The 144,179-nt window shown below is 35.8% G+C and overlaps 2 protein-coding genes across 21 annotated transcripts; both read right to left on the reverse strand.

Moving 5' to 3' along the window:
* Positions 1-12,881: 12,881 nt before the first annotated feature.
* LOC131155482 (DNA repair protein REV1) lies at positions 12,882-89,069 on the reverse strand. 19 transcript variants are annotated; one of them, XM_058108647.1, is made up of 26 exons: positions 88,979-89,069; positions 88,516-88,859; positions 86,607-86,751; positions 84,649-84,764; positions 84,474-84,550; positions 83,664-84,178; positions 82,728-82,871; positions 82,391-82,523; positions 82,170-82,258; positions 81,953-82,003; positions 81,655-81,858; positions 73,449-73,568; positions 71,997-72,089; positions 65,828-65,887; positions 65,654-65,740; positions 65,388-65,471; positions 65,195-65,267; positions 50,330-50,398; positions 50,027-50,131; positions 37,360-37,644; positions 37,201-37,274; positions 34,734-35,326; positions 28,756-28,816; positions 24,631-25,212; positions 14,702-14,830; positions 12,882-13,659 (listed from the first exon to the last, which is right to left on the reverse strand). In XM_058108647.1, the coding sequence occupies exons 2-24, from the start codon at positions 88,734-88,736 to the stop codon at positions 25,150-25,152; spliced, it is 3,462 nt and encodes a 1,153-aa protein (XP_057964630.1). In that variant the 5' UTR covers positions 88,737-88,859; positions 88,979-89,069; the 3' UTR covers positions 12,882-13,659; positions 14,702-14,830; positions 24,631-25,149. The 19 variants fall into 19 exon arrangements, with proteins under 19 accessions (XP_057964630.1, XP_057964639.1, XP_057964645.1 ...); XM_058108656.1 differs by having other exon boundaries at positions 34,734-35,323; positions 37,201-37,271; positions 88,979-89,047; XM_058108662.1 differs by having other exon boundaries at positions 24,631-25,436; positions 34,734-35,323; positions 37,201-37,271; positions 88,979-89,047.
* Positions 89,070-101,672: 12,603 nt separating this feature from the next.
* Positions 101,673-114,558, reverse strand: LOC131155484 (uncharacterized). Of its 2 annotated transcripts, none has more exons than XM_058108668.1 (4): positions 114,238-114,558; positions 103,464-103,675; positions 103,221-103,374; positions 101,673-102,010 (listed from the first exon to the last, which is right to left on the reverse strand). In XM_058108668.1, exons 2-3 carry the CDS (start codon positions 103,653-103,655, stop codon positions 103,243-103,245), a joined length of 324 nt encoding a protein of 107 aa, XP_057964651.1. In that variant the 5' UTR covers positions 103,656-103,675; positions 114,238-114,558; the 3' UTR covers positions 101,673-102,010; positions 103,221-103,242. The 2 variants fall into 2 exon arrangements, with proteins under 2 accessions (XP_057964651.1, XP_057964652.1); XM_058108669.1 differs by having other exon boundaries at positions 103,464-103,670; positions 114,238-114,498.
* Between the last annotated feature and the right edge of the window lie 29,621 nt (positions 114,559-144,179).

The following is a 144,179-nucleotide window of genomic DNA, read 5'->3' on the forward strand; positions in this document are numbered from 1 at the left end:
TTCCCGCGATAGTTTAAGTGAGAAAACTTGTTTTTAATAACGAAATTATTAGTGACATTTTTAAAACTATCACTAATAGTGTCATATTAGTGACATTTGCTAAAACCGTCACTAATGCTTACACTATTAGTGACAGTTCTTAAACACTATCACTAATATCAACTTTTAGTGACGAAAATGAATCCGTCACTAATACCTTTGTCACTAAAAACCAGTTTATTTTTAGTGAATTACTAACCTATTTGGAATTCTTCACTCTGCAATTCTTCCTTTACCCAAGCCTTCTTGAACTCTTTCACTACACTTTTCACTACTTCCGCTCCGAACTCTCCAATTTGCAACCTTTTTTCTTCAAGCCTCTAGAATTTCCTTTTCCTGCACTTGCACTTCAAACCACCTTTCCTTTCATCTTTCTGCTAACAATTCCTAGCTCTTTTATACAATTTTTTCAAAAAATCTCAATAAACTCTCTATGTTTCCGTCTTTGTGTCTCAGTCTCTGTGTCTGTGTGCTTTTGTAATCCTCTATTTATATAGGCTTGGAGATTCACTCAATTATATACTAATTAGATCAATTTGCACCTAATTTAATAAATCAAAATTGACTCATATGTTTTAATTCACAATTCCCACTTATTTAATTGCTAGATTTCCTTTTGTACTTGCAGGTTGGAACTGAAGATGATGGCCCATTGGATTTTTCGCTGCATTTTCCTTTTCTATTTTTTTTTTCAATGTATTCAATTTTTTTTTCTCCATATATTCAGAATTTTTTTCTGTATTTATTGAATAAATGAATTTTACCCAAAGCTCCGGACAAAATGGAGTGTCTGCAATATCTATACACATCATATTCTCCATTTGAAGTACTTGCAAAGGAAACACAAATTTGAAATTAATCCATCATTCCTCTCTTTGAAGATTATCAATGTAGAAGATCTTGATAGGATTTTTGATGGACATTTTTTCAATCACCATATCTACAGGCACACCATACTGCACAATTTTAATAATTTTTTTTTTTAGAAAGAAAATGGGGAGTTATGGGTAAATTTTCTAAGAAATATTAATTGATGAATAAAACCACTTAATTTTACAGTTGTATGTGGAAGAAGAGTAGTTTTGAGAACCATGAAGAAAAAAATGCAAATTGAAAATGATCTCTTCTTTTCTTAATTAATAGTCAAGATATGCCATCATATCATTTTATTTTTTTGTAAAAAAAAAAAAAATTATGTATCTTTTAAATAATAAACAAATTAAATTACACATACATAATTTCTCCAAGGTACATGTGCTTGCAATGTAAACTATAAAACTGTTATAACACCATACAGAAAAAAAAAAACAAAAGGCAACAAGTCCATCTACGTACCAAGCTACCTAAAGCTTGTTAAACCATATAGAAGTAAACTTAATTAATTGATTTTATGATCACATTCACATGAGGACAATGAAACAAAACAAAATTAGTATCATGGGCAAAAATTAGGTCAATGAGACTGCAAACTATACAACTTTTCTCTTACATTTATGCGTTAATAAGAAATGAATCATCATTTACACTATCTAACTTTGTATATATGAACAGTAAATGGGCTGCATCTCTATCTAATCTGCCTCTAGCTATATGTATAGATAGGACATCTTATCCATCCCACAAAAACGCTTGAACTTGCGGGCACAAATTGTATGCGTATATATATATAGATCTGAATTAAATTTCAGTATCATCCCATCAAATTAAGCTCTAGCTATATCCCATATATGAACTTGAAAGGGTACACGTATATGTTGTTGTACAAAGGTTTACAGAACAAAAGACAAACTGCTGCCGTAAAGCATGACGATGGTCCATAGCTAGTGACCACTTCCCCGGTGACTCGGCCCTGAGTAGTCTTGGCTTAAGAAGAAATTTTGAACGGACAATCGGGAAGGCGAGGAGCGATCTTTGAGCGGTCTCGACCCCTCGGTGCCTGTGGAAAAGGATAGAAGGATGAAGAAGATGACTATGCAAATGGCGTTAAAGGCAAAGACGAGAGAATGTTGAGTAGTAGACTTCATTGTTAAACTGGCAAGCTTAATTGTTGGCTGTTGTTGATAGGGGTAGCCTGATATATAAGATGTGGCGGGTGCAGTGGGTAGGTCTCGAGGAGTTTGAGTGTGGGGTTGAGAGGGAATGGGGGAAAGGGGTAGGGGGGCCGTGTATATAAAGGGGATAGGGGAAGGCCGCGTGGCGAGACAGCCGGGGAGAGGGGCATGCTATTTTTGACTTTGGTTTAATTTCGTTCGAGCTAGGCCTGGTCTGGTCTGGTCTGGCTAGTTGGCGGAGGAGGAACGCTGTGTTTTTTTTGTAGATTTGAATTTTAGGGTTTGAAACGTGTAGCTAACAATTTGACTATTGACATCTTGGGGAGGAGATGGCGGAGTCAATGTGTCCGTAGTTGGGCCGAAGGATAAATTAAATGAGTAGGTATGATTTGTAGCATATTTATTCCATACACATTAACCACCCATTTCAACTTTGTAGCATGACCCTCTCTCTCTCTCTCTCTCTCTCTCTCTCTCTCTCTTCAAACACAGGTGCTTAGGTTAGATGAGCTATACAAGCTGGTATGGAATCACATATTCCTTTCCACTTTTCTTAAAATTCAAACGTAAAATTAGATACTTATAAAATTAAATTTTAGAAATCCTAATTAGTATAATGCCACCCTCATATACTTAAAATATGTATATCAAATATAAATTTTAACTACCAACCATAATCCAAATGAATATTCACGATAAAGGATTTGAACTTTCAATCATAACAAATTCAGTACGAAAATCCAATCCTACAAAAAACAATTCGAAAAATCTAGTAAGTGTCAAGGATAGAGTCACATATTTGGGACTTGCTTTTACACATGCATGCACCATCCTTTTTTTATATTTTTTGTTTTCATTTTTATGTTTTTGTAATTTAGTAAAACGCCACGTCACACCTTACACGTCACAACCATACCAAAACACAATCCAAATTAAATACATAAATCCTGTCCAAACGCATTAATTTTGCCATTAGAGGCTGCCGTCTGCAGGGGCTGCATGCATGCATGTGCACATCTCTGCTTTCCTAAACATGCCAATGCCATCTTTTGTTGCATTGCCCCTATCTATAACTTTATTATTATTATTATTATTATGGCTCAGAAGGGGTTATATTATTTAATTAAAGTCTATAATAATAAGTAGAAGGTTTTGCAAAAATCAAGTTATTATATTGTTGTATGACGATGTTTTGATTTGAGTCATGTATGTGTATAACCATAAAACAAGAGATTATACAGAGGTTGTGCCACCGCATGCCCATGCACCTATTTTTTGGATGTGAACATGTGACAAATTTCTTGTAGTTTTCACATTTTTTAGCATCGAAATATATATTTGCCACATGTTTTGTATCTAAAAACAGGGACATGGATAATTTGGAGGAACAAATCCCTTATATAATTTTTCCTATTAAACATATTTTACAATAATAACAGCTATTATCATTATAATTACTACTATTCCCACCTTGTATATTAATAATCACTATATGTGTTAGCACTGGAGGAGTCCATAAATGGGCTTGATATACATGGATGAACACCAACTTGATTCAAAAACTTAACTCTATTGGGTCTTGGACCCAACCATGTATATAAGCACTCATTAGCCACTCAATTTTTTTCAATGTGGGACAAACTTACAGGTGAAATTCTTAACAATCTCCCCCTCACTTGTGAGTTCCAACTACTCCCCCTTAAACAGAAACAGTTTCCCTTATGAGAGTAAGTCCAATTTCCCAACAGCATGCATGTTACGTATGTAGGATTTGAAATTTTGGATCTCATTTCAAATACTCAATTGTTAGGAGGAGATTATTGGCTAGTTAGCTCGCCCCCATTGGCTCTTTGTTAAAAATAAAAAAATAATAATAATTTAAAGTGTCTAGTAAAAAAGTTAGAAGTATATTGAAATGTTTACATGACTAAAATGGTTTTTTTTTGGAAAACGATAACATTTGATGCTTTTTGGATACTCGACTAACTCACTGGGATAATAAATCTGCCCTTAATATCAAGATATTATCTCAAATAAAAAGTCAATATAACCCTAGACTCGAACTGTGACAATTATTAATGAAGAGAACTTTGAGTTTACCATCTGAACTACCCTTGGGGGCAATCAAAATGTAATATTTTTATGTGACATAAATGACGCATTGATGATTTTGTATAATATTTTTAGAAAACAGGAATGGATATTAAGTAGAATAACAAGATTAAAAAGGACAATTTTTATCTTTAAAAAATATGGAATTTATATATGTGAGAAACTTTCCAAACCAAATTCAAACTTGTACTTTTCAAAAGTTAAAAACAAGTTGTTTACCAATTGTTGCTGTCAAAAAATTCATTCACGCAATGGGAGTTAAAACCCACCCAAGAAGGACTGGGATTAGAAAGGATAACCCAGAAAAAAGAAAAAGAAAAAAATGGGATTCAAACTACCGTTGGATTAGCCCTCTTATAAAAATTATGAATTAATTAAGAAAGAGGATGTGGTTTTCAACAAACATATTTTCCTCTTAATATTCTTAAATATTTTTTACACATTGAAAATTAAAATAAAATCATTAACTAAATATTAATTAGTAAATTCTTATTCTTAAAAGAAAAAAACTACTCACAACTATTTATTATTTCTAAGTCTTTCATGATTAAATTTAGGGCTGTGGAGTGCAGTCTACATCTAAATTATGAAGGACACTTAAACTTAGTCAATTAACCTCTTAACTTCGGACCTAGCTAATTTAGAAAAGTCACATCATATGAATAAATTGAAACTGCCTACGGCCTACGGGCTGAATATTAATTAATTAATTTAGTAATGTCTGACCAAATAAATTAATTAATCAGGGTGGTCAGAGTAAAACTTTTTACTAATTAACAATTAAACTTCAAACTAATAACCCCTAAGCAAGAAAAAGGGTCAAAAAATAAATAACATGATACGAATGGACTTGAAACAAGAGTTTTTTACAAAAATATTAAGAAAAAAAAAATCAAAAAACACAAATACGAAGGAAATGAGAAAAATTTACACAAATGTACCCAACCAACTTTTCAAAAGTCCATTTAGATTTTAAAATAATCAAATAAAACGTCAGCCATCAACTCTTGTCAGCCAGCCTCCCTTCCCCCTCCAATCAAATCCCACTTTTAAGACCCCCCTCCCCCCCAAACAAAATCAAATAATAAAATATAAATTATTTTTCAAATTTTAAGATTTAAATAAATATTTGTAGATAAAAAATATGTTTTTAAGTGTCATTTAATATAAAAATATTTTCTACTTTTTATTTATTTTTCAAATGAATTAAAAAAAGTAAGTTAATTTTTAATTTCAAAATATTATATAAAAATGAATACAATAACAAAAAATTTTGAAATAATTTGCTTTTGGAAATATTAAGACAAAAAAGGACATCTTACATCCTAATTACATAAAAAAAAAAAATATTTACCATATATTTTAAATATTTTTTAAAAATATGAATTTAATTTTAATAATTAATAAATTTAATTACTGTTATTATTTTTTATACAAAATTAATTATTTTCTTAATCAAACTCTGCCAATACATTAATTTTCTTTTAAATACTGAACAATAATTTTATAATTTTATAAAATTATTTTTTAAAAAATAAAAAGGGATCAAATTGAAATTTGATTACAACTTACATGCGTTCGTGAAACGGGCCGGTACTGGTGACAAGTGAGGTGGGAGTTTTGGGAGGACTGAGAATAGGATTACATTTGGTCCTGATCGGATACACTAGTGTACAGGCAGCATGTACCAGCGCCCTAAACTCTACGAGTTTGGATACAAAAAATATAAATATGATTACTATCTTTACGGCACCGGTACTTCCGAGTTTATCACTCGTCCAATGCTGATCATCGTTGATCACTTCCCGTACGAATCATCGATCACCGCTTACGAATTTTGAATAAATAGGAAAATTTTAATTTATAAATTCTAAAATTTATAATTATAAAATTTGACCTGTGTTTATTTATTTTTTAAATAAATTTGAAGTTACTAATACAAAATTAAAAGAAAATTTATTTGTTACAAATTTTGAAATAAAAAAATAAATAATTTTATATTAATAATAATTAAATTAATTAATTATTAAAATTTAATTCATATTTTTGCATGCATGTAACTTTTTTTTTTTTATATTTCCTTGCTATATATAGGCTTGATTTGAAGTAGATGAACATAATTATTTTTTTTTTGCATGCATGCAAAAATATTTTTGCAAATTTATTTCTTACAAATTTTCAAATAAAAAAATAACTAATTTAATATTAAAAAATAATAATAAGTAAATTAATTAAATATTAGAATTTAATTCATATTTTTGCATACATGCAACCCTTTTTTTTATTTTATTTTATATTTCCCTGCTCTATATATATGTAAAGTAAATGTGCATAATCTTTTTTTTTTTGCATGCATGCATGCATGCAAAAAAAAAGAATTAAATTCTAATAATTAATTAATTTAATTATTATTTTAAATAAAATTAATTATTTTTTTGCAAATTTGTAATAAATACATTTTCTTTTAATTTTTTATTAGTTGATTTAAATTTATTTAAAAAATAAATAAACACATGTCAAATTTTATAATTTTATAAATTAAAATTTTCCTTTTTATTCAACATCCGTAAGCGGCAGTCGAGGATTCACACGGGAAGTAATCGGCGATGATCAGCATTGGACGAGTGATGATCTAGGAAGTACCGACGCTATGAAGATAGTAATCATATTTAAATTTTTGGTAGCCAAACTCGTAGGGTTTGGAACACTGGTGTATGGTTGGCTTGCCCAGCCTGATCCGGACTCCCGGGAGGGGGGGTACACTACTCTTCTCTGGGCTTAATCAACTATTCAATCACCAACACTCTATCTGAGACGTGTGGTGGCACTAATATGAATTGATAGCTATGGTACCGTGTTCTGAAACTAAACTAAACCATCATGGTTCTGCTATCTTATAGTACATTTCATAAATAATTGTAACATAACTCGTTTCATGTTTCTATGTAAAACCTGTCATATTAAAATTTCTGAATAAACTATTATATATATATATATATATATATATATATATATATATATATATATATCTGATCATGGCACTGGGCCGGCTGAACTGTCACGACACTGGGCCGAGTGAAATATCACGACATTAGGCCGGCTGAAATATTACAACACTAAGCCAGCTGATCTGTAATAGTGACATGGTGTATGGTGTCTGTACTCTAGTGCATCCGATCGAGACCAAATGTAATTCCGTTCTCAGTCTTCGCAAAACTTCCACCTCACTCGTCACCGGCATTGGACTGTTTCACGAACGCATTCAAGCTGCAATCAAATTTCAATTTGATTTCTGTTTAGTTTTTGTAAAATAATTTTATAAAATTATAAAATTATCGTTTAATATTTAAATGACAATTTATGTATTGGCGGAGTTCAATTAAAAAAAAATTAATTTTGTATAAAAAATAACAATAGTAATTAAATTTATTAATTATTAAAATTTAATTCATATTCATTTAAAATATATGTTAAATAAATTTTTTTATGTAATCAGGATGTAAGACGTCCTTTTTTTCTCTTAATATTCTCAAAAGTAAATTATTTCAAAATTTTTTGTTATTGTATTCATTTTTATATAATATTTTGAAATTAAAAATTAAATTATTTTTTTAATTCATTTGAAAAATAAATAAAAAGTAGAAAATATTTTTTATATTAAATGACACTTAAAAATATATTTTTTATTTAAATCTTAAAATTTGAAAAATAATATATATATTATTTAAATTTAAAATAATATATATTTTTATTATTTAATTTTATTTGGGGGGAGGGGGGGTTTGTGCGTGTGTGGGTGCAAGTGAAGAACCAACTTTTGAAAAGTCGGTTTTTCTTTTTTTTTTTTAAATTCTAACTGACAAGAGTTGACGACTGACTTTTTTTTTATTATTATTATTTTAAAGTCCAAACCGACTTTTGGAAAGTTGGTTTGGTACATTTGTGTAAATTTTTCCCATTTCCTTCGTATTTGTGTTCTTTGTTTTTTTTTTCTTAATATTTCCGTAAAAAAAACTCCTTGAAACAAGAAATGTCGTGGGAATCAAGAAATGGATCATACCACAAAGTACATGCCCTCTATTTTCTCCATCCCACAAATTTTTGGATAATCCTAGTCACTGAAAAAAAAGAAGAAGAAGAAGATAAGGTTCATATGCACCGAAACTCACTTTGTTTCCTCCGCTCTTCTTTCGTCTCGTGGGCTCATGATGTGATGGGTTTGCATAGAACATAGCATTATTCCTCGTCTATTATGCTAGTATATATATATATAGATATATATTTTTTTAATGAAATCCTAATTGTATTAATAGCTCTCGCTTATGGTAGGGACCGTGGTTATAAGTAGGATACATAGAATTTACAAATAAACTATAAAAATCATCTCAGATATTAAAGCCAATAATAAATTTTAAAAAAGAAATCAGGTGCATAATCCAATTAAATCAATCTAAACATGCCTACATGGAATCAAAATCAAACAAAATAAACATAAACAAATTACCTGCAAACATAAATCAGAGGAAAACCAAATGATGTCAATACACGCATGATGAAAAATAGTTGGTTAATCACTACACATTTTATGCAACCAACCAAGCATACTCGTAAATTTTGAATAATTTTAAAAACAGTGACTTGAATTGATAATCATGGACCGAAAATCACACAAAATTAAAGAAAAAATAATTAGGTTAAACTGCTTAACCACGTCACATTTTAAATAGCTAATCATATTTTTAAATTTTAGGTGATTTTAAATTGATTAATAATTATGAATTTGAGTCGAATTTTTATTGAGTTAAAATGGTTGATTGTCTAAATAGGACATCATCCGATAACTTAATCTAATAATTTTTTAAATTAAAGTATACAACTAATTATTCGAGATGTAACATAATTAGGCAACCTAACCCAATAATTTCTGGATCGAAAAATTTTTAGATGATTTGAGCTTGGCATCAGTAACACAAGGGATGATCTTGGACGACTCCTCTTCTTACACGTAAAAGCCATATGATCATGATTCATGTATCAAGACAAAAATAATATGAAAGAATCGCTCATGCTGGTGCTGCTATCCTCCTCTCTAACATGTTGAAACCATTGGCCGCATTCAAGGTTGAACGTAGAAAGTGTTGGGCCGCGTTTACGGAGAGCCAAGGCAGTGGCAGTCAGTCAGCTCCATTGACGTGCTCCCACTGATTACTTCCAATTGTTTTGTTAAATTAGCAAACGTAGCCCCTCTTCCTATTCGGCCGCTGTCTTAAACTGCATGATTTGATTCACTTGTGAAAGTGATTTAGACCTAATAGAATTGCTTCAGCTTCCTACTCACAAGGATTATTATATCGTGTATGGTTTACTATTTATAAAGGAAGCAATATGGACGTGAGTTAGATTTTATTTATTTATTTTCAATCCTGCAAAATGTATTAGCACTTCATGCTTAATACTATGTATTAATATTTCCATTACATAAGTCTTATATTCGATCCGTTGGAACACCTTCTTCCAAATATATTTTGTTTGTGCAATCTTTATATACTCTCCAAAGATGTTATATGTAATAAAAAAACTGGTCATATGGCAGACTCCGAAAAAAGCTAGCTCTAAAAAGAAAGGTGAATAGAGTGAAACTGTAATGAATATGAAGTTAGGATAATGTGTTTATCAATATAAATAAAGCTTGTTAAGTAAAAAATATTTTTAATTCTAGTTATAATTAAGGCAAGGAATTGAGAAATTGCTTCTAATCCGAGTTCGACTACTAAGGGTATTAATCTTGTAAGGCGCCTCTCAAACTATTCACATAATATGACCAACATACTAACTTCTTTACCGCCACCTTATTCTTTTTCTTCGCTCTCTCACTCTCCTTATCTCCATCTCTTGCTTTTTTTCTCCCCCTCTTTATTGGCCTCTTTTAATATATTTTTAGTCACCTCTATTATTACTTTCTTCCTCCTTCCTCATGCAATTTGTATGACTCTACATTCTAATTGCCTTAGTCTTATAAGGCATCACTTAATTGATATAGAACTCCACATTTTTTAAGATTTTCCAATACCACTTGGGCAACGAGAAATATTTTCAATTATTACTCTAAGAATTATTAATTGAAAAAAATATTTTATAGTCGTATGTTGTGCTTGAAAGCATGAATTTCAGACTTTAAATATGAATTTAGATGAGTTTGAACAATTTTTAATATAATTTTATATTATATTTTATTCAAATTTAATGCAACTTTAAATTCAAGATCTCTCCAAACATAAGAGTAGGCAAGCTAAAACCCCAGTCGTTTTTCCTTCCACTTCATTTTTTTTAAGAGAGAAAAAATCCCATATATTGGTTCCTCAAATGCCATCGACATCTGAATTTGAATATTTTTATAAAATTTTTGGTTTTGGTGTTTCATGGAGTCCGACAAATGGCAGCAGTAGCAGCTTCACAGGGCATACTTGGAATGCTGCCTTGTTTTGCCAAACCTTAATCTTTCCGTGCAAAAGCTGCAACCATTCCCAATGCGATAAAATTAGGCAAAACACCAATGTCACACCTCAACTCACCACATTGCAATGTATCCATCTATCTATAAATGTGAAAGGGCCCTTTTGGTGTCTCCCCACGCAAAAGCCTACTGCTAAGTTAGTTCCCTTCAATGAATATTTTGCAATGTTGAACTGCCATGTAGCCATATTCACCCTCCCTCCATCTATGACGCAAAAGCCTGCTGCTAAGTTGGTTCCCTTCAATGAATATTTTGCAATGTTGAACGCCCACGTAGTCACATTCACCCTCCCTGCATCTATGCTTCAAATTTCTAGTTTTGAAAATTCGTACGAATGCCAAGATGTGACACAAATTAGAGATTCATCTGGACATATGGGTTGCAATGTCACTGTAGAAAGAAAAAAAAAAGTAAAAAAATATGGTCCATGCACGAGATCACCGATGAAAGCGCCTAGGGGAGGGTGGTTCGATGTTTTCTTAAAATAAGATAGTTATTTACGAAAGCCTAGTCACCCAGATCCTAATTTAATCAACTTCCCAAGAAAAAGAAATGAAATGATAAGCAAATATGGAATGGTAAATCTTAATAGATAACTATGTTTCCATAAATCTTCATACATATACATAAAAGAATTTCTTTGATGGAACTATCATATAACATCATGTATAATCCCCAAATGGTTGGGTTGTGCGGCTCGAAGGCTGGACTTAACCATGGTTGGCCTACCATACTAAGTCAAAACTGTTTTGTCTGTAGTATGATTGCCCACCCAACCTGGTCTGAATCCAGTAGGTAACTTGCTCCTGCAATACATCACTTCAAGGGCCAATCGATTATCATCCACCTACACTTTCCTAATAGTGTGGTTGCACTACATATAATACTAGTTACGGTACCCGTACTTTGAATCATAACGAGTCCATCAGGGTTCTGCTACCATATAATACAATACATATAATAAAAGTGTAACATGATCTCATTTTCATAAGTCTGTATAAAATCTGAAATATTCACAATTCTGTATAAAATTTGTCATATAACTCTGTATAAAATTGTTATTTCATAACTCAGCATAAGTCGTATGAACTCAGTATAAAGCCGTCTGAACTGTCATTTCATTACTATATAAAAATCATCATGTTTAATCATACAATAATAATTATTCTTATGTCACACAATTTGATTGATAAATCATAAAATAATAACTGCTCGGGAAAAATATATTTTACTAGAGAAATAAACGTATAATCGTCTTCTAGGATTTACTTAACTCAAAATACCTAATTTTTTCCAAATACACATATATAATATACCAAATTATCATTTTCCTATGTCTGATTATTCAGAAAAATCATATATAACAATCTTGGAATCATAGATTTCATTTTAATCGATTAAATGTCCAAAAACATCTAACATAATATATCTCTTACTTTATCCCTAGAGTGGTGTCTACGATCCCTAAACAATGAATCCACCCTGATTAAACTACTATGGATCGAAGTTAGGATCCTAAAATGGCGTTTATGCTCCAATTTGACTGAAATCTAAAGAGAAATTGAAGAGAGAGAGAGAGGTTTTGAAGATAGAAATTTTATAAACAAAATGAGCTTAAGTCCCTTTTATAAGCTGCTGCCCCCGAACAAAACTGCCGACTTGGTCTCTATCAAACCAAATTCTATTATTATTATTATTATTATTATGATTATTATTATTATTATTATTATTATTATTCTCGAGATTTCTACACTTATCACATGGGACATACTCATACATATAAATCACTTTACGTAAAATATTTTAAAAAATTAAAAATAAATATATTATATTTTTAAATAAGTTCTAAATGAAAACCCATTTATAACTCATTTATTAGACGAATAAGTTATAATTTATATGTTAATCACTTGTTTAAAAACGGATCAACCCAAATCCAAACATATTTACCCCGCAGGCAACTAACTCGTTTTACAATGCCTGCAGAAGTACTTGAATGGGTCAATAATAATAAATATTGTATCAAGAATACCAATGTCGTTGAGGTGATGGCTTACGACAGACGAGCCGTAAGACCATCAATATATAAATATAATATTTATTGCGATCATCACATGTGCAGTCAAATAGAGAAACAGGAAACCAAAATCCGAGTCAACTAGGCTGAATGAAATGAGAATGGGATATCACGCTAGGGAGAGAGGCGCATTAAACACGCCATTAAAAATCCCATTTACCAAAATCCCTATTACAAAAGCACATCGAATTTGAATGGCAGAAAGCAGCCGGCGCCCACACCGACGCTAACCTTTCCCTCTCCCCCACCTCTTTCCGGCGGCCCAGCTTGTTACCAGGAATGAAATAGCTTACGCCGCTTAGATGTTCGGGTCAATTCAAATGGTCATATATTCCATATTATTTTAGAAACCATCAACTCTCTTTAGGAAAAAACAAAAAAAAAAACAGATTACAAACCATTACTGCTCATATTTATCTTACAACTTCCAATAATTTATGGTGAATCATAGAGAAAATGTTCACTCCAACTATTTGAACAGATTGCTTTCTAAGCTGGGGTTGTATTTTTTCTTTTTCTTTTTCTTTTGATGGAATGGAGAGTCGTGCCAAATTTGGGCTAGACGACGGTAAGTAGTAGCATATCACTTCGAATTTATTTCCCAATTTGCACCGGGGCCCACGTCTCAAGAAAAGTTGAACTTGCGAGTCTTGCACTGTGCGCAAGTGGCATTCTTGTGCTGCTGCTAATGACCAGGGCCCTAGGGCAACCCTTTTTACTTGTGTGCCCTGGTAAGGCGTGCAGGAATAACCTCATCAGCGACTTTGGAAATGCAGAAGAGGGCGCCTGCCTGGTCCGGTTGACCTGCGTTTAATTAGTCAGTGGTTGGCCTCCCACGCGACCTGATTGACCTGCGTTTAATCTGCCTATTCAAACAAAAATATCAAACTCAATTTTCAATCAATTATTTCAAGGTTTGTAAATTATTGAAATATAATTCATAAAAATTAATAGTGGGTTTAAATTTCAAAGTGTTGGTACATGCAACAATATTGGTAGATAAGGCTCCATGTATACCTATAAATAGCTTCGTATTGAAGCCATTGTCACCAAGTGGAATTAAAATTTCTAATTGTGCCATATTTCTTTCTTTTTTGAAGAAAGTGGTATCATAGTTTGCATACAGCATTTTAGATGAGGGTTCAGTCCACAGCAAGCCGCTTTACTTGCCAATGATAATTTCTCTCCACCTAGTATGTTTTGTCCACCCTCGGAGGCATGACTATAACATATCAACTCCATAAACCAAGAACGTAAAATACCAATTCATCCAACATGTTTTTCAATCAAACAATCTTGCATGTAGCATAAGTATGACTCTATACTCTAACTCAACACTTGACTTGGCACTACGATTTGTTTCTTACCCTTCGATGAAACCAAGTTGCTACCAACAAAGATAAATCTCAAGCATAACCCTGAATATAAGTGCAACCCTGATCTCAATATAAGAGATCTCTCCACGGTGCACCTTTGGGATATGTCAAGATGCAAATTACTATGTCCTATTAACTTGATCTCAGAGAATCCAGAAATTGACTTACAACACTTGTTACAAAAGATGTATCCGACCGGACAATTATGAGATAATTCAACTTTCCAGTAAATCTCCGATATCGTCGTAGATTAGATAACACATCGCCCATATTCGGCACTAACTTCTTGATAGGATCCATAGGCCAGTTTGGATCTTAACAGCCCAATTTCATCAAAAAGATCAAAAACATAATTCCTTAAGACAAAAGTTCCTGTAAAAGATATAGATACTTATACCTAAGAAGTATTTCAATGATCTCAAATCTAAAGTCTGAAACTTAGTATATAGAAAATGTTTTAGGCTCGAAATACCTTGATCACCATCACTTGTAATTACAATATCATCCACATACACAACGAGAAGAATCCTACCTGAATAAACCTGATGAAGTATGACGATAAAGATGATTGGGAGGACAATCTGAGATGGTTCTCTGATCTTGATAGCTCTGGTAAAGATGAGATGGGCAAGCTTGCTTGGATAGCTACAATTTACCACTGCTGGAAAGAAAGAAAGAAATTTCCTTTTGAAGGTATTCAAAATCCTAGCGAGATAATAATGAAACAAATTATCAGAGACATCAAGCATAGGTGCTCAAAATATAGAATTTCAACTCATACAATTTCTGACGCTTTGTCTGTCAATTTGTTTTATACCTCCTTTTTTTTTTTTTTTTGTTGTACATTTGTTCCTACTATTAATTGATAGCTCTTAATCACCACACCCCCCCCCCCCCCCACAAAAAAAAAAAAAACAACGTGACAATAAAACACAAAGTGATTCACTGCACACCACTGAAAGCCAAGCTCAATTACTATAACAATAAATAAACCAAACTATGCTCTGAGAGACTATTTTAAACCATATAATGCCTTCTTGAACTGACACTAGTCTGACTCTGCTGAAGTGATGAACTCAGATGGTTGCTCTATATTATACCTCCTACTCAAGATCACCATACAAGAATGCATTCTTCACATTAAGAGTGTTCAAGGGTTAAGTTGGGTTGGATTGGGCCTAAAGTTTCAACTAATTTGATCTTATTGGTTTGGCAAAAAGGTCCATCCAAAGTCGAACTATTAAGGATGCGGTTTAGGTTGGTTTGGGTAGAGTTTGAGTATCGAGTGAGTTGGGCCAAGTTGGCAATTTAACTTGCTTAGAGGCATAGCACAAAATAGGAAAAAAAAAACAAAAAATAAAAAACAAAAATCAAAAAAATAAAATAAAATAAAATAAACACACATACAAAAAGAAATATATGTGAGAATTTTGCCAAACATAAAAACATATATTACATTGAAAACACTACTTACACTAATATCATTTAAGTTAAATTTATTAGATTAGTTGATTTGTCATTAAAAAAAAAAAAAAGCATCAATGTAACAATATTTATGATGTGACATATACAAGAAGTACTTTTCAATTTTTAATTTTACATTAATAACACAATTTGAACAAGGTTTTGAAAGTAATCAAAGAAATATTATATTTATCCAACATCTATACTATCAACCACATTAAATTATAAAATACAAACTGACACAAACAGAGAAACACTTCGTGGAAAAATTTTCTTCATACATACAAATAATACACAAAACGTTAGCTATATACATCAACCCTAGCAGCAAAAAAAGGAAAATTAACTAGGTTATATCAGATCCTATGATTTATGGGATATTCTAATAGAATAGGAAACTAACCAAATCAGCCTAATTCAAGGAATACATGTTATTACAAAATTTCCTAAAATAACTAACTATACACGTATAGAATACAAGTCATTAAACACGTTTTCCCACACTACCCCTCAAGCTGGCAAATAAGCATTTTCCATTCATAGCTTGGATACAATACCCTGAAACACTGAACTACTTAACCCCTTGGTAAGTACATCAACAAGTTGGCCCTGTGCAAACATATAAGGTGTACAAATCAATCCGCTCTCCAACTTTTCTTTGATGAAGTGTCTATCAATTTCAATGTGCTTTGTTCGATCATGTTGTACTGGATTATGAGCTATGTTGTTCGCGGACTTATTATCACAATAGAGTCTCATCGGACCATCCCACTTAATCTTCATGTCTTCTAAGATAATCTTCAACCAAAGTAGTTCACATACACCCTAAGTCATTGCTCGGAATTCTGCCTCCGCACTAGATCAAGCCAGCACATTTTGTTTCTTACTCATCCACGTCACAAGATTTCCGCCAAGAAAGGTGCAATATCCAGAGGTCGACCTCCTGTCCAAAATCGAACCAGCATAATCAACATCCATGTATGCCTTAAGAACTAAGCTTCCATTCCTTTTAAAGAAAATACCTTTTCATGGTGCCCCTTTGAGGTATTGTAACACTCGGTGAGCTACCTGCAGATGGACTTCCTCCGAGCTATGCATAAATTGACTAATCACACTCACTACATAAGCTATATCTGGTCGTGTGTGAGGCAGATAAATGAATCTTCCTACCAGGCGTTGGTACATTTCTTTATCTACTGCAGCATTCTCCTCTGCCTTTCCAAGTCTAAGGCTAGGGTCTATTGGAGTACTTGCTGGTTTGCACATCGTCTTGCTGGTTTCTTTTGAAGGAATCTATAACATACTTTTGCTGAGATATAAAAATGTCGTCTAAAGTTAGCCACCTTGATCCCAAGAAAATATTTCAGCCTCCCTAACGCGCCTTGATCTCAAACTCCGTAGCCAAACACTAACTCAAAATCTATTGCTCCTTATCATCATCCCCTGTCACTATTATATCATTGACATATACCAAGAGGGTTGCGACTCCCCCTGAAGGTGAGTGTTTAATGAACAATGTAAGATTCCCTTGGCTATGTCTATATCCCATGGATAATCATAACTCTTGCAAACCTTCCAAACCATGCCCGTGGCGATTGTTTAAGACCATACAAGGCTTTCTTCAGCTTGCACACAGTTTAAGCAGCCAAATTATTCCCATAACTTGGCGGGACTTCCATTAAATTTCTTCCTCTAGCTCTCCATGCAAAAATGCATTCTTGACATCAAACTACTGCAAGTCCCAACCATAATTAGCTGCTATAGACAAAAAGATTCTAATAGTGTTCATCTTTGCAACTAAAGCAAAAATCTCTAGGTAGTCAATTCCATAGGTTTGAGTATAACCCTTAGCCACTAACCTTGCCTTGTATCTCTCTATTGATCAATCTGCTCTATACTTCACAGTGTAAACCCATTTACACCCCACGAGTTTCTTTCCTGTCGGCAATTTCACCAACTCCAAAGTTTTGTTTTTTTTCCAACACCCCCATCTCCACATCCATAGCTTGTTTCCATTTCTCATTGGATAAAGCCTCGAATAAAGTCGCAAGGATGACAACGGTGTTCAAGCTAACAAGGAAGGATCTATGGGATGGTGAAAAATTTTTGAAGGACAAAAAATGTGGCAGAGGATATAAAGGCTGTTTTGTGCACTCTCTAGTTCCTTTTCTAACAGCAATGGGAAGATCTTGGTCATTAACCTAAGGTTCGGTTTCAGCTTGCAATGAGGGGTTAGAAATTGTTACCTTATTCTCGGGATCTGAGTTGGAGTCTCATACTAGCACAGATTCAGGGACAGCCACCTTCCTCCTTGAAAACACTTTGCTAAATCTCACATTCACAAGAGCAAAATCAGTTTTTTTTCTGGGGAATTTCGAGCATGGGTTTGGACATATGATGTTGGCCTTACAAGGCTTAATATCCTATTTTGATGCTAACAAACAAGAGAAACTTAACATATTTGGTTGAGAAATAATATTTCAGGACTCACAAAGATAAAGCATATAAATGCAAGGTCAAGGATCTATTGCAAGCTTATACTTCAAAGAAGGATGACAATATGAAGCTTAAAACATGGATTTCAAGATGAGATTTTAAAAGTTTGAAGAATATAAGAGAAAGCTTAAACGTATATCAAAGCTTGAAGAAAAGTAAGAGAGGCAAAAGAAAGCAAAGCAAAAGAAAGATCAAAGAAAAGACAAGCATGAAGACTCAAGCGCCAAGAATGTTCAAAGTCTTAGAAGTCTTTATGTAAGTGCTTCATATTTTAAATATCTTTTGAAATATTGTTGAAACTCTTTTAGGGTTGAATATGGACTTAGAGACCAGATTTTTAAAACCCTGAAAAATGTGTTTGACAAAGTTATATTTAAATCTTTCAAGTAACAAAAGGGTTTAAAAATGAAAAATGAAAGATTTTCAGAAAATTGACTGGTCAGTCGACTGACCAGAAAACACTAAGATAAGTCGAACCTCGTAAAAATCCGGTGTCACTTTCTTTCCTTTACTCTCTTTACTTTCAGTATATAAAAAACTGCGTGGAAGTCTTAAATTTCTTAATCATATACACTACGTGGATTAGATATTAAATAAACTTAAACTTAATTTGTTTTTGGGATTGCGAAAACCGAAAGGGAGTACATTGGTTGATCCATACTTTACGGAAACCGTAAGAGAGTACGTTGATTGGTGGAACACCTAAAGACTCTTTAACTGAAAGTTTATTTAACATCTAAGCTTTTGGAAAGAGTATTGGATTTTATATTGCACTTCATTTTGAAAAAGCAAATTTATTATCACAGGGCTTGCATTAGCCACAGGGCTTAAACCATACTTTCATATATACAGGGCTGCAAACAAACAAAAGTTGAATCTTATATCTTATAGTTTGGATATTGTGGTTGATTGGAAAAATTGATTGATTGGTTACTTGATTGTTTAAGTACTTGTGTTGTGGATTGAATATTATTTTAAGTATTTGTTGTATATTTGATAAATCAACAAGAAGTCAAGAATTTTTAAAAAGAATTAAAAGAAAATTTTTAAATCCAATTCACCACCCCCCCCCCCCTTCTTGGGACTACACCTTAGTTTTCATATTATTTGGCACAGGATTTGGGACAGGCTCAGACACGGGCTCAGACACAGAATTTGGCACAAAGGAACAAGAAACTAATTAAGATACGGGAAGTGACAACAAATCAAGTAAAACATCCCTATCCTCCCTATCCTTATCTTCCATTGTTGAACTCTCCCCCTGAAGATAAGGAGTGCTGAAATAGGACTCTTGTTCATTGGCTGAGACATAGAACTTCTTAGATGGAGGATGATAACATTTATACCCCTTCTGAGTCAAAGAATAACCCACAAAGACACATTTTAACGCCTTCAGATCAAGCTTTCCCCTACTTTGAATATGAATATGAATATGAACAAATGACACACACCCGAATATCCTAGGGACAAGATTATTTGTAGTGTGTAGGTAAGGATAGAATGTTGAGAGCATTTCCATTGGACTTTTGAATCCCAAGACTTTGGAAGGCAAACGATTTATAAAATGAGCAGCTGTAAGAACTGCTTCCCCATAAAAGGATTTAGACGCATTATTCTGGAACATGAAAGGTCAGGTTGACTCAAAAAGGTGACAATTTTTCCTTTCTGCTACGCCGTTTTGTTGTGGGATATTGACACAAGATGACTTGTGTACTATCCCTTCCTTCTAAAAGTATGGAGTTAGGACTTGATTGAAATAATCCCTAGCATTATCCGATCTAAACCTTTTGATATCAACCCCAAATTGATTTTTAACCATAGAACAAAAATTTAGGAGAACAATATTGACATCGGATTTATCTTTGAGCAAGAAAAGCCAAGTAACACGAGTATAATCATCAATGAATGGCACAAACCATTGTGCCCCAAAAACATTACGAATATTAGAAGGACCCCAAATATCACTGTGAATGAGATAAAAAGGAATAGAACTTCTTTTATTGCTGACTGGAAAAGATACACGTTTGTGTTTAGCAAGTTTACACACTTCACAATGAAAATTCTCAACATTTAAACCTTTAAATAAAGAAGGAAATAGAATTTTAATGACTCTAAATGATGGATTTCCAAGTCGGCGATGGTGAAGCCAAATTTTCTCTTTATTGGACAAAAAATGCTCAGAAATAAAAGAGTGAGATAATTTGCCCTTGGTAATGCTTGACTAACTCGGTGCTTCGAGGTAGTAGAGTCCATCCCGTTCTCTAGCATGTCCAATCATCCTCCCCAAATCCTCATCCTGAAATACAAAATAACTATGATGAAAAACCACATTGCAACATAAATCTTGAGGGAGTTTTTGAATAAAGACAAGGTTTGTGGATAATTTAGGAACATGGAGAACATTTTTTTTAAAATCAGTGATGGACCTATTTTGACATCTCCTATAGCTGCTACAGTGGTCAAGGAAGCATCAGCTGTGGCTATTTTCCTACTGCTTGGGCATGGAAAATATGTGAAAAAATCCATTTGGTGAGTGGGTCATATGGTCGGTAGCTCTTGAGTCCATGACCCAGGAGTTGGCAAAGGTTTCACCCGAGATATTTAATCCAATAGAGGTAGGAAACTCAAATGAATATGCCAATGAGCAAGTACCTGAACGTTTTTCAAGATTGCCAATAAGAGATCTCACCCTCTCGACCTCTTCTTGGTTGAGACCGCCTAACTCCCGTGGTGCTGCTTCATTTTGCTGTACCGCAGCAACACGAGCGAGACCATTGTTCCTTGCCTACTCTCCTTTCTATCCCCACTCTCCACTTGGAGGTTTTCCATGAAGTTTTCAACACCGTTCACGAGTATGGCGTGCCTTCTTACAATAAGCGCCACAAGTTATCCTTGTAATCACGGTTCTGGGCCTTTGGCTGACCAAGTCTCCCATTTTCAAAAATTGGTGCTCGTTCCACATTTGTGACTAAATTATTGCCACCATAGCTGAGTTGTCCATGTTCTGTGGTTCAAGCATCAGACCTCTTCTGCTTTCCTCGCCTCGAATCAGTGCCACCACCTCATTAAAACATAGAACTTCCTTCTTGCCGAGAATTTGAATCCTCAGTTGATCAAATTTTGGATTTAAGTCCAACAAGAAAATCATAGACTCTATCTTGCTCAATGAAATCTTTTAGAAGAGCGGCATCTTCAAGAAACGTGGTTTTTATCACTCTATAATGATCAAGTTCTTGTTAGAAAGATTTCAATTGGTTGGCATATTCAGTAATAGATTTACTCCCTTGTTTTGCTGCAATCGTCTTCACCTTCACCTTATATACTTGAGCCGCATCTCTAGCTTTTGAGTATGTCTGTTGAATCGCATCCCAAATATCCTTAGGAGTAGCCAAGAACATACATGTGTCACTAATCTCAGGAATCATAGAATTCCACAGTCACGCCATAATCATGGAATATTCTTCATCCCATGCTTCAAAATGAGGATCTCCTGGTATCAGCCCTATACCCATGAGAAGGTTGATCTTTCCCATTCCCTTTAGCAAGGCGTGGACAAGTTGAGACCGTTTGAGGCAGTTTTTTCCATTCAGCCTATATGCTGCCTGGATATTTTGCAATCCCCTGGGTTGTTGGGATCGAACAATCTCCTCCGATTGTGTTGTAGTGGTCGTCTCTGCAACCTCCAACGTTCTTCACAAACAATGATCTCTTGGCGATTAAGGACAATCACTCGAAACGAAAACCACCAACAACAAAGGCTGGCGAAGGTAGAAATAAGAACGAAAACCACTCTAAGAAATTTCAGCTATGAAGGCTGAACATAAAAAATGCAAAAATAATCTATTTTTGAACTAAAAACAGGGTAAAACAGGGTACAAAGAAGCAGCAGTATGGTCTCAGCAATGAAGGCTTGTGTGAAGAGGTTTTTAATCCCAGAAAAGAGCTTTAGGCTCTAATACCATAACACAAACTGAGAAACACTTCGTGGAAGAATTTTCTTCATACATACAAACAATACACAAAACGTTAGCTACATGCATCAACCCTAGCAGCAGAAAAAGGAAAATTAACTAGGTTATATCATATCCCATGATTTATGGGATATTCTAACAAAATAGGAAACTAACCAAATCAGCCTAATTCTAGGAATACAAGCTATTACAAAATGTCCTAAAATAGCTAACTATACACGTATAGAATACAAGTCATTAAACACGTTTCCCCACGAACTATGTACACTGTTTTCCAAAAGGGCCAAATGCCATATCCACAAACATCACTACAATAGAAATAAAATTAGAAATATAAAAATTAAAAACTCCAATATGAGAATCCCACAATCCATCCTATGCATTCTCTCATATGCACTAGAGGCAGTTCGGATTGGGTCAAGTGGGTTAGATAGTAAACTCACAAACCGTCCATACAACCAAGTTATACAAAATAAGAAACAATCAACCGACCCATAAACCATTCAAAATCGATTTTTTGGGTCGATTTGATTTGGATTGGTCAAGTTGGGGTTGGACGGGTTGAGTAGGCTGTCAAACACCCTTACTTCTCATCCAACTTATGTATAAGCCAATGACAAGTGGTTGCTAAGGAGATGGACATATGTAGTAAGGTAAGTTTGGCCACTCGGAAGAAGTATGTGAATAATCCAAACCATACACCTTATATCCCTTAGCAACAAGGCGTGCTACCAGACGAGCCACAAAACCATTAAGATCGACTTTCATAGTATATACCTAGTGACAAGACACCATAGATTTGTTAAGAGGAAGAGATACCAATTCTCAAGAATCGTTGTCCTATAATGCGCTCATTTCTTTGACCAATGCACTCCTCCATCTAGAGTGGGCTAAGGCTTCAAAACAGATTTAGGAAGGGTGACAGATGACAGAGTAGTAACAAAATAATAATAAGAAGTTGACAAGAAGGCATAGCCAAAAAAGTTGGAGATGGATGTTGTGTACATAAGCATTTACCTTTCCGAAAAGCAAGCGCAGGATCAACATCGTGAGAAATATAATCATCAGATAAGGAAACCAAAGGGGTAGTAGTATAAGCTTGAGGAGGCTCTCTTCCTTGGAGCCGCCATTGTGAATACACCTGCAAATTAGGATGGCCTAGACGATGAAGACTTAAACTGCTTGAAATGACAAGTGGATGATTGGGTAAGGACAACAAACTAGAATCTAAAAGATTAGGCAGAGGAAGAGACTCACTGAGATCAAAAGCACTAAAAGACTAAGAGTAGTATGGTGTAGACTCAAAGAAGATAATATCAACCGGAAAAAAAAAAAAAAAAAAAAAAAGCAATGCAGAATAGGACTATAACAACAATATCCTTTTTGAGTGCATGAGTAGTTTAGGAGACATTTTATAGCACAAGGATTGAACTTATCCACCTTGGAAATTAGTTGATAAACAAAGGACACACCTAAATATACAAGGAGATAAAAAAGAATAAAAATAAATTAGGGAAGAGAATGAAGTACAGAATTTTATCACTAAAAACAAAGGACAACATCTTGTTGATGAGATGGCAAATAGTAAGAAGAACATCACTCCAAAATACTTTAGGTACATGCATCTGATTAAGTAAAGTGCGAAAATTACTTAAAAAATATGCCTATTTTTCCCCTCTGCAATAACATTTTGTTGAGCATGGGCACAGGATGATTGATGAACAATACCCTGCTGTTGAAGTAGGGGCTGAATATTAAGTCTTCAATGCCTACTTGAAGGAGAGAGACTAACACGAGAGCCTACCCTCAATAAATGGCTTCACGCTCTACAAGAAGGGGAAGAAGATGCTGAAGTAGCCAGAATGCATTTTGTTTACTTGAGTGCCATTAACTCCTTCAACGCGAAGTTGGAGGATGATTAGCCCAAAGGTTTGCCAATGGCTCCATATTTTCCAGTCATCAAAAACAAACTCTTCCTTTCAACAGAGTCAGAGGACAAGCAAACTCAGCAATGACCCCTACCTTAACATCTTATTTTCTTTTTTTTCTTTTTTTTATTATACTCTTTCTCCCTCAAGCTATTGACCCTTGTAAAAATTTTATGAAATGAATAATTTTAATCAAAGCAAAATTTTATAGGCATGCTAATTTAAGATTCCAAGTAGAATGCCTTTGGACAGGGTTGAGTGCCCATTGCAGATTGTTTTCCTTATAGTTATGTCGAGCTGAATGCCTTTTAGCTGTTACTAGGTTGAGTACCTTTAGGATTTCATTACTTCCCAAGACTGTAGGTTTTTGAGAACCTCCTAGCCTTTCCATCGAGCATTAAAAGAGACTAGGACATTTTTTGATCCCTTAAGCAGAGATCTTCATGGAGCCTACTTAGGACTAATTAAGTATGAATCAAATAACCAATCAATTGGAATGTAGATAATTAAATTGAAAGCTACAGCCTCAATGAAATGATTGAACAATATGTACAAACACTTATCATAGAAATATAAACTAGAAAGAGGTGGTATTGATGTACCTTTTCTGAATTTGAGGCACGGGGAATGGACTTGCCACCAATTTTTTCTGAAGTCGGTACATTCTGGGCCAAGGAACCTCCCAGACTTTGTAAGGTCCCCCCAATTTGCTGCAAGCTTCGTAGCTTTGTCTTCCTTCCTATTTGCAAAAGTCATCCTCAGGACTAAATTCCATTCTGAAAAAGCCTTGCTCTAACCCTCGAGTTGTGAAAGAGAGTACGATTGCCAGTATGTTGCAGTCCAAATTGCCACAAGCCTCCTGGTCTCATCAATATGTCAATGTTGTTATTATCTTCTTCATTGTTCCAGGTACTTTATAGGATAGCAAGCCAATCTCTACAGAAATCATCACTCGAAGGCTAAGATGAATGACATCTTCTTGGTTGCAATTTGGCACATAGTCCAGTAAGCCCATCATATTATTGGGAATTCTTCCATCCACCAGCTTTATGTATCTTCAACTCTAGTCTTTAGTTATTGTCTTGTTAGGAATGTTCACTTTCATGTTTGACTGTGGATGGCTAACTGAAGTATGCCAGGTCCTCTGTGCAGTTCAGTGCCAAACTCTTTAACCCGAGGCAAACCTAAGTGGCAAATCATGGACTTCTGAATCAAGTTCAGCAAGCCAATCCTTAAATTTGATCATGTGCCAAAAAATTGGCAAGCAAGGAAATGACTGAAGTATGGACTTTCTCTAGAGCACACTTGCAAAATATATTCCTTGAGAAATGTAGTCAGACAATAAAATGGGCCATCTCTTAACACATCAAAGGTTCAATTTCCCACCATAGATTTCACTAACAGATGCCTAGCAGATATATTCAAAGAAATGAGAACAATTAGACATAGAAACAGAAAAAGGCACTCTGATGTAAAGATTTCAACTGCTCACAACAGATCGAATAAATGAAATTTAAATGCATATGATAAAGTTCTCAACAGTGAAACAAATGCTTATAACACTAAATTTTGCTCAACTATCTAAAGCAAAAAATCCTTAAATTTATTTAAAGTAATTTAACCAAAATACATTAAAATTGATAAATCAAACTGCAAAAGCAGTGGCGTTGATCAAGGTATCAGTGTCTAGAAATAGTTGTTATTGGGTAGTTATCTCGCCATGTCATTGCATACCAGCAGTAATACATATAGAAACCATTTGAGACATACAGCCAGAATTTTTAAGCCTTTCTAATTGAGAAAGCAGATAATTACAATACTCCATCAACACTAAACATTATAAAGACATACAAAACAATTCACAATACTCCATCAACACTAAACATTATAAAGAGACACAAAACAAAGGCCCACTTGTGAGAACAGTTGTATTTTCCATCCAGCTTTTCAAATAACTACAAAAATGTAACCTTTTCCAGTTTTCCAAATTTATAATGGAAAAGATGATTGGGAAAACTGGAAAAGAAGGTGACATTTTTGTAATGATTAGAAAATCTGGAAAGAGAATGAAAATTGTTTTCCACCACAAAACGGACTCTAAGCATTCCTTATAGCAACAGAAAATGCTATATAAGAGCCAATTTCAACTGATCCATTTGACGAAAATAACAAAAGGAGAAACAACTACAAAATTTTACTTTATGAAATTAAACCAAACACCAGATTGAGAAGCATTTTACATAGATTCTGGGTTTCTATCAGTTAGCAACATGGTTTTAAATCGCAGTAGCGGGTAGCGTAACGTAATGGTAACAAGTGTAATGGGAAGCGGGAGTAGCAGATGTTACCTAACGGGAAGCGGGTGTAACAGCCGTGAATTTTTTTGAAACACACACAACCTTGTGCATATTAGCGTACTTGCATGTTTTAAACTTTTAGCCCTTCTTAGAAAGAGTTTGTGCATTTTGGATCCTTTAGTTCGAGTAACTAAGTTATTTATTTGGTAAGGGCAACAAGTTTACATTTGTTTTCAACCACCATTGATAGAAAAATTACGTGTGTGTGTGTGTGTGTATTTATACTTCTCATTGTTCTTATATGTGATAAATTCTTATTTGTGCTACATTAATTAATAAAACAAAATACATTATACACTCCATTAATCTATTAGACACATAAGACATTTGAATAATACAAATATAAAATAGCTAGAGAAGAAAGAAGGTTGAATTTGAAAAATATAGAACATAAATATCACATTACTAATATTATCAAAATAAAATATTTTCCTAACAAGTAATTATTTTCAAATTGTTAATTAATGCATCTATTGTGAGTATTTAAAGAAATAGTAAATTTTGTATCATTGTCATCCTCATTATAATCTTTTCCCCCTCGTGCCACTTGGTATATTGAGAATGATATATGAAAGAAGGGGGAAAAGTGAGAAGAAAAAGTAAAATATAAAATAATTTTTTGGTGTAACAGTCTTGTAGTGATTACGTAACGGCCGTAGCAGCCTTTACGTAACAGTCGCGATCCGTAACGGCCATTACAGCCGTGATTTTTCTTCCCACCGATTTCACGGTGTGTAACGATATCAGTAACCCAAAAAACCATTACGTAACGGCGTGACGTAACGGTCGCGGCTGGTATTTAAAACCATGGTTAGCAAGCAGTTGAAACTACATGTCTAATCTGGATTCTGGAGAAAAGAGAACATTTTTTAGTGCAAGGTGATACCGTAATACCTTATTATTTATTTATTTTTTTAAAAAAGAAACAATGCTGTCATATAGTCTTCATCCATCGCAGTGCAGAAGACAGCAATGAGATACAGCCAAAAAACAGCAATGAAATTTTCATGGCACAAAAGAAATTAAAAGAAACATTAAACGCAACAGATATACCGAGACATTCCAAGTTTGCCCCAAAATCAATCAGATTTAAATCCCAGCAACTCCAATATGTTCTAATTTTAACAAATTTGATTATAAACTTAGGTAGATTAGATTTTGCCTCTTGAGCACTTATTCATGGCTAAGGTGCTTTTGGACAACTCTTAAGAAAATTTTGAAGCGAAATTTCACTTTTGAGTTGCAATTACGTGCAAAAGTTTACTGTAATTTAAAGAAATTTTTACTTTTTAAGACAACATATATTTTTATTGTCACTTTTTTTGGTCAGATTTTGATAATTAAAAGATGTAAGGGAGACGTAATAGAATTATAGAAATAATAAACATGAAAGTGGTAAATGCTATTTTCAAAAGGTTAGGAATGTCCTTGCAGTCAACATAAACTTCAGCAGGCATTACTGTAATTTCCTGTGAAAGTGTGCAGCAAAGTGCCCCTTGAGGAGTTACCTTCAACAAAATAATATCACAAAATATGCAAGACTCCAATTTAGGACAGGCTGACTGATTAAGACAAAACCAAGAGTATAGATGATGAGGAAGACTGTGAAGCTAACCATCCCTGCATTCAAAGAAGTCATGTCTGTGTTTGCAAACTGAAATTGGACAATGTAATATAGTTGGGCAAGAGATTTGTTCATTCTTAGGTTGTGAAAGGAGGTCTTTTAAAGAGTGCATGTTAAATTAGATATACATCGTTGGTCCACAATCTATCAGCTTAAGCTTTTAGGTAAAGTGGTAATCAAACATGGTATAAGAGCCATGGTTGCCAGGAGATTTTGGGTTCTATTCTCATTGCTCATTATAGTTAAACTTAGGAATTAAGTAAAGTGGTTATCTGACAGTATAAAACACCAACATTATCTGAGCAAGAAAAATAGGAATCAGAGTCAGTTTGAGCAAGCAATCCAGTCATCCCTAGATGTTGAGCATGAGTTTGCCATAGCCCAATCCAAGCCATGAATTTATTTATTTTTTTGGTGGAAAAAGAAAAGATTATTTCATTAGAAGAGAGAATATACAATAAGGAGAATATGAAATCCTCTTATTCCAAAAAATAAATAAATAAATAATCAAGGCAGCATAATCCAATCCAAGCCATGATCCTTTGCAATCCCATATATGTGCCAGCATAATCCCAAGGATGATAGCCAGCAAATTCATCATTAGTTCATAATGCAAGAATGCAATTTCAGCAAAAGTAAGTAATCCCAAACATTGCCAAGACTATCATTGCCAATTTGCTACCATATAAAAATATATATCACCTAATCCAAGAAATTTTCATGAACATTAAGGTGGATGTACTAACCTGAACATAAGGAAAGACCATATTGTACACCTGTGAGAAAAAATTGGACCTCATTGTAAACCTGATGCAGAAATTAACAAATTTTGTTAGGCAAGAGAAAAAGAAGCAGAAGAATTACATTAAATATATTAACATATTAGACACTGAATTAGATCACACAGCATGACAGTACCATGTCAAGAGAACGGTAGTAAAACATACACTGCATAATAGCATCTGTTGAATTTCAGAGAACTTAAATTGTACAACCACAGTTAAAAACAAGAAGCAAAAACCATGCACATGTTAATATCACAAATTTTTAAATGTTAGCACTAATGATGAAACAATGCATTCATAAAAATAACAGTAAAAAAAATTCCTGATAAAAACATAAGAAATGCTAAAATTGGGAAAATTACAGAAAACCTCTTTCAAATTTGATGGAAGCTTCACTTTTGTAAATCTAGGATTTAGAATTTAGCTAATAAAAAAAAAGAATAATAAATTTTGAGCATGTACCCTTTAGACAGCTTCATTAACACTGCGATTAAATTTCTAATAAAACCCCATGCAATGCATAAATACAGTCTTCCTTCGATGCAGACACTTCTATGACTTTTTAAAGTCTAAAAATAAATTTGTCATATGTTTCCACTTCAATAGAACATTGACACCCAAAATGTGATGGATCATAAATGTTTTTCCAATTATTAAAAAAAGAGAGCAAAATAATCTTGCACCTAGATTTATGTTTTCAAATAATATGCATTGATACATTCTTCATGAATGATTACACATATCATCAAATTAAAACTTTTAAATTCAGGAAGTCTTTGACCCATCATATGATGTGTTATGAAATTCAACATGGTTCGGACATTGCCTTTGATTTTGCAGAATTGTGGAAGAAGACTTATTTAGTCAACCCCTCCTAGTGGGGCTTAAGACTTGGTTGTTGTAACTATTCAACATAGCAACATTCATAAAGAGACTGGATTAGGGTTTTCCTTGTTCTACTTCCTTTTCTATGATATTAGTAGTCAACCTAAGTCTTAGTTTTCAGCCTATAGGAGTGTGAGGCAAGGGGATCTTTTATCTCCATTTTTTTTTTTATTTAAGTTGCTGATGTGTTGAGCAGGATGATTGGGAAGGCCATTGAGAGGCTTCTTGTCCAGGGCATTGCTGTCAATAGAGATGGTGTGATCATGTCTTGTCTGCAGTTTCTAATAATAAGATTCTTTTCTTGGCAGATCCAGGGCATTGCTGTCAATAGAGATGGTGTGATCATGTCTTGTCTGCAGTTTCTAATAATAAGATTCTTTTCTTGGCAGATGATACGAGCACCTTCTAAATATTCTCACTGTCTTTTGAGTTAGTTTCAGCAATTAAGATTAATTTAGGTAAGTGGTCTTGCTGCTATTAATTAAAGGCCTGAGGTGACTTCTTGGTTGACTGCACTTGGGGGGGTCTGCGATTGTGCAGCAGCCTTTGTCTTATTAGAAGTCCCTTCATCTGGGAATCCTCGTTCTGCCAGTTTGGTGATCACCAAGGTGTCTCAACATCTAGATGGGTGGAAGGGAGTTCTCTTCTCCTAAGGGTGTCACATTAGTTTAATTCAAGCGTGTCTTTCTTCAATCCCTTTGCATTTTCTTTCTTTGTTTAAGATCTCACTGGGAGTGGCTCATAAGCTTGAGAGGATTATGCAGGATTTTCTTTAGTCAGGGATGCATGAGAATAGGGATCATCTTGTGAGCTAGCAATTGGTAGGTCTAGGGAAGAGGGAGACTTGGGTCTCAACAATATGGCATCTTTAGTGATACATAGTTGAGGCAGTTTCCTTTTTGGAAATTGATTCTAGTTGGCATAGAGTTTTTAGAAGTAAATTTGCTTTGCAGGAGAATGGGTGGGATGCCAACAATTTTAGATGGAGACAGTGGTTGAGGTTCATTTGAGTTAAAATGTCAGATTGTAATTCTAGAACGTTTGAGCAGGTGCCTAATGGGGAGGAGGAAGAAGAGTCTTAATAGAGAACTTTAAGTGAGATTCTTATTGCTTGGTGAGATAAGACGAGTAAATAGGAGAAGCAATTACGAATTTCTACAACAATTGTACTTTGAGGAATGTCAAGATAGGATGATCATCAGGGGCTTGATATGAGTCCCATAATGAGGGAGGAGCTCTTTGGTTAGAGAGAGATTACGAGGTTGAAGAGGTTTCCCAAGGGTTGAGATGGATAGAGACAAGGTTCCAAGCCCTGATCGTTGCATGATAGCTTTTTTTCCAAGATAATTGGGAGATGATTCAACATGATATTATGGGGTTTTTTTAATGATTTTTGTGACAATGAGATCGTAAGGAGTGGAACTCTACTTTTATAGATCTTACTCCTAAAAGGAAATATTTAGGAGGATGTGAGATTTTAGGCCTATTATTTGGTCATTAGTCCTCATAAGATTTTAACAAGGGTGTTCTCCAAGGGATTCTAAGAGGCTTTAGGGGGGATGTTAACTTTGGCGCAGAGTGCTTTCATTTAGGATAGATTGATTTTAGTTGCTTCGCTAATGAGATGGTTGAGGATGTTAAGACAAGGGCAGAAGGAGTGTTATTTTCAAAATGGATTTTCAGGAAGCCTATGATAAAGTTTGTTGGGATTTTTTTGGATAGGATGATGGTGAAAAAAATGGTTTGGGTTTTTGTGGAGAAAATGGACGGAAGGATGTTTGTCCTCAACCAAGGGATTGGTTTAGTGTTTCTTAGGGTTCAGGCCGCACTTTCAGTGTTGATCTACTCAACAGAATGGTTTCTCATGCTCAGATATCTAGTACTGATTCCAGGAATTAGGATAAATAGGGTCAGGTTGAAGTGTCTCATCTCTAGTTTGCACATGATACCATTTTCTTCCTGGAAGATAATATTGAGAAATTTCTCAAGGTTCTTGTTTTGTTAAAAAAAATTCAGAATATTTCCAGATTGAAGATCAGCATGTATAAGAGATGTGCATTTAGCATTATTATGGATTGTTGTGTGTTAATGAAGTTTCAAATCTATAGTCAGTTGCATTGTTTTGTTTGGGCCTATGTGTTATTTGGGTCTTACTTTGGGGAGCAATCCTAGTCAGGGTTTAAAAACCTGTATTGAATGGTCCAACTCGGTTCAACTGGTTACCAGGCTTATCCGGTCAATGTCTCAAACCCGAAAATGATGCCAACTAGCATTAACCCAGCCAGCCTGGTCCAAACTGGAGTTAAGATGGTTCAACCCAGACCTGGTCCAACCTGTATTGAACGGTCCAACTCGGTTCAACTGGTCACCAGGCTCATCTGGTCAATGTCTCAAACCCGAAAATGATGCGAACTAGCATTGACCCAGCCAACCTGGTCCAAACTGGAGTTAAGATGGTTCAACCCAGACCTTGCTTAAAAATGAAAATGGCATTGTAGGCATGTTAAAGGATTGAATCCAGGATAATACTTCAGTAGCCTTAACACTGCACCAGCTGTAGTTTTTGGTTTCTTATGGGGTATTATAAACGTAAATAACAAGAAATACATACACGTTAAGACAGAATGAACAGTTGAACACCATCCTCAAATATATTTGTCTGACTATAATAATAATCATAAAAAATAATAAATTTTAAGAATATTTTAGAAAATGATACAAATTTTATTTAGATTACTGTTAGTGATTGTTTTTGGCTTCAATTGGCTAATATAGGTGATTTTAATTAACATATTTGTATAGATGATCAATCTAATACTATGTCTGTAATACAGATATATACATACATTAAAAAATTATTATTATTAGGTCACGCTGACATCACTAATTCAACCACTGGTTTGACCCACTAGTCCAACTGGATTGATGGCTTCTCTGCAACCGTCACTGATTTGGGTTTCAAAACTGTGACCTAGTTCTGTGACATTTTGGCTCCAGTGGAAGAGAGAGTGGGTAGGAGATACAAGGGGTGGAAGATGGCTTACTCATCCTTAGGAGGTCTAATCACTATTATTAGTCTTGTCTTTCCAGCAGTCTAGAGAGTGGGAAGGAGATTAGAGGGGTGGAAGATGGCTTACTCGTCATTGGTGGTCATATCGCTATCATTGGTTGTCTTTCCAAAATTCATATAATTTTTATCCCTTTTAAAATCCATGTTATTGTTCCTGAGAGTTTGGGGAGGACTACTAGAGATTTCTTGGTCTTACACATTGCAGTGAGGAAACTTATATCAAAAGGGGAATTGAGACTTAGAAATTTGAAAATTTAGCAAAGAAATGGTCATGGAGGCTCCCCTTAGAGTTTGATTCCCCATGGTACAAGATTGTAAAAAGCAAGTTCGGTATTCATCAAAATGGATGAGATGTTAGAGGTAGTGGTAATGCTTCTCATGCAAGTCCTTGAGTTTATTTCTCGTGTTGCTCATTTGTTCTTTCATCTTACCCATTTCAAGGTTGATAGCGGTCACGCAATTCAATTTGGGAAGATCTATGGACGAGTGAGATTTCTTTGAAAGTCTTGGTACCTTGCCTTCGTAGGCTTTCTTCTGCTCACAACACTCCTATCACTTCCTTTTGTTCTTTGGAGGGGCTTTCTTGGCATTTTCATTTTTCCCAGAATTTTGATGAAATAAATGTCAATCTGCTAGCAATTTTGTTTAAAATTTTGGATTCTTTTGTAATTTTCTTATTTGGTTAGGATCTGGCTTCCTCTAAATCATATTTTCTTATCGAAACATTCAACTTCATGTCCTTTTCCTAGAATAATGTGACTTAGAAGGCTAATACCCTTTTTAAGATCAAGGCATTTACTTTGACTTTGACTCTCAACAAGATTAATACAATGACTTATTACAGGTGAGGAGGCCCTCTAAAGCTATTAGAAAATATATTGCCATGATGTGCTTAGGGTCTAATTGGGGAAAAAAAAAAAAGTGCTCTTTTTCTACATTGTTGCGTGGCTAGACATCTTCCAGCAACACTTGTGTCCATTTTTTTTTACTGAGGCACAAGTAACAGCATGTGCAGGAGATGAATTCATGTTTGAGCAGCTTTGGGGTTTTGAGAGGAGCAAATGATGTAGAATTTTGTGGAAATGTGATTTGTATTCAACTCCATGGACTTTGTCCTCATGGATTAGAGGAATACAAGGATTTTTAATGACAAGATGTCTTCCTATTTGTTATGAGACAGTTGTTTTTTCACCTTCTTTTTTGAGTGCTTGCTTCAGGGCTGATTTGGGAGATCTCTTTACCTGATTTGCAAAGGGATTGGATGGCTGCCCTTTTATATTTGACTCTCATAGAAGGATGTCTCATTCACCTGATCTTGTATATCTATCCTTATCTTTTTAAAGAATTTCTTATATTATCAAGAAACAAGAATAGAATCATGACACCCGCTGAACAGGTGTTGGTCAGAAAACAATCAGGGTATGGATTCAAACAAGATTGAACAAAATTTACGAGCAAAGTTGAAAACGGAAGTGAAGAAACCACATTAAACTCATACACATACATGTATGTATGAAAGTACAAGAGTGGAATCCTAGTTTCGGACATGCTATGTTAGATTCGTCATTCTTCACAAGAGTCCAAATCAGAAAATATAGACAACATCAATAGAACATATACTTGTGTGTGTGTGTACAAGAGTGAAGTCCTAGTTTCGGCTATGCTATGTTAGATTCATCATTCTACACAAGAGTCCAAATCAGAACATACAGATATCTTCAATGATTCAAGGGAGTCCCTAGGCCCTAAGCAGGAATTAGCGCCTAAACACTACTGGACAGGCAAATCTGTGCCCATGTAACATAGCCCCTTGGCAATAAGGATTAGTTACTAGAGAAGACATATATACACACACTAATGAAATCACATTACATGCATTTTAATGCTAATGATATTGAACACACGCACGTGGTGGAAAGGGTCTGCAAGACTAATTATGCATGTAGTACATACCTTCTAATACTGATAAAAAAAATGTACCTACCTTTTAAGAAGACGAAAACAAATATAGATCTCTTCAATATCTGACTCCAATTTCATTTCAATATACTGCTTAATAAGCTCACACAAGCTGCAAATAGATTCATCTGTACCATCATAACTCGCATCATCAGGAAGTTGTAAATCAGAAATAGCGCACTGCAGAATTGAAGAAAAACATCTAGGGGAGCCCAATCTGTTGTAGATCTTCGCAAAAATATTTAATGTCAAACACTTGCAGGTTTTAAAATTTTCAACCCAAAGCGGAGGATTTCCCATCCAAAGATTGTTGTTCAAACCAGAATTCATTGATCTTGCATCATTTTCAGGATTCTTAATACCAAATGACTCATGAGAATATTCTGTAACAGGATCCAATACAACTTTTGATGAACATTCTGACTTCCTGTGTGCAGGAAGTACCTTGAGAATGTCAACTTTCAACTCTTCAGGCAGCTGCTGTAAAACTGATGCATCAACTTGGCTTAAAGACGAAGGCATCAGATCAACATTCTGAAGACCTGAAAGAGGACTAACCACATCTGAGCCTCCTGCTTTGGAAGCAGAAACTTCCACAACTTCCTCACCTTTATGCTGCTTTGCCCGACAAAAGGAAACAGTCAGTCACTTCAGCCAGAATGATACGATGAAAATTAAGCATATGGGATTAAAAAAGTAGGTTTTTTTAAAAGGAAACTAAATAGAAACTTCCCCACAGAACCCTTTGTCTAACGGTTTGTCTGCAATGGAAGTTAAAGATTGTGTTGCGCAAGAGTGTGAAAAAGAAGAAAAGGGTAGATGTAGTCTGATTGTCAAATAAAAAAAAAAATGTACACAACACAGACTAACTTGATTTGCAGTGTCCAAAATTTGGCTTTTCATATTGTAATATTTTGATGTGCTGAGAACTGTCATATCCAATCTTAATATTGCAATCAACAGGAAAAAAACAAAAACCAAAAAAAAAACAAAAACTGAATGAAAATAATAACTGAAAAAGCTCACGAAATATGTTAGCCAGCTCTTACTAGGCTGCTGATAGTGATCCAGTACCCATTAAGCATTTCTGCCTACATGAAAGAATATAGTGCACTTTGGGAAAAAATTAATAATTCTATCACATTTGATTGATGTTCGCGGTTCAGTAGCTTCTTTACTTTGGACTGCTTGATCTATTATAACATTCCTTAAACTGAAATAAAGCAGTTGCCTGAGCCAAGCCTTTTAAAGCACCATGCCAACAGAAAATTCTCATGATAAGCTCAATTTTTATTCACATCATTAAACCTGATGGGATTTACTCTGACTCAAATGGTTTTAGGATCCAGCAAACATCAAATTTACGTTGTCTCTAGAAAGATTTTTGTAAAAAAAAAAAAAAAAAAACTAGTGTAATCATCTCAGCATCTATTTTCATATGTTCAAACATTGCACGCTGAAGCCTGTTGGTGCTTTCGAAAGCATAGTAAATTGATTCTCCAAATCCAAGAAAAAAAAAATGGTACGAACGATTTCAACCTAGTCTTGAACGGAGCACTCTCTCTTTCATTACAACAACTAGAGGTGATGCACAACATGAAGCAAATTTTTGGAGGAGTTTTCCCCACTGCTTTAACTTGCATCTTTGACCCCACATGACAACTCACTGATAGCATCAAACTATCTTCATAAGTTTAGTACCTTTTAAATTTGGCTATAGGGAAAAACTCACTCTGCTTAAAGAAAAAAAAATTGATGATACATTGACACTTCAAAATATGTGAAAAATGCACTTGTAACACACGAAATGAATAAATATGGTGCATGTGTTTTAGCATACCTGTTATCGAAATTACATGCCCATCAAAGAGAGATAAACCTATTGAGGACTAACAGTCAACTCATATTCTTTGTAGTTTGCTTCTTTGTTGCACATGTAAAGTAGGAATACCCAATCGAGGCTAAGCTTCATCTACACCTGATTATGTTTCTTTACACCTCATTTTCCCTTTAAACTATGAAGAAGTTGCATATTTCGATAGTATACTCTATCCAACAGTCCCGTGATTTTGGCTATTTCACAAACGTAAACACCTGGATTACAACGAAACCAGCGACTAATGCCCAAATCCATTTATAGCAATAGCCAAGAAACATATAATCATTTGAAGAACTTTTCGTACTGAGGTTAAGGGGTCAATTAATTGGTAAAGAACTAGCCTTGATTCCAACCTCTTAACTGTAATAATAGTCATCAAGCAATTGACCTAGGGCCATAAGGTAATAGAATTATAAAATAAATGGCCACCCACAGAAAGACAACAAAGTTAAAATAAATCTGAACAAAAAATGATAGAACAGTTATGCAGCCACCACCCCCCACCCGGAAAAAAAAAAGGGAAAATTAAAATTAAAAACTACATAGAAAACAAATAAAATAAAATTCAAAGATGAAGGAGTGAGCATGTTTCCATGACAGAAGTAATGGCTACCTTCTTCCTTTCTTGGCTGTGACTTAGAGGAGAAAACAACGAATGAGGTATGATCCCCTCATCTATTCCACCTACTTTTTTAATAAAGTCAACCAATCAGTCCAGCAATAGCATAAATACTACACCACAACAAAATAGATAGACACAAGCAAAGCTTACCTTCTACTCTTTCATGTCGCACAGAATCATTAATATCTTCATTCTTGCCTTTATTTTTTGCAATCAAATCCCTTAACTTCCCTCCATATAATTCATTGATTTCTGAAAATAGTTCTGGAGGAAGGCTCCCTACAACACCCCTATCAAGATGACATAGAGGCGGCAGGCCAGAAATCTGGTTTGAAAAAGCTTCACCAGTGAAGAGGCTATTGCCTATTAGAACTGATTTTCCAAGTGAATCGCCACACAGATTTCCAGACTTTTTGTCAACAAACTGCTCACAATCTATAAAATACCAACATAAAAGAGCATACATTATTAGCCCTCGCATATGACCAGTGATGAAATGTGAGCCTCAGTCAGATATAGTTGAGAAAAACATATAAATGACACATTTGAAAGTTTAAATGGTAAAACGTATTCCCATTCATCATTCATTTTAGACAGATTCAAAACTGGATGCATATATGTCTTTCAATAATAAAGGTAACAGAAAGTATCAACTCAACATAACATTTGATGAGAGAACAAGAATCATACAAAAATTAGAAAGAAAATAAGAATCATACTTCCAAACTATTGGGGTCTTCCCTCCCATGTGGAGGAGGAAGGATCTAGTTGTTATTGTTTGGTCCAAATAGGTCCTCGAGGCAGCTCATCTAAGAAGCCCATAAAAGCACATACACTGTTTGGTTCTAAAACATGCGAAACTCATCAGAAATACATTTTCTCATGAAAGTCCAAGGAAATTTATCTTTCAGGCTCCAACTCTTATCTTTCCTCCTATAAATAAATTAGGGGATCATTTCCGAGGTTCTCTTTTGGAAGGATCTTTTGGTACAAGGGCATAGCTATTATTATGAGTTTCCTTCTTTGTTTTGCATTATTTTGTGTCTGAATGCTCCAATTTCTTATTTTATGGTTATGACGAAGATTGTGTCTCATGATATTTTCATTTTTCTAGGAACCTCAATGATAGGGAGGCAGACGATATTTCCATCCTTCATTTGTTGGATTCTTTTTGGCTCTCCAATGGAGGGGATGTTAGGATTCAGACTTTAGATGTTTTAGGTGTGTTATCCTGTAAATCTTTGTTGTTCTTACTTGATGTAGCCCTCAAATTCATTCCCTCTTGCTAATATTTTGAGGAGCACGGTCCCTCTTAAGGTCAATGCTTTAGTGTGGATGGCCATTCTTAATATAGCAAACACCAACAATCTGTTGCAGCCTAGAAGGTCCCACAATTTGCTTCCCAATGTTAGGATAGTGTGCTTTTCTAGTGTTGAGACTCATGTTCACCCATTTCTTCACAATTTTAGTGCTTGAAGTCTTTGGAACACTTCACACCATGTGAAGGGTTGTACATCACTAGCTGTAGCACACAAGCTTAACTAGTCAGGCAAAAGCAAACTGCACATTCGCCACATGTACAAGTCCACAAACATCAAATATAGAGCAATACACAGTAAGCAAACATGAAGTAAACACGAGTCAAGCAGGAGTCCAGGAGCAACGCAATTCATCTCACTACACATTCATAAGCAATCTATACTTAGGAAAGGAAGAAAGTAGGCTAAACGTGTGTACAAGAGTTAGTTAACAATGATTGATAAGACATTCACCTTCCCTAAAGAGCTTTCTGTGCTCATCTCCCTCTGGCACAAGGAAACATCAACATGACCAAGGGGCGAGGAGTATTAATCTCCTTTCCCCAAAGGCATTACTTAAACTAAAAACCTTATACCAGAATGTACATGATTGTTACCCACCCAATGTGCACAAGACATGCAGTCACAAGAAAGCATAAAGCCTTGAACAAGCTTGGCATGTGACAATTGGTCGTCCTAACTCTTTGGAGGCTTTTCCTTCGACTGCTTTTTAGAGTTTTTCAGAGGAAAAACGAAGCAAGAAGACTATAGCCTTCTGTAGTTGGACACCTTATGTGTGATTGGCTTGTTAGAAATGCTCCCATTTTCCACCATTGTTATATGACTACTAATTTGTTGTGGAACAAAACCATTTTCTTGGCATTGATTTGGTTTTCTCCTCCAGGTGTTTTGGGTTCTATGGTCTCTCTGATTTTCAGAGAAATTACATGGCAGTGTTAGCTTGGTTTCTTTTATCTGCTCTTTTTTTTTTTCGAGCATTTTTGTAATTTTTTGGAGGATTTCTTATCCTCTGTTAATATTCTTTCTTTATAAATATAACTTATTTTTCTATTAAATAATAATAATAAATAAAACATGATAATTTGCAGAAGACTTTAGAGATCTTTCGAAATACCCCCTTATCTTGTTGGCTTCACAAGGGAGCAACCTGGGGTGGAAAAAGTCAAAGCCTGTGGGGTTACAGATGTGAAACAAGAAACTAAGAGAGAAAAAATGGATAGATGTCCATTGCTTATCCTGCTAAAGCTACAGAATGATAAGGCTGTCTAGTATTTCATTGTATGGTGGTGAGTCAACTCTTGATTGGCATGAAAATTTAGCAGCAAATTCCTGTCATTGCCATATTTCATCTAAACAGTGTACTGTTGATTGAAGCTCTCCAGAATATATTGCTGGACATGCTGTGTTTTTCTCAAACAATTTTTTACGAGATCATTCTAACTCCATTTTGTAATTCATTTTTTTTATAATCGTTATTGTCGTCTTGTTGTGGGTGCTCTAGCCTCCAATTACCTGTTTCTTGATGCACTGCATGTTGCAGAAATCAAGAGCTCTTGATCTTTTGAGCTTTCAATCCATTGTAATGATTATAGTTGTTAGATTACCACTTTACCTCAAAGCTTAAGCTGTTAGGTTATGGGCCAACAATGTATATCAAGTTTTAACACTCCCCCGCACATGTAGTCTGACAGCACATGGAGAGATAAACACACGATAAATAGCACCCACTATAGGGAACACAATAATTTTTTTTAAATACCACATGGTAAACGCGGGCAACAAGACTAGAACCCAAGACTTCCTGGTAATCAGCTTTGGTACTATGTTAGATTACAATTTTACCTAAAAGCTTAAGTTGTTAGGTTGTGGGCCAGCAATGTATATCAATTTTAACAATAGTGAAAGTTGAAATTGAACTTCAATCCCATAGTTTTCCACATAAATTCTTGCGTCCTTCTATGTAACAGTCTTGAGCTCAACTCTGCTGAGGTATTGTCCTCAAAGGTTTGTCCTATAAAAGGCATCTCACTTAATTGGAACCCAAACCCTCTTTATAAGCCCAAGATCTCCCTAGTAAACATCTAATATGGGACCAGGACAAGCTCTCCCGTCCAATCTTTGACGTCCTCGTCAATGTGATTTCCCTAGTACACATCCAATGTAAGACCATGACAAGCTCTCTCATATGATTTATGACGTCCTCGTCAGCGTGATCTCCCTAGTACACATCTGATGTAAAACTGTGACAAGCTCTCTCGTCTGATATCTAACATCCTAATCAAAATGGCTTACACCTTTGTGTATGATCCATTCACATGGTAGTGCCCCCGGGGCAAATCCATTCACATGATAGTACCTCCAAGAAGGCTCTAATACCAAATGTAATGGTCATGGGCCCAACTCCGGTGAGGTATTGTCCACTTTGGCTCACTGGTCTCACGAGTTTGTCCTATAAAAGGCGCCTCACTTAGTTGGAACCCAAACCCTCCTTATAAGCCCAAGATCTCCCTAGTACACATCCAATGTGGGACCATGACAAGCTCTCCAATCCAATCTCTGATGTCATCGTCAGTGTGATTTCCCTAATACACATCCAATAAGAGACAGTGATATTCTGGCATGCATCATGATTCAAAATATAAGTCCTAGTCTAGGATTTAGCAATAGATTTTAAATCAGAAAGTTGATTGTTGCAGCTTCCTCAAAGTTGATTTTAGATCGATTCACACTTCCCAACTTATTTTTGCATGTTTAAAATAGAATCATATTAATATTGTGCAATCACTCTTATACAAAGAGCCGCCCCAGGGGGGGGGGGGGGGTGGTGGTGTTGCACGCTTGGATCAATAGTAAGATTGCTCCTTTTTTACCAACTTATCAAGGGTTCGAATCCAAGGAAACAGCCTCTCTGCATAAAAGGGTAAGGTTGTGTACACTATGACAACCCTTCCCCTACCGTCGCAAAGCAGGGTTCCTTGTGGCCCAGCCACCCAGAGATGCCCTTTTTCTAATCACTCTTATACAAAAGTTGCTCTACGAAGGCCCTTACTATGTCAATAAACTGTTTTTTCCAAAAATCCATGTTTGGAACTGGGCCAAATAAGAAAATTTGATAAATGAGTCATACTCAGATTTTATGATCCACTGCACAATCTAAGAAGAAAAGGAATGTTATGTACAAATTTCCTTGATTATTGAGCACTAACTTCATGGATTCTGATATCTTATCTTCAATGTGAAAACCTACATGGTATATTACAAATATGAAATGTACCAAAACAATGCATAACACCCTAAATTGTTTGCATCCAATAATATAAAGACTATTCTAACCCAAAACGATTAAAGGAAAAAGATTTTGACAATAGCCATCTCAATAAACTATTGATGACATTAAAAAAATTTCTAGCTTACCTTGAATTGTCAAATATATTGTGCATTAAGTTTCTATATCATATCATTTGTATATGTTTCTATTTTTTGGACTGAGGGGAGTGGGAGAAAGGTTCATCACAAAGAGCAATAATGTCCATCTTTATATAAGTTAACATTTAATATGATATAGAACTGTTTATGTCACTTCTAGTGCACTAGTTGCGGAGTTAAACAAATACAGCAGCATCTACCATTCTACACACTAAAAAGTGTACAGTTCACGCATCACTGTCCTAAAGATTATTTCCTTTTAATTCCTTCCATTTATTAATTGGGAGAAGGGAAAAGAAACACACTTCATTCATAAAAGGAGAAAGGGACAGTTATAGAAAGGAGTGAAGAACAGAACAGCATTGGTACTGCCCAGAGGGAAAATAAGGGAAGGAATAGAGGAGAAAGGAGGAGAAGAAGAAGGAAGAAGGAAGAGGGAAAGAGGGAGAAGACGAAGATACAGGTGGGGGTAAAAACACACACATTCACTTCAATTCCAAAAATTCGCACACATTCACTTCAATTTCAAATTCAACAACCACCAATTCTTACATGGCTTTCGCATCATACTGATATAATAAGCCTAAATACAAAAAATTACACACAACCCTAAATATACATGAAATTACCACCCCTTAAACAAACATAAATTGCACACACACAAGGGAAAAAAAAACACACACACACACACAAAAGCCTACTACGAGCAAGCTAAACACAAATAATAAACTACAAATTAACTAAACACATTTGGGTGTTTCTGCTAAAGATAGAGACTCTCAGAAACATGCCCTGGAGGGGGGCAGCCTGGTGCGCAACAATCCCTTGACCTATTCTTTGAAATTGGTCTCCAGGTCAATGATCCATTGAAACACCCACTCCACATCCTACATCAAGGAGGTTTCTGCTAAAGATAGAAACTCTCAGAAACATGCCCTGGAGGGGGACATCCTGGTGCACAAGGCACCCATCAAACAGGGCTTTTAGGAAGAACCAGAGCTGAGACACCATTTCTGCAAATTGAAGAGCATGCACCTAACAATGGAGCAACCTTATCGATGCATGCCCAGCAAAAAATAAACATAAAAAGGATGAGGCAAGGTTTCCTCTAGAGATAGCTAAACTATATCATTACAAATACACACAACCTTTTACCCCAAAAAATAAAATAAAATAAAATAAAAATAGAGCTTAATTTTTAAGATGCATAATTCTATATTGTCCTAGTATATCAGTAAATACTCCTGGATTATTTGCTAATTTTTAACATCTTATTTTTTGTCTCATCACTTGTGTGTAAATATACTTCTCCTTGAATGGCACTGCAAATGAATTTGTAGTCTTACAGCAAAATACATCATCATTATAGAGCATATTAATGACTGCTTACAAAACCAGATAAAACAAGGTTAAATATACAGCAATACTAAATACTAATACACAAGTCACCAACACGCATAACTATTTTTTTTTGTATAAACAAAAAAATTTATGAAAAAGAATGGACAAAGAGAAAATACATACGAGGCATGAAGCAAAACAAAGAAAAAGAACACAACGGGGGAAAAAATAATAATAATAACTCATGGAAAGCTAATGAAGTGGTGCCAACCAGTCCTTTGCAAATCAGTCAGATAAATTCATCTAAGACAACCATTCATTGAAGCCCAAAATGATGCCAAGACCACCACTGTGCAACATAAACGATTATGAAAAAGGGCACTCTCTCCAAAAGTTCAAGCATTATGATCCAATGCCTAGCCAAAGGAGTGGACCCAAAACAAGGCCAAGCAGACAGCCCTATCCCACAACAAACAAGGAGGGGTAGTTCAGTCCTTGAAAATTCTCACATTCCACCATTTTGATATCAGAGCAAACACACATCAGAAGACAAGGCTTTATTTGATATTTGGCTGTCCCACCTCTGAAGGAAACTATTATGAAGTCTTCCCAGGGCTGCTGTCTATATAAACGACTTGATTTTAGAGCGGATCTTATATTTCTAAATAAAAGAATGTACTAAGAGAGGAGAAAATTACAAATTTGTGTGGAATGAGCAAAAAAAACCATTTGCAAGAAAATTCCCACAAGAATCCAAAACCCAACATCTTCTGCCCTTTCTATCTGAAAGGCGAAAGGAATGGAAGGTACTCGGCAAAAGAAAAAGATCATAGTCTCCTTCTCATTCATATTGCAGAGAAAATCAAAATTTGAGGAAGGTACATCCCCTTGATGAAGCACGAATTTAATAATAGCAGCATCATGGAAACTAGCAAGATGATAAAGACAAGGGAAAACTAGAAAGTAAGGAGCTTCCCCAACCCAAAAATCTTCCCAAAACCAAACCAGATCACAACTCACAAGTAGCAACTTTATACTTTACTTGAGGGAAGAAAAGGATGTGAAACATAAAAAAGACTAATATCCAGGGACTAGCATGGCCAACATTCACCCTAGAATTAGCACCCCGCCATTCTATGGAAGCCTGTACCTCCTACATATAATACTATGCCACAGGGGGCCAAACTCTAAAAGGAATTGGCTAGCTACTAAGGAGATGTTTTTTGAACACCAAAATGCCCAGGCCCAGACCTCCCTCACTCTTAGACCTACAAACAGTCTCCAGCTATCTGGATTGTCACTCTCAATAAGACCTACACCCAACCAAAAAAATAAATTCCTCTTATTTTTTTTCTAACTAGTGGTTACACACATAAGAATCCTCAACAAGAACAAGGAACAGATGGAATACAGGCCTGAATCAAAGAACCTTGACCTTAACCTGAAAAAGGAATCACTCCACCTGTCTAAACTCCTACATGCCTTCCCAACCACAAGGTCCAAGGAAAAAATCTAGTGGGATTACCACCCGCAGAACACCTAATTATGTGAGACTCCACCACAGCACAATGGAAAAGAACATTGGAGTCTAACATTAAAATTAGCAATCAGATCAGAGACGTCTACAACAATTTGCAGAACAGTCCACACATTAAAGAAACTGCCAAACACTAACATCATAGATCATATTCAACATATCGACAACTAGAGGTGAAAAGCCAAGGTGATAAGGGAACCCCCATCCTCACACCCTTTGAACCCTTCAACCCATACTAGGCTCCCATTGACTATGACAGAACACTGCAGATGAAAGGCAATTCCTAATCCATTTCCTCCACCTACACCCCAATCCCTCCTTCCCAACACGTTCTCAAAAAACCTCCAGCAGACATGATCATAAGATTATTTTAGAAGTCTAATCTCGAAACAATCCCTTTCCTACCTCTCCTTCTAGCATCATCCACTGTTTCATTAGCCACTAAAGCCACATCCAAAATTTAGCAACCTCAAAACAGTAAATAAAATAAATAAAAACACTCTTAGGTATCAAAAGTAGTGTTACTAAACACACAACTTTTGATAAAATTAAGTGTTAAGTTCTGAACCCAGAATCAAGCTCTAAATTATTAGACCAATCAAAGTCCTTTTTAACAAATAATTGGTCAGATTAGACATCCGAATATATATATATATATAAAAGAGCGTCCCCAGGCCACAAGGTTCCCTGCTTTGAGAGGGTAGGAGGGTGCACAAAGTACAGTGTCTTATCACTACTTTTATGCAGAGAGGTTGTTTCTTTAGACTTGAACCCATGACCAACCAGTCACAAAAGAGCAACCTTGCTGTTGATCTAAGTCGCAGCAATTTTTTATCTTCTCTGCAGTCACCACCATACTCTTATCAATCCTATTGCAGCAAATTATGATGCGTTTGAAACAAAACACAAGAATTTCCCAAAAAAAAATATTACAGAAACAAAAATTTACATGGACATTACAAAAAAAAAAAAACCACAAGAAAATTTTGAAATGACAACACCAGCATATTCAAAGAAACTACTGGTAACCGAGTCTGCACTTGCCTTCAATGAATCTCAATCCTCAATGAGCCCAAACCTTAATAAACCCTAACCAAAAACCAAATCAAATCATTTTCAATCAAACCCTAAATCACAAACCTGTTGTATCTTTGCTACATCTTGCTAGCAACCAATTCTACAAACATTTGGCCATCATCACCAACTCAAATGACTTCAATCACATACATCTGCAAGAGTTTTAGAATTAGAAAGATGAAGCAGAGGGAGAGAGATGAGCATTGAAGAGATACTGCATGCACATGCAAGGGGGGGAGCGTGATTGTTGGCTGATCATTGAACTGCAGAAGATTCTCTGGGATGTTGTCAGGAGATCCAAGGGAGATTATTGGCTGATTGCTGAACAAGAGGGAGAGAGTTCCTTTTTTTTTTGGCGGGGGGTGAGGGTGAGCCTACTAAAATCTTAGGGAATCAGAGATGGAATGATGTCTGGTTTGGTCAGAACAAATTCAGGATTGTTAAGAGGTTCCAGAAATTACACTTATGTCATTCACAAATCAATTGAGACCCCTCTATTTAAAGGTAAACTGCAAACAGAAACCCCCTTAGTGACTTGGTCAAAATTTTGTAAACACATTACCCACCATTTCAAAAATTTCCACTTGAAAAGAATGCCATAGTAAAACTGTCAAGTCCCAGAGCCTTCTCCCCCTCCATTTGAAAAAATACCCCAACTTCATCCTCCTCCAATGATCTCTTTGACTAAATAGCTTCATCCTCAGAGATCAAAATCTAACCCTTCGATCCTAGGTCTACCATTCTTCCTCCCAGCAAAAATTCCTATAAAACTACAGAAATTCTTCAACATTAACTATATGATATTTAACTACATAACCCCCCCCCCCCCCCTCTTTTTTTCAACCTCCAATCCTCTAATGAAACATGTTTCTTCTGCCAACCTATCCAAACAGACAATCTCCTGCAATATCTCCCTCTTCTTCACACACGCGCACATCAAAGACATCAACATTCCAGACTTTCAGTTAACAAACTTCAACTTCATCATGAAACAAAAGCTCTCCCACCTCTCAAATGTACACGCTTCCTGCCTTACCTAAATGAACAAAAGAAGGATAAAACAGCCCCATGTTTTCAGATCTAAAAGGAATAGGACCCTGCCAAACAAGATTTGAATCAACTGCAACAGGGCAGTGATCAGACACTTCCTGACACAGATTAGGAAAGGTGCCCTCGGAATCTATCAATCTGAGTGGCAATAGAAGGACCAGCAAACAAAAGAAAATGCACAGTTGGCAACAGTGCATTTTCAAATCACACTCCCTAATGAAACCAACAAACCCTCTAGTGATATCACCACCTAAGCACCAGTTTGAGAGCACAAATATTAATAGAAAAAGCTCCTTCTAAAAATTGTGGAGAATTTTTAAGCCATAAATGGAAGTGAACCACGAATGACCTCTATCCTTTAACTCTAGAAGAATAGAAAGAGAAAAAGACTCATGAGCTTATCAACATTACTCCCAAAACTAGTGTCCTAGATAACAAGAACCAACTCCCCTGCCAAACCACACGAAGGCAACCAGGCTCATTCCTTAACCTAGAATCCAAACACTTCTAAGTTCTGACCATGAAAATCATCAACTGCCTCTAGATTGGACTCTTGAATCATAACCAGGTCTGGAAAAACCTTTGAAATAACCTGCTTTAATTTTATGACTCTAAATAGTCCAGCTCAACAACCTCATCTGCAAAACTACCCCCACCATGCCTGTCTTTAAGCCACTTATAATTAATCAACAAGCAAGTTTATGAAACTCTTTTTCTAACATTGTTTTTTCTCTAATATAAATCCAAAGAGACACAGCAACCTGCATCACCTGTCAAGTTGGATTAACTAGTCCCAACCAAAACTATCAATAAGCCCCTGGGTGTCATGTCCCTCCCACCCTCTAGAACCTAGAGGTACCACAATCAATAGATCTCCCTTCAAATCTGACTCCAACTGAACTTTTTTAGCTGGTTGGAGAGGATTCCTTGTCCTCCATATTTTGTAATCCTTCTTCCTAACTTTTAATAGATTACATTCTTCTGAAAAAAAAAAAACTGACTCCTACTTAAGTGAGCCCATATCAATAGCTTCAACAAGGACAGATGAAATGCCTTTGCCAGAATCTTTGTCAACCACTAGAGCAGCCTAAAACTCATTCACAGCTAAATTGCAAATAAGGGGAAAATTAAGGAACTGGAGAGTAAAGATTAATATCAGATTACCAAGAGATAGTGAAAGATACCTTCCTTACCAAGATAATAGTTGTACCACAACCACATCAAAATTATCAATATCATTGTATCCATAGTGTGAAGACCATGTAAAGCAAAATCACCATCCAAGTGTTGCCTTAAACAGCCTTGGTAATAGTCTGGTTCTTCCCTTCCCCTGCATCTTGTTACTCTGCAAAAAATCTGGATTCAGCAAAGTAGGAAGCAGTGGAGCACGGAGGGCTGTAAGTGTCCTCAAACGCCCCTAATTTCTCCAACAGCAGCTCATCATCACCATCAGAAGGAATTTCAAAATCAAACCCTCCATCAACAAACTGCAAAATCCCAACCCCCTCCAATGCCCTTCCAGGAGCATCAATGCAATTTTTGTCCCTTCCCTCTCCATCAAAGAAAATAACCCGAGCAAGACCCCCAGTCATCACTCTGTCTGAAGCACACAGATCAGACCAGCCTGTACTCAAATAATAATGATTACCTGCCCAAGGATTGGTGCAGCCATTCAGACACTCAGCCAACTGGAGTCTCCTGCAGCAACAGCCTATTTCCCCAACTTATCAAGTGTTTATCTCTACCTTTACCAATCTGAACGCTGCAATCCTGACCAGATGACATGCAAGAGCTCCAGTCTCAATAGCAATTAGGTGAAGTTGAGCACAATTCCTTTGCAGGAATTCCCATTTTTTCAGCAGACTGACCATCAAGTTCATCCTCTGCCGCAACTCCAACTGGAAGAGAATTAGGATCCAGTGCCAGGTCTTTGAAGCCCCTTCAATCTCTTCCAGACTTGCCACCCTGATGAAATCACCTTGGTTCCACACTGTTGCTGGTCCTGTAAAGTCCCCTCAATCATAAACCCCTCTCCAGCCTTCAATGCATCCCTCTTGTTAAATTCCTCCGATTGAAGATAATGAAGGCTCGACTCAAAAGGCCACTCGTCCCTTGAAGTCCTTCAAAACCTCTTCAACCTCCTTCAGAGCTCCCTCCCTGATGAAAATGCCTTGGTAATTTGCTGACTGGAGTTGGCAAGCTCCATACAGGTCGAGATGCTCACCTTCGATGCATCCCCCTGGTTTCGATTTCCAAAGAAAGATGACATGCTGCTTCAATGGGCTTTCCAATATTTAGTTTTCTGACCAAGGCTTTCCCAGTCCATTTACCCTTCTTACTCAGCCCAGTAACGCGTCAAGTATGAGGTTTTCAGTGTCAGGGATAAAGAATTCTACTATTCATCAAAAGAAAAAATGACTATTGCCATTCATTTGAAGAAATTTTCACAAGTGGTGTGGAGTCACATGATTTATTGGAATAAATTGACCTTTTCACACTCAATAAATGCCAACAAATCATGGAGTTCCACATCACTTGTGAAAATTTTGGTTCTCTTCTGATGAATTAGAGTTTTCCATGAAAGCTCCTACCCCATCTATAAGCACCCTCTTCTGAAACAATGAACGATCTTTTCCCTCCACTGAGTAACTAAAAGCAGAAGACCTTATTTAATGCCTAACAAGTCAGAAAGTAAAACTTTTCTATCTGCTCTGATAGTCCAATGAATGTGGTTTACCATCACTAAACAAGCATAATTTCATAAGCCTACACAACAAAACAGGGAATACAACGTAGTGGCCTACTGTCATCAAATACATGCAAGGAGAGAAACATGGTAAACTTTCCATTGCTGTTTTCTTATCCACAGTTCCTTGTCCCATTTATCCCTGTGTTCCCATTTGGGAGACTGTCTAAACCAATTCCCCAAGAAAAAGGAAGAAAAGGCAAATAAATATGATCATTATGTCTTGACAACATAGTACCACTTAAATAACAAACATGTTTTCAAACCAAAAAAAAAAACTACAAAATTATGAATCCAATACAATTTAAAAATATATGTTACCTATATTACTCCTCTCCTTAGGTAGATCATAATTTTTATGCTTTCTTTCTGCACCTGCCGCTGAGGCAGAGGCAAGCCATGCTCGCAAGGAGTTCTTCTCTTGTCCTTTGAACCAGTAAATCAGTATACAGTGTGAGTTCCATGAAAATTGAATCACAAGCAAATTAGAAGCAACGATAAGTAATACTGAACCACATCTTGTGTGGCAATACGTCAAGCATTTGAAAACATGATTCAAATAAAAAGTAGATCAACTACTGCTAAGAATAAACTGAGTCAAATAACATAAGATATAACCCAAACCTTGCTTAACACTATCAGCACTTTCAAGCTTCGAAACCTGCAACCCAATACCTCGAATGTCCTTTGCATCTATAAATGTAGGTGGGGAAAAACAAAAGATAGAAACAAATCAGACTATTTCTTTTGTGTTAGCTAGGAACAGGTTTTTTTGTTGTTATTTTACATAGGGAAAGAAACTCCGACAAATATAATAGTAACCCATGCATCAGAAAGAGAAAAAAGTAGTGAACATGGCCACTGGAAAGCTATTCAATGCCCCAGAGGATCCATATTAGTGTTTGGGCTGTAAGATAAGGCACAAGTTTGCATTAACAAAAGATTCTAACAACATCAGTAAGTTCCAGGTAATCATATTAATCCACTGTGACAGGTAAATAAACCAAAAAATAACAAGAGGAAAAAATAAAAATAAATAAATAAACAAATAACACACATTAACTACATTCTTTAAAAAATGACAAGGAAGAAAGAAAATAAAATTACATAAATCATGAGGACACAGAAAGAAATTACAAAAACTAAAATGTGTACGATGAACCAAATCCTCATTGAATTTGATTTTTCCATTAGAGGGGGCTCGTACATGTTCTGCCATAACCCCCGGTGAATACTCCACTGGTATGAAAAGTTCTTCTTGTTAGTGGAGTACCCGGTTCTCCAATAGATTGACCTGCAATAATACCTACAGCTTCGCCTAATTCAACCAGGTCGCCATGATTAGGACTCCAATCATAACATAATTGACAGATCCAAGATGTACTCCTACAAGTAATTCTGCATAAAAAGTTGTGAAATACATTGAATGCAGCAACGGCTTCAGCTAGCTACATCTTGACGCAATGGATAATATTCAACAAATTATGAAAAGCATTTTTTTTCCCAGTGTGCAATCTTATGGCACACAACTTGTCCGAAAACCCAAGAAAAGGAATCCTGATAATCCTCAATCAAATGCTATAGCATTGCCCAATATAACATGAAAAAACTAATCTTAGGCACTTATGATAATAGCTTTAGGAAGTTGAGTTGTATTTCATGTCACTAAAATGAATATCAAAATAATTTTTATTATTTTGCATATAGTATTCCATTTCAAGCCTATATCTGGAAGCTAGAAGTCAAAATGAACCATCGACACTTCAAGAAAAACTAATATCCATACCACACTCTTATTTATGAGATTATAGCATCTAATCCCATTTGAGGGTTTCCACCAAAGGCTGGTGGCAACACATTATAACAACAAAAGGAGTAGGTAGGGGTGCAAGTAAGTCAAGCCTACTCGCAAACTACTCAAACTTGGTTCAACCTAGAACTCACCTTGACACGACTAGGATTGAGTTCAAGTGGAGTTTGAGCTATCCAGCCTTCCTATCAAGTCGAGTTCAAGTCCCCAAGTACTTGACTTGCGAGCTCACAAGCTTAATCAAGCCTTTATATATAATATAATATATTAACGCATATATACTATATAAAATAATTATATTATATTGTATTTTTAACCTAAATACCTAAAAAATGGATTTTTTATATCATATTTTTAACCTACAAGCCATGAGGGCAGTGTGCATGCCGACAATGGGTTTTCCTAGAAAACTTTTCAAAAGTATGACATTTAGCATTTCTTAAAATTGGGGTTTCATTTTCATACTTCCATAGTTCCAGTTTTCCACATTTCAGTCATTATTCACCAGAATTGCCACAACTCACTACAGCAAGAATGCAAGATGCTATCTTCATTACACCCCAAGTTAGCTCATGATCTGGTGAGCTCCTTGGCAGATCTTGTGAGCTCCTTGCAAATATCGTGCACTTCTCAACGGATCTAGCATGCAATTGGTGGATTTGGTGAGCTCATAGTCGCAGCTCATCTCCACCCCTCTACAAAGGCACACCTTGGCACTCGGAAAATCTGGTCCACCATCCACCCGCCTCTGGTCTTCAACACAAGTGGTCCTTGATGAATCTGTTCCTCCAGCAGGTGAGGACCTCAAGATCTCTCACCCTATCTTCATAAAGGTCAAATGAAGTTTGACAGGTATTGTTTGGTTGATTTATACAACGAGCAAGGGCTTGAGATGTGTGTGTGCATGTGCATGGATAAATGGTAATGGTTCATTCTGGAGGATCTATGGATCACCTTTTTAACGTTTGAATGGCTTCATTACCCTCCAATTTGGCTGCTTAATCTGGGCATCTTCAGTATACATATGCATATAATGTGCGTGTGTGTGTGTGTGTGTGTGTGTATAAAGGATCTGCTTTGAGTCCTTATCTTTTTGCTTTAGTGATGGACCAATTGACTAAGAGTATTCAAAAGGAGGTTCCATGGTGTATGTTGTTTGCAGATGATATTGTATTAATTGACGAAACTAGGGATGGGGTAGAGGCTGAGTTAGAATTATGGAGAGAAGTTTTGGAATCTAGAGGCTTTAGGATAAGTAGAAATAAAACAGAATATATGAAATGTAATTTTAGTAATGATAGGAGGAATATTAGAGACAAAGTTAAACTTGATGATGAAGAAATAAATAGCACTTGTAGATTTCGATACCTTGGATCTATTATGCAAGCTGAAGGAGAAATTGAAGATGATGTAATGCATAGAGTTAAAGCAGGTTGGGTAAAATGGAGAAGTGCTTCAAGTGTGCTATGTGATCGTAGAATACCCTTAAAATTGAAAGGGAAGTTCTATAGGACAGCTATAAGACCAGTTATGCTATATGGATTAGAATGTTGGGCGATGAAGAAACATAATATCCAAAAAGTTAAAGTTATCAAGATGAGGATGCTTAGATGGATGAGTGGTATAACATTGAAAGATAAATTAAGGAACGAACATATTCGTGGTAAGTTAGATGTAGCTCCTATAGAAGACAAGATAAGGGAGGGACGACTCAGAATGTATGGACACTTGCAACATAGGCCTTATAGTGCACCTGTGAGGAAGCGTGACTTAGTTACTGTGGGGGGCAATAGAAGGGATAGGGGTAGACCTAAAATAACTTGGGAGGAGATAGTGAGTAAGGATTTAATATCCTTGAATCTATCAAAAGAAATGGTCCATGATTGCATAAATTGGCGGAAAAGGATTCATATAGCCGACCCCACTTAGTGGGACTAAGGCTTGGTTTTGTTGTTGTTGTTTATATTATAGTAAAAGAAGATATATAATAGCAAAAGAAGAGATGCAATAAGAAGAAAAGAATTTACAAAGAGGAGAAAAAGACATCTGTTGTCAAATTTTTGGAAAAAAAAAAAACCATAAAAAAAAAAGATAAAAAAACAAATAAAAAATATGAAATATCAAAGCAAAAGATTCCTCCATTCATACTGAACTTCCGAAAAGCTAACTCTCTTAAAGCATCCAAGCAAATTCACCATAAAGAGGACAAGTATTGGATCTTCTCCCTAACCAACTGCCAACTCAATTTTTTCTCTGAAAAAAACCATGCATTATGATGCTCCAGCTGTAATCCCCACAGCACTGCAAAAATACGCATTTCCAAAGAGCAGCCCTATTCTTGCTTCTTCCAAAACCCTCAAAATAAATAGCAACATTCCTTCCTCTAATGCTAGGCGAACCCAAGTTTCTCCCAACACGCCAAATAATTTATTCCAAATACTCCAAGAAAAATCAGAGTGTAAGAACAAATGAGATGCCATTTCAGAATTCAAATAACAAAGCATACAAACATATGGAGAGAAGGCTTTCAAAGGTCTCCTAATCTGCAACAGATTATTAGTATTTTTTCTATTAAGCATCATTAACCAAATGACAGCCTTAATTTTTGGGGTAGCTTTGGCCTTCTAAATAGATAAATATAGAGCAAAGCAAGAGTTGGAACGGGTCAAAAACTACATATATATATACACATATATATATTACAAAAATACACCCCTGACTGATCCAATGCCCAAACCGAGTATCCCTAGCAGAAGAAAGATGGCAATTGTTCAAAAACAACAAAAAAGGGGTAAGTTCCATTAACTCTCCATCATTGAGAGATTTTCTAAAATAGTACCAAGAAACCAAAGTGCTAACAGAATCAACCACAAAGACAAAAATTATACTATCCTTCCCTAAGCTCACTACGGAAGAGACCAAGAAAGATATGGATAAAACATCATTCTCCAACCACGGTTCTTTCCAAAAGCAAATATGAGAACCCCTCCCCACCACAAAATTATTATGAGGAGTGAATAAGGGATAAATCTAAGAAATAGATCTCCATGGACTCTCTAATGAACTTGTGAACTAACATGGGTATCCCACCCATTCTCACCCAACGCATGCTTACTTCTAATCATTTTATACCAAAGGGAATGATCTTCTAGGTGAAAACACCATCACCATTCATATAAGAGAGTGATGTTTTCAGATATCAAATTTCCGTGACCCAACCCTCCCTCCATTCTAGACCTGCAAACCAAATCCCACCTCATTGAATGATCTCGAAAACTACTAACTCCAAACCATAAGATATCTCTCATTATTTTCTCAATCTTATTGGCAATCCTCACTAAAATCTTAATATAGACAAATAATATAACGAGGAAAATAGATAAACAGACTTGAATAAGGATGATTCTACCCCAAAAGGAAAAAGGTTCCCTCATCTAGCTATTAAGCCTCTTGGCACTCTTTCCACTACCAAGTTCCAAAACTTCACAGATCTATAGGATTACACCCCAAAGAGACCCCTAAGTAAGTCAAAGTCCAATCCAAAAGACCACACCACACCTCAAAAGATTGCTCCCTAACTTGCTTAGCGGGCACAGTCATATTTTCTAATCAAATTTTCCCCATATTTATTTTAAGCCCCAAGTCCCTCTCAAAGACATGGAGAATACCAAAAATACATCTAAAAGAAGGGTTATGATCATCAAGAAAGAAAATAGTATCATCCACAAACTAAAGATGACCACTCCTCTCCCCACTACCAAACTTTCACCAACCCCCAAACCCCAATCCACAGCCCTGTCCACCATTCTACTCAACACATCAGCTTCTAGGGCAAACAAAAAAGGGGAAAGTGGATCCCTTTGTCTAATGCCTCTCAAAGCCCTAAACCAAGACTTAGGTTCACCATCCATAACAACCACACATTAGATAAGCAACCCCTTAACCACCGATGTCAAAGCTCACCAAAACCCTTTCTCACAAAAATTTTGTCCAAACAACTCCAACTAACTCTATCATAGGCCTTCTCAAAATCCAATTTGAAAACGAAACCCTTCTTCTTCATCCTACAACTATCCTCCACCACCTCTTAGCTGTCAAAATAGCATCCACTATTTGTCTACCCCAGCCCCCACCCCCCTAAAAAAAACAAAAAATAAAAGCAATCTGAGCTGGAGATAGTCTTATCTAGAACCACACTCGATACTAGACTAATATGCCTAAAATCCTCTATCTTAATGGACCTAGATTTCTTAGGCACAAAAGCAATAAAAGTGGAATTAATGAACTTACTCATAATCTCGCTCCCATAAAATTCAGCAAAGACTTTAAGCAAGCCATCCTTAAAAGTATCTCAACAATCTTGAAAGAAAGCTAAATTAAAACCATCCAAACTCAAAGCCTTATCCCTCTCCATCCCAAAAACTACCCCCTCGCCTCCTCCTCACCAAAAGGTCTCTCTAACCATAGCATCTAATCCCTGGAGATGCGATTCCACTCTAACCCCTTAACCATCAGTCTACAAACCTCTCCCTTTGAATAAAGGTTATCAAAAAACATTAAAGATCTCATAGGCATCCTATCAGGGTCGTTAATAATTCCCCTTTCCCCACCTCCAACTCCCTAATCATATTTTTTCCCCATCTTTCCATTAGCCAATCTATGGAAGAAGCCAACATTACAATCAACTCCTCTTACCCATTTAAATTTGGTCTTTCACCTCCTGTTTCTCATTTCCTTAAAGACCATCTTCCAATCATTCTTTAGAGAGACTCTTTTTGCCTCCTCACTCTCTAAAAGATTAGTCTCCTCGTCCTCTCTATCCAAAACTTTCAGCTCACCTAACATACTAGATTTCCTAATTCTAAAATCCCCAAACACCTCTTTATTCCAAATTTTCAATTTCATCTTCAAACGCTTCAACTTTCACATAAACCTAATGCCTTTCCAACTGCTCCCCATGTCCTCTTCAATAAGCTCTTCACTAAAAGCTTAAAAAAGGCATGGTCCAACCACATATTCTCAAACCTAAAAGGAGTGGGACCCCAAGACACCCTACTTGATTCCAATAAAATAGGGAAGTGATCAAGTAGGTCTCATAAGAATAGTTTGAGAGAGGTAAAAGAATTCGTCCTCCCAAACACTACAAAACAGAAATCTATTCGGTCTACTGGCCACCGCTGTTTAAACACCCCCCCCCCCCCCCCACAGAGACACACAAACCAAGTAGCATTAGAAGACCTCTCAAGCCACACTACCTAATAAACAAGTCAAATTGCTAATTAATTATGTCCCCCATTTTCTTCTCCCTTTAAAACCTTACTGCATTAAAAAGTCACCTTCCACTACCTACCTAGGTGATCAAAAATATAAAAATTTAAAAAAAATTAATTAAAAAAAAAACTTAATCAAGATCATCCCAAAAATCACTCCTAAGAATTGATCTAGGAGGACTATACACAAAAGATACCCACCAATGCCCCCCCCCCTCCCCCCCCCCCCCTCCCCCCCCCCCCCCCTCTCTCTCCCTCTCACTTCGACAATAATAGAAAAGGAAAAGAATCCCTCCAAATTATCCACTTCAGAGATAGACCCCATATAACCAGAACACCACTAGAGGCACCTCGAGAGGGTAAGGAGTTCCATTCCCTACATCGACCACTGCAAATACTCCCCTAACAATCCCTTGGTCAATCATCTCCATTTTAGTTTCCTAACTCATAACAACATCCAAGGAGTACTTAGACCAAACTTCCTAGACCAGGCTCCTCTCCCTCATACCCCCTAACCCTCTCACTTTCCAATTTATTCTTCATATCTTAACCCGCTTACCACCCTTCTCAATCCCCTTACGACCCTAACACTTAATAAAAGAGACCAAATTTCTTAATTCTTTCTTCAAAAAAAAAAAATTTCCTCTCTCGTGGGTTCTGGCGCCCAAACCCAACCTCGCTTCCTTTTTTAGGGGTCTATCAGTTTCAAGCCCGAATCTTCTAGGAGTTTGTGTAAGTCTTTAAAGTCTCTCTCCCCTCCCTCAGAGCCAAACTCATAGCCCTCCCCTCTCCCCCTACAAGAATCCCCCCTTTGGCATAAAGTGTTAAGAGACAAAAAAAGGTTGGGTAGGAAGGGGAATGATACCATTACTAGTTCTACCAGAACATGAATCCCCTAAAAGAAGCATCTGCATTATCACCATTACTCCCCCAAGATCCAAGCGAAAACATTCAAATTATCCACATGAAGGAGGTTAAGCTCAAGTTTAGAAGGCAAAGACGCCTTATCATTTAAGGCAATCAATTGATCTGAAAAATGTTAATAGAATCTTTACCTGTTTGCATACATGCAGTATCCCCATGTTTGGCATTCTTTCTCCATTTTCCATGAGGTGTTCCCAAATTGTAAATTCTGCCTCGAGCCAATAAAATCACCATCTCCATTCACTCCTTCAAGTAATTGAAATAGCCCATTCTCTTCAATAAAGTTCGAACTCAGCTCTCATCTAGTCAACTAATAGTTCTTTCTCACATTCACCTGCTGCTCGTATCATCCTCCATAACAAACAAAGAGTCAAAATTTGTTTCCTCTTTAAAAGTAGTCTTCTGATTCTCCGTAAAATATGAACGTATAGGAGAAAATTGATTTGTCAAATTTATGTTGAAATACTGTGAAGGGGAGCTTAGGCACAATAGTAAGGTTGTTGCCGTGTGACCTGGAGGTCATGGATTCGAGGCGTGGAAATAGTCTCTTGCAAAAATGTAAGGTAAGGATGTATAATATAGACCCATTGTGGTCCGCCCCTACCCTAGACCCTGCATATGTGGGAGCTTTGTGTACCAAACTGCCTTTTTATGTTGAAATACTATAAGCCAATCCGAAAATTCCTAATAGGGTTAAAGCTTCCCTCCCTACTATGAGCAAGGATCATCAAACGTTGAACAATTACCATTTATTCTGCCTTCCTTATTACTGATTGCAGCCTTCTGTCCATTAGTGTGAGTTAGTGCATTGTGAATAAGAATACCCATCTCTCCCCTCTCAGTTCTGTAAGGCTTCATAACAACAATTAGAGCACACCTATCAGCCTCATTAGGAGAAGAGGCCCTCTACTTCTCAACCCACACTAATTTAGTCTTTATAGACCCAGTAGACTTGGGCCCTACACAAAAAGCCCACTTTTTTTCAGCCCTTCAAACCCATTGCGATTTTTAAATTTTGAAAGACCCCCATTAGCTATAATGTGCTTAATTAAAGGACTTAAGAAATAAGCCCTCCCAATCCCCACTACTACAGGATTCAGTGTTCTCTATATTAGCCACCTTCATCACCAAAGCACCCTGCCCCCATCCTATGGACGTTCCAAGAACCACAATCAACACACCTTAGCCTGTCCTTAAGTATGTCGCTTGAGTCTTGCTAAGCCTTGACAATTCCAGCAGACTACAAGGAAAGATTTCCACCTCATAGACTATACCTCCTATAGTATTCGAATGTCCAAGCACCTCCCTCCACTATTTTCTTTTTTCAAGAGAAGAAAATCGCCCCTCTCATTTGAAAGAAGGCCTATATTAACTATGATGCGAGCCCCTCCTCGACCCACCCCTTTTTGTCACCCAAACAAATTCCTTCTTCAAAACAAGGAAGAAAACATGCCATCTTGCAAATTCAATGATGTAAAATGTCGAGGAGTCTAAACGGGTCACACTGAACACCTTTTTTTCCATTTTGACATTAGAATGACCTCCCATTTCTCGTATCCAAGACAAAAGGAAAGAGAGTTGACTATGGCAAATTCTACGAGATACAAAATCAAATATGGCAAAATCTGTGAAAAAAGTGAAATCTCTAAGCTAGAGTCGGCGAAGGGGTAGGAAGGTGAGAGCACCAAAGGCAAGGATCTCTATGCGTAGGATTTTAAATGGGGAAAGAGCACACGCATCACCATGCTTGAGTTCTTGGAGGGATATGTCGCTAGAAGGAGACCATTGTGTCGAGTGTCGTCTTCCTCAAAAATTCGTTAAAGGGCTTATAGTGTTTAGGGTCATTGGAGGACTCATCGTGTTGGGTGTGTATGTGTATGTATACACACACACACACACACATATATATATAAACATACACACACACACACACACATACATATATACACAAACACATATATAAACATACATATACACACACACACACACATACATACATGTATATGTGTATACATACATGGACCTTACCCACAATTAATTGCATTTTCAATAATATATATTATAACTCAACCTAAATTGCCCTCATACTTGGGCACAATGGTGAAGGCACACATCTCAAAACGCAGGATCACCAAGTAATTTGGAAGTCTTGGGTTCGATTTGTGCAGTCTTAGCTTTGTGTCCTTGCCCTGTCCCCTATACAACTTACCTAGAGCATGTCTTGGGTCGAAACCCTGCTCCTCCACTTGGTGCTGCCCAAGGGGGTCCAAAAAGGGTTGTCCAGGGTCCAAAGGTTCTGATTTAGCTCCAATAAAATCTAAATTTGTGCTAATTATTTCTAGTTTTCTACAATGTTTGTGTTTCTGTTGGCCTTACCCACAATTATTTGCATGTTCAATAATTATGTAATCATACCATAACCTAAATTGGTGCAAATATTTTTAGTGAAAAAAAAAGGCATTAAATTGCTCATTAAAGTTCATGGGGAAAAAAAAACAAAAATGGACTACTTTATGAACTAATATATATAGACCAGAAAACATATATTACAAATTCCAAATGATTGTTTATTTGTGTTTGATGATTCAGGCAATTGCTTTCTAGCATTGACATATATGGGACTGCAAAAAGTATATCTCAGATTCCAATTGATTGTTTATTTGTTTTTGATGATTCAGACCTAGCCAACATTGTTGCAGGCATAGGTTGATAGCTTTTATCATAAAGTTGGCTACTTCTGTTGTGAAATCCCTCTTATTTTGTTGTACAACCTTTTATTTTTTGCACAATTTTTCTATTTTTTTGTATATGTTTGTCGTTTCTAAAAATCCCATTGAATTATGTTTTGATATTTTTATAAAATTAGTTCTTACTCTTTCTAAACTACATTTTATTTTTTGAATTCAAAATTTTTCAAACACAACCTCATTGCAATAAAATGGATTAATTTTTTTAATTTGTTTTCATAATAGGAATATCATTAATAATACTAGGCCTATCTTCTACTCCAAATGAGTCTAGATCGAGAAATTGCCCACCATCCAGTGATGAGTTAGGAAATTGAGGCAAAAATGAGTTGAAAAATGAAAAAATGCAACCCCCAATGAGGGCGATATGGCTAATGCCAATGAAAGACAACTCAAGATGTTGATGAGGAGGAAGATGAGAATCCCTTTGGAAGTAGAAAGAGACCAAAGAGATCTAAAGTTTGGCAGGCATATAAAGTAATTGATATACCGTAATAAGAAAGCAGAGTGTATCCATTGTCATCGTACTTTTAAGATCCTTGCAACTAAAAGAACAACTCATATTTGGGAGGCACTTAAAGACATGTTTGTAGCAAAGGATATATCTAAAACAACAAAAGATCAACTTTATGCCATCTTAATCAACTCGCCATAAGCGGGCAGTGGAAAGGTTTAGTGCTTTACATGATGGCAAGTTTGACATGGGAAAGATGCAGGCAGGTGCACCACATCGAATACTCATGCACAAGATCTATTTTCAATTTTGGAAAAGAAAACCTTTAACATGATGCAGAAGCATGGAATGCCCAACAACAAAAGATTTCACGCCAAACTTGTAGAAATGGTTGTTTTAAAGTGTATGTCATTGAAAAGAGGAAATTGAATTCATTGTTAAAGAATGTTAAAGTTTGTTTGACAACTAATTTGTGGCACTCCAAACCACATAAGATTGAATACATATTTCTTTCAAAACATGTTTTTCATTAAATTCTAATTGGAGGTGGCAAAAGCATGTTCTAACTTGTTCACCTACATCCCTTCCTCACCATGGCACTAAAATAGTGAATGTCATTTACAAGTGTTTGACCAAATGGGGAATTGAGAATGAAGTTTCAAATATTATATTATAATAAGTTTTTTCCTATTATTTTTAGAATGTTATTTAATATTTATCATATAATTCTAACATAATTTTTTTCTTCTTTTATGTTTTTGTATTCTTGTTACTCTAATTTAGTGGATAATGCTAGTGCCAATGATTCTTGCATTAGATCTTGAAGGACACATTCTCAAGAACTAAAGGTTGGTTCACGGGGATAAAATGTTTCATATTTGATGTTGTGCTCACATTTTAAATATTATGGTTCAATACGATCTTCAAAAGACTAAAGAATCATTGAGGATATTCATGAAAGTATGAGTTACATCAATGGAAGTGAGATGAGGATAAAGAGGTTCTTAATATTGCACAACAGCTGCAATTGCCACATCATAAGTTGATTCTTGATTGCAAGACACATTGGAACTCAAATTATGAGATGTTGGTTGATGCAATCAAGTTCAAAGAGGTGTTTCCTAGATTCCAAGATCGAGAACCTGCCCATAGAAAATTGGGAAAAGGTTGAGGAAGTTTGTGAAATCCTAAAAGTGTTTAGTGTTGCCACCAACATCATTTATGGTACAGACTATCCAAGTCCAAACTTAACTCTTAACGAACTACATAATGTGGAAGTATTGTTGGATATGAATTTAGAGTTTGATGATTGGTTTATTCGTGCAAAGGTCACAAAAATGAAAGAAAAGTTTGATAATATTTGGGTGAACGTTATTTGTTGATGGCTATAGTAGTTGTTTTGGATCCAAGGTGTAAAATGAGGGTTGTTGAATTTACTTCTCCAAAAATGTTTCCTAAAAATGAATCTTGAGAGAATATAGCAAAAGTTAAACAAGCCTTGTATGAGATCCGTGGGAAATATTTGAATTTAAAAAATGTATCTTGTGGTGAGCAAATGGAGAAAACAATGTGGCTATTTCTTCCACGTTGGAATTAAAAGTGGACAAGCTTCATCCGTTCTATGGTCAATTACGCAATTTGAGAAGGGTCGAAACTATTCAAACACAAAAATACGATTTAGATATTTATTTAGATGAGGGGTGTAACATGTGCAAAGGAGATTCAAGTAATTTCAATGCATTAGATTGGTGGAAGATAAATAATTTGAAATATCTTGACTTATCAAAGATGGCAGTAGATGTCTTGGCTATTCCTATCACCGCAATGGCTCACAGAAAATTTTTTTCTGTATAGAAAAAGAAGATATATTCGTTAAAAAGGAAAAATTGTACAAATAGGAGAAAATAATCTTCGTATAAAAAATAAAACCAAAATAGACTAGCAATCAAAATAAAACTGACTTCCAATCTCTTTGAAGATCCAAGAAAGGCACCCTTCAAAACTGCCAGCTGCAAAAGATGAGAAAATCCAAGTACTGAATCCTATCCCAAAGCGAAGTAATAGGATTCCTCTTTCCAAAAAAGATACACGAGTATTCCTTTCCCTCCAAGCTTCCCATCAAACTACAAAGATGCCACAGTCTACAAGACTAAACCATCACCGTTTGGAACATGCTGTACTTCTTTGAGTCTAGGAACAGTGGAAGTGTTACTTTGTGCAGGATTGGCTTCTTAATCTTCACGGAGTGAAGGAAAAGAACAAAGTAAGATTTAGGGAATTTATTTTTTCTTAATAATGTTTCATAAAACACTAATCTATAACTCTTCTTATATGATTGCTAGTCAACAAATAGCAACCACCAAAAGAGATCATCTTGAATATTCCTTGATATTTTTAGCTGAGGTAATCATTTTCATATCAACTCGTTTTATATATTTTTCTTTTATTGTGAAAATCACAAAACATTTAATGATCTTAAGAATGATTTAGAATTTTACAACCAATAGTCATCTTGATTTCAATGTAGTAGCATAATTGAGTTGTGTTCTCTCCTTTTTTATTTGTTAATTAACTTTTCTTTTTTATCCTCACTCCTAAGTTATATTTCTAAATTGGACCATATGATTTAATTAATATTTTTTGCACATTTGTTTTGTATCATTTCAGGGAATTTGGTTTGTTTAAAAGGAAAACTAGGTTGGACTACACGAAAGAACGAAGAAGATCAAGAGGAACTAAAGAAGCATATTTCATAGCATTTTTCTGTTTAATTAACGGTATTATATTATTCTTATGTTGGTTATTGGAAATATGCAACTAAACTTTAATTGCCTGGTTGCTTTGTTGGCACTTGGCAAATTGACATGCTCATCTTACCTATGTAGACTTTTATTATTATGTTCGAATTTTATTATGCTTAAATAGTATTTTGCTAAGCTACTATCAAGTTTAAGTTGGAGAAAAAAAAAATAGTAGCCTAAGTGTTGATATTTTAAGGAATGTTTTATATCATAAATAATGGCTCGCACTAGATTTCAGATCGAATCAAGTCGAGCTGAGTTGAGCTTGAGTTTTATAGATATTCATCAAGCCAAGTTTGAGCTTAGATAATATAGGCTCAGTGAGTTCAAGTCGAGTTTTGAGCCTGGTTTTTCCCTATCAAGTCAATTAGGTACCTGTGCCTTACATTTGATCCATGTCTTTGTAAGGATACTAAAACAGAAAAGGAAAATATATGAGGCTCATAATCGCCTTAGTTACATACTATTGCAACAAATTTAATGCTAAAATTGTAATTGTGACTTTAGCTAGCATCATAACATTTATATTTCATAATTGCTATAAAGATAAGCTATAAAAATTTCCTTTCTATGGTCCATATGTAACTTCTCAAACAAATTCCACATAGCAAAGATATCACATGCACAATAACTTCAATTGCTAGAAGCCTGTGAAATTGCAACCCTGTGCTTTTGTTCCCTAGGACAAAATCCCATGCCGGGTATATAAGCTCCCAACAACTTCTTTGGCATAATATTCTACATGTGCTCAGTTAAAACACCACATGATTGAACTGCCTCGAATGTCAAGCTCAATTCGGTAGAGTTTATTAAATAAACAAGCAATGGAAGCATTTAAAACAATAAAGACAGTCATTAAAACATACAGTATGAACATATAAGTGCAAAATAAAATGCAACACAGTGCACAAGGCTACCACACCCTATTGAGGTTTGAGGCATGATGTATATAACCCCCACCATTGGAAAATATGTCTCCATGACTTGAACCTGTGACTCGTGAGCACTTAAGCTTCAGTGTAAAAGCCATACCATACGGACAAGGCTCACCCTAAAAGATGCAAAACTTAATGCACAAGATTCCGATGCCATCCTGGGGGTCCGGGGAGGCATGATGTGCATGCCTTACCTCTTATATGAGCATTTAATGCAAAACAATTAAGGAATAACACAATGCACTTAAAATTGATCGAAATTTTGGGAGCTGCAGAGCATGTGTGCTCAAAACATGACATTGTGATATACGATCAAAATGAAACAGATTCAAACACCCAAATTTTGAAAACATAGAGAATCAATATTGAAGTAGAATAAGCTACAGGCTTTTAGCCTTTTGGTGTGCAAAGTACTCTGTCAGCTGACCAAAGCTTAATTCACTACTCCATAACATACTGAAGATGAAACCAGTAAGCATAAAAATTTATGCAATAATTTTACAACCAAACTAGTAGGTTTCATGTAAATTTTTCCAAATCTAACTCACCTATGTGGAAAAACCCAAAAAGCTGTCTGGCTATCCTTTGAAGTACATCCACATCATCAGTAGCAACTGGAACCTATCACATTATCGATGAACCTAAAATTCAGAACCAGACCTCAAGTATCGAATCAGAGACAGTGTTTGTGTGTGCATGCACGTGCGCACATGTAATAAGAGCCAACTGATCCATCGGTACCGTCATAGAGTGGCTTAGGTTTTCACAGTCTCCACAGCCCATAAACTTTGCAGGCTCCTGAGCATCCTTTTTTCTCTTTTTTATCTGAATTGAGATTAATAAATCGGATAAGCCAAATATTCTCATTTTCAGTTAATGCGTCAAAATATAATAAGCCTCTAAATAACTATATAACGACCACTAGAATAATTATGAGGAAAATATAATAGAAACCACTATATAATAAATAATAAAGCATTCAAATGCATAGACAATCAGGATAAAACCTTCAGTGTAAATGTGCGCCCTTGCACTTCACAACCCTGCAACCGTAAAGACACTTCCTTGCAAAGATTTGAGATAAACCGTCGGGTCTGAAATAGTCAAATGATCCAAATAAATAAATATATAATAACAAGAAAAAATAATAATTAACTCCTCTAAAGCATCATAGTACTCACATCTTCCAAATCATTGAACCTCACACCCCAGTTCACTTCAGCACCTACAGACTTGCTTTCCTGAAAGCAACATGATGTACATAGAGGGCTGATATAAAGGTAAATGTTCAAATGATACAACATTAAGGCGAGCGAGAAAGAGCAAGAATAAGATAAACAAAAGAAATGAATGAACTGCACATATTATTAGAGTAGGAAAATAGGAGTGGAAATGAAATATACAATCCAGAAAAATTGTTGGCTTAATATTATGGTTCTGAAATTCTTTCATCGACAAACAGATAATATAAGAGTCCTGCTCTTTTCAGCCTCCATTCAAACTACTTCAAAGTGCTTTATCATAAGTATCCATGTCCAAGAATCCTTTTTCATTATGTCAAAGATTTATAATATACAATTATTTAGCCACAGTTTCAATAAATTCAATTTAAGACAGTATATTATTTCCTGACAACCTCATCAGATGTAAGAAGTATTTTTTTTTTTCTTTAGATAATAAAAGAAGGTACATTAGATTGAGAAAGAGAAATTACAACCTAAGGGGAAGAGGTCCACCAGAAAATCGAAAAAACAAAAAACAAAACAAAAAATAATAATAATGAAAATTAAAAAAGAACATATAAAAATAAAAATAAAAATAACCAAAGAGTACTCCTTTCCAAGAAAACCCCTTTTCAATCCCTTTCCATCATAATTCACCAAGCACTTTAAATTTGCAATCTCCCTTTGACACTTCTTTGCTTTGTACTTACCCCCATCAAAATGCATTTCAATTCCACCAGCATCACACATTTTCAAATCCAATTTATCCATTATATCTTGGGCTTCTAAGTCCTTCCTAGAATCACCTCCACTGGTGTAGGTAAAATTCCATCCGTACACTGCAGTTTATTATCCAACCCATTGTTCTCAAAAATAGGAAACCCCTCCAATCCTTCCAATGGGGTAGGATGTACATATGATAGGTCCCTAATAACACCACAGGAATCAGAAACATATTCATTTTGTTCCCAAATCTCATCCAATAGCAAACCACCATCACATTCAAACTCGCTGATATCATCACTATCATTATCTGAAAAATCTCCTCATTTCTTAGCCTCCTTTATTTGCTAACTCCATCACTTGCTATATCCTTCATCTTAGCAAGTGTATCTTCCACAATTCTCAACTCTCCTTTAGAATCTCTCCTTATAATTTTTGGTCTTATCTCACCAGATGCTCTCTATTTGCTTCATATAATTTCTTCATTTCTGCACCCATCATTGCAGCCTACCGACGAGTATGCACCTTAGGACCCTTATAATTTTTTCAGAATTAAATCCTGAAACATCAGATTTCCTATCCAATCCAGCTTCTTCTTTTCAATTAATCCTGTCGACACCAGCCTCTAATCCCTATGCAAAAAACCAGAATCAACAGCCAATCTGACACACACATTATTATCATCATTTTCTTCACAAACTGATTTCAAAACCAAATTAAAATCATCCTGATTACACTCTGAATGTTGATCCATTCTATGCTTATTTTGGAGAGCTGGAGAGAATTTTGTATTTTGTTAATATCTCGTTGAATACCCACCAGTCCCACATGCAAATTTTGGCTAGGAAAGAGGACTTGTTCAGAAACAGGGTCGTGCAAGGGAAGGGCCTGAACACCCATATATTTTCCCTGAGCCTTTCTGGATACAAGGCCTATCTGTGAAAGCCACTGTTTATAAGAGACTTCTTTTGAATCCAGAGAAAGGCTCATAGCATTCCTGTCAAAACACTGGGCCTGTTCTATTAAATGGCCCAACTTTTTAAAAAAGAAGCACCACCTTTCTTAAAAACCAGGCCCAAATCCAGGATGAGTACCAGACAAACAGGCCTAGACTTTGTAGCCTCATCATCCCTTACCGCAGCCCTTGCCACCTCTGCAAGATTAGCAGCAACCACTGGAACCCTAGTTCCCTGCAACTTATGGATGTTCACCTCCAATTGAGCTGTGCAGTAATCTGGTAACAGCAACCAAGCCCCCCAAAAAAAAATCCTTCAATCACAGATCGACCCCGCACCAAAGATGATTTTTCTGATTGTGGAATACTTGAGCAACCTTCGCATGTCTTTTCTTTCATCACCACCTTACTCCAAAAGCTTGGAACTGAAGTGCTTGTAACGCATGCTCCTTCAAAATCGTGACAAATTTCCTACGCAAATTCACAAATCTTCGCCAACCAATTCCTTTTGCACCTCCAGGAATGAACACTGAAAAGTTCTTACCTTTCCCCCTCAGCCCTAATTCCAAAAACTTCCCCACCCACATCCACCTAATCGCCATCCAGCAATGAAGGTTTCCCTTGCGAATGCTTTCTGGAGCTCCTTTCCAATGAACGAAAGTTGATAGACCATTGGCGAGCCAGGAAACTGCCTCCTTCGTGAATTTAACCCAACTATTTCGAGAAACATTATTCTCGAGCACGCACAGTAAAAGGTTCTCCCCCTCATCCAATCTCAGAACACTAAAGTTCAAAGCTCAGTGTGTAAAACATCAAATCAATATCATAGTTCTGAAAACTGAAACTAACTGTCGGTTGGGCCAGAAGCAGTAAACCCACTGATCTGGACAAGGGATTAAAAAGGAAATTGAATTAACCAGGGTCAACCCAGACAGGCTCAGGTGACTCTGTCCAACCTGGCGAGACCCAGCGAGTTGAGCAGGTTAACCCAGCATTCATCAAAATTAAAAATATTGCAAATTTAGCAGTTGCCTGGGATAGAACTGAGGACCTTACCCATGTAAAAGAAGTCATATTGTACACATGATTGTTCTATTAACAGAATAATCACAATATACATATTATACATCATGTGCATCTAAAATGTCTATATGTGTAGCATAATATAGATAATTTATTAAATTTTAAATCTTTTTACCCTAAATCCTCGTTTGAAACCAGAAAAATATTAGGGAAGGTAATGGAAAATTTGAGGGAATCTGAATTTCTCAATTTTGCTATGGAAAGTGAGGAAGGAAATAAAACATATAACAAATTTATTAACAAGAATATGACTTTACACATCATTAACATTTATTTAAATGGGAACTAGGAAAATTTGAATCAAAATCCGATGAAGGGATTTTTCTAGGATATGCTGTAAATAGTAAAGCATTTAGAGTTTACAACAAAAGAGCATTGTCTGTTGTAGAATCCATTCATGTTGTATTTGATGAAGCCAACCCATTCTCTTTTAAAACCATTGATAATGATGATCTAGATATAAGAAAGAGTTTAGAAGACTTAGCAACTCATGATAACAAAGAAGAGAGCATTGAAATTAAAGAACCATCTGATTATGACTCTAAAAAACAAGCTGAATTGCCAAAAGAGGAACCTATGTGATCATTGTGTATTCCTATCACAAGAGGAACCTAAGAACATAAATGATGCAATCACTGATGAAAATGGCATTGTTGTCCGTAACGAGGCTAGGCTAGTAGCACAAGGTTACAATCAAGAGGAAGGAATTGATTTTTAGGAAACCGATGCTCCAGTAGCTAGAATGGAAGTCATTCGTATGTAACTTGCCTATGAACATATTTTTATTATTAATGGTATTTAATGCAAAAAGAAAATAAAATAGAAGATGGGTCTCCTTCTTATTTTCCTTTCATTTTCTTTTCTTGAATAAAATCCTTGACCCAAACATCATCTAAATAAATTTTAAATAAATAAAAATCTATCTTACAATTATTTAATATTTATTAATAATTGAAAATTTTCCCTCTTAAATAAATTCAAAATATTAATCCTCTATCACTATTATTTAATATTTATTCAATTTAAAATAATAATGATAATTATCAACACCAACATCATCTGAAATCCTCTTTGTAATATACACATGCATACAAATATGTACATACATACATATATACATAGTTGTTAGAATCTAACGATCTGCGATTTGATTCATATGATTAGTATCAACATCGGCATCATCTGAAATCCTCTTAGAAATATACACATGCATACATATTTGTTAAAATCTTACAATCTGTGATTTGATTCATATGATTAGTATCAATTCCGCACCAAAATGATTCAAATCTAACAAGCAAATCTAAAGACAAAGAAAATCTAAAAACAACTAATTGTTGCCGAATCTATCAATTCACCTCATCAATCTAACAAATCATTTTGGAACTCTCAATTCACACGATTCTTCCTAAAAGACTTGAGTAGTGATTAACCCCTTTCTTATTCTTTTATAGTTTTATTTTTACACGATTACCTATCATTTCTTGTTCATGTCAGTTCTGTGCCAAAAAAAAAAGGAGAAAATAAAAGTTTAGGTCTCATGTTGCCTTTAAAAAACCATTCTTCACTCTTGGAGGAGTGTAGTGTTCTGCTAGAGAAGGGGTGGGTAGAACACTCACCGGCTAAAGGTGGTACTCATGTTTCATTCTGTTGATTCAAAAGTTGGTTTTTTTAGTAGTTTGTGCAATTATTATCATTTTTAAAGTAAATTATTTGTTTCTTTTAATTTCAAAATGAATATGCATGAAATATTTTTTTTAATTGTTGATAAGCACCAAAAGTTCAGTTTTTTATTATTTTTTATTGATTCTTTCACTCAAGTAACATAAAGTTCTTTTTTTAAATCAATATGTCTTGACTCATTCCGTTTTCATTTGTTCAGGTGAAGTGCACACATGAAATATGAAATTTTTAGTTGTAAAAATTTAAATGTATAGCACTAATTTACTTCTTGTTAACATATCAATACATGCATGTCATTCAAATTGACTTTGGAAATTTGTACCAAATCTTACAATTTGATTTGATTCTCAATTCTCAATTTCCGAACTTGGAATCCGATTCACAATTTGACAACTATGCATGTATACATACATACTGGTCGAACCAACCACAAGCTTCACCTGTTGGTCAACACTGGTCCAGGTTTTAAAACTAAACATACAGGCATCCTAGCAAGATTTGTAAAACCCTTAATTTGAAAAATAATAATATTGTAAGTTGCACTCAATTTCATGCCATTGTCCATCTCTGATTCTTTGTTTGATAATAGTACTTTAAATAGGGTTGTACAAAAATTACCAAAAAACCAAAATCCAGAAGATCAAAACCAAACTGTTTGACATTTCGGTTTGATTTTTCACTTATGGTTTTCAGTTCCGGTTTGTTAAATCTTCAAATTTGGTTTTTGGTTATTACATTTTATATACAATACCATTATTCCTTTGTTTTTTTTTTTTTTTGTTAATTCTGAAGATTATATAACAATTTATTGTTGACTTCTTCTAGCAAAGAATAGATATGAATAATGAAATTAAAATAGGGATGGAATATTTATAAATGTGGATGAGGGCTATTTCCTCCTCCATCAACATGGACAAGTTCCACACTTGATACTTCTTCATTCCTGTGTGTGTTCTTTCACAACTCAGAAGTCAGAAAGCAGTGCAGCCGCTGCAGCAGCCATTTGTGTGTCCCACATCAGATGCACACAAATATTTGAGAGCCTTGCTCCCCTTACAAAATGGCAGCTTGATTCAGTCTGCTTCATCACCATGGGCTTTGGGCCTTCTTCTAAAGGAAGGTAAGCACGCCAGCTGCAGCACGCTATAAGTTTAAAATTTTAATTGTAAAGGGCAGGTTTGGCATGCGGAGACAGTCCCTGGATTTTTTTTGTTTAAAATTTTCATTGAAGGGCGTTAAGCATTTACAGCTGGAGCCCAAAGTATAAATTAAAAATGTTCATCAATCAATGAAAAAACAGATCCATTAAACTGACAGAGATCATTTTAACCAAACTGCGTTTTCCAATTCGGTATCGATTTTCTATTATTAGAAACTGAGAATTTTAGTTCTGCTATCAGTTTAGGTTGAAACCGAACCGTTAGCAACCGATTACACCCATAATTTTAAATGCCCAATTCACTGCAAATCACCAGACTTGATTATTAAAATTTATTTTTTGCTAGTTACTGAAAATTAAGTTTAGAAAACAGCAAACTAGATAGCATGTTTGTGAAAAAAGGATATGCAAGAACAAGTCAAAGGACCATTTACACAAACATATAGCTATTTAATTTAGCAACTTTAGAAGGCATGCAAGCATTCCAAAAGTATCTAGTTGGTCAAATCATGATCTTTGCTGACCTGGAATACTCCAACCAGCCGATTATCTATTCCTCTACAATAGTTCCAAAGCATATCGCTGGTTTTTGCTCCAAAGTCCTTTTGAAGGGATTCCTGGAGAAACCAAGAAGAAGTGCATGGTGAATTGCATGGACAGCTTCACAATATTCAGAACGCTTCTCAAAATATAAAAGAAGTGAAATAAACATCACATTCATCAATAGATATAACAGTTAACCAGGCATGGCAAGAAAATTATCTGATTAGGAAACTATTCCCGGAAAAAGTTTATTCAGAGAATTCCAAAAGTTACTGCAAATTCCACCGAAGAAATTAAAAAAATAAATAAATAAACAATAATAGATTATTTGGCATGACAGAAAACCTAAACAAATGCCTGTCCGTAGAAACTAGAATTAATATTAGAATATACAAGGTTTACTAAATTGCACATGCAATGCATTAATTGGTTCACTGGGTTGGTTGAAATGGTAGGCCAAACTCATAACAGCTCATGATCTGAATTATGTGCAGCAACAATCATGTTAGCGTAGCTTAGGAATTTCAAACAAATTGACTTTGGCATTGTGTTTTTGCACATTCAAATCCAACCATAGTTTTCAATTTTTTTGTAAAAATGAGCCAATGCATAAACTTAGAACAGAGTAGTTTTTTTCTTTTTCTGTTCCATTGGATAAATCCACGACGGCATCATCCATTCCATGTTTAAAATCTTCAAAACATGAAGAGGGACTTTCCTATATTGACCTCTAGACTCTCTTGTTGACCTTAAGGGCTGTCAGATTGACACAATTGGTTGGGATCATAGCTTTTATGGAGAGTCGGATAACTCAAAAAGTAAACTGTTCCACAAACAAGAGAGTCAACTCATCATATCACCTCTTGTCAGAAAATGGTAACGAGATTCACCAGAAATTGTAGTGTACTTTATAATCTCTTTTTAGTGTTAAATAAGCTCCAGAGAGAGGGAGAGAGAGAGAGAGAGAGTCAAATTACTTATGTCCAGCCAAATGCCTACTCCAAAATATAAACAAACTCCAGTAAGAATAGAACAAAAAAAAAATGATAACAAAAATAAATAAATACTTAGTACCGCATTCTTTAAAGATTGTAAACACAAATAAGATGACAAACATTTCCAATTAAAGAATACTCAGTATTGCACTATAACAATTGCAGGTAACACTTGCTTACAGCTCCCAAAAGGCAACTGCAGGAAATCAAACATAAAATAGACAACTGTGGAAGAAATAAAATAAAAATATCACCCCAAAAAAAAAAACTGAAACACATACTACCGTCGCATCAAAACATGATTTCATCAGGTTTACTTAAGTAAATAAATTTTAATAACAGGAAGTCAGGAAGTGATAAAACATAATTGAAGTAGATAAAACATCAATTTAAAAAATTAAGACTAAGAATGTTGACTTAAACTAAACATTGAAAAACCTTGGAAATCATACGCAACTGTCCACAAGTCTCAAGTTGGAGCTTCTTCAGCTTCTCCTCTAAAACACGACCAATTCCTGGAAGTGCCTTAATTGGAAGCTGACATAAATGATCATCCACCTGAATACCCGATGCATTTGTGGTCAATAAAATAATGTCCTCATCAATATCCCCAAAACTTATTTAACTAACGTTTGATGCAAAAATAAGCACCACATAAAAAAAAGAAAATTTGTGGCATCACTAGATAAGTTACAGGGAATGAGTTTAAATATTGCCCCTCCAAATCCATTCCATAATCATTTAAATAGTTGTCTTTCGAAAATAATAAGTCTTACTGCCTCAAGAAGTAACTGCAAATATGTTTGCGATATTGATAAAAAAGTGGGAGCCATTTAGCTGATGAAAGATTGCCATGTTGTTCAAATATTAGAAATTAATTTCATGCATAAACAAAATATTATTTAGGGCTAAATCTTAAATGTCATTTCCATTAAATATAGTTATTAAACGTTGCTTATAATAAATGATAATTATATTATTTTTACAAAGCTCTAATCTATACAGAGCTGGTTATTGAAAGACTATCACATGACTCAAATATTAAATTCTAGTTGCATTAAATAATGCTTAATATATATGCATGCATGTGTGTTTTTTGTTCGTGTGTTTGTGTGTATGTCTTACAAGATTCTCTTTATGGACTAAATGTTGCTGATAGTCAATGTAATTTAGTATATTTATGCGAATATTATTTTAGATCTCTTCCCTTCAGAATGAGCCATCGCTGGACATTGCAGCCTTCGAACCCTAGCCATCGCCAGACATTGTAGCAGTGCAGCCTCCATTGCCGGACGTCGCTACGTGGAAAGCTTTAATCCTCTTTAAGCCTTTGAAGGATCAGTCTCTTTTTTTCTCACGTAACAACTCTCTCACCCTCAAGTGAACACAAACATGGCTGTGTCAGCAGGAGGCGATGTTAAAGCATTAGGTGCAGATCGAAGGAAAATCCTTCGATCTGAGATTGGATAAAGAGGGGGAGACCCCTTTACTGTGCATCTCAAAATAGGTGGGTTAAATTCACAAAGGAGGCAGTTTCCAGGCTCACCGATGGTCTATATACTTTCGCTCAGCTGGAAAAGGGGCTCCAGAAGCATTTGCAAGCAAAACTTCCATAGCTGGATGGTAATTTGGTGGACGAGGGTGGGGAAATTTTTGGAATTGGGGCTGAGGGAGAAGGTAAGAGTTTTTTGGTGTTCATTCCTGGAGGTGTAAAAGGAATTGAATGGCGAAGCTTTGCAAATGAGTTCTGCAAATTTGAGAAGGAAATTCAGCACAATTTTGAAGGAGCAGGTGTTGCAAGCACTTCAGTACCCAGATCATGGAGTAAGGTGGTGATGGAAGGAAAGATAGGTGAAGGCTGCTCAAGTAGCCCACAATCAGAAAAATTGACTTAGTTGCACGGCTGATCTGCGTTGAAGGAATCAGGGGTGCCGTTACCAGATTACAACACTGCTCAGTCAGAGATGAATGCCCATAAGGTGCAGGGAATTAGGGTTCCAGTGGTTGCTGCTAATCTTGCAGAGGTGGCTAGGGCCGTGAAAAGGGGCAGTGAGAGTACGAAGTCTGGGCCTGGTCATCTGGTACTCATCCTGGATTTGGGGCCAAGTTCATGAGAAAGGTGGGGCTTCTTTTTTAACAACATTGGGCGGGCCATTTAATAGAACAGGCCCACCGTTTTACAAGAATGCAATGGGCCTTTCTTTTTCTCTGGATTCAAAAGAAGTCTCTTATAAACAGGGGCTTTCACAGATAGGCCTTGTATCTAAAAAGGCCCAGGGCAAGAATATGGGTGTTCAGACCCTTCCCTTGCATGACCCTGTTTCTGAACAAGCGCATTTTCCTAGCCAAAATTTACATACGGGAGAGGTGGGCATTCAGCAAGATGTTAATGAAATACAAAATCTTTCTCCAGCTCTCCAAGATAAACATGGAATGGGTCAACATTCAGAGTGTAATCAGGATGATTTTAACTTGGTTTTGAAATCTGTTTGTAAAGAAAGTGAGGATAATAATATAAGTGTCAGATTGGCCATTGATTCTGGTTTTGCATAGGGATTAGAAGCTAGTGTAGACACGTTTAATAAAAAAGAAGAAGCTGGATTGGGTAGGAAATCTGGTGTTTCGGAAATTAATTCTGAAAATTCTAAGGGTCCTAAGGTGTATGCTCGTCGAAAGGCTGCAATGATGGATACAGATATGAAGAAATTACATGAAGCAAAAAGAGAGCATTCCAGTGTGATAAAGCCAAGGATTATAAGAAGAGATTCTGAAGGAGAGTTGAGCATTGTGGAAGATACACTTGCTAAGATGAAGGATATAGCAAGTGATGGAGTTAGCAAAATAAAGGAGGCTAAGAAATGGCGAGCTTTTTCAGATAACGATAGTGATGACATCAGCGAGTTTGAATGCGGTGGTGGTTTGCTGTTGGATGAGATTCGGGAGAACAATATGGTTATGTTTCTGATTCCCATGATGTTCCTGGGGATATATCATATGTACATCGTACCCCGAAGGATTGGACGGGATTCCTATTTTTTAGAACGATAGGTTGGATAATAAACTGCAGTGCAATGATGGAATTTTACCTATACCAGTGGAGTTGATTTCTAGGGAGGACTTAGAATGTGTGATGCTGGTGGAATTGAAGTGTGCATTGATCGAGGTAAGTAAAAGGCGAAGAAGGGCAGAGGGAGCTTGCAAATTTAAAGTGCTCAGTGAATTATGATAGAAAGGGATTGAAAAGGGGTTTTCTTGGAAAGGAGTACTTTTCGGTTATTATTTATTTTTAATTTTGATTTTTTATTTGTTATTTTTTAATTTTCACCCTTATTATTATCTTATGTTTTGTTTCTGCTTTTTTTATTTTTTCAAGTGGACCTCTTGTCCCCTTAGGTTGTAACTTCTCTTCCTCAATCTAATATACTTTCTTTTATTATCAAAAAAAATGTGAAGATTATAAAAGTTTTGTTTATCAGAAGTGTTGTTTATATATCTAAGTATTGAGGGGCAATAAGCATACAACAACAAAAAACCAAGCCTTAAGTCCCACTAGGTGTGAATCCTTTTCTACCAATTCATTTTTTTTTAATATAAAAGAAGATTTATTAAGAGAAAGAGAAATTACGTAATATGTAAGGACAAGAATTTCTCAATAAAGAGAAAATAAAAACAAATAAAAAATAAAAATAAAAACAAAACCACACAAGCATTACCCAAGAAAACCCCTATTTTAAACCCTTCCCATCACAATTCACCAAACACCTCAATTTTGCTAATTCCCTTTAACCCTTCTAAACCTTTGATTCCATATGAATTTCATTTCCTCTATAGTCTGACATGTGTAGACCCAATTAATCCAACAAATGCTGAGTTCGAAGATTTTCCTCAAAGACCTCCTCCATAGGTAAGGGCAAAATTCCATCTTTTCCCAATTACTTTTCTTCTGTGCCATCATTTTCAAAAATACAATTTCCCTCCAATCCTTTCAATGGAATAGGTGACACATGTTAAATCCCCAAGTTTATCAAATGAATCAAAGCGAGAATCATACAACTAGACCAAAAAAAAGAGAGGGGCAACAAGCAGTATAATAAATTTTAACTAAAAAATGCTTTAAAAAAAATGTGCACTGCAAATGGTGTGTAGGATTAAGAGAGGGTGGCTTGGGTCATGAAATTTGGTGTCTAAAAACACAGCTCTTTTGGCTAAATGGCTTTGGCGGTTCTCATTAGAGGTTTCCTCCTTGTGGCATAAAGTTATCAAAAGTAAATTTGGACTTGATGGGAATGGGTGGGATACTAATTTGTGTGCTAGATGTTCTTTGGAAAGCTGTTTCCCAAATTTATCCTCTCTTTATTCCCCACAGCAAATTTGTGTTGGGTAAGGGTTGCAACATTCATTTTTGGAACGATATTTGTTTGGGAAATGTTGCTTTGGCCACTTCTTTTCCTCATTTATTTCATTTATTGTAGTATCATGCGATCCTCTGCCTTCTTGGGAATTTCATTTTAGGAGAGCATTGAACGATAGGGAAACTATTGAATTATCTTCTTCGTTGGTTATGTTGAATAATTGTAGGGATGATAGTCAATCTTGCTTGTTGGATTCCACAGGTGTTTTTTCTTGTAAATCTTTCTCTGATTTCTTGGTTCGTACCAATCATTCCTTTCCTCTCTACACCGCAATCTGGAAGGTCAAAATCCCCCATAAAATCGAAGCGTTTGTTGGTTGTGCATAATAGGATAAATACTAATGACCTGCTGCAGATGAGGAGATCCTTAAAGGCTCTACCACATGACATAATGTATGCTTTGTTTTGATTGTTCAAAATCAGTTTCTCATCATTTCTTGCATTGCAAATTTGCTTGGGAGGTTTGGATAAGCTATTCAATTATTTTGGAGAAAGCTAGGTTTGTCCGAGAACAGTGGAGGAGTTCTTGGTAATATCTTTTGTGGGGTTTGGGAGGAGGAAGGAAGGTATTGCTTTATAGAATGGTGCTTTATTTGCAGTGATATGGGGCTTGTGGAAGGAACGTAACTTACTTATTTTTTCAGGGAAGAAGATCCCTTATTGGTTGGTGTGGTAAAAGGTAATTTTTATGGCTTCTTTGTGGTGTGTGGGCAATGGAAATTTAATGGGGATGCGTTTGACAAATGTTCAACTGGATTGGAATTCCTTCCTAAGGGTGTGTTGATTTGAGTTTGCTGTATTTTATTTTGTGTTTTCTTCTTTATGTTTTGTTTTTCTGAGGATTCCTAGATTTCGTTAAGGAGATGTCTTTTCTCCTAATTGTACAGCGTCTTGCAAAAATGCAAGGTAAGGCTGTGTACTATAGACCCATTATGGTCTGCCCCTTCTTCGAACCCCACATACGCGGTAGCTTTGTGCACCAGGCTGCCCTTTTTTTTTTTTTTCTTTAGCTAATGAATTTCTTTTTCTATCAAAAAAAAGTGCATTGCACAAGTCTACAGCTAGTTTCCCATTATGACAACAATAAGTTAAATTCCAATTAAAGGACTTGGTCTAACACCAACACCAACTTAGCCCAAAATTTTTTTGTATTAATATTAATATAGGCTTTAAAAATTCGCACTATTTGTTTGTAAACTTGAAAAACATTTTCCTTTGTTTGATGTGTATGGATTACAGATAAACTACAACGACGACGACAAACCAAGCCTTAGATCCCACTAGGTGTGGTTGGCTACATTAATCCTTTTCCGCCAATTTATGCATTCATGGATAATTTCCTTCGAAATATTCAAGGCTATTAAATTCTTACTTACTTTCTCATTCCAAGTTATTTTAGGTCTACCCCTTCCCTTTCTATTGCATCTCACAGTAACAAACTCACTCTTCTTCACTAGCAACCCATGTGGCCTATGTTACAAGTGCCCAAATCATGTGCGTCCCTCCATTATCTTATCTTCTACAAAAGCTACACCTAACTTACCGCAAATATGTTCATTCCTTAATTTATCTTTTAACGTTATACCACTCATCCATCTTAGCATTCTCATTTCAGCACCTTTTACTTTTGGATATGTTGTTTCTTAGTCGCCTAACATTTTGATCCATATAGAAAAATTGGTGTTGCAGCCATCCTACAAAACTTCCTTTTAATTTTAAGGGTATTCTACGATAACATGGAACACACTCGAAGCACTTCTCCATTTTACCCAACCTACTTAAACTCTATGAATTACATCTTCTTCAATTTCTCCTTCAACTTGCATAATAGATCCAAGGTATCAAAATCTACTAGTGTTATTGATTTCTTCATTATCAAGTTTAACTTTGTCTCCAATATTCCTCCTACTACAACAGAAATTACATTTCATATATTATGTCATATTTCTAATTATCCTAAAGCCTCTAGATTCTAAAGCTTCTCTCCATAATTCTAACTTAGATTCCACTCTTACCTTAGTTCCATCAATCAAGATAATATCATCTGCAAACAACATACACGATGGAACCTCATTTTGGATACTCCTAGTCAGTTCATCCATCACTAAAGTAAAAAAATTAGGGAAACAGATCATTGATGTATACCTATTGTGATTGGAAATTCCCTTGTCTCTCCACCTATAGTCCTAACACTAATCATTACCTCATCATACATAATCCTTAATGACATCAGTATACCTACAACTTAACACCTTTTTTTTCTAAAACCTACCAAAGAACTCTAACTTCCCAAGTTACCCTGCCATATGCTTTCTCTAAGTTAATAAATACCTTATGCAAGTCCCTCTTCTTTTCCCTAAACTTTTCCATTAATCGTCTTAAAAGATATAGCTTTTGTAGTAGATCTCCCAAGCATAAAACCAAATTGATTTTTTAATACCTTCGTTTCTAACCTTAATCGGTGTCCAACTACCCTTTCTCACAATTTCATTGTATACTCAAGTTTAGTTCCACAATAGTTATTACAATTTTGAATATCTCCCTTACTTGTACATAGATATTAAAGTGTTTTTCTTCCATTCGTCTTAGTCTTTATAACTATATTAAATAAATTAATTAACTATATAATTTTGTTATTACCTAGCATTTCCAAACCTCAAATGGGATGTTACTCAATCCAATAGATTTTCCATTTTTCATTTTTTTAGTGCAAACTTGACTTCATTACCTCAAATTTTGCGAATGAATTTCATATTTTTAGCCTTTTCCTAATTTGTCAATTCTAAGTTTAAGCATTCTACTTCGTTTACATGAAATAGCTAAAGTAACTTCGCCATATTTGTTTTATGTCTTCTTCCTTAACCAAGAAAATATCATCCTCACTTTCTATACATTTTACATTATCCAAGTCCATAGGCTTTCTTCCTCTAGCTCTAGCAAGTTTAAACATGTCTCATTTCCCTTCTTTTGTATCTAATCTAGCATACAATTTATTAAATGACTATGTTTAGCTTCATTAACGACCTATTTTGCATCTTTTCTCGTCTTTTTACACTTTTCAAAATTTTCCATGTTTTTACATTTTTGTCATGTTTTATACCAAATTCTTTTTGTCTTTACAGCTTTTTGGACATCTTGTTCCCACCACCAACTTTTTTGCAATTCAAAAATCTTCCTTTTGATTCATCTAAAATCTATTTTACTATCTTTTTAATAAAGCTAGCTATCCTACTACAAAGACTGTGTGTCTACACTATCCACTATAGTCCAATCATCATCTTCGATCATTTTATCTTTAAATTTTATTGTATTTTCTCCCTTTAGGTTCCACCACCTAGTTCTCTTGCACTGATTTATTTTATCCTTTCTCTTCCATTTTTTTAATACATATATCTAACACTAAAACCCTGTGTTGTAGTTAAGCTTTCACCTGAAATAACTTTACAATCCTTAGATGATAAACAATCAACTCACCTAATTAAGAAAAAATCAGTCCTTGGTCAAAGGGGAAATACACAAGAAAAAAAAATGCATAGAACTGCTATGCTCCATATCAATGAGGCAAAGGACAGGTTCAAAACTCAAGATGGTTGCAACCTTAAGGAGAGTAACAAAGAGACTGTTTGAGGAAACAAAAACACAAATCAATTGGAAATTACAATGAAATAAACCAAAGACACAGTTAAAGACACAATACGACAACAAAGAAGATAAGGGTGTCATGTAAGGGCTCTTAAGTAGTGGTTTACAAGATATTTCTGCCTCCAGACTAAATGATTTAGGGACCAATCTCTTCCCATTTCCAAAGGTGGTGGTTAAGATCCGAAGGTTGTTTCCATGAGGTCTAGGAAGAGTCAATTGCATGCAGTCTTACACCTTGGATGCCCACAACCCAAATTGATGATGCTCACACTGCAACAGAATTGCCTTACAAATGCACCTAGGTCCACCCTCAATATGAATTCAGCACAAAACACAAATAACAGACAACTAGGACAAAGCTCAAAATACTACAGGAATTAAAAACAAGAAAAATCCTATATTAAAACCTGCATGAACAAATGGGAGATGCCAAATATAATTCAAAAACACAGGGAAATTATAAAATATGCAAATAAAGCATGGCACCCTTTGCAGGACGGAAGACCAAAAATGGAATGAATGGGAGTAAAAAATAAGAACCACAAATGCACAAATAAAGACATGCAAAAAACAAGATTTCCAATAACATGCCTTCTCAGGAGGGATGTAGCATTGACCATCTGGTTTGGCAGTTCGTGTAGCAAGGCGGGCCATTAGCATATTGCCAGCTATGCCAGCGCTTGCAGAGCACCCAGTGGTGTCAAAGATCTCCTTTCGTATTATCGAAGCTAAGAGTCCAGGGTCTTGCTTTTCTGAGATGGTGGCCTCTAAAAAAGCTTCATCACAGCTTACTGCCTATACTCAAGAAGAATAATTGCCATTTTTACCAGAATATAATTGAAAAAAATACATAATTCCTAAGAAAGCACTTCTTTTTTAACTAACAAACCTGTACTTTGCTGCAGTGTTTGTGCAAGATGTCATAGAATTGATCAGCAACCTACAAATATCCAAATTCCAAAAGAAATATAAGTCCAAGAAACCCAGACTGCAGAAAAATAATGATAATAATAATATGCAAGAAACTGATGATAAGTAGCAGCATTGTCTCGTCCTTCTCTAAACAATTGAATTGATCAAATCACATGCTCAAATGGATGGATTACCTCCTCATAAGCTTCAAAGTGGTAAGGAACAATGACAAGATGAGGACAAAGAGCTTTGGCATCTCTAACAAATATTCCAGCTCTCACCCCTAACGATTTAAAAAATAATAATAATAAAAATAAAAGAAAGAGGATGTAGCAATTGTGCATAATCTAAAATGACAACCTTCCCAAACAAATCAAGAAATTGATTGACAATAATAAATCTACTAGAAACAAACCATAATCTCGAGCAAGATAGTTTGCAGATGAAATTTCAGCTGTCCCTCTTGGGTTGTCTGAATGGCAGACAGCCACCGGCATATCCCGTAAATCAGGACGGTTCCTGATGACTACTGAGACAAAAAAACAGTCCTGGCACAGCATAATATCATCATTGCAAGATCTAAATAAAGCTCAGCATGACCACAAAATAGAAAACCAAGTGAATTTTACCTCATGTTACAATTCCAAACATCATGTTGCTCCAAAATGTATAAATTTTGCAACCAGGTCAAAAAAATTTACTTACGATCAAATGAACGAAGATGGCCAAAATTTCATTAACATGAAAATTACCATGTCCACATGAATAATGGCGATATTCCGAGAATTCACAGAAGCATCTAGATTAGAATTTGTAGATTTGAACCCATTAGACAAGCTGGGAAACCGCTTACGATACCGATTTCTCCAAGTTCCTATAAAGTGAAGTCTTGAGTTCTGCACAAACCAAAGTTTGATGAGGGCATTAACACAGAAATTCCTTGAAGACTAAATTCAACATATGGAAAGAAACAGAATAGCGGGATGTATAATACAGTAATAACAAACAGAAATCATGATAAATGAGAACTTATACATCAGGAAATCTCAACCAGAAGAACCTATGATTCCGGAAAAATAAAATTTTCCATGAAGATATTGCTGACAGGATAATGTAGGACTAAATTCAATGAGGAAACATTGACACAAATCACAGGTAAAGTCAAATAGCCACCTCCAGCATAAGCTTTCCATGCCATGCATTCCAATAGAAAGAGCTTGCCGGCAATGCCCAAGGCATGATATGAACTCTTGAATGATAAATACTCCTCTTCCTTTAAATCATGATCAAAACCCATAAAATATCCATATGATTGTGCAAGCGTGCATAATTAAACAAAATGACAAAAACCTAAATTGCAAATCTTGATCAAAACAAGTGATATTTGACAATAAGTATTTTCTAGGATTGATAGAAGAAATTGCGAACAGTCAAGTGAACAGACTTATCGAAATATATTATGTTCAACGGATTCATGCAAAGTGATAAAAAATGCACGGTGCAGAATCATAGGTCCCTAGGTCACAGTGATAATGCTCATGACTAAAAGGCAAAGCAGCAAGAACCAAACTAAAGTATTGAAAAAAAAAACACAAATATAAAAAGAAGAAGACGACGACGACGAAGAAGAAGAAGAAGAAGAAGACAATATGAAACCAAGAAAAACACATACGCAACAACTTCATTACCTTAAAATAATTTTCCACAAAATTTAGATTCCCAAGACTAGAATGGCGGGGATTAGAAATCCCAGCTGTTGAACATGTCAACCCTTCAGAGCTTTGATTTCCCAAGCAACAGCTGTTAACTGAAGTGGAAGGTCCACAGGAACTAGCTTGAATTCCAATTTTAACACTAAACTCGTCTACTGTATCAATGTGTTGTGATTCGGCAATTTTTGCTTCACAAGATTTCCCATAACAACAGGTTGTTTCCTCCTTTAATTCTACATTAGTGTTCTCCTGCATGAGGTCATCAACTTTACCAATAGACTGCCCTGTGCATTCTATAAGTTCATCTGCCTCAAAAGGTATTGTATCTCCCAGAGTGCCACCCTTAAATGTTGAATCCCCAGTTTTATCATTTACTTGACAAAGAGTTGCAGCATCCCCCATATTCAAGCTGCTTTTCATAGAAAAGAAGGCTGACAACTTTGGTTGGCTACGAGTTTCGCTGGCAAGCTGGTCAAGTTGGTAAGGAACCCCTAGAAACAAAAAATCAAAATCCAAATGACTAAATTGATGACATTAGCCCAGAATCTCAATCTTAGACCAACAGTACCACTTATACCCAATTATTTAACATTTCTAAGGATATGGAACAAAACTTGCCACCTTGAAACTAATCTTTAGATATTTTTCTTATTCTAATGCGTCTTTCTCTTCTTATGAGACAATTCTAAAAGTAACAAGGGAAGTCCAAAAAATATTTGTAGATTTGGAGTAAATTCTTTAATAAAAAGCATGTAAATAAAATGCTGAGAGAGAAGCAACAATTACAATTCAAAAGTTTATTAGCAGCAACACAATCCAACACCCATGTGGGTTTCACTACTGGAAGACCACCACTGAATGATCTGTATTAGAATTACCAACAATGAAATTAGAACTCAAAAAAATCACATTTCTAAGTCTGGAAGGTATAAATTAAAATTTAAAAGAAGCAAATTTAAACCTCAGATTCTTGATTTTACTATCAGGAAGGTTACTGCAGACAATATGAGTAACACGATGCTTGGAAAAATAATTCTCAAAACATCCTCCAAACTTCAGCATGTAGCCTCGTAGCTCCTGAAATTTATTAAAATTGGTATCAATGGCATGTTCCGCATTTGAAGTTGCCCTCTATTTGGTTTCCAAGAGAAGTTTGAAAATTTTGCAATATATATATTATAAAAAATAAAAAAAAAGGGAACAAATTATCATTTTCAGTAATCATTTCTAACAAAATAAAATTTTGAAGTCCATTGAACCAATAATGTTCTACAAAACTTACTCACGTATATTATTCCATCAACACAAAAGATTTCATTCGGACCATGTGATGTGTATCAAATAAAAAATAAAAAAGAGTTTCGCAATTACTCTAGGAAATAAAATGAAAATCACATCGGAAATTTAATTTTAGAAGGAATGATTGACCTCAGGGGGACTATGGATTAGAAAGTATTTTTTTTCTTCATTGCAAGAAATGCATTAGGAAAAAAGGAAGACAAATAACAATCTTAAACTGAACCTTTCCCAGCATAGAGATTGAGCATTGCAGTTAATGAATTTATTCAAGGTGCATTGAGTGTTGCCCAAAAATTGAATGGATCCACTGCATCAGTGGGTAGAAATCAACATCTTAAATAAACCCAAATGGACCTTTAGGTAAAATCTTGAGTAAACACATAACAAAAAAGGTGACCATCAAGATTATGGTAAGATTTAGGAACAAGAAATAACTTCAAATTTTAAAAATAATTACATGAAGAATAAGATAATTGCGATATGAACATAAACTGCTCCTATAACATCAAGTCTAGACATGGTTCTCATAATCTTATTTTAATCAATTGACCTATCATGTCTACTCTTGTATTACTTGCAAATGCTCCATGTGAATGAAACTGTGCCACTCAAGTTATGTGCTGATCAAAATTTTCCTCAATAAAATCATGGCTATTACGACTTCATACCAAATGACAGTAGATAACTATTATGTAAAATGCTTGCTCCAAACTACATGTTTCAACCCCCCATAAATCATTATCCAAAACTATGAAGGTAAGCAACATAGTAAAGTCAGGGGCATAGTATAAGAGTATCTTACTTTTGGATTGTTACCCTGATATAAAATGCTAGCTCATAGCAAAGGGCCAAGTGCTAGTTTAAAAGAGACATTTCATGAGAAGAACCATGTCCTGTTACTGAATTTACTGCAGAATAACTATAAGAGTCCTATTATGATTGATGGAATGTACAATGAGAAAAGAAATGGGAAAATAATCCTATAGTCTTTAATTATAAAACAATTTATCACAAAAAAAAGGGTGCATGTTCTGACATCACTGTACTTGATGAATAAGTGGCAAATGCAAAAATAAATTAGAGCATCTTCGAATAAAAAATTCAAGAGAGAATTAGGAATAACTGAGTTTTCCATGAAACTAAAAATGGAAATTAAAAACTACTCAAAATACATTGCCAAGGGACATCCATTGCCACTATTCTCTTAGCATGATGTCAATATTCCATAAAGATGAAACCCCCCAAAGGTTGCTCAAAGAGTTTCTAGTTAGACACTTAAGTCCTAGGACTACGGCTTTCTAATTGAAATTAAACCTTGGTGTTTAAACAAAGAAGGTTAGAGGGGTAAGCCTGTCATTCCAATGGATTAGGGACCAAAGGGTGTCAGACACCATTGTTTCAGAAAAGAAAAAAATAATCCATTAATATGAAGACCAGTTGTGTTTTCTTTCCTCCAATCTCTTAGAATTCACAACAGAAACTGTATAGATTAACTAGGGTTCTGTTACATTTTATCATGGTCCTGAAAAATGGAAAAGAAGTTTCAAATTAGTTACTTCCTCATCAGGTTTCTAACTAACCAATGCACTTAGCAAAACATAACATAGAATTTCCACAAACCTGACTAGAAGGAACTGTGAACCCATCAACAAATATAGAAACCCCTTGAAATATAGGCTTCTCAGAAGTTGAGCCACTGCGAGAAGAGCTTGAAGCCTCTGCATCAAACTGGGCCTGAAGCTTCTGATTCTTTACCACCATGTAACTACAATATAATAATAATAAAACCATCAGGGGCAGGCAAACAAACAAAACCAAATATTTGCCTTAAATAGAATTGAATATGGCTAAAGGGAACACATGCAAAACCATTAAAAAAATTGTAAAAAAAGAATCTTTAAATCTTTTGAAAGCACTAATTTATTCTATTCTAGTACGCAGTGGCACATCGTACGCTGCAATTTGAATTTTTAGGGTAAAATAGTTATTTATCTATTGTAATCTAGGATGTAATTTTTCCTTAATCAATAATTAACAATCACCCAAAAGAAAATTTTATTTCTATGACATTCTCAGCTGAGAAATTCTCACTATTCTTATTTTAAAAAATGTAAATTTAGATCAAACTGTAGAAAAAGTTTTGAAAAAGAAAGACTTTTTTCTTATTTTAACATCCTGTTGAGAATTCCACTTGTGAAATCTGTCCCACATTGAAAAAGTGAGTATTTGATGAGTGCTTATATACATGGTGTAGCCCAAGACCCAATAGGTTTAAACTTTTGGGTCAAGTTAGTGCTCACCCATGTGTATCAAGCACACCAATGGACTCCTCTGGTTTTAACAAGTGGTATCGGAGCCATTCATAACTCTGGGTGTGAGAGTGTGTGACCAAGGCTAAAAAAGGATCATCTAAGCTACCAAGATGGATCCAAATTGGGTCAAGATGTGGGAGGTAGGATTGGTTTGGAGGTGCCATTTAGAATACAATCCGAGACACGTAAGACGGCCCACTTAAGCAAACTGTTGGAAAATTTGTCTCATAGTGGAGAAGATGACTTCCGTTCAAGGGGGAGCAGTTGAAACTCACAAGTGAGGGGGAGATTGTTGAGAATTTTACTTGTGAAATTTGTCCCACATTGGAAAAAGTGAGTATTTGATGGGTGCTTATATATATGGTGTAAGTCAATACCCAATAGGTCTAATCTTTTGGGTCAAGTTGGTGCTCACCCATGTATATCAAGCACACTTATGAATTCCTCCGGTTTTAACACATCCTAGGGCTGATGGATGAAAAATAACATCCTAGGGCTGTTGCGAAAGATTTGAGATTCAAGAGAAGAATAATTCTAGTAATGGTAATTTTTAAGAAATTGCAGAAAGACTGCCATATTTTTTTGGTTTTTCAAATTTTGCATAAAGATTTTTTTTCTTTTTTGACTTTCTATCCAAATTTTGAAAAACTGAAAAAATAATATGCATTTTTGTAATGCTTTAACAAAAAAAAAAAAAATAATGCTCTCAATAAGCACTAGTATATTCTTTTCTAGTACGCAGTGGCACATCGTACAATTGTAAAGAAAATACTGCGCTTTGAATTTTTGGGCTAAAATATTTATTCGTCTATTGTAATCGAGGGTGTCACTTTCCTTAATCAATAATCATCAATCACCCAAAAGAATTATTTCTATGATATTTTCAGCTAAGGGATTCTCAAAATTCTTATAAAAAATGTAACGGTTGTTTGAATTGAACTGTAGAAAACAATTTCTAAATCTAAAAGCAAACCGGAGTTACACATAAACATAAATGGGTATGATTGCCCTCCCCTTTAATTACTTGCAAATCTCCTCAAACGTAGAAATTTTAATTTAATAAGTCGGAAATACGCATCATAAAAACCTATTTAAGATATCCCACCTGAGGCATAAATACAAAAATTTTTAATTTGATCTGATGAACCCTTTAATTTTAGCATTTTGGACTAAACGTGTGTGTGTGTGTGTGTGTTTGAGAGAGAGAGAGAGATAACCTGCCGAAATCAGAGAAGGGAGAATTGTTGAAGGAAGAACGAGAGGAGGAGCGAGAACTGGCGCCCCAAGCCATGCCTAGGGTTTTCTGGTTAGTATTCCGCTTCTTGTTATTATCACCATTACTACCGTTACTGTTATTGGAAGGCGCCGAAGACGCAGAGCCGAAGCTTCTCTTAGATTTCCCCCCGGAATTCGCAGATCGAGACGAATTGAAACTCATCTCTGCGTCGGAATAAGACAAAGATCGGTAGAAGTTTTGGGGGCAGGTGCTTGTAACTTGTCAGGGACGCTTTCTCGCTTGTTCTTCGCTTCCTCCTCCCGGGTTTCAAATGACGCGGCAAAACTGAATGTCGACACAGTAGCACAATTACACTTTTTATAGGAAAACAAAAACAAAAAACAAAAAGACCTTCACTGAATATATAGAATAAGAAAAACTAAAAAATAGAAAAATAAAAGAACCAGCAATCCTCATAATCTCCTTCTGCCAAAAACTCTACCATCAAATCCCCCCACAGCGGAACCAAGCCATTGGGTCTGGTGGTTCATCTCACCATCCTCCTTTATAAAAATAAAGTTCAACCCTCTTAAAAAGGTATTTATTGATATTTAATGGTTATATCTTCCAATACTTTTGGAGTAAAACTCAAATTTATTCTACCAATAAGTACTTATCAAACTTATTTTGAGACGTTTTCACTTTATTAAAAGATCTGTCTTTCATTAGGATTCGAACACATCCACTAATTATAAAAATATGTATAATTTTTAAAAATATATATTCTTATATTTATATTATGAAAATAACCTAACTTATCTTATTTTTAATGTAATTACAAATAACATAATTTCTAAAGTAAAATATTATAAAATTAATTTAAATTAAAGCATTTAGAAGTCATGAATAAATTAAATAAAAATAGTGTGTGTACATATATACGTATCTATGTGAGAGTTGGGCATATTTAAGTCAATTATTGTCATATTTGCTTCATGTCATAAAATTCATCCTAACTATTGCACTTAATTCGTTTAGGAACAATCAAATTCATCCTTATAGGGATGAATCATAACGGGATATTCACCAACCTGAATCCATTTATACTCCTAATCTCCACAAACTTTTAACGTCCTTACTTTTCCTAAACCCAACAAAAAGAAATAAACACCAAAAAAAAAAATCCATAAATTTGGACTAACTTAAGATTATCCAAACACCCAAAGAGAGAATTTGACAAATTCCAAGCAAATGAGAATGAATAGGCAAGTAAAACACATCCTTTAAACATATTTTTTTTATACAATAGTGTCTAAGGTCCTTTGGGACACAGCTAATCCATAAGAATACTCATGTGACACCTTGATTTTTCATACAATTCTTTTATACATATATAATAATCAATAAATCAATCATTTGTCACGTCACAAACTCTAATATCATATCAACATAACCCGACCCGAAATAGGGTACCGGGTAATCAGTTCATCATATACACATATTCCTAACAACGGAAGTCAATATTTACATATTATCCAGAATACAAATAACCAGAGTTCTATATATTCATACACAACCCAAAAATCCATAACATTCTCTAGGGGATTTTACAAACAGATTCTCAACACAAAACACTTACCCTGACTATCAGGGTACCAACTCTCCTCTATCATGGAACTCTATCTCCTGGTTTGTTACGGTTCCCTAAAATATTTAAATATTTGGGTGAGATACTTCTCAATAAGACGGAATAAATTATCTACAGTGTGTGGCATATGAGTTTAATTATACCATAATACACACATTCTAATGATTATATCTTTTAAGAAAATATACAGATATGTACTCATAATCATATAATTATATAACATAATTTTATAAGTTTTGATATCATTTCTCATACTCACACATATGTAACCAATATTTATCAGCGAAGTTCCCGATGATAGGGGAGATTACACGTCCATACATGTAATGCTCATCTACTCTAATATCGTTTATAACCCTACTTGATTAACTCAGGTACGGTTACAACTGATACTTATCAAGGCACTCACCTTACTCAATAAGCTCTCAGGCGGAGAGTTTTACTTCGCCCTTGTAACGACCCGCCTATTTTGCCATATTTTTTTTTATAAAATCATTTAATATAACAATCATGTTTAGCTGTTAAAACATAATCAACTTGGACCCATGAGTACCAAGGATATACCAAAATACAACTCTAATACCTAAGCAGCAGGAAACGTAATTTACAAGCATATCATACAACCAACCACAATACCAAAGTCATACTAAAACTGTTATTTATATATATACAATCATCCATCAAAAGATCAAAAAGTAACCTAGGGTCAGTTCCCAAAAATAAATTTAATCCTAGCTCAACAACTCACCTTTCTAACAAGGTAGCTTAGCGGACTCTACTGTCGCAGAGCTCTATCTGCTCTTCTACCTGGATTTCCTGACATGTTTATATAACTAGGGTGAGACATCTCTTAGTAAGGGAAATAAACTAATACAGGCGTATGGCGTTATGAGCATTTTCGTTTTATACATATAAACAGTATAATAAAGCATAATAAAGCATGATTTTCATATCATAATAAAGCATACTAAATTTCTATACATGAAAATCATCTAGTATAATTGTACAATACTGAAATAACACTCAGGATTGATAGCTAGCTAATGTCATGTCTTACCCCCACATGATTAGGTTGTGCAGCCCAAAGGCGGGACCTAGTAACGGCTGGCCGACCATGTTAGATCAAACATAAGTCTGTAAGTATGATGGGTCTATCCCACCTGATCCCGGACTGCCAAGGAAACTACACCACTCTACATTGAAGCCACATCAACTGTTATCTCCTAACTACTGGTCGTGTGATAGCACTCTCATAATTCTAAATATATAGCTATGATACCGTGCTCTTGAAACTAAACTAGACCATACCATTCGGGTTGTGATATCATATAATAAGTTTCATATACTGAACATAGCTGTCACGCCCCGAACCCGCAGATGGTCCCCAAGTGTGAAATAGTAGCCTAACATGTCTCTGTATCAATTAAAACATACATGATACTAAACTAAATGAGGGTCCGACCCCGTGGGGTACATGTATACCCTATACACATTCACATACACATTCATACTCATCAAATACGCAGCGAAAATGTTCTTTCTATACATACATCATACTATACCAAAGTCTATACGTAACTAGAATATACGTTCCCAAAATATAATACATACTCTAGGTGTCTACAAAACCCAACAATGACAACTCAGCTCCAAAACCCGTACTTACACAAGGACTTAACGTAACTAACCAACACCCATGCTTTCGGACGCTAGGATGCTAGTTTCGGCTACCCGAAGGACCTGAAAAACATTTGTATATTCGGAGTAAGACACCTTTCAGTAAGGAAGTAAGCAGGTTATATCATTTTACATTATACAAACGAAAAATTGATCACAAATTTAGTCGCATACTCCGCAACCGTTATATCCCCTTAGGTCAGATTAGTAAACTTCTCAATATTTTCTTCTCCGACAGATGAAGGAAAATACTCGTCAAAGAACAGCTCCTTGAATATCTCTTAGGTAAGAGCTATCTTTACCACCCTCTGATCATCTAGCAGCTTCGTAGAAAGCCACCAGCATTTCGCCTCTCCAGTCATCTTAAAAGCAGCATAACGGACCTTCTGTTTGTCTGTGTAGTTGAGTACAACCATGATCTCTTCTATTTCTTATACCCAATTCTCTGCAACCACTGGATCAGGTCCTCCTGTAAAGGCTAGAGGGTTCATCCTCATAAATTCCTTAATGCTGCAACCCTGTCTTGCATGTGGATAGTTCTATTCTTTTGGATCCTTCTTCATCTCTGCCTTAACTTAACGGGTGATACCCCACAGCACCTTAGAGGTATCTATTTCTTCTTCACTAGAAGTCACTGAATCCTCCCTTCCTTTAGCCTCTACATTCTCATCTTCGGAATCCATCCTGAAAATAGGACAGAGAAGAGATAAGAATTTCATATCATAACCCCAAACCACATAATCATTAAATTAAATCCAATAAAAATCCAAAATCTCCATGTAAGGACCAATCTCACAGCTAAGAAACATCATCGTCGGTGGATTTGCCGTGGTTTTCTGAGACCATCGACTAAATCAGAAAATCACATAAGTCTGCCAAGGGATTTTTGCCTCCAAGGTATAAGACAAAATCCTATACTCATCAACACATAACCTATCCATCTAGTATCCTTATCCTAACTATTTCCTATACTTTGATATAAATCATTCCCAAAATCATTGCTCTGATACCAAAATATAACGCGCCGAACCCTTAAACTCGGTCCGGTGCATTATACCTTATAAAATCTTGATAATCAATAATACGCAACGAAAAACATAAACATAATATCCATATATATAATACCAAAGTCTACTATATCTTATTTTCAATCCATATTATTCATTTATCACCTGCATTTCCATATATACACATATCTCCAAAACATTTCAGTATTCACAATCATTCCTTTCTCAGCAAACTTAAAACATAAAAACATAAAACATAAAATATTTACATCCCCAAAATATTATAAAAAATATACCCTTTCTCTTTATAATCCTAAAAAAAAGCTAAAAAACCCTCGAGCTCTCTAAGCCTGACCTCGAGGATCTCCTAAAAAATAAATAATTATATTCGGGTGAGACACATCTCAGTAAGGGAAGAAACGATATATTAAAACAGTGTGTGGCTAACATGAAGTTTATAAACATCATTTTAATAGCATTTGCAAAAACATTATCTTAACACTAAAATCATTCTCTGAACCTAATCAATCACATGCAAAAGATTAACCCACGAGATTACCTAAAGATAAAGGTAATTACAAGTAGCAACCCTTTGCTCTGATACTTAGTCAACCCTAGGGTCGCTACTGAAGCATACCAGGGCACTCACCTTACTCAGTAAGCCCTCAAGTATTAAATTGATCTCGTACTCACACAGTTCAACAAAGGTTTACTAGCGAATGCCCCAAAGATAGGGAAATCTACCCGCCCATACAAGTAGGTTCCCTCTGCCTTAGTAGTTATACAACTACTACCACATCTGAAGTTACTAGCGCACTCGCCTTTCTCAGCAAGCTCTGGGGCGAAGAGTGCATCCCCCCCACTAGTAACATGTTCTACAAGCATAGATACTTTTAATATCATAGTACATTATTCTTTCTGTCATTATTCAACCATTCACATCTATTCATGTTCATAACTTTAACATTACATTACATTTCAATTTAAATAATTCTTTTCCATTTTCATCATTCACATTTTACATTTCATTCCATTGTCATTTCATTCCATTTTCATTTCATTCATTCGTACTACAGCTGATCTTTAGCCGTCATTAGTTAGTCCACAGAGAAATGCGCTAGAATCTGCTAACACAACTCCTTTTAGCTGTCATCAATTAATACACATAAAAATGCGCTCGAATCTGCTAACATGACTTTTTTCAGTTGTCTTACATTTACATGGTTGCATTAACATACACAAGTAGCATGATTCATATCATATTTCATTCATATGCATTACTTATTTAGCCTGCATCTCATACATTTAACATATATTTGCATAGAACTTACATTTACTCATGCCACACAATTTAGTAGTAATATTCATATATATTCCTTGTAAAATAAGTCAACCCACATTTAGCATTTAAATATTGAAAATATAATTTCCATTTCTTACATAATTTCCCAAAAAATACCTTTCACTTTTATCAGTTCATTTTCACATATACATAATTATATAAATGGTTCTAGGCTCAGAAAACATAGTTTACATGGTTAATATTTTAATAATCCACATCAAAACATAAACATAAATATAACATAATTTATTATCTTTAATTTCATAAAAATATGATTTAACATACAATTTCCCCTTACTTGACTTTTGAACTACACCGGCAGGATCTCCGAACTGATACCTATGGCATTCACTTGGACCCTAAATCAAAAACCCCAGTTTAGTCAGATATACCCCAAATAACCCATTATTTCAGCAATTTATCAACTTTCAAACTTCAAATAGGCATTTAAAAACCCCCAAAACTAACAAACCTAGCCCTTACCTTAACTTAAGAGCATTCCCCAAAAAGCCCAGTTCAAGAAACTGATCCGCTAGATGTGTAGAGAATCCTCACTAGAACACCGTAGCGGCTTTCAGTCAGCAATTCAGGTTGAATCCAGGCTAGATCTGAAGAGTGAAGGGAGAGAAAATGACTTTCTAGAGAGAGAAACGAAGAAAACTTGTTTTCTTCGCGTGGAAGTAACCTTGGATTTTTTATAGTCGTTGCTGCCATGTGGATTCGTTGATGAGACACGTGGGTTCGTCGACGAACCACTAAAGAGACTTCGTCGATGAGAAGATACATTCGTTGAAGAAATTCAGAGTTTAAAATGTACTCTCTTGGGATTCCTTCATTGACGAGAAACATAATTCATCAACGATCTATAGAAGGACACTCGTCGACGAAGACAAAGCATTCATCGACGAGGCCTGCTATTCTTCGTCTTATTTCTTTCCTTTTTTCGCTATTATCCATTAATCCATTTCATTTATTATAATTCCTAATTATTTTATAGTTTTAATTTCCGGGTCATTACATAATGGACCAATCATTTGTCCATTTTTTGTGTGTCTGCCATAATATTCCCCTCCCCTGTCAGATCTTACAACCTTGATTTTCTTTTCTCTTTGTTTCTCTACTTCTGCCTTATAAGTCTTGAAAGCATCTAGTGCTTCAGATTTTCCATTCAGAAGATAGAAATACATAAACTTAGAATAGTCATCAATAAACGAAATAAAAAATCTTTGACCATTTAGGCAAGGAGTGGAGAATGGTCCACATATATCTGTATGTATGAGTTCAAGAATGTCTAAGCTCCTTCCTGAACATTTAGATATCTTGTTGGTCTGCTTGCCCTTTATGCAGTTCACACAAGTCTTATAATTAGTAAAATCAAGAGTTTTTAGGATTCCTTCATTTACTAATCTTAATCCTCTTTAAAGAGACATGTCCCAATCTCTTATGCCATAATAAAGAGGAACTTTCATCTAAAAGGTTCCTTTTAATCCTAGCAGTAACATTCAAACATAAATAATTTTGCTCAAAATCAAGATCTAAGTCAAGCTTGAAAAGATTTTCAACTAAAATACCAGTACCAATAGGAACTTTATTTTTAAGTATAGTAACAAAATTTTCAAATAAGAAACCATAACCCATTATAGCCAACCTTGAAACAGAATTCAAGTTTCTTGAAAATTTTGGTATATAAAATACATTATTTAAATCTAAAAAAATCCCGATGGCAAAATTATTCTAAATTTCCCAACACCCACGACCAAGGATTGTCCTTTATTTCTTGAGTAGACAAATTGCTCATTTTTCGTTGGCTTCCTTAGGTTGAGAAATCCTTGCATGGTATTAACAATATGGATTGTAGAATTAGAATCAATCCACCAAGAAATTTTAGGAGCTTCTACAAAAAAAGATTCATGACATACTAGAGATAAGAGTTTACCTTTCTTTTCTAACCATTTCTTGTATTTCAGGCATATGACCCTTCTTGTGACAAAAGAAATATTTAAGTGCCTTATTATTATTTTTCTTTATTGACAAATTTTTCTTTTTATTGCCTTGGTCAATTTTGCCCTTTATGGTTTTTAACTTCGCATGAGCCATCAAGTGAGCACTTTCTGGTTTGTCATGCTTCAACCTCTCTTCCTCTTGAACACACATGGTCATGAGTTCCAATATTGTCCAATTTTCTTTATGAGTGTTGTATGAAATTTTGAAATGTGCATACTCTGGTGGAAGAGAGTTCAGAATGAAGTGAACCAAATCTATATCTTTAAGGATTTTAATCCAGCCGCTAAGTCCCTCATCTCTATGATGTGATCACGAACACTTTTAGAGTTGTCAAAAGTTTTGCTAGCGAATTTCTTCATTAGGGTACTAGCAAGAACTTTGTCAGAACTGACAAATTGAACTTTGATTGCCTTTAAAAAATCTTTAACATGTTCATGCTCACCAATCGCATTTCTAATGCTCTTTCCCATACGAGACTTTATGAGCATTAGACTTTAATGATTGGTTTGCTCTCGCCATGCATGCTTATCAAAGACTTCTTGTGCGTCACCATCCTTAGGGGTAGGTGGTTTCACTTCCTGAAGTGCATAATCGAGATCCATTTACCCAAGAGTAAATATAAGAGAATCCTTCCAGTCAGAAAAATTATTATCTTCAAGCATTGGAACATGTTGTGCACTATTAACTAAAGAAAAAATATCAAAACCAAGAAATGACTTTAATGCTATGAAATAAAATATTAAAACTTTATATCGCAAACTCCACCTTCCTATAGGCCAAGGTTGCAAAATGCATGAATTTACTAGTAAGACAAATAAATTAATTCAATATGACAAAGAGTTACCCATTATCCTAAGGGCTTTAGGGCAACCTCACCACATTGATAAATTTACTTTCTCATGTTAACTAAATTATAAAATCAACAACTTCCTTATAGGGCCAGGTCATTGACTTCATAAATTAATTACAATTTTTAATATCAATAACCATATTGTGGCACAAACTTTTAAATTGATTTGTTTTATTGGGATGCTATGGCTACTCCCGAAATTTTAAATTAAGCCACATGACATTTATATTGACTTCCAAGATTGATTAGGAATTCTTGTGTGAAAAAACTTTAGGCCCAAAACAACTCCAAATAGAGTCAATATTACAAATCAAGCATAAGCTAAGAGGTTTGACTTTGATATCAAATGAAAGAATATCAAACAGAATAACATGTTAAAAACATGAGCAGCGGAAGAAAGCGTACCTGTTGACCTTATAGGTCATTCCAGGTTTTGATAATGACAAATACTCTTTGTATTTGATGACTTTCAAGTTTGTGTGCAAGATCATACTAACTAGATCACATTGATAGCATGTAGCAACTTGAAAAATTATGAAGACTCGACATATATATCATTTGTTGTAATATTATTGGGTCTGTATTAATTTAATTTCAAATGGGTCTATAATAATTTCTGCATGTCATGCATGTGGGTAATTGTAAGCTCAAATGGCCCCCCTAGAATGGCCCTTAGGTCCTCACACTTGAATGCACATGAATATAGAACCTTAGCCCAAAAACCATGAGGTTTCGGGCGACCGAACTTGGCAAGTGTATTTGCCTCGGTTGACCAAACCGTGGAAAAGTTAGCACGTTGATTTGAACTTCAGGCGACCAAACTTAAAAGAGCACATCTTCCTCGGTCGACTGAAATCTTATGCAAACTTTTCCCAACAGTTCGAGCTACCGAACATTAACATTCAACATAGCTTCGGGCTACCAAACTCAGGAACAAGCAACTGAACCTCGAGCGATTTGGAAAATCGCCTAGTTAAGCCACCCGAATATATATTCTGGCACTCAAACATGGAAAACTCACTTTTTCCATTGTGTTTGTTCAGGGGACCAAATCTTGGGCTCGGTCGACCAAAAGTCTCGGGTTGGCTTAATTTTTCCACGAGTAATTAAGGTTAAATGAGGGGTTAGTATTTTAAACATAATTAAAACAATTTTGAAAATTACCAGCGTGTCCCCAATGGCTAATTTTCCCCTCTTGTCTATATATACTCATTCATTTGTCTTGATTAGGGGTTGATTAGTAAGATCATTAGCAAAAAACTCTCTTAAATTTATAAAGCCTATTTTGCTAATACTACTTCCAAATATTCTCATACACTCGTTTCTTTTATCATCCAAGTATTATGAGAGTTCCTAATATGCTAGTGCTCCATTTTAGATTGCTTAAAACTCTCATTTGTGTTGTTGCTGATTGTATTTGATTTTGAGAGTTAAGCAAGAGTTTTCCCACATATTTAACTTGATAAATCTAGTGTGGAGAAAACTCATTAGCTTGAGGGTCTTTGCACTGTTATTGCAAGATCCCTTAAGCAATAGTTTTTGTGTGCAAAGCATTTTACAAGCTCAATTTCAAACAACTCTTGTTCTTATTACATTGAGGAAAATACTTTTGAGTTTGTTTAAATATTCTTACTAGCATTTTGAAACCCAAATCTAATATTGAGATTTATTATATCTTGTTTCAAAGAATAGCTTGTTTGAACACTCTTGTGCATATTTGAGATTATACATTACTGAGTGTTGTTTGCACGTAATCACATCACCGAGCTTACAATTCCTATATTGTTGATGTGTGTTTGATTGATTGTCATTGGTGTATATCTGCTTGATTGTGAAGCATATAGTTTGTACGCAAATTTTATTGTAAATCTCTTGTATTCCAGGCGTGGCTTGAGGGGGCGGTAATCCAGCTCGAAAGGATTGGTTGTGTAGGTTGAGGTCAGCCTTATGCTAATTGACCTAGTTGTATTTAGGTGTTGTTCCACCTGTTAAGTGAGCCTATAGTGTAATCCTTGTACTTGTGTACCAAGACGGGGACGTAGGCAGTTTGCCGAACCTCGATAACATTTCTGGTGATGTGATACTGATTTCCACTGAATATATATACTGATTTAATTTATACACACTAGATTGACCTTAGGCTTGTGTAATATTGCTGCTAGTGGATTGACCTAGGAGATCAAATTTTAAAATATCAAATCACCCTCCCTCTTAGGATTACAGTAAAGCTAACAGTACCTCTGTCCATTGTGCTTGACTTATAAATATACTACTAAGAGTTACTTCAATCTCTAGAAAAGAGAACTATAATTTTATGAAATGTCTTCTAGTCTTTACCTTAAACTTGATGGGATAGACTGATGGAATACACAAGCCCTTTTATAGGCAAGACTAGGGACCCTTCACATAACACTTATGACTTTTAAGCTCCCTCATTAGTTCCATCAATTGAGGAACAAATATGAAGAGTTTGTAATTTTATCACTAATAAGACTATTAATTCACGCACTCATTGGATAAATAACCACCAAGTGCACTTAATGTGGAATGTAAACAATCACAACTATCACTTAATGTGGTTATTGGAACCATAAAATAAAGGTGAAATGTGAATCATTTTAAGGGAACATTTATAAAATAATATAAATATTTCTTACACGGCACACTCTATGAGAGTAATACAGTCGACGTTTACATTGACGATTTCAGACAGAATAAAACTCAATGGCAAACCATCGATGGTTTCATCAAACCGTCAACAGTTACATTTGTCCACTACAAATTCAAATGACGAAGATTTGAGACAAATCATCACAATAAAAATTAAGGAACGTCAAAGATTCAAAGTCAAATGTCCGAGAATCATATATGCTAATAAATCAAAGTCTATTGATTCAAAATGAGCATATATGTCAACAATACATATTTTATCTTATATTTTATGAGATTTATGATATCTCATTTATTGTTAACTATATTTTGTAAACTTGTTTAAATACCCAAGCAAGTATCCTCCTTAAGCACTTAGTGTTCACGGTTAAGTTATTGCAATAAAAATACCATTGGTTGTTCATGTTTCATTTTTTCTTTATTTATGACAAATCTTAGGGGAGATTTTTAGGAATTTTAAAATCTGAAGGGAGGTCTTTGAAATTTTTGAAATCTCAAGCGAAGTCGTTGTCCTTTTGTCAAACCTCATGGAAGGTTAGTGTCTTTTGTCTTAATTATAATTATTTTATTTTATTATTATTGTTCAAATATAAATTTTAGTATTTCAAGAGAATCCTATTGTATATGAAAATTTAAAATTATAAAAATATTTCTTGTACATTTTTAATTATTTTTCAAAATTTGTAAAATTTATGAATGTTTTTGTTTTTTTGAGATGCAAACGACAAATTTATTTCAATTTTTTATCTAAAAAACATTTCACAACCTACAAAAATGACTTTTGAGTATTAATTGAGGCACATTTTTCACAATAATTGAAAACTAAAAAATATATTGTTACAATGTATTTTTTTTTATTCATTTCAAAATTTATATTATTTATTTAACTTTTATGATACCATTGCTTTCATTTTTAATCAATACTAACATTTATGTTTAAAGCAGTAAAAATTGGTGAGATGATATATTTTTTAGGCTAAATAATTATTAATTAATCAATGAAATCTGACCATGAAAATTTAAAATCAATGAAATCTGACCATGAAAATTTAAGTAACCTTCCACAATATACAATCCCCATCAACTAACAAATAACTTCAAAGGCACACATAATATATTTTTCAGGTTTAAATCTCAGCATATTTAAAATAGATATTCTAATTATAACTCAATTTAATTACCACTGAACTTAATTTATTGTTGCTTCTTGTCACATTTTAAAAGACAATATATTCTCACCTACAAATGATTCACATTACTTAACAATTCAACATAAAAATACAATAGTGTAGGTATGAAGATTGTCACGTAAAAAAATTTTGATCGCTTTAATGATGATCGCAGTCATTAAATTTGGAGGGATGCAATTGTTAAACATACTTTTTTTGTTTGTATCGGGAGAAAGAATTTAGGATTTAAATTTGAATTACTTTGTGGAAGAGGTCTAGAATTTAGGTTTGTATAAATTTAAACAAAATGTAATATAATAATACATTAAATTTCATTCAAATTCATACAAATCTAAAAATCTAAATTTACAACCCGAAAACTATACTTCCAAATGCAGTATTAGCATATATTTGAAGAAATTTTTAATATAATTTTTATATTTTTATTTTATTTAAATTTATTTAAATTCAAAGCTTGAATTTTATGCTCCCAAACATACAAAAAGGATAGCCAAAATAATATACCTCGGGAGAATTTAAACTGATGGAAAATGTGGGCCATTTCTTACTCTCAAGGGTAGTGGGCAAATGCAGATTGCTTACTAGTTTTCTGTGTCGTACATGCAATAGTTTGAGCCTGAGGGAAGAAAAATAACTCCAACACAAACACAAAGACTAGAAAGATTTCCTGGGGAAATCCAAATTTCTACCCCTCATACAACAATCTGGGGTACAAAATTTAATCCAAAGCTCAGAGAACAAAAAACTGCGCACCAGTAACAATAACAATATTCAAATATCTGCTGCAAGAAGGCTTGAATGAAAATGCCTTCAAGTGCTCTTTTCAACTAGCAAAATCTGCAAATGATCAACTATGTTACCTCTACAGTTCCAACACCAGCAGAAAATGAAAGATATACCAGTTACCAAAAAAGGGTTCATCTTCTGCATATGCATTATTGTACACCAACCCAATATTAAACATCTAATGGTAATTAACAATAAACAGGATCGGTAACTAGATCAATTGTTTGTTCAAGTGTTCATCGATAAGAGGACCAAGACAATCCTACACCCACAACATGTTCTCTGCCAAGCATGTCCATTGATGGCCAGATATTCCCTAACCCTGAAAAGGAGAAAACAAGAAAAGTTAAAAATGAACCTGCTGGATGTACTCAGCTAAGAACAAGTCTGTTTTCCTTTCTAGTGATCATCTCAACATACCTTCTAATTCCTGAAACATCTATTTGGCAGACTGATAGAGAAGCAATTCCCCAAAAATACCCATGACAAACACGTACAAATTCGAATGGTCAACACAATAATGGGCAGAGGGTGCACAATGTTCTGAGCCTGAAACTTGCGAGGTCAAAATGGTTGGCGACTTTTGTGGGCTATGGTCTGCTGATTGGATGAACAGATCAATCAGCCAATGTTAAATGCCCATTCTTGCTTTCCAGTGTCTTATGTCCCCCTAAAGAGTGCGGTTGAATTGAAATGATATGGGAAACGGACCAGTCAGAGTAGCCTTGGCCCCTTTTTTTTACCTGAATATTTAAGGTCCGTGTATTTGATGCACTAACCGTAAGAAGGAATCTGATAGGCTATATTGGTCCAGTTGTTTATTGATTTACATGAACAAATTAAAATATGAGAAGTTTGGTGTTGGATATCACGAGGAGGCATCTATATCAATGGATGTCTTGACCACAACTATGTTATATGGGTATTATGTCCAACCAAAAAAAAAAGGAAGCATAATTCTGTTCACTAAAAAGTTTTGCTGGAAATTTTCTTGATTCATTACTCTTGCACATGGGGCCATCAAGACAAATAAGAATACTTGAGTCATACACAGTATGCTTTTCTCGAGCAACATGTCCCAACGGTAGAATTCTACCATGAGTGTATCTTTTTCAACCAAAATCTGTTGTGCAATGTCCTGGGATTGGACATATTAGATGAACCCAACCCCTAGATGTGCACACACCGAACCGCACCGAACACAAAAATTACATTTGCACAACATGCAATCACTCTTGGTGCACAAAATAACTAAGAAAAGTGATCATCCTTTATTGGACAAAAGACCTACAAGAAGCTCAGCTTCTCATAGCAGTGCATTTAGATAAAAAGATTGAGTGGTTCCAGTTAAGCTTTAGCACAAAATTTATTTAGTCACATTCAAAAATACACATGTAAGCAATGTTTCAGCAATTGTGCTCAAGGAGTTAATAATATGATCTGCTGAAACAATAAAAAATAAAATAAAGGTAAATGATTTTAGCACAATGAGAAAATAAATTTGCAGATCCATGTACTTGTACAGCTCTAACCTCCAAGTAATAAAACAGGAAGCTAAACAGAGCAATTTTCTGGTGCAGGAAGATGGTTTATGACCAAAGGTGGGCGTAAAGCCCGGTGCTTCAACTCTTTTTGTTTACGGGCCTTATACATCTCTTCTGTCTCAACCACGACTAATCTCTTTACCTGTGTGTGGAATGAAACTATCAAAACTTTAGAAACCAAATTGAAATAAGGTAGGTAGGGATGCATTCATTACAAAATTATTCTAGAACCTGTTGCAGCATTCCCCTGACAGTAGGAGTGTTCCACCTCATGACAGTTCGGTTGCACTTGCGAAGACGCAATGCCTCTAAAGTGCGCCTATGAAGTCTCCTGGTTCCTGGAATGCCCCTCACCAAGGTTATATAGAGATTAGGGCTCCACGCAATTGGAACACATGCTTTGAAGGCCTTGAATGCGTTCATGTCTTTTCTTTGGACCTATGCTGCCAGTGACCATTTAAAAAGCAATTTTCCCATATGAAAATACTATGAAAAGAATCACTCAAGGCAACCAAAAGTTGCAACAAAGCAACAGTGAAAACAAATTAGAGTATCAGTTCAAAATAGGGGATATAATCTGAAAAAATGAAACACCAGTCTTCATTTTCATTATACAAAGATAAAATGCATACATTGATACATCAACAGATGTTAGGAGAGCAAAGCAAAGTAATCCTTTGATATTGCTCAAGATTATGCAAATATCCAGATTGTGTTTTCAGAAAGAGCAATAATCCATTATAAATCCATAAAGACACCAAGTTTCTCAAAAGTCCACATGCACAAATCCTTAATATTTCACAGTTGACAAACAGCGAAGGATAAATAGCAGAATGCAATTTATACTAGGTGCTGCAGTCCAAAATCCAATGGAACTAGGGGAGCTAAAGTGGCCTCCTCACTATGGAGAGCCAAGGTGCACTCCACTATTTTCTTGGGGGCTCTAGGCCTCCTCAGGCCCAAGAGTTGAGATAGTCTCCCCACCTTTTGAGCCCATAGTTTTTACCTCCTCTTGTGACTGACATAGGCCGCTCTTTCATGGGGTATTTCCCAGTGTTGCATCCTCAACTCTAAGCAACCAAGGTTGCCTCTTTGGTCTTGCAATTGAGGTGGCCTGCTCTTTTGTGGGCATTTCCCATGGTCGCTTCCTCTAGTCTTAGCAACCAAGGTGACCTTCTCTTGGGCATTTCCTAAGGTTGCATCCTTTGGTCTTTCGACTGTCATACGTATTTCCTCCAAGGTTGCCTCTTTTCATGTGTTAGCGATCAAGCTGACCTTGAGGCATTCCTTAAGGATTGCTTTCTCTAGTCGTCCAAGGTGGCTTTCTCTTTCTTGGGCGTTACGCAAGGTTGCCTCCCATGCTCTTTCGAGATGGTATACTCTTTTATGTATTTCCCCCAAGGTTGCCTCCTTCAATCTTAATGACTGAGGTGGCCTTCTATTTCTTGGGCATCCCCCAAGTTTATCTCATGGTCTCCTTGTTCACTTTTTAGGAGACACAAATGACTCCCTGGTCTTTGGGCCTTCCAGATTTTCAAAAAAATTTTCTTCTTTACCTAAGGTATGCTTCCTATAAATTTGACTCCTCCCCTTCATTTTCTTTTGTTCAACTTCAAGAAGTGCTTGTGATATTTTGGTGGAGAACACCCTCTACTTATCTAGTTACGCTCCACAAAATTTTCCCCTTAAATAGTTGTACTTCATCATTATTCATGCATCCTTCATGGTTTTCTATGTGGTTTTTTATGGTTCTTCATGTGTTTTAAATATTTGATGATTGTTTGATATGTTTTTTTACAGGACAAGAACTTGCTTGCTATTTGTGATTTGTTCAATCCCTTTGCCCTTCTCCTTTTTTTAGTTTATAACCTCGTGGACACTTTAGGTGAAATCCCCCGACAACAATCTCACACCTCCACCTCCACAAGTGCTGAAAGATGAGGTGCAATCCTTGAATTGGGAGGACCTAGCTTACCTATGGTCCACCTACCATGTTCCCTTCCCTATCAATCTACAGTTACCCAGTCTTGAGGACCGTGCACCTTGTCCTCAAACCACGTGAAGAGATATGCTTATATGAGGACTTTTAAGGCACGTCTATGCTATCCTATTCAACCTTTTTTTTTTTTCAAAAAAATCCTGAACTTCAATAACATTTGCCTAGGTCAGCTATTCCCCAACTCCTATCTTGACATGCTTTGCCTCACGTCCCCTCTGACTTGGCCACTAAATTATTGGTCCCCACAAGATATCTAAAAGCTTGCCCTAAACTAAAGATCCATTCATAGGAAGTTGGGTGGTAGTATTTCACCTAGTGTGTCAAATGTGAGTTCTTTTCCATAGGGCCTTCTTCCATACATAAATGGGAGAGTCTACTTCTTCACTTTTTCAGCTCGGCTTAAAAAGACTTTTGAAATGGTTCCTATTTCCTTTTACACATCCTTTCTCTCTAGCAACTATTACTTTAACCCCTATTATGTTTGCAACGCAATGGAGAAACCTTTGACTAGTTCTAACTCACACCAAAGATAGGGATCATTGACTAGTTCTAATTCCCCCAAAGATAGGGATCATACTTGAGATAAAACATCTAGCTATATGGGGGTCATTCATTACTAGTAGCTCATTAGGGACGCAAACTTGGCGGGATGCTGTGCAAATTTTTACAAAACATATAGAGCATTATTTCATCACATACTATTGTCTAACTTCAAATGCTCTTACGTTTTTCTTGCAAAGTTGGATTTTAATAGCCTTCATCATCTCACCTAATAGAAAAAAATCGCGCAAAATCCTCAAGAAGGAATTCCCCTTAGCCTCCTACTCCAACTTTTGACCTAGTTCCCGCCCATTCGGAGGCTCTAGGGAGCAGTTGTATGTTCCTCTCTCTCCATAGGCCTCTCTATTTGTGTTGGATGACTCCACCTCTCCTCTAATGTGCTACGCTGCTTAGTGCTCCCACAAGATCACAACGACACGCCAAAGGTCCTTAGTGCCACCGTTGAGCATGAGGCTTACCGAGTGAGTAAAATTCTACCAAATTTTCTTCTTCCCCCTTAGTTGACAATGATATTTCTTTGAACACTCTTGCTCTTTCTCATGTGCCTAACTTTAAAAGGCAAGGTGGGGTTCATGCTCAGGACCTTGGTGGAGAGCAGCAAAGCATGAAGCTAGGATCAAAGCTTTGGAGGATGACACTATTGAGTAAAAGATGATGCTTAGTTAGATGCAAACCAAGCTTCAAGGGGCAGCTCAAGCGGGTATTTAAGGGTTCAAGGCTTCACGAAGGTACAAGAAAGCATTGGCCAAGTAATGTTCATCACGCCTACCAAGGTGCCTTTTAGCAACGCCTTGATAAGTTTAGGTAGAAGTATCTCAACATTGATACATCTAGTATTAGCTCGACAGGACATGGCAGCAATAGTCCAACTTTGAGGTGGAGGATGACGACAAGGGGGAGGAGGAAGCTCTGAACGAAGATGTCGACGCCAATGAATAGATATTTGTAGTTTTCTCTTGTATGTGTCTCGACCTAAGGGCCCTTTTGTACCATCTATTCTCATGAATGTCCAATTTATCACTTTTCTTGTCTAAGTTGCTTGTTTATCTATTATTATATTTTAATTATGAATTGTAGCCTTGGTTGGGGGGTGAGATATTTTTGGCCATTTTGGCTTTGACTCCATTAGAATGTAGATTCATATATTGTATAAAGAAATGACAGGACAACTCTTTTATTTAGTCTTTCAAAATGAGGAACATTCTAAATAAGGTCATGACAGTTTTTCATTACAAGTATTTCTCAAAACCTCTTGAGCTCCATGTCCAGGGCAGTTTTCTTCCTTCCAAATCCCTAAATTTATAAATCCCTAGTTTGGTTTCCTTAGTGACCTGGTGGTGTCCTTTCCACTTAGGTTGGAGTTTCTTAATCTCCAATTCACTAGGCAACAAATCTTTTTCTTGGCTCGAAGATATTGCTACTCCCCCTTGCATTGAAGTACCTAGCCACCTCTATTAGTAAGCAACTGACTTTACCTATTCTAACTTTTTGTGCTCTTCAAGGAGGTCTAACTCCATTATGAGTTTCTCCTAATTGTTCTCAACATCATAATGTTGAATTTCAGGGTAGGCGTTCCAATTTTGTAAGGATGAAAACTTCCTTGGCAAAGGCAAGCTTGAAAAATGTCTCCCTTGTAGCCATTCATTTAGTGTTGCAGCAAGCCCATAGGATGGTTGGTAGCTCCTCGACCCCCTGTCCTTGCACAATCTTGAGTCAGGTCCTAAGATCATGGAGTGTGGTTCTTTCATATTCTCCACCCGTCCATACTTCGGGGGTACCCCATCAAGGAGCACCTAAAGTCAATACCAGGCTTCAAGAAAAATTCCCTAAACCGAGAGTTGTCAAATAGCCTCCAATGATCCATGACCACTACATGTGGGACTCAATATTTGCAAACCATTAAGGTCCAAAAGAGAATGGCCATCCATTTTTAGTTTTTCGAGATAGGGCTCCAACTTTAACCCATTCCCTAAAACAGTAAATTGCCACCACCAGGTATTGTTTCTACTGAACTAAGTTTAGAAGTGGCCTGAGTGGATTGCGCAAGGACATGGGCTCATGAGGAGGTTGAGTTCCATAGCTAGTAAGTGCAAGATTTTAGTGCACTAGTGGCAAGGATCCCATCTTTGATCAACTCCTGGGCATCCTCTTTCATGGTAGGCAATAGTATTCTCGTCGAAATGCTTTGTACACCAATGCCTTGCCCCAATGTAATTTTGCCTCCCTTGTATTTGGACAAATATGGAGAAGGGTTACATATGCCAATATAGATGCTTCCACATTAGGGTGTATTTGGCTATCTTCTTTTTTAGGCTTAAGGTTTTAGTCTTGTCTGTGGGGACTTTCCCTTCCCAAAGGTAGTCTCAAAAAGGGCTTATTCGATCGTTAAGCCTTTGCTCAAACTACACTCGTGCTGCTTCTTCAAATGATGGTTGGTCGAGTCTGTCTGCATAAATTGTCTTTGCTTAGTTCAACTTTGACATGGAAGCCAACTTGGACAAGGCATCTGCCTTAGCATTGTCCAATCTTCAAATATGATGTATTCAAAAAAGCTAAAAGTTTGCACAAGTTCTTAAACGTTACAAATACTACCATTGGTTTCTTGTGCTTCATCCTCCCCTTGTACTTGTCCTACCACCAACCACAAGCCGCTCATTCATAGTAGTCAAAGGCACACGGTGCAAGGTGCAAAGCAGCAAAAGGCATCTAGAGCCTAGGCGCAAGTGAAGGCGTGTGCTTCATGGAGGTGAGGCGCACAATAATTAAAATTGTCTGTAAAAAAACCCTACATAATGGATTCTTGATTGTGAACTCATAAGTACCAATATTTGAATTTTAAAATATCAAAATACTCGATACTAGGACATAAAAATGAATATCATAACACAGATTTTCAATAATATGCAATGTTCATGCCATAAGTTACAGAAAATAGAAGCAGAGAAATAAGCAGCATGGAAATGTATATAATAAAAAAAATAGAAAAAAAGATGAAGAAGAAGAAGAAGGAAAGGAAGAAAGAAAAACAGCAGCAGTGCAGGCTCTGAGTGAAATACTAGAAATCCCGGATCACAAAGCAGAAATGCTAAGAAAAAGATATGCACAAGGAAGAAAACAGCTCAGTTTCCATATGAAACAGGGAAAAAAAGAAAAAACGAGAAAAGGAAAAACAGAGATCAAAGAGGTGGCACAGAGCAGCAGAGCAGTTCAGAAGAAGAAGAAGAAGATTGAGGAACAACAGAGCAGAATTGCTGAAAAAGAAACATAAATTATAAAATAAAAAGGACAACAATAGAAAAAATAAAAATAATAAGGGGATTCACAGCTTTGACTGAGAGCAGCACAGCAGGCCAGAAGAAGAAGAAGAAGAAGAAGAAGAAGAAAAGAAAGAAGTCTGAGAGCAGCTGAGTACATATGTCAGGAAAAAGTGGCAGAAATTCCATAAAAACAGAAAAAAATAAAATAAAGAAAAACAGAAAGAAAACAGATTGCTTAACTTAAAAGAGAAGGAAAAAAAAATAGTGTAATTTGAACTTGTGTTGAGGCAAGCTTCACTGCCCCTTTTAAAGCTCACCTCACCTCGACCCTGTGAGGCGCAAGGCCTCATCACCTCAGTACACTTCACACCTAGACGTGCCTCAGCATGTTTGACTACTATATGCTAATTGCCTCAATTTTTTTTGCCCCCAAGCTATTGGCCAGCCTGAGTCTGGCAAGGAGGGCCTCATATCTGGCATTACCATTCGTGGCAGAAAATTTTAATCCCAAAGCATACTAGACTTCACCCCATTTGCAGCCTTCAGACTTAGTCCTGCCTCTCCTCTTGTTGCACTAGTGACCCATCCATATGAAGTGTCCACCAGAAGTCCTTTAATTTTTTCACTGCATCCTGCAGTGTTTGCTCAACCACAAAGTTCTTCGATAGCCAGTTGCGGCTGGTAGCATAAGTCAAACTCCCTTAATTCAACTGACCACTTGATAAGTCTTCTGTAAATATCTGGCTTTTGCAATATCTGCCTCAAGGTCTGGTTTATCAGGACTATAATGCGATGGAGTTTGAAGTGGGCTCTCAGCTTTTTGGAAACATTGACAGGAGCATATACCATTTTACCCTATACGTGCTAGTTTACCCTTGCACCCTAAGGATCTCGCCCACATAGTACTCAGGCTTGTGGATTAGCTAATAACAAGGGCGAGCCAAGGTACTTCTTCACACTGAACTTACCACTGCAAAGTAAGAAAGAGAGATCCTCTACCTCATCGAGCTTTAGCTAATAACAAGGGTGAGCCAAGGTACTTCAACTCAGCAAAGGACTTCCTTGCTTTTCTTCCCACCTGAATTCCCATCTTGCAGAGAATCTCAAAAAAGAATCAGCACAGCAAGGGCAATCACTCATCCTCATGCATGGAAACACGCAAGGGTCCAATCTCATAGCATGACAGCCCTTGTCCAGATTTTCAAGCAGGATGTTGAACTTGCAATCCAATAGCATGAAAGGGTAATTCTCATCTCCACAGCATGATCCTCATGTAAAAGCACATGCCACTTACAACCCACCAGCTGGAGCTAAGGGAAGTAAACACTACAAGTCAGACATAAAAGTGTACCCAAGGGCCAACAAGGGTGAACACCCTAATGTCCAAGTCAAGAGTGACCACAACCACATTCTCTAATAGTTCATCCATGAGACTCCCAATCCCACACAAAAGCCAAAGGCACCACTTGAGGATGCCCGAGTTTGTCCTTGAGCGCTCCTTGAGGAACTCACTTAGTACCTAAAAGGGCACCGGGGTTAGTAGGCTGCTGACCTAGAATCCCCCCCATAGGTAGAGTCTTCCAGTTAGGGCCGTCTTAATCCTGCTCAAATTCAAGTAAACATCCGTAGGTCTATCCGTAGGTCTAATGATCATATGATCACAACCCAAGAATGCCACCACAACAACTGTTAGAATCCCCCACAACGTCATAGCAACATTCAGAATGCGTCCTGGCACATCTCCATAATCAAATCCATGTTAACCAGAGTTCCTTCTAACACATCCGACATGAGCACCATATCCTTCCAAAGTTGCCCAACTAGCCATTTGGCATGTGGTCACAGATAAAAGAATGTAACACCGTGACATTGTGCATCATATATCTCCAAAGCCCATTGCTTCACTTGGCACACTATATATGCACAATCCCACCTAGGGCTGCAAACAAGCTAAGCCACTTATGAGCTACTCAGTGTTTGACTTGATAATGGCTCGCTTGAACTCATTATTATGCTAAACAAGCCAAGTTTGAGCTCAAGTTTCAAGCTCGTCAACTACACAAGCTGAGTCATACCAGCTTGCTACGCTTGCGAGCTAGCTCGTTTACCAACTCCTTAAGCCAGCTTGCCAACTGCTTGTTTACTAGCTCGTGAACTAACTCGTTTATTAATGTGAAACAAGCTTTAGTCGAGTCAAACTTGAGCTGAGGTTGAGTTAGATATATGCAAAATAAGCCAAGTTCAAATAACACACTTAAAGCTTGAGTAGAGCTAGAGCTCTCTTTCAAGCAATCGAGCCAAGCTGAACTGGCCAAAGCGCGGTTTGGCTCAGTTCATTTGCAGCTCTAATCCAACCAAATTTGGGAAGCAAGAATAGGTGGTCAAACCACCCTTTAGCATCATAGTCATAGACTAGAGCCTCAAGAAGTTTATCATCTCTAATTATTATTCAGAGCTGAGGCTCATTCTTTCAAGCTAGTTGAAATTCAAGATTTCAAGATTCCAAAATCAAGAAAAGCTTTGGAAAGCAGTCACTACTTAAAATTGTGAATGCAAACCTCATAACCTTCTCTACTACAAAAGCCCGAGCAAGAAGTTCCAAATTTAATCTCCCAAAAACATATGTTGAAAATGAAGTAATATCAAACAACTAAAAGACTAACAATCTCTTGAACCCTCGAGGTCACACACCCGCCACTAATGAAATTTTGTTTTATTTTTTTCCCCTACTTGGGCACCAAATTGACTTCGTGTAGAATCATCACCCTTAGCAAGGGTTTGGTGGTTGCAATTCAAAAGCACATCAATGGCTTGTTCTTTTTTTCTTTCACTACATTGGCTTAGTTATAGGAAATCGCCATGATTATTCTAAGCTGCATACTTCCCCCTATGTAGTGCATCAATCTACCACTTTTTTCGCCAAATCATAAGTCAACCACCTGCAGGAAGAAGGAAGCTTGAGAGGTCCCAATGTGGCTTCCAAGAGATCTCTCCAATGTTTAAGTCAAAGAAAGAGGGAGATAGTTAATATGGGCAACATAGATGAGTATAGGCATGCCTTACCTCTGTTTTACCTCCCCGTTCTTATAGGTTGGTTCCCGATGTTAAATGTCCCTTTGATTGGTGGGTTACCTTTCAATTACAAGGGGGTATGCCCCTCTATTTTCCTCAATTTCTCAGAGGTTACACCCTCCTTATTTCTGAAAAAATCCAAAGGTCTCTTCATCAAGTGGCCTATAATGGTTGGAAGACCATAAGACAAAATTTTTCCTTCTCATATGCTCCTAGTCCTATTCTTAGATAAGCAACTTCCGAGTTTAGGAGAAAAAATGTTTTCATATATATATATATATATGCTCTTGTCCTTGGAGTCAAGGAGCTCCCCATTTTTTGAGAGTTTTTTTTTTTTTTGGGGGGGGGGGGGGGGGTGGTGGGGTTGGGGGCATGGCCTCCTTGAACTTTGGAAATACGGAGCGTCACCCTTTTTTGTGGCTTCATTAGTCTAGGGAGCCAAGGTACTCTCAATACTTGTTGGGCTCTTGTCCTCCTTTGGCCTTGGAGCCAAGGTGGCCTCCTCGATCTAAGGAATTGAGGTGCTCTGCATCCTTTTGGGCTCTTGGCCTCCTCAAACTTAGAAGCCAAGGTGCTCTTCACCCTATTATTTAGGCTCTTGGCCTTGAGCCTTGCAATCGAGGTGGCCTCCTTGATCTAGGAAGTTGAGGTGCTCTCCAACTCCTTTTTTAAACCTATTAGCCTCCTTGAGCCTTGGAGTCGAGGAAGCCTCCCTGGTCCTAAGAGCCAAGATGCTCCTCAATTGATGGTGGTTGCATCCCACCATCAAGAAGTAACATAGCAAAACATATGTAATATATATATTTTTAATTTAGTTTTAACTAATGAGTTAATTGCATTTTAATTGATGGTGGCACAACATCCCACCATCAAGAACTGACAGCATCTTTCAAGACAAAGGAACACCCCATTTTTCAAATCTTTCAATGAATTTTCGTCGCCTTTCTTCGCATTTTTTATGTTTGGTGCCATGGCTGTGATGGCCACCCTCCTCGGCCGTTGATGGGCTACATGCAAATACAAAAGCGCAATTTTAAGTGTCACACCTATCACCCCCAATGACATTTGCTGCCACGGCCATGGCGGCTATCTTTCTCAGCCATTAATGGGCTCTGTGTAAATACAGAATCGTTGGAACAGAACCCACCACCGAAAATTTAAATCATTGAAACCAACTTAGCAGTAGAATATATTAAATTGAAACCATGAAATTGGAACCCAACCCACCATCGAAATTTGAAACCAGTGTAATTTGAAACCACGTAACCCATCCAAGCACCGGAACCCATGAAAGAAGAATCGCAATTTTCTAAAAAAAATTCAATGGTCAGCAAAAACCGTTTGAAAATGCTTATGTGAAGGTGGATAAGTTCCAGAAAATTCAAACCACGACTCTGCCTCCCTAGCCTCTGCATGTAATTCTGAAGGACCGAAATCGAAGTACCTAACAGCGTCAAACTCTGTAATCAAGATCAATTTTTGAATCAAACGCATTTTCAACAATAACGTCCATTTCTTCAGTCATTTCCCCCTTGATTCCAGTACCAAGTTCCTGGGTTAGAAACCAAAACCCGCCATTGATTACATAAACACATTCTCTCTCTCTCTCTCTCTCTCTCTCTCTCTCTCTCTCTTACGCAAAGGGATGAGAGAGCACTGGTTACACTTTAAAGAGACAAAATGCTATTGATATATCAGTTTCTCTCCACCCTACTTTCCTTCTCCCTGCATTTTTTTTGTTTGTGTCGCTGAATAACCCAACTGATCACTGGAAATTGTAAACACCAACCCAACTCACCATTGTAATTTGAAACCACAGAACGCATCTCAGCAACGGAATCCATGAAATTAGAACCCAACTGATCACTGGAATTGTAAACCTCAGAAATTAAAATCCCTCGAAACCAACACTCGTCCGGAACCCATATAGTTGAAACCATGAAATAGAAATTACGGGAACCCAAATCACAACACGGTACTTAATCATGGCAGAAATCTATTTAAATAATGAAAAGAGAAATATAGAGAAAAGAAGAAGAAGGAGAAGAAGAAGAAAAACAAGGAGGAGGAGGAGGGGAAGGGGAAGGGGAAGGGGAAGGGGAAGGGGAAGGCGTACCCTTAGGCCCGACGGGAACGGTGGTTTGCGGCAGAGTGAACTGGCGCGTGGGGAGTAAGAACCTCGGGTGCCCTCGGTGATTGAAAGAGGGAGCGGGAGGGAGATATGGTAGGCAAAGCCGAAAATGCTGCGGAGCAGGTTAGGGCTAACGTTCAGCGATGAAAAATTGGGAGAGAACGAAGGCAGACGCGACGCGAGATAGTTCAGCGGTCCTGTGATGCACTCAATCTCTTAATTTTTTTTTTTGGTTCACGCAGGCCCGACTAAAGGAGGAGATTGCATTAGACAGCTAAATAAAATTTATCAGATCATTATAATATCAATCCTTAAAAATATTTATTGGAGTGTTCCTTATATGCGAGAGTAAGTTAAGTCATTGTTTGAATCAACGTGTCGTATCGATGCCCAATGTCAAATATATGGGGTTCTTACGAGTTTTTTTTTTTATTAAAAATAAATAAAATATTAAATAATATTCTGATTGAGAAAAAATTTCTCAAACTAATGTTTACGTAATCTCGCAACTTGATGCTGTGAGATTTAAATTGATGGGCCACTGGCAAGGTGATGCGTGGCACGAAGGGAAAAAAATCTTATAGTCAGCGGGAAGGTGGCGCGTGACAGGGGCTTAAAAAATCTTACAGCATTTAAAATTTCAATGGCTGGGAAGAGGACATGTGGTAGAAATCTCGCAGCACCAAGCTGCGAGATTTGTCTCTGAAATGGCGCAGCATTGTGACACGTGGAGAATCTCGCAAGATAGACCTACGAGATTGGAGCTGTCAAAATTCAGGTCATTTGTTTAAACCGCTTGCGATTTTTCAGGTTCGTGTTGTTGTATTTCACTTGCTACAAGACAACCAAGCTGAGAACTTATTCCTTCTATTCTATGCTGCTGAGAGTGTTGCCTTTGACAAGAAAAGAACAAATTATGGGGAGGGAGTAGATTTGATCCAACTCATCTTGTCCACTCATTCAGCAAATAAAAAATAGAATGAAATGTTCACCACAAGGCAGTCAAATTTATCTCTTAATCATCATTATTATTATTAACTGCTACATGAACAAAATTTGATTGTTCAATTGAATACCAACGCAAACTCATACCTTTGCGCACCCTCATTTAGATTAGTTCCCTTTGCACATGAACTATTTTATATAAACCAAAATGATTTAAGAGACTTTAGAGGAGAGGAGGAGCCCATCCAACAGTTAAATGATTCTCAACATACATTTTAAACATTTAACAAATCAAGTCCTGAGATTAATCATATCATATCATTAGAAGTATATTGGGCGTGCTTCAGGAACAGCATTTCTCACTAGTTCTCGAGGAAAGAATTAATAGAGTATGCGATGACAAAATCGAGAGTGAGGGAGAAATAGAAAATGGCATCACAACCATCGTCGTCGCCACCGTCATCTCCTCACTTCGTTCTCTTCCCTTTCATGTCACAAGGCCACACGATCCCCCTCCTCTGCCTCGCCCACCTACTCCACTATCACGGCGTCTCCGTCACCATCTTTACCACCCCCACCAACTCTCCCCCCATTCCCCACTACTTCGCCATCACCACCGTCTCCGTCGTCATCCTGTCGTTTCCCGCCGCCGTCCGTGGCATTCCCCCTGGAGTTGAGAACACCGAAAAGCTCTCATCCTTCTCCCTTTTCGCCACTTTCGCCTCCGCCACCAAACTCATGCAACTCGACTTCAAGCGCGCCCTCGCTGCACTCCTCGCTGTGGACTGCCTCATCTCCGATGGATTCCTCGGCTAGATGCGGCCATCCGCCGCCAAACTCGACATCCCCAGAGTTGCTTCCTTCGGAATCGGTAACTTCTCCTCGATCGTATGTCACATCATCTCCCAAGACCACCCCCCACATCAGGGTTGCCTACGATAACCCCTTCCCGTTGCCTCACTTCCGGTCGCTTAAAATCACCCGAAATGATTGATCATAAACAGCGCTTACGAGCTCGAGCCGAGCTTACACAATCGAAGCAAATCTTGCAGGTCTATCCTGCGAGATTCTCCACATGTCACAACACTGGGCCATTTCAGAGACAAATCTCACAGTTTGGTGTTGAGAGATTTCTGCCACGCGTCCTCTTTCCAACCGCTAGAATTTTAAATCTCGCAGCTTGATGCTGCGAGATTTTTTGAGCCCCTGCCACACGTCACCTTCTCTCTGTGCCACGCGTCACCTTACCAATGGCCCATCAATTTAAATCTCGCAGCATCAAGCTGCGAGATTACGTGAGCATTAGTTTGGGAAATTTTTTCCCAATCAGAGTATTATTTAATATTTTATTTATTTTTAATAATAAAACAGGAAAAAACTCTGGTTCTTACATTATTCTAGACATAGATAGATACTTATAGTGTACACAATGATTAGAAGAAAAATTAATATAATTTATTTTCAAGAAACTAAGTAGGTGGAGAATAAAACTAAAGAAATTGATAAATCATAATTTAAATTTTGGTACACTAGAAAGTAGGAATCATTATAGACAAAAACTTAAAAGGTAGCGTTATAAATGTAAACATAATAAGAGATAGAAATATAAAAATCAAAATGGTAGTAGGCCAAAAGATAATAAATGTCATTAGTGTTTATACTCCTCAAGTAAGTTTAGCAGAAAATCTTAAAAAACAATTTTGGAAAGATATGGATAGTATTATATGAAACATACTTGGGATTGAAAAAATATTTATGGGAGGAGATTTGAATGGAGATGTTAGAATGGATAATAAAGGTTATGAGAGGATACATGGAGGATATGGATATGGAGGCAAAAATAAGTTCAAAAGATGATCTTCGATTTTTCTATGTCATATGATTTTTTTACAATGAATACTTGCTTTAAGAAACGAGAAGAACACTAAATAACCTTTAAAAATGGACAAAATAGAAGTTAAATAGATTTTTCTTTTAACTAGGAGCTTAGATTGTCTATCATGCAAGGATTGGAAAGTTATTCTAGACAAAAACCTAACCACACAACATAAAGTCTTAGTATTAGATATAAATATATATAAAATGAATAAAAAATGGTAAAATAAATCAGTGTAAGAGAACTAGACCTGGAAAAATGGATAAAAATCCATTAATCCGAACCGTATTCGACCCGTTTTAACCAACTCATAATCATCTGTTTGCTAAATGAGTTGAATATAAGTTCTCATTTTCATATCCGCCCCCTTCGCGGGTCAGGTCGGATTTATCCAGCGGATATCCGCCAACCCGCTTACATTATTAAATATTAATTAACCCATAAAAGCCCACCGCCCTACCCGCTATAGTACTAAGCCAGCGGCCCAGCCCACTACAACACTCCCTAAAGCCCAAAGCCCCAAGTGCCCACATGGCCCGCACGCAGCACTCCCCTCTCGGGTCTCGACCCCTCCCACTCCTAGAGTCCCAGGCTCCCAACCCCATTCGACCATTCCCAATTCCCATTCGAAAAAAGCCCTAACCAAGTAGCCAACAGAGACTTGAGAATTGAGATTTTGAGCCTCATCCAACAAAGACTTGGAGAAGGAGAACTAGTCGGCGGCCGCACGAGAGACAAGAGAGTGAGAGACCCTTCTTCTTCGACCCTTCGAAGCCCTCTACCCTCCGAGTCTTCGACCCTTTGAAGCGCCTCGGCCCTTCGAGTCTCCGATCCTTCGCGAGTCTCTTCGATCCTTCGAACCAGCAGGAGCTTCATGAGTTCTTCTTCAATGCTTCGAACTAGCAAGACCTTTATTCAGAATCGGCGGGTGTTCTTCATTGCCTTTATCTGAGGGGGCTTCAGAACTTAGAAGGTGGTCATGACTTCAAGCTCCACTATTTATGCCTTTCAGTGCTTTCACCATTGTGTTTGTGTCTTCACATGCCGACATTCGACAACACTGATATATATATATATATATATATATATATATTTATATATATTTGTTTTTGTCAAAATATTATGATCAAGAACTGAAAAACAGAAGCATATAATAATTAGTGAATGCATGTATGATTAATGATTTTAAACTTACTGACTACTGGCCATTGGGAGTCTGGGATGTCCATTTCAAGGCCTATAATCTCTAGAAGAGTGAAGCCATCCATGTCTAGTGTCCACCATTTTGACTTCTGTTATCACAAATTCACAATATGGAACTTAACGAGTTCCATGGATAGACAAGCAACCAACACAATTAGTAGTGTATATAAGCTTTGGGAGTAGAACCAATAACAAAGGGGTTGTGGTTCAGGGGTGGGTGAACCAGGAGGAATAAAGTGGAGCTGCAGTAGCTGCTACGGATAGGCTTGGCAAAACGGGCGGGTGGGCCAGGTCCTGACGGGTCACTAATGGGCCTAGTCATAAACAGGTCGATGTTAAACGGATCACACACATGTCAACCCTAACTCGCCCGTTTATTAAATGGGCGGGTAATGGGTCACCCGTTTAAAAAATATATAATTTATTTATTTAAATTGGGAAAACAAAACAAAAACTCGACAACCTTAATATGATGTCAAATTAGATGGATACTCCAAGGGACTAATCCAAACAAATTTTAGATTCAAAGAAACAAGAAATCACTAAAATTTAGACATGAAAAAGACAGCCTAGAGAGAGAGAGAGCTCACAGTTGTTTCAGGAGAGTGGTGAGGTCAGAGAAGGGCGAATGGTGGGTGAGAACTGAGAGTGGAGGAGATGAGAGATGAGAAGCCATTCCCATTCCAACTCTCATGTTTAAATATGCATAATACATGCATAAAATATTTATATATAAATCTAAATTTAAATGAGTCCCACAATATTTACATACAAAGCTAAATGTAAAATATTTTTTAGTTCATTCATCATTCATATCCTCTGCGTCTGTGGATCGTGAGGGAGCTCGATCCATGAGGCCTGAGGGAGCTTAATCTTACCGTGGAGCTGATGGAGGCTGGAGGTGTAGAGTCAAGTGGTCTGTGGAGCTGGGGGGGGACTGATGCCTGTGGCTGTGGTCCATGGAGCCTGGAGGAGATGGCGACTCGAGCTGCTCAAGGTGTGGAGTAGATCGTTCGCAAGCTCGCAGCACCAGCATGTAGCAGCGCACGGCGCACCAGAGGAGAGGAGAGGAGACTTAGGAGAGGAGAGGATTGAGATTTGAGAGAGTGAGAGATGAGAGGTCAAAGACGATGAGAGCCGCGGCGCGAGTTAGGGTTAAGGAGTCAAGGAGCCATGGACTTAGCGTCTTAGCCTTAGGTTTTTTTGTGTGGTCCACTATGTTGACTGAAGGCTAAAGCTGTTAAGGATCCAAATTAATGGGTCACCCGTCGGGTGACCAGCCCAAACCCAGCTGAACCCGTTTATAAACGGGTTGACCCGTGACCCGCCCAATTATTAAATGGGTTGACTTCTTTAAATCTGAACCCGTTTTAAATGGAAGGGTCCGGGTGACCCGACGGGTCATGACCCGTTTTGCCAGGCCTAGCTATGGAAATTAAAATTTTGTATATATATATATATATATATATATGTATATGTGTATGTATTACAGTATTATGTATATGGTAAAATTTTGTAGAAGACCTAACCAGTTAATTGAGCATCATAGAATAGCAACAAATTTCCTACCACAAAATTCAACACTTGTAGTTGCAAAATTTCACTAGGGAAATTTCTTCAAAATTTTCTCTTTTATGAGGAAAAATTGTACTATCATATTTATACAAGTATTTTCCATTTTTTCATTGATAAATTAATGGGTATAGTTGTAACCAACTTAATTACTAATTCGAAATCTTTTTTCAAACAATTAACAATGCAGTAAATATTTGAAATTTGGCAAAAAAAACTAATGTTTAAGTTAGTGGAGGCTAGTGAAAATATGAATTTTTAGGTCTAAGCCAATACTTCTAGCAACTACATTATTTGATAGTTTTATTTTGAGAGATTCACACGATTTGAAAATAGTTGTATTAAAGAAACTCACATGCTTTAAGAACAATTATAATGTTTAGATTTTAGACTCACATGAGTCATACGGTTTGAGTTTCTATTTTGAGTTGGATTGGGATTAATTTATTATGTTTTATTGCTTACAGTTTTACTTGCATGAATCAGGAGTTGTTAATTAGTATAAATGATTGAATGATTGATATAGTTACTAAAAACGTTAATACACAAACTAATCGCAAGTTATCATATACAATTTAAATTATTATGACAAAAAAATTATTAATAAAATTATATTTGAGAATGGCGGATTATCCGCCCATCCGCCATGAATTATCAGACCCGAAACCGCTTAATCCTCCACTTAAACAAGTTGAATATGGATTATGATTTTTTCACCCGATAATCCGCTTTATCCACCACGGATAAACCGACTCGATCCGCTTTGCCAGGTCTAAAGAGAACTAGGTGTTGGAACCTAAAGGAACAAAATATAATAAAATTTAAAGATAAATTGATCAAAGATGGGGATTGGACTATAGAGGATGAGATAGATATAAATATTCTTTGGAGTAGATTAACTAGCTCTATTAAAAAGATGGCAAAAGAGATTTTAGGTATCAAAGGAAAGATTCTCAAATAGCAAAGAAAGTTAGTGGTGGGATAAAGATGTCTAAAAAACCATAAAGACAAAAAGAATTTGGTATAAAATGTGGCAAAAATGTAGAAACATTGATAACTTTAAAAAGTATAAAGAGACGAAAAAAGATGCAAAAAAAGATCGTTAGAGAAGTTAAATACAAATCATTTAATAGTTTGTATGATAGATTAGATACAAAAGAAGGGGAAAAAGATATATTTAAACTTGCTAAATCTAAAGAAATGAAGAGTAAGGACTTAGGAAATGTAAAAAGTATAAAAAAATGAAGATAATATAATTTTGGTTAAGGATGAAGACATAAAAGAAAGATGACAAAGTTACTTTAATAAGTTGTTTAATGAAAACCAAATAGAAAACTTAAACTTAGAATTGACAAATGAGGAAAAGATTAAAAATATGAGATTTATTTGCAAAATTAGAATTAACGAAGTTAAGTTTGCACTAAAAAAGATGAAAAATGGAAAAGTTATAGGATCTGATAACATCCCAATTGAAGTTTGGAAATGCTTAGGTGATAATGGAATTATATGTTTAACTAATTTAATTAACACAATTAAAAAAATTAAACAAATGTTAGATGAATGGAAGAAAAATACTTTAATACCTATATACAAAAATAAAGGAGATATTCATAATTGTAATAACTATCGTGAAATTAAACTTATGAGTCATACGATGAAACTATGAGAAATGGTAGTTGAACAAAGATTAAGGCTATATATCTTTTAAAAAAATTAATGGAAAAGTTTAGGTAAAAGAAGAGGGACTTGCGTATGATATTTATTGACTTAGAAAAACCATATAATAGGGTACCTAGAGAAGTTCTATGGTGGGCTTTAGAAAAAAAAAAAGGTGTATGTAGTAGGTATACTGATGTCATTAAGGATATCTACGATTGAGTAATGACCAGTGTAAGGACTATAGATGGAGAAACTAAAGAATTTCCAATCACCATAGGTGTACATCAAGGATCTGCTTTGAGCCCTTATATTTTTGCTTTAGTGACAGACCAATTGACTATGAGAATTCAAAATGAGGTTCCATGATATATGTTGTTTGTAGATGATATTGTATTGATTGATGAAACTAGGGGCAGAGTAGAGGGTACGTTATAATTATGGAGATAATCTTTGGAATCTAGAGGCCTTAGAATAAGTACAAAAAAGAAAGAATATATGAAATATAATTTTAGTAATGGTAGGAGGAATATCGGAGACAAAGTTAAATTCGATGATAAAGAAATAAATAGTGCTTGTAGATTTCGATACCTTGGATCTATTATGCAAATTGAAGGAGAAATTGAAGATGATGTATTGCATAAAGTTAAAGTAGGTTGGGTAAAATGGAGAAGTGTTTTAAGTGTGCCTTGTGGTTGTAGAATACCTTTAAAATTAAAAAGAAAGTTTTATAGGATGACTATAAGACCAGGTATGCTACATGGATCAGAATGTTAGGCGATGAAGAAACTAAATATCCAAAAAGTAAAAGTTGTTGAAATGAGAATGCTTAGATGGATGTGTGGTATAACACTGAAAATAAATAAATGAATGAACATATTCACAGTAAGTTAGGTGTAGCTCTTATAAAAAATAAGATAAGGAAGAGACGACTCAGATGGTTTGAGCACTTACAACATAGGCCACATAGTGCTCTAATGAGGAAAAGTGAGTTAGTTACTGCAAGGGACAGTAGAAGGAGTAAGAATAGACCTAAAATAACTTGAAATGAGATCATAATTAAGGATTTAATAGCCCTGAATTTGTCAAAATAAATGTTCAATGATTACATAAATTGGCGAAAAAATATTCATAATAGCCGACCCCACCTAGTGGGACTTAAAGACTTGGTTTTGTTGTTGTTGTTTAGCGGTGAAGATGGTGGGGACTTAAAGCTTGGTTTTTTTGTTGTCGTTGACCCTAAAGGAAGGTGGACATGTCACTTTTGGAGAAAATGCTAAAGGTAAAATTATCGGCATCGGCAAAGTCGGTAAGGAACCCTCCTTGATAATTGATAATGTACTGTTAGTTGAAGGGTTAAAGCATAATCTACTTAAATTTAGTCAACTAAGTGATAAAGGTTTTGACATAACATTTAAAAAGGACAAATGCATAGTTGAACATACCGAAAAGCATAAAAAATTGTTTATTGCAAACCGATAATGTACTGTTAGTTGAAGGGTTAAAGCATAATCGACTTAACTTTAGTCAACTAAGTGATAAAGGTCTTGACATAAAATTTAAAAAGGACAAATGCATAGTTGAACATACCGAAAAGCACGAAAAATTGTTTATTGCAAACCGGGTTGAGAACGTATACTGCATAAATTTTGAAAACCTAGTATCTCACGAGGTTAAATGCTTCACGACCTTAAATGAATCTACTTGGTTTTGGCATAGGAGACTAGGACACACTAGCATTAATTTGTTATCCAAGTTAGTTAGAAAGAACTTATTTAAGGGTTTACCCAACACAAAGTTCATAAAAGACAAGGTCTGTGATGCTTGCCAGCTTAGGAAGCAAACCAAGAAAAGCTTTAAGAAGAAGCATCTAATCTCCACTGGAAGGCCATTGGAACTAATTCACTTAGACTTGTTTGGCCCCACTAAAACATAAAGCTTAGGAGGAAAGCAATACGTGTTCGTCATAGTTGATGACTACTCCAGGTTTACCTGGGTGTTATTTTTATCCTCGTAAGGATGATGTGTGTAAAATGCTAACCAACCTGTGTAAGAAACTTCAAAATGAAAAAGGGTATGGTGTTTTACACATAAGAAGTGATAGAGGTGGAGAGTTTAAGAATAAGGATGTTGAACAATTTTGTGAAGAAAATGGAATTTCTCACAACTTTTCAGCATCACGCACACCTCAACAAAATGGAGTTATTGAAAGAAAGAATAGATCACTACATGAAATGGCTAGGGCTATGCTAAATGAGCATAACCTACCTAAATACTTTTGGGTTGAAGCGGTGAACACCGCCTATTATGTGATGAACAGAGTGTCCATTAGGGTCAATCTAGATAAAACCCCTTATGAACTTTGGAAAGGAAAAAAACCAAACATTTCGTACTTCCATGTATTTGGATGTAAGTGTTTTGTCTTAAATGATAAAGTGGACTTAGGAAAATTTGATGCTAAATAAGATGAAAGAATCTTCCTAGGATATGCTGTAAATAGCAAAGCATTTAGAATCTACAACAAAAGAACACTATCCGTTGTAGAATCCATACATGTAGCATTTGATGAAGCTAATCCTTTCTCTTCTATATCTACCGATGTTGATGATCTAGACATAAGAAAAAGTTTATAAGATCTAGCAATTCATGAAATCAAGGATGAGAACAATGAAACTAAAGCACCATCTAATGATGACTCTCTAGAACAATGTGAATTGCCCAAAGAATGGAAATTTGTGAAGAATCACACTAAGGACCAAATTATAGGTGAACCATCATGAGGGGTGTCCACTAGATCTTCACTAAAGAACCTGTGTAATCGTTGTGTGTTCCTATCTCAAAAGGAACCTAAGAATATCAATGAAGCAATCAATGACGATTCATGGGCGGTAGCCATGCAAGAGGAACTGAATCAGTTGCAGGGAAATAAAGTTTGGAAGTTAGTTCCTTAACCCACTGATCATTCAGTAATCGACACTAAATGGGTCTATAGGAATAAAAAGGATAAAAACAACAATGTAGCTCATAACAAGGTTAGATTAGTAGCACAAGGTTACAATCAAGAAGAAGGTATTGATTATGGAAGCAATCCGGATGCTACTAGCCTACGCATCTCACAAAAAAACTTCAAATTCTGTCAAATGGATTTGAAAAGTGTGTTTCTAAATGGTTATATAAATGAAGAAGCGTATATAGCACAACCCCTTGGCTTTGAAGATTTCCATTTTACAAACCACGTGTTTAGACTAACGAAAGCCCTATACGGATTAAAACAAGCTCATAGAGCTTGGTATTAAAGGTTAAGCGGCTTTCTGTTAGAAAACGGCTTCGCAAGAGCAAAAATGGATAGTACTTTATCAAATCTAATACCAACAATATGCTTATCATACAAATCTATGTTGATGATATCATATTTGGTGCTACTAATGAGGACTTATGCAAAGAATTCGCTACATGCATACAATATGAGTCTGAAATGAGCATGATGGGCGAATTGATATATTTCCTTGGTCTTCACATTAAACAAGCCAGAAATGGAACATTCATAAATCAATCAAAATACCTAAAGGACTTGCTCAAGAAATTTGATATAGAAGGTGGCAAGCCATTGGGAACCCCGATGAGCACTGTTGAATCAGGTGTAATCCCAAGAGGGGGGGGGGGGGTGAATTGGGTATTTAAAAAATTCTTTGACACTCATTTACCGCTTAAACCCTTCTTATATATTTACCAATGAATTCTTGTTACTCAATTACTTATGTGTAAGGCTATCCAAACTATATATGCAATATACACAATTTAAATGCAGTGCTGAAAATAAAGAGTAAAGGGAAGAGAGAAGACAAACACGGTTTTTCGAGGTTCAGCCGACTTGGCCTACGTCCTCGCCTTGAGCAACCACTTAAGGATTTCACTAAATCCCTGCTCCTTAAATTGGTACAGAGCTTCCCTTACAATCCGTTGCTTACGAGAGGCACACCTCCCTCCAACTCCGCTGCTTACAAGAGATACAACTCTCTCCTCATACACCGGTTCACATATCGAACCGTGTATACAATAGAATCGGAAAAATAACACTAAAAAATGCATCTAACAAAAGCATGTGAGTACAAATCCAATTCCTAACACATTAACATATGATTAAACTTGAAGCTCATGAATGTATGAAAACGATACAATCCTTTTATGTATGATATGCTTCAACACACAAACCCTCTTTAATCAAAACTCCCACGTAATGATATATTTAAAATGCTTTGGAGTATACTAGGGTTCTTGTTCACTTTGTAAAGATGCACACATATATCTAATGTGAACTTGATAAAAGTCTTATCTTGAATATTTTATCAATCTATATCAAAAAGCTTTCTATCAAATATTTAATCACAACTCGATCTTTATAATATGTAAATGTATATGATATGTAATTCAAAGAACAAAATCCCGAGTATAAGATTTTCCAAACAAGATATCCCTTAATAAAATAGATATTTTTGAATACCAAGGATATATTCTCAAGTGTTTTAATATATATAAAATATGAATCCTATAACTGAATGCACACTTGAATCATCCATTAAATCAATAACACAACCTTAATCAAGTAACGATCTTGTTTAAAATAAATATGTATATGTATAAGCAATTTCAAGATCAACCTTTTAATACCTAATCAAAAATAGATTTTTCAATAATATGCTCTATGAAAACTATATATATATACTCTTGAATCAAAAACAATCAATTAATAGCTAAACAACTTTCTCAAGTAATGATCTTTTCAAAAACAATTTTTTTATATGTATGAACACACACAAGATCAAATTTTTCTAAAGATAATCAAGAACAAGTAATGAGATGAGAAGTTCTTGAGGATAATAACTTGAATGATCAAACCTCAATACTAGAATGAGAATTCAGATGAATAAACAAGTTTCCTTTGAGATTCTGAGTTGATTTTCCCAAGCTTGATGGTTAGAGATTGAAGTGTAGGCAATCGTATAGCAATAGGAGCAAGTTTTCAATGTTCTTTCAACAAGATGTGTTCTTCTCTTTCTTGAGTGTCTTAGCTTCGTTCTAGGGTTTAGATATTCAGTGTATATAGTGTCTTACCCTTAGGATTAATCTCAGTCGTTGGATCAAAGAAATGGCTCGCAAGTTCGTTAAATAAAAATCACAATTTTAAGTTTCCCGCAGGTTCATGCGCCTGAGGGTGAACAATCAGGCGACCGAAGTTCCTTAACCCTTTGAAAATTTAACTTAGGATGCAGGGTCAGGCGCCTAAGGATTAGGTAAGGCTCCTGAAGTGGTTCAGGTGCCTGAGGTTCCAAGGTCAGGCGACTGAGGTGCCTCGGCTAACTTGCTGTGTTTTCCCATTAATTCTTCAGGCTACTGAACTTAATCTTCAGGCTCCTAAAGAAATTCTTCAGGCTACTGAGGGTGAGTTCAAGCTACTAAAGTCCCCTTTTTCTCAATTTTCCTTTTCTAATTTAAAAATCTTCTTTGCTCTTCTTCTTGGATTTTTTATAAAACATATTTTGCATGATTTTAAAAGTATTTCTAAGTCCATGAAAGTACCCTAATGATGTACATGAAATGCATGAATCCTAAAATCATTCTAAGTTACGTTGAGCCTCAAATTAAATCATATGAAAATGTAAGTACATGAGTTCTAAATACCCATTCCCAAGATGTTCTTGAACTTTACCGCTTGTATCTTGATTCTCGTACTCTTTGAGTTCCATGGATCTTGCCAAGATATGTTAACTTTACTTTGTGACTTCCATGACTCGTTATCCTTCCGTGCATGCTTAATATAGTTCATGTTCACAAACTCAATGCACAGATCAAATACCAAGTGATTTCTCATTATCAAAACCAGATTGGACTCATAGACTCAACAATCTCCCCTTTTTTGATGATGACAAATACACGAGCAAAAATATATATAATGGGTTATGCCTAACAAGGCTTCCCCTCAATTAATGCATCAAATATTCAATGACTAACAATATGCTCATGTTCATACACAAAGTTCCTGAATATGCTCATAATGAATATGCTCTTGAACTTTCAATCCATGACATCAATAACTGTTTCTCCCCCTTTGCATATCTTCCTCTTTGCATGATTCCATTCTATTATTTTTGCTTCCAATTTTCTCCTTGTTTTGACATCAACAAAAAAGGTGTAAACTATTAAAGCATGAGTAGACGTACCCTTATGTTCTTCTCCCCTTAGATCTCTTAAGGTTTTAAACATGTTCAATTGTTAATTAATGCAATGCTAAGTGATTATATCGTAAGTGACGTTGCTCCCCCTGAATTATATCATCTAACATGATTCTAAGCAACCTTTTGATTATGCATGAGACCTAATTCACGCCTAATTTGGATAAACCTATCCTCCGCAAGTGGTTTTGTGAATATATTTGCCCATTGTTCATCCGTGCATACAAACTCTAGTGTTACATTCCCTTTTTGTACATGATCATGAAGAAAGTGATGTCATATTTCTATGTGCTTAGTTCGTGAATGTAATATGAGATTCTCTCAGATATTTATTGCACTCGTATTATCACATCTTATAGGGATTGTTTCATAACTTAATCCAAAATCCTTCAGTTGTTACTTTATGTAAAGCATTTGAGCACAACAACTACCTGCCGCTATGTATTCAGCCTCACCTGTAGAAAGAGCAACTGAATTTTGTTTCTTGGAAAACCAAGAGACCAAGGAGTGTCCTAAGAAATTACAAGTACCACTAGTGCTCTTCCTATCCACTTTACTACCCACAAAATCAGCATCTGAATAACTAAGAATCTTAAAGGATGTACTTAGGATACCATAACCTAATGTCCACGGTTCCTATCAAATATCTAAGTATCCGTTTAACAGTTAGCAAATGAGACTCTTTTGGTGCAGACTGAAATCTTGTGTACAAACATACGCTAAACATTTTATCTGGTCTACTGGCAGTCAGGTATAACAAGCTACCTATCATCCTATGATAATTTCAATGAAGCGCTTATAGGTGTACCTAGTATTTTTCCGTCTTCCATATTGAACTTTTTGAGTAAGTATCTAATATACTTTGATTGATTTATGAATATTCCATGATTTGCTTGTTTGATCTAAAGTCCTAGAAAGAAATTAGTTCACCCATCATGCTCATCTCAAATTCATTTTGCATGGTATTGACAAATTCATTACACAATTCTTTATCTGTAGCGCCAAATATGATGTCATCTACATATACTTGTACTAGGAGAATATCATCTTTCTTAGACTTTACGAACAGGGTAGTATCTATCTTTCCTCCTATAAATCCATTTTCTAATAGAAAATCGCTTAGCCTTTCATACCAAGCTCTAGGAGCTTGCTTTAAATTGTACAAGGCTTTTGTCAGTCTATACACGTGATCTGGATTCTTATGGTTTTCAAAGCCTGGGGGTTGTTCTACATACACTTCTTCATTTATATAGCCATTTAAAAATGCGCTTTTGACGTCCATTTGATATAGTTTGAAATCCTTAAAAGTTGCATATGCTAAAAGCATTCGTATGGCTTCCATCCTAGGTACAGGGGCAAATGTTTCTTCAAAATCTATACCTTCTTCTTGATTATATCTCTGAGCTACTAATCTAGCCTTATTTCTCATAACTACTCCATGTTCATATTTCTTATTCTTATATATCCATTTGGTCCCTATGATTGACTTATCATCAGGTCTGGGAACTAATGTCCATAATTTGTTTCTCTCAAATTGATTTAATTCTTCTTGCATGGAGAACACCCAAGATTCATCCTCTATAGCTTCACTTACATTCTTAGGTTCTTCTTGAGATAGAAATGCAAAATGACTAACCATGTTCCTAAGAGAGAAGCGAGTGGCTACTCCACGTAATGGTTCACCTATTATTTGATCTATAGGATGATTCTTTATGTATTTCCATTCTCTAGGTGGTTCATTAACCTCATTTGTAGTTTGATCAATTTCAATGGATGGTTCTTTAAGTTCATTTTTATTTTCTGAATCATTCTCAATTGATAGTTCTTCTAGTTCCTTGTTTAATTCAATTTCATCTTCATCAGTTCTTTTGGAGAAGGGATTTGACTCATCGAACACTACATGAATAGATTCTATGACCGTCAATGTTTGTTTGTTATATACTCTATAGGCTTTACTATCTAAGGCATACCCTAGGAAGATACCTTCATCTGATTCCACATCAAACTTTCCTAGATGCTCACTATCTCTAAGCACAAAAGACTTACAGCCAAAGACATAAAAATATGATATGTTTGGTCTATGGTCATTCCATAATTCGTAAGGAGTCTTATTAAGTGATGGTCTAATCAGAACTCTATTTAGCACATAGCAGGCGGTATTCGCTGCCTCGGCCCAGAAGTATTTAGGTAATTTATGTTCGTTAAGCATAGTTCTGGCCATTTCTTGTATAGACCTATTCTTCCTTTCAACTACACCATTCTGTTGTGGTGTTCTAGGAGCTGAAAAATTATGGGCAATTCCTAATGAATTATAATAGTCTTCCATGCCTTGATTTTTAAATTCTCTACCCCTATCACTTCGAATTTTAGTAATTGTATATCCCTTTTCATTTTGGAATTTCTTACACAAGTTTATAAATTGTTCACATGCTTCATCTTTGTGACCTAAGAATAGTACCCATGTGTATCTTGAAAAATCATCAACTATGATAAAAGCATATGATTTTCCTCCTAAACTTTGAATTGGGTTTGGTCCAAATAAGTCTAAGTGTAGCATTTGGAGTGGCCTAGTAGTGGAGATCTCTTTCTTCTTCTTAAAGCTTGTTCTTGCTTGTTTTTTTAGTTGGCATGCATCACAGATTTTATCTTTCACAAATTTAGTCTTAGGCAGTCCCTTAACTAATTATTTCTTAACTAGTTTTGAGATTAAATCCATGTTTGCGTGTCCTAGTCTCCTATGCCAAATCCAGCTTATTTCATTCATAGTAGATAAGTATGTCACACTTTGTGAAGTTAAGTTATCAAAGCTTGTGGTTTATACGTTTTCATGACGCTTAGCAATGAACAGTATCTTATTATCAGTTTTGTGTTCAACTATGTACTTGTCATGTTCAAATGATACTTTGTAGCCTTTATCACATAGTTGACTTATGCTCAATAAATTGTACTTTAAACCTTCAACTAATAAAACATCATCTATAATGAGTGAGGAATCATTACCGACTTTACCTACACCTGTGATCCTTCCCTTAGCATTATCTCCAAAAGTAACAAACCCTTCATCGTTGGGTATGATGGATGTGAACTTTGCTTTATCCCCAGTCATGTGGCGTGAGCATCCACTATCCATATACCATCTATCTTTTGAGGATGCTGATCTTAAGCAAATCTGTAAGACATAATTAAACAACTAACTTTGGTACCCAGATTGTCTTGGGTCTAGGAGGGTTAGTGCTTGATTGACCTTTGACCTTCCATACTTTCTTTATTTTTACATCTTTATTTTTGAAAGGACAGTCGAATTGTATGTGACCTAACCTTCTACATTTAAAGCATGTAGTATTTCTATAATAATTCTTAGTTGGAGCATATGACTTTGACTCTTTTGTAAAATAACTCTTGTAAAGATGTCTTTTCTTTATATTTTCCTTACCATTAAAACTGAGCTCTTCCTTTTCTAAGGAATTTCTTTGAGATCCTAGGAGTTTTTCAAAATTGTTTTGTCCTTCAGTAAATTTACAAATAATTTCAGATTTATCTTTCAAATCCTTTTCTAACTCCTCAATTTTCAAATCTTTATCTTTTATGAAAGATACATGGGATTCATTTTGGTGTTCAACTAGATTTGAAAGTTCTTTGACTTTGCTTCTCAACTCAGAAATTTTCTTTGTTTTCTTCTCAAGCATTTTAATAGTGTACAAGTATTCTTGTTTCAGTTCATCATATGAAATTATATCATTTTAATTTTCAGATTCACTAGAATAATATGAAGATGATGAAAAAGATGATTGTACCTCAAGGTCATCATGTGTCATTAGACACAGATTGGCAACCTCGTCGTTGCTTGATTCAAATTCTGAACCGCTAGTGCTGTGTGTATCCCAATCGACTTTCAGCTCCTTTTTCTTTTTCTTTGAGGTTTTCACGAGCTTGGGGCACTCAGGCTTGATGTGTCCAACTTCTCGGCAGTTGTAGCATGTGGGTGGATCCTCCTTCTTTTTCTTCATGCTTTGCTCTTCTCTTTCTGATTTAGAATTCTGAAAATTTCTGTTGAACTTTTTATTCTTCTTCAAGAACTTCTCAAACTTCTTTGTTAGCAAGGCCATGTCATCATCCATTTCAGAATCGCTTCCTTCACTTAAATAGCTTGATGATGCCTTAAGTGCAGTGACCTTCTTAGCTTTGCTTTGCTCCTTTTTCCTTTCGTTTATTGCCAGCTCATAGGTGATGAGTGATCCAATGAGTTCGTTCACCAAAATCTCCTTGAGATTTCTCCCTTCTGCTATTGCCATAGCTTTCCTTCCCACACTAGAGGTAATCTCTTGAGTATTTTCCTAATCAACTCATAAGTAGGGTAAGTTTTTCCAAGAGCATTTAAAAAGTTAATGATGTGTGTGAATCTAGTGTACATGGATTGTATGGATTCATCAGTCGTCATTTTAAATGCTTCATATTCACTAGTGAAAATGTTTATCCTACTATCTTTGACTTCCTTAGTGCCTTCATATGTAACTTCTAATTTTTCCAAAATTTCTTTAGCTGAGTTACATGCCATTACCCTATTAAATTCATTGACATCTAATGCATAGAAAAGTAAGTTCATGGTAGTGGCATTGATTTGAACTAACTTTCAATCCTCTTCAGTATATTCATCTTCAGTTTTAGGCACATTAATCTTATCAATTACTTTCATGGGAATGTGATTTTCCTTAGTCACTATTTTCCAAACCTTCCAATCTACGTTTAGTAGATATATGCTCATCCTACGTTTCCAATTGGTGTAATTTACACCACAGAAAATGGGTGGTCTAGTGGATGAGTGTCCCTCACCGAATGGAATTACACCAATGTATGCCATGTGATTGTTTTACAAATTAACTATCAAGTTTATGTAAACCCGCTCTAATACCAAATGTTGAATGAGGTGTAATCCCAAGAGGGGGGGGGGGTGAATTGGGTATTTAAAAAATTCTTTGACACTCATTTACCGCTTAAACCCTTCTTATATATTTACCAATGAATTCTTGTTACTCAATTACTTATGTGTAAGGCTATCCAAATTATACATGCAATATACACAATTTAAATGCAGTGCTGAAAATAAAGAGTAAAGGGAAGAGAGAAGACAAACACGGTTTTTCGAGGTTCAGCCGACTTGGCCTACGTCCTCGCCTTGAGCAACCACTCAAGGATTTCACTAAATCCCTGCTCTTTAAATTGAGACGGAACTTCCCTTACAATCCACTGCTTACAAGAGACACAGCTCTCTCCTACTCCACTGCTTACAAGAGATACAACTCTCTCCTCACACACCAGTTCACACACCGAACCGTATATACAATAGAATCTGAAAAATAACACTAAAAAATGCTTCTAACAAAAGTGTGTGAGTACAAATCCAATTCCTAACACATTAACATATGATTAAACTTGAAGCTCATGAATGTATGAAAACGATACAATCATTTTATGTATGATATGCTTCAACACACAAACCCTTTTTAATCAAAACTCCCACGTAATGATATATTTAAAATGCTTTGGAGTATACTAGGGTTCTTGTTTTCTTTGTAAAGATGCACACATATATCTAATGTGAACTTGATAAAAGTCTTATCTTGAATATTTATCAATCTATATCAAAAAGCTTTCTATCAAATATTTAATCACAACTCGATCTTTGTAATATGTAAATGTATATGATATGTAATTCAAAGAACAAAATCCCGAGTATAAGATTTTCCAAACAAGATATCCCTTAATAAAATAGATATTTTTAAATACCAAGGATATATTCTCAAGTGTTTTAATATATATAAAATATGAATCCTATAACTGAATGCACACTTGAATCAAACCATTAAATCAATAACACAACCTTAATCAAGTAACGATCTTGTTTAAAATAAACATGTATATGTATAAGCAATTTCAAGATCAACCTTTTAATACCTAATCAAAAATAGATTTTTCAATAATATGCTCTATGAAAACTATATAAATACTCTTGAATAAAAAAAAAAATCAATTAATAGCTAAACAAACTTCTCAAGTAATGATCTTTTCAAAAACAATTTTTTTATATGTATGAACACACACAAGATCAAACTTTTCTAAAGATAATCAAGAACAAGTAATGAGATGAGAAGTTCTTGAGGATAATAACTTGAATGATCAAATCTCAATACTAGAATGAGAATTCAGATGAGTAAACAAGTTCCCTTTGAGATTCTGAGTTGATTTGCTCAAACTTGATAGTTAGAGATTGAAGTGTAGGCAATCATATAGCAATAGGAGCAAGTTTTCAATGTTCTTTCAACAAGATGTGTTCTTCTCTTTCTTGAGTGTCTTAGCTTCGTTCTAGGGTTTAGATATTCAGTATTTATTGTGTCTTACCCTTAAGATTAATCTCAGCCGTTGGATCAAAGAAATGGCTCGCGAGTTCGTTTAATAAAAATCACAATTTTAAGTTTCCCGTAGGTTCAGGCGCCTAAGGGTGAACGCCCAGGGGACCGAAGTTCCTTAACCCTTTGAAAATTTAACTTAGGATGTAAAGTCAGGCGCCTAAGGATTGGGTCAAGCTCCTGAAGTGGTTCAGGCGACCGAGGTTCCAGGGTCAAGCGACCGAGGTGCCTCAGCCAACTTGCTGTGTTTTCCCATTAATTCTTCAGGCTACTGAACTTAATCTTCAGGCTCCTGAAGAAATTCTTCAGGCTACTGAGGGTGAGTTCAGGCTACTGAAGTCCCATTTTTCTCAATTTTCCTTTTCTAATTTAAAAATCTTCTTTTCTCTTTTTCTTAGGTCTTTTATAAAACATATTTTGCATGATTTTAAAAGTATTTCTAAGTCCATGAAAGTACCCTAATGATGTACATGAAATGCATAAATCCTAAAATCATTCTAAGTTACATTGAGCCTCAAATTAAATCATATGAAAATGTAAGTACATGAGTTCTAAATACCCATTCCCAAGATGTTCTTGAACTTTACCGCTTGCATCTTGATTTTCGTACTCTTTGAGTTCCATGGATCTTGCCAAGATATGTTAGCTTTACTTTGTGACTTCCATGACTCGTTATCCTTTCTTGCATGCTTAATATAGTTCCTATTCACAAACTCAATGCATAGATCAAATAACAAGTGATTTGTCATTATCAAAACCGGATTGGACTTATAGAGTCAACAAGCACTTCTATTAGTTTAGATAAAGATGAGCAAGGAAACAGCAACTTAAGGATTTTAATTTGTAATATGTTCTTGTGTCTATTAAGTGTTATAATACTAGCACCATAAACATATCCAAAAATCCTATATCTCATTCAAGGACTAAGCATATTGATGTAAGATGATATTTCCTTAGAGATCACGTACAAAAAAAGGATATCTTTCTCGAATTTGTAAACACAGATGAACAATGGGTGGATATTTTACAAAACCTCTTCCAGACTGTTTCACCTCAATACGACAAAAATTAGGTTTATTGCATAGTAGGGAAGTTATTTGAGAGAAAGTAATTCATTAAGTTGAGTTTTTGGGTCAAAAGTTCAAAATAGTTAAAAGTTTCAGAACTTCAGGCGACTAACCCTTCACCCTCAGTCGACTGAACAACTATTGACTTGTGATTTTATAAAACTCAAGCAGTTCAGGTGACTGAACAGTTCAGGTTAGGCGCCTGAACCACGTAGATATATATACATACTGTTCGCGAAAACCCTAACTTTTCGCAACCTCAGGCACCTGAACCATATTCTCCTCTCCCTTGAAGCTTCGTCTTTCACTCTTTGGAGTTCTCCCACTTAGTTTTAGCTTCTAAATCTCCACTAAACCTCCAAATCTTGCTTCATCCTCTCGGTTTAACAAATTTAACTGAACCATTTCTCCCAAATCATGCCTATAACAAAGGCAAGGGCAAACAGGAGTCAAACCTTAGGGAAGGATGATTCCGAGGCTATTCAAAGGTGACTCGTCTCTCCTGCAGCAAAGAGAATGTACAACGAGCATATAAGATCTATCAAACCAATCCTTGGTAAGATCTTGGATCTTTCTTTTATACAGGAGAGTTTTCCCAACATTCTTCATATGTTCAATGTTTTAGGATAGGATAGATTTATTTCATATCAACCAAGGGGAATTTACCCAAACATAGTTAGATTGTTTTATGCAAACTTAGAAAGAGGAGAAAACATGTATACAACCACCGTCATGGACAAAGCATTTTCACTCACCCAACAGACCATAGCAACCAGATTTAGGATTCAAGTTGGTGAGTTTGAATGTCCTAACCTAGGAGAAACTTGGATAATGGAATAGGACTTTACCTCACAGGAGTTCTTACCTTTATTCATGACTGAGCAACCTTTATATTTTGGCTACCCACCTTTAATAAGCAATTGAACCATGAAGCTAAGATAATTCATCTCCTCATTACACATAACATTCTACCTAGGGTTGGGTCTTGTGACCATCTTTCCTATCTAGATTTTTTTGTAATGTGGTGTTTATACAAGGGGAAACATCTAGATCTTCCTACCCTGATCTTAAAATGGAAGATTTTGAAAGAGGAAACGAGGCGAGTTATTCTTCCCTATGGAGGGATCTTGAACCTCATTTTCGAATATCTTGGGGTTGCCAACTTATCCACCTTATTCATTAAACGCACATTATATGATCTCTTTTCATCCACTACTGCAAAACTCATGGGATATGAGTTGTACCGAGGATGTGAATGGGTACCTAAGGCAAATAGAGCTCAGCAAGGCAATGTAGGATTACAGGCAGATTAGCCTTGTGGTTAGAATCCACTTTAGGATGCACCACTTGTTTCAGCTGTTCCAGATATTGATGCTCCTTCATGGTTCATGGATTATTGTCGACATATGGACTCCTAGCTGAGTGCCTTTCATGGTGATATGGATTCCAAGTATAATGTGCTTTAGTACAACTTTAATTCGTTCGATCAGAGGCTCGCACGCATTGAGAGCCATATGAGCAGTGCTTCCTCTTTGAAAGGAAAAGCTCCCATGGAAGCAAGGAGGAGGACGACGACGATGATGATGAGGAGGAGACATCTTCTGGTGGTGATGATCTCGATGAGGACTAGTTGCTTATTTTGAATTCACTTGATGAAAACAATTTGGGTTGTAATATTGTGACATTTGATCTTTTCTTCACTTTTTAAACTCTTAGTAATTTTTTTTTTTTTAGTGCTAAATCCTTATGCTATGTTCCCCTGCTTACTATGTTTAGAAATTTGAGAAATGCACGCTGGAAAAGGATTAAATTGATTATATATTGCATGATGAGCTAATGGACATATTGTTGGATATATGGTTTGAGAATTGCATGCTGAATTTTCTGTTTTATTCCTTTTTGTTGATGTCAAAGGGGGAGAAGCTATAGCAAAATGAGAATGAGAAGGTTACGTTGATTGAATGTTGAAAGTTAATTTAATGTATCTCTTATGTTGAATATATTGAATGTTGCTTAAGGAAATATGATATTAAGGGGGAGAGATACATGAGATACATGTGGAGAGATACATATTATGTAGTGATGCAAAAAAAAAAAAACTTATTTATTAATTAAATAATAATAATTATTAATTTAATAATATAATATAATAATATATTAAAATATAATAATATTATTATATATATATATATATATATATATATATATATATATATATATTACATTCCTTGCTGAAGTATCAGGAAGGAATTATAAATCAAACAGAGAGGTGCCCCCCTTCACTGTCTCTTTCTCTTTCCTCAACCACTCTCTCTCCTTAATTTCTTCCCCAATTCTCGGCCGATCGAAGAACGAAAAATACCCTTGGGTTCCATTCCCGGCCACCAACATTTTAACCAAAGTGGATTCGTGATTAGGGCATCGTACGCACCACTCCTAAGATAAGGTAAACTCTCTCTCTCTCTCTCTCTCTCTCTCTCCTTAATTTCTCTCAAATCTTTAGCCAAATCGATGATCCGAAACCACCACGGGGTCCCAGCTTCGATCCTCGTTATTTTAATCAGAGCAGATTTTTAATTTGGGTTTCATAGGCACGACTCCAAGGCTAGGATAAGGATAATAAAATTTTATCAATTAATTATTTTTAAAGTTTAATTAATCATTGGGAGTGAGTGGGTCTAGGAAATGTTAAAATAATTGTAATTCTAGGGTTGGGTTGATTGAATTGGGGAAATATGATCTCAGGGTTTTGAGCTCCGAAATGCCGCGGGCTTGGGTTTAGAATCTTCGTAGGAATCCTCTCAATAAGTAGGTAAGGGGAATAAATTATAACAGATATTTTTGGGAAATTAATTGATTGATTAAAGTATGTGAAAATGAGAATATAGTATATAGTATTGGAAAATTATAATATGAATATTTTCCTTATGATTTTTATATTGTGAATAACCATTTAAAATTGTGTGGCATGAGGAATATGAAAATAACAGCTTTATATTGGGAATGTGAATGATACTAAAATATATGATTTGTATTGAGAAATGTTGATATATTTTTATGTTTTATGCAGATATGAAAATATGAGAAACCCAGAAATGTTTTTATACAGAAATGATGATATGAGAAACTCAGTTATATTTTATACAAAAATGATGAAATGCGATATACAAATATGTTTTTACTGAGAATTGATGATATATGAAATATACATATATGTTTTACACAGAAATGACGAAATGAGATGAGAATTATACAGAAATAATGAGAATTACAGAAATGATTAAATGTGAACAAAGAAATATAGAAATGAGAACCCTGATGGACCATAGTGCATAGAGTACAATACCATTGCTAGCATTGTGTTAGTGAACCCACACGACTTGCATACCATGTGGAGAAGTAGTCGATTGGGCCTGTGAAGGGTTGTGTTACAGCATGGGGTCCAAACTAGGAATGGGTAGGTCAATCATACTACAGACGCGTTTCCTATTTTAATCTAACCGAGTAGGCCAACCATGGTTAGGTCCAACCTTCAGGCCGCACAACCCGGTCATATGGGGTGAATACATGATGATGTGATTATTCTCAGGACAACTTCTAATTATAGATGCGAAATTGAACCGCTATGAGCTACAGACGCGTAGTGTATTTTATACTGGTGGATGCTCATAAGTTAGAAAATGTTTATGAAAAGTGAAAAGTGAAATGATCAGTCATGAGTTACAGATGCGTAGTGTATTTTATACTAGTGGATACTCATGAGCTAGACTATGAAATTGAGAAATGAAATGAGAAATGAATAGCCATGGGTTACATACGCGTTGTGCTATATGTTGGTGGATACCCATGGGCTAGAATATGGTAATGAATATGAAAAATGTAAGAGTATGAATATAAAGATGAGATATGAAAGCATATAAATATGATTTAAGAAATGAAAGTATATGTATATGGTTATGAGAAATGATAGCTTATGAATATGAGAAATGATATCAAAGCTTATGAAACTATGTTTTATATCTATATGATTATAAGTACATATCTATATATTTTTATTTGATGATATAACTATTTAAATGAGTGTATTATGACATAACAAAACTCACATGCCACACACTGTCAATAATTTATTCCATCTTACTGAGAGGTGTCTCACCCGGAATCTAAACATTTCAGGAAACCAAGATAAGCCAGCAAAGAGAGTTCTGAGATAGAAGAGATTGTTGTACCCTGGGATTTAGGGTAAGTGTTAGAGTTGGGGTATGTTGTCTAACCCCTAGAGTACCTATGGATTTTTGGGGATGTACATATATATGTGTGTGGAGATTATAGCACTCTGGTATTGTATTGTATTGTTTTTTGGATGGTATTGTATTTTGGACCAAAACACAGTATGTATTCCGCTACATGGATAGTAGGTTTAATAGACTGATTACCCAACACCCACTTCGGGTCGGGTTATGTATGTTTTATGTTATTAGAGTAATTTGACAGATGATTGATTATTATTATCGCTATTTATAAAAAAAAATGGTAGAAAAATCAGGTCATCATAGTTTGGTATTAGAGCCTAAGTTACTAGGTTTTGTAGACTTCAGTGGAATACAATACCAGAGTATAGGAATGGAGCATGATGAGAGTAGGAGATGGGTAGAATGGGATTTGAGTTGGTAATGATTGGAGGATAAGATTGGAATTTAGGAAATTCTGTGGTGCTTTTTGTGATTTTCCTGGGGTGACAATTTCAAGAAAGTCGTGGTAAACTATCACTAGTTCTTGTTTCTGTGTGGTAAGACCGAATCTTAAATTGGGAGTAAGGACGTTAAGTTGGTTGGTTGTGTAGGATATAGTATATTTTACATAGTTCAATGGCTACATCGACCGTATTAAGATAGTCAAATTCTAAGATTGTTTGTTCCATTTTCGAGATGGACCCTAGAAGTAGCAATGCACATGCTGTAGGTGATGATGCAGGGCCTTCTAATTTGGGTGGTGGAGATTTAGATGCAATGCTATGTGGTGTCACCTAGAAAGTGATGGCATAAATGACCAAAAATTCAAGGGAATCGGGCTACACGATTGAGCAGTTTACATGTATGAATCCTTCATTATTTTTCGGAGGGGCCGACCCATTCGTGGCTAAGGACTAGGTCCAAGAAATTGGGGAGACGTTGGCAGTTCTCCCTTGTACAGTTGAATAGAAAGTCCTATTTGCTACCTTTAAGTTGATAGGAGAAGCTAAATGTTGTTGGAGATCAGCGAGATTATTAAAGAAGCAGAGGCCTGCACCTATAGCCATGACCTAGAGCCGCTTTAGGGTGTTATTCTTCGAGTGGTATTTCCCCTTTACTACCCAAAATGCTAAAGCGGAAAATTTTTTGAATTTGACCCAGGGACACCTAACAATTCAGCAGTATGCCGCTAGATTCATCGAGTTGTCCCATTTTGTCCTATACATGGTGCCAGACAAGGAAAAAAAGGTGAGGAAATTTAAGAGTGGTCTGAGGTAGGATATTTATGAGCAGGTAGTGGCTTCTCAAGTTTAGACTTTTTCAGAACTAGTAAACAAAGTCACAGTGATTGAGACTAACTTGCAGGGAGGTGTTGGGGCACAGAGCCAGAGGAAGAGGCTTACGCCTCCAGATAATCAAGCAGGTACCAGTCAGGGCACTTATAGAAGGCATAGTGGTAGAGGAGGTCAGAGACAGGGGATGGGAGATTAAGTCGTACAGGGCAAACCATTGCACCCATCCTGTCCAAGGTGCCATAAAACACATCTAGAAGAATGCCAGGTTAGAGAGGTGGTTTGTTATCGATGCAGTCAACCTAGTCATAGCACGAGACTGTCGTACACAGCTGGGTAATGTGCCTATTGATTAAGGTGTAATCCCAAAAGGGGGGGTGAATTGGATATTTAAAAAAATTCACTTAATTTTCTTTTACACACTTCTTATAAGTTTACCAACTACTTCTAGTTGCTCAATTATGTGTGAGTGTGGCAATCCTATCTATGCATGCAATATACTCAATTTAAATATAACGTGGAAAATAAAGAGTAAAAAGTAAGAGAGAAGACAAACGCGATTTTACGAGGTTCAGCTGACTTGGCCTATGTCCTTGCCTTGAGCAACCACTCAAGGATTCACTAATAACCCTGCTCCTTAAGGTGGGACGGAGCTTCCTTTACAAACCGCTACTTACAAGAGGTACAGCTCCCTCCTTATCCGCTACTCACAAGAGGTACAACTTCCTCCTCACACCCGGTTCACAACCCGAACCGTGTTTACAATGAAATCTGAAAATAACACTCAAAACAATGCTTCTAACAAAAAGTTTGTGAGTACAATTCAATTTCCTAGTACATTAACATATGATATAACTTGAAACCCAAGAATGTATGAAAAACGATACAATCGTTTGATGTATGATATGTGTCAACACACAAATTCGTATTTAATCAAAACTCCCAAGTGAAAATATATTTGGAATGCTTTGGAGTCTACTAGGGTTCTTGATTCACTTTGTAAAGATGCTCAAGTATATTTGAAGTAAGCTATTTAACAAAAATTTGACTTGAATACAACTTAATCAAAAATCACAAAGTTTTCCTTCAAGTTCCAATATTTTAATCAAAGTAGGTTTTTCAATAAGAAGCCCAATGAACAATATATATGAATATGTGTTTATGTACTTCTTGAATTTCAAATCAATCAACCAAGCTAACAAGTTTTTCTTAAAAACATGATCTTTCTTGAAAATCAGTTTTTATATGAGAATACACACTCAAGATCAAAACCTCTTTCTAATGATAAACAAGTAAAGAGATGAGAGGTTCTTGAAAAGTAATAACTTGACAGATCAAACCTTAATATTGGATCAAAGTTCAGTTGGATGAATGAATGCCCTTTTGATTTCAGTAGAGATTTTCCCAAACAAAGATGGAAGAAGATTGAAGTGTAGAAAACCGGCTCTAGGGTTCAAATCTTGCAATGAGAAGTATGTATTTCTTGTTGTGTCCCTTAACTTATGTTCTAGGATTTAGATATTCATAATATATATTATATTACCCTTAGAGTTAATCTCAGCCATTGGATCAATAATATACTTCACGTGTCTTTTTAATAAAGAGCTTATTTTTAGGCTTTCCTGCGAGTTCAGGCAACCGAACTCGACTTTAGGCTCTTGAAGTGTCAACTTCAAGCGCCTGAGGTTCCAAGGTCAGGCGACTGAAGAGCCTCGGCCAGGTTCTGTTTTCTCCATTTAATTCTTTAGGCAACTGAAGAAATTCTTCAGGCTACTGAGGTTTGAGTTCAGGCGAACGAACTACCCATTCTCTCAAAATTTTTATTTCTAACTAAAAATCTGCTTGGCTTCTTTTCTTGGATCTTTCATAAAATATATTTTTCATGATTTTGAAAATATTTCAAGGTCCATGAGAGTTTCCTAATGATGTACATGAAATGCATGAATCCTAACAATCATTCTAAGTTATAATGAGCCTCAAATTAAATCATATGAAAATGTTAATACATGAGTTCTAAATACCCTTTCCCAAGATATTCTTGAACTTTGCCGCTTGCATCTTAATTCCCGTACTCTTTGATTTCCATGGATCTTTGCCAAGATTTGTTAACTTTCAGTACATGCTTAGTGTAAGTCCTGTTCACAAACTCAATGCACAGATCAAATATCAAGTGATTTGTCATTATCAAAACAAGATTGGACTCGTAGAGTCAACAGTGCCTGCTCCTAGACTGTATCGAGGTGATAACCGAGCACCTCGAGGTGGTCAACAAAGGAATACCACCCCAGCGCTGGTTTACGCTCTGACACTAGGAGATGCTGAGGCAGTAAGAGAAGTACTGACATGTATTGTTTCAATTTTGTCATATAAAGCTATTATTTTATTTGATTTAGGGGCGACTCACTCCTTCATAGCTTGGGAGTTGATCAAGATGTGTGATATAGCAACTCAACCCTTAGATGCTAGTTTATCAGTGACTATATTGACGGGGACTATAGTGTTGTATAGGAAGGTACTCAGCAACTGTCCAATCTGTATCCAGGGGAGGATTTTACCAACTAATTTGGTAGTCTTAGATATGCATGGTTTTGAGATAATTCTAGGGATGGACTGGCTAGCTGCTAAATATGCTAGTATTGACTGTTACTCGAGAGAGGTAGTGTTCAAACCTCTAGGAGAGCAGGAGTATAGATTTGTGGGGACATGTGTGCGTATCCAACCACCGATATTATCAGCCATATAGGCAAGAAGGTTGTTATTGGAGGGATGCCAAGGATACTAGGCCTGTGTAAAGGAAGCATCAAAAGGGGAGTTGAGATTAAAGGATATCTCGATAGTGAGGGATATTTCTGATGTGTTTCCGGAGGATTTCCCAGGACTGCCTCCTGATTGTGAAGTAGAATTTGCTATTGACTTGTCTCCAGGAACAGTGCCAATTTCTAAAGTGTCGAACAAAATGACACCGGAAGAATTAAAATAGTTAAAAAACCAACTACAGGAATTGTTAGATAAGGGGTTTATCAGGCCCAACATGTCACCCTGGGGAGCGCCGGTATTGTTTGTGAAAAAGAAAGATGGATAGATGAGAATATGCATCAACTACATAGAAATCAATAAGGTGACAATTAAGAATAAATACCCGCTTCCCCGCATTGATGATTTATTTGACCAACTTCAGGGGACACAGACTTTCTCGAAGATTGATCTACGATTTGGGTACCATCAAGTGAAGGTCAAGGTAGAGGATGTTCTGAAGACAACGTTCAGAACTCGGTAAGGCCATTATGAGTTCTTGGTTATGCCGTTAGGATTGACAAATGCTCCTGCCGTATTCATGGACCTAATGAATAGGGTCTTCCATCAGTACCTGGATAAGTTTGTTGTGGTTTTTATTGATGAAATTATGGTGTATTCAAAGAGCCCCAAAGATTTGTGAACTATTGATAAGTG

Source organism: Malania oleifera, chromosome 5 (assembly GCF_029873635.1).
Source record: "Malania oleifera isolate guangnan ecotype guangnan chromosome 5, ASM2987363v1, whole genome shotgun sequence".
Classification (NCBI taxonomy): domain Eukaryota; kingdom Viridiplantae; phylum Streptophyta; class Magnoliopsida; order Santalales; family Ximeniaceae; genus Malania; species Malania oleifera.

Bases quoted from the DNA above. Each gene is read 5' to 3' on its own strand.
- LOC131155484 (XM_058108668.1), bottom strand. From the start codon at position 103,655: ATGAACGCATTCAAGGCCTTCAAAGCATGTGTTCCAATTGCGTGGAGC. The intron at 103,375-103,463 runs GTTCTAGAATAA...TTCCACACACAG, and splicing joins TCAGGGGAATGCTGCAACAG to GTAAAGAGATTAGTCGTGGT.
- LOC131155482 (XM_058108647.1), bottom strand. From the start codon at position 88,736: ATGAGTTTCAATTCGTCTCGATCTGCGAATTCCGGGGGGAAATCTAAG. The intron at 65,888-71,996 runs GTCAGCAAAGAT...TGTTGCTTTCAG, and splicing joins GGCTGGTTGGAGTATTCCAG to GAAAGCAAGTCTGTAGGTGC. The intron at 37,275-37,359 runs GTAAGCTTTGCT...TTATTAAAAAAG, and splicing joins GCGACATGAAAGAGTAGAAG to TAGGTGGAATAGATGAGGGG.